At 39.6% G+C, this 100977-nt stretch overlaps 2 protein-coding genes across 2 annotated transcripts in view; one reads left to right on the top strand and one right to left on the bottom strand.

Moving 5' to 3' along the window:
• Positions 1 to 15859: 15859 nt before the first annotated feature.
• Positions 15860 to 62406, top strand: onecut2 (one cut homeobox 2; the record flags this gene model as incomplete). The annotated part of the gene is made up of 2 exons (XM_079256788.1): positions 15860 to 17087; positions 62117 to 62406. 2 exons carry the CDS (start codon positions 15860 to 15862, stop codon positions 62404 to 62406), a joined length of 1518 nt encoding a protein of 505 aa, XP_079112914.1.
• Positions 62407 to 86706: 24300 nt separating this feature from the next.
• Positions 86707 to 100977, bottom strand: part of fech (ferrochelatase) — a 33410-nt gene continuing 19139 nt past the window's right edge. Inside the window, exons 9-11 of the mRNA XM_079257275.1 lie at positions 94591 to 94755; positions 92729 to 92788; positions 86707 to 89943 (exon numbers count right to left, since the gene is read on the bottom strand). Of these exons, the coding sequence (XP_079113401.1) occupies positions 89809 to 89943; positions 92729 to 92788; positions 94591 to 94755 (360 nt within the window). The 3' untranslated portion in view covers positions 86707 to 89808. The remainder of the gene's footprint in view (positions 89944 to 92728; positions 92789 to 94590; positions 94756 to 100977) is intronic.

Here is a 100977-nt window from a genome sequence, read left to right as displayed (position 1 = left end):
TTTATTATCTAAGCTGCTGCTGCACGGTGGCGTAGCGGTTAGCACTGTGGCCTCACAGCAAGGTCACTGGTTCAATCCCCGCTGGGGGGCAAGGAGAGTTTATTTCTACAGCACCTTTCATGTTAAGACAATTCAAAGTGATTTACATGAAACATTAAAAGCATCACAGAAAAAAAAGCATAAAGGAAAATACAAATAATAAAATCCTAAATTATATTAAAATAATTACAAGCAGAATTGAGTAGAAGTTACTGTGCAGATGTCATGCAGGCGCACGAGAAAAGAAACGTTTTGTAACCTGGATTTAAAAGTTTCTACGTTTGGTGGCCTTTCTGTGTGGAGTTTGTTTGTTCTTCTCCGGCGTCCTCCTCCGTCTGAAGACGTGTGTGTGTGTGTGTGTGTGTGTGTGTTAACTGGTTGCTCTACACTGTCCCTAGGAGTGTGTGTGAAGGGTTGTTTGTATTATATATTATATATATATATATATATATATATATATATATATATTATATATATATATATATATATATATATATATATATTATATTATGTAGTAACAAACATACACATAATAAAGATGAAACGTTTTATGTGGGAATCTCCTTCCGCTGCTTTGGTTCACATTAAGTCTGCAAGAAGAAGAAAAACGTTACGTGACCGCATGGAGAGAAAAAACTTTGTTATAGAGACGTGATCCAAACATGTCATAAAAGCAACGCGTTTAACACATTCATTCATTTTCTGAACCGCTTATTCCAATTCAGGGTCGCGGGGAAGCTGGAGCCTATCCCAGCTGGCTTTGGGCGACAGGCAGGGTACACCCTGGACAGCTCGCCAGTCCATCGCAGGGCCACACACAGAGAGACGAACAACCACACTCACGCTCACACTCATTCCTAGGGGCAATTTAGAGTGACCAATTAACCTATCATGCATGTCTTTGGATGGTGGGAGGAAGCCGGTGTACCCGGAGAGAACCCACGCGTACACGGGGAGAACATGCAAACTCCACACAGAAAGGCCACTGACCAAACCAGCCAAGGATCGAACCAGCGACCTTCTTGCTGTGCCACAGTGCTAACCACTGCGCCACCGTGCAGCCGCGTTTAACACTTTCACATGTCTAAACCGTTCATGTGTGCGTGTGTGTGTGTGTGTGGTTCTGCAAATGGATTGGAAAAAAAAAACTGATTTTAAGTGATGAAAGTCATTTATTCCACAAACCCTTTTAAACTACAGTCTTTATTTGACAACATCTGAAATAAAAAATAATTGATTGAAATATTTTTACCACTTCCTACGATGCAGTAGAATAAAACTATTGCTTTGTGGTGTCCACCAGGTGCAGGAGAGCAGTAGAATATGGTGAAGTTTCTACCATAAAGTGATGCAAAATGTCTGAAAAAACAGCATCTGAAATGGCTGAAGCTTCTTTATTAAACTAAAGTTGTGTGATTTTTGCAGAATGAAACAGTTTGTTAGGCTGAATGAGACGCCCAACACACAAACATCAAACTACTTTACTGATACGGTTAAATCAAATCAAACTTTATTTGTACATTTTCATACAAAAGGATATCAAAGTGTTTAACATTAGAAAATTAAAAACAGTTTCACATTTAAACACACACACACGTTACCTGCACACGCACACAACCCAACCCTTCCCCTGACCATTGATGCCAAAATAAAAACTAAAAACTTTAGGATTCTGTCATCTGTATCTGGCTTGATGCTGCTGTGCTGCTTTTTTTCTAACTCGCCCGTTTAAAAGTAATTTAATCTCAAAATTCGGCATATTTAGGGGCGTGTCCTTTTGATTGACAGGTACCTGATCTCCCGCTTCAAGTAAGAAGAACGTAGAACAACCGCGGTATTTAGCTGGTTAACAACGTGACTTAGCTTTAGCCCGCTTAACTCCGTTAGCTGGTTAGCTCCTGTTATCTCGGGGTTAGCTCAGTTAGCTCTTAGCTACAGGCAGCTCGGAGTTTTCTCGATGTCAATCATCCACCATGACGCTCACAGCCCCCCTCTCAGCTCCACCTCTTTGCCCATATTTGTATTTTCTGGGTGAGATGACACGCATGATGGTTTTTAAGATGGCGATGGTAGGAACAGCCAGCCGAGCTTCACGGGTGACGTCACAGAGGCTCCGTCCACCTTTTCATATACAGTCTATGGGTAACGCCCCAGCCGGGGCAGGCCGGTGTCTACACCACAGCCATATGGCTGCAGTGCAGAACCCTTACCACAACGGCCCCGTCGGTCTAACAGATGCGGGCCCCCAACACAGAGGATTCCCATGAGGAAGAAGAAAACAGGATAACGGCTGCTGTGTTGGATTTTACATAAACTACTAAAACAACCATCATCTTACATCAAAGCAAGATAAAATTCTTCATTTTAAAGACGGCGGGAAGGACAAACAGATGGCGTGTTGAAATCCCGCTGAAGATGTCAGACGACTCAACGTCTCTGTTCTCTGTAAGGACTCGTTTCAGCGTGGGATAAATAATCTTTCTTCATTAAGTCTGGTTGGAAAATTTGTCTGTGCATTTAGCCCACCTGTAGGTGTGCTGGAGGACGGTCATGTTGGAGCAGTTGGGGGTTTGAACGCCTTGCTCATGGGCCCATGGCAGCTTATCTCTGTAGGCAGGCTGAGGCGTTGTGTCCCACCAAACCTGCAGTCAATGCATACAAACACACACGCACACACACACACACACACACACACACACAGTGTAAACTAAGTACGGATGAGAAGCAAAGCAGCGGTCAGATTAGCGAGCTGCCGCTCTGAGAGAAAACTGAGCTCAGATGGAAGTTTATCATTATTATTGATTAGAATTAGCATGAGCTGCTGCTGCCTGTGGCCATGTTCCCTCTGATGTCTGTGTGTGTGTGTGTGTGTGTGTGTGTGTGTGTGTGTGTGTGTGTGTGTGTGTGTGAGATCCACACTGTCTGCTGCTGTGTGACTAAACAGAGTTAATGAGAACAGATGATGAGAATTTGTCAGAAAATGAAAAATAAATATTTTTGAACCTTTTTTTCTCCTTTTTATTCTGAAAAACTACATTTCATTTTCTAAATTTTGTTTAATTCTTTTCTTTAAATAAATTGTTTGACTTTTTCCATCCTTCAGGTCACCAAACAGAAACGATTTGACCGTTGCAACGGCTGAGTCGACCTGACTAAGCACAAACACCAACGTTCCCAGTTCCTCCCAGTGCAGTCACTGGGACTGCAGGTTCCTGTTTCATTAAACGTAAAAACAGTAGAATAAACTGTTTCACCGTTAACAAATGAAACCAGAAATATTCACATGATAATAATAATAATTCTGTACAGTTAAATAAAAGCAAAGTAAATACAGTCAAATTAATAAATAAGATAAGAAAAAATTTTAAAAATCTGGAATAAAATATTACATTTAGATTAAATAAATTCATAAAATGTTTTTTAAAAACATTATTTAAATATATAAATGAAATAGATAAATAAGAAGAGAAATAAAATTTGTAAAAATGCTAATTTATGCATCATATTATTGACAAAATAAATAATAATTTGGAAAGCTGTTGAATTTAATTCTGTATGAAATAAATATTCAGCATTAAAGTGTTTCTCTTTCTCATTAAAATGTTGCTCCACTGTTCATGTTATTTCTTCCTGCTTTCTCATGACGTTTTTACTTTTTTTTTTTTTACTTTCCAGAAGTTTCTGCCTTTAAGCTGCAAGAGACACGAAACCTGCTGCGGTACTTTCAGACCTTCAGGCTGTTTAATGTTTAAAAAGGAGTGGTTTTTTTTTACTTTTATCTCGTGAAACTTCCATTTATTGACATTTTTCTTCTGTTTTTAAGCAGCTAGTCATGCTGCTTTCTTTAAAACGTGGAAGTTGCAGCTAATTGTTGCAGGAAAACATCTGAATCCTCATTTCAGGCCTGATTTGCTGCAGTTGGAGCTGAGTGGGAACGTGCAGCAGCATCCAGGAGCATCGGGGTGGGAGATGAAGGCCGGATAGATGAGTGTTTATTTAGAGCTGGAAACACACTGATAATTGCTTCGGTCACATTTGAATACAGCAGGTCGGCTCCGCACGCGGCCATTGTGCTCCTATTAAAGGCTGATTTCATGGCCAACAGAACCGCAACAAAGGAGGCAGCAGGTCCGAAAAGTTTGAAAAGACTGGAGGGGAAGAAAAGGAGGAAGAGGAGGAGGAGGAGGAGGATTGAAGAGCTTTATTCATTTTTCTTGGATTTTATTTCCTTTTTAATTTAATTTTAATTTAATTTAATTTAATTTAATTTAATTTAATTTAATTTAATTTAATTTTTTTCATGTCATTTAATTTTATTATTTTTTATTTCCTTTTTCATTTAATTTAATTTAAGTTTTTATTTAATGTTATTTCATTTTATCATATCTTATTTCCTTTTTTAAAAAATTTATTTCAATTTCTTTTATCCCAGTATGTGCTTGTGTCTGTAATGTTTTATGTAAATAAAAGATATATTGACTTCATCTCCACACATTTTCCCAACATCTACAGAAAACACCAGATTTACTGTTTATTTAATCTTATTTTATTTCTTTCTTTTTTTTATTTTTTATCATTTTAAACTCTTATCTTTGTGTAAATATATTTTTAGTCTGCATAAACCTGTAAATATATCCTGAATTTGTGCAAATAAATGTTAATATTTGCTACAGAATAATCTGTTTTAATGTGTTTAAAAGAAGTTTCTGTGAATGTTTTCCATCTGAACATGTGTTTTGTTATCGTTTCTTCCTCTCCCTCTGCTCTTCACCATCGTTCCTATTTTACATTTCACATCCAGCACCGTGGCTGCCACCGAAACAGAGTTAGCAGGACTCACCAGCAACCAACCACTGCAGGAGGAGGAGGAGGAGGAGGAGGAGGAAGAGTTCAGAAGCAGGACAGATGGACCACTGCTCCAAAACTGCTGGGTCATTTAAAGAGAGAGAGAGAGAGAGAGAGGGAGGGAGGGAGGATGACACTGGTTCCACAGAGAGAAAAGAGAGGGACAGAGAGTCAGTGGGACAGATGCGAGGCAAAGCGGAGCTGTGTTTGTCACTAACGCTATAGATTAGCATGTGGTCTCCAGCACAAAGCTGCAGATCAATACTGCTGCTCTGCAGGCAGCAGATGGCTGGAGAGAGAGAGAGGGAGAAAGAGAGAGAGAGAGAGAGAGAGAGAGAGGGAGGCAGGAGGAGGAAGAAGCAGCAAACTGCAGCTTCAGGCACCGGGAAGTGCAGAAGAAGAAGCTGCTCTCTTCCTCCCAGAGTTCATCACGAAACCATCTGAATAAAACGACACGGACATCTGGATTTAAACCTGTCTTCTTCTCTGGAAATGAGCAGAACGTCCAACACACTGAACTGAAAGATAAACAGTTTGTGTTGTGGCGGATCATGTTGTAATATTGAGGAACAGATGATTGTTAATCATAACAAATATAATGGAGCTGGTTGCTATGTTACGGATTGGATGGATGATGTAGGCTGGGTGATGATGTGTGACTTTACATCATGTATGCCTTATAATGGGAGCTCAGCTAATCTGCATGGTCCAATGTCTGAAGCTGTAATTCTGTATTTAAAGGTGGATTTATGCTGTGTGTGATCTTATGATCTGCAACATCAGAATCAGAAAAAGAGGGAGGATTTAATAAGTTTGACACTTCTTCCTACTCCTTTTCTAACATAGAGATTCTTCCCTTGTATATCATCTATATTTTTTGTTTTTTGCGTCACAAAACAAAAAACAAAAAATGTGAAACAATAAAAGCAAATAGAAGCAATGCCTGGTAAAAACATCATATATAAACACAAGGTGTGGGTATTAAAACAGACAAATATATCAAATTAATTCAAATAAAAGGTAACAAATGAGCTCTTAATTTTGTTTGCTTTGTCGTTTTATATTCATGTTTGAGTTATAATCTCATTACTGCTCAAAGTAAACAATAAACAACAACAGTTTCAGTTTGGACAAGCAGAGAAACAGAAATGTTTTATGGAATATTTATATTATAAACTGATGATGATGATGGCTGCAGCTGTGGAGGAAGAGCCGGAGACTCGGAGGATTCCTGCATGGTGAAGTGCTCTGAGCACCGTGTGTCTGTCAGGTCTGTAAACACTTAGCATGTAAGGAAAGCAGTGCTGTGTGTGTGTGTGTGTGTGTGTGTGTGTATTGATTCTCTTCCAGCCTTCAAGCCTTGTTTGCAGATCTGACTGGACCAGGTGGGGAATGTTTTGGACACTGGGAGGCCGGATGGCGTTCCCTTTAGATCCGGCTTCATGGAAGCTCAGGACGATCATGTGACTGAGTGTTTGCTTCTCCTCCTCTTCCTCCTCTTCCTCCTCCAGCATCAGATGAAGCATGTAAATGAAACTGCTTTTCCTCGGAGCAACAGACAGCTGAAAGTTTCATGAGGAAGCAGACAGAGCCTCCGAGTGGACTCCCCGCTTTGTCTCCGACAGCTGATCAAAAGGAGAAAATGGGTCAGGCTTCTGTTCTTCTGTCTTTAATTACAAAACAGCCTTTAAACAAAGCAACATCTGCCCAACTATGGCCTACTGCTCCTCCTCCTCCTCCTCCTCCTCCTCTGCTGCTTTGGCATCTCCTGTATCTTCCTCTCTTCCTAAACCATCTCATCTTCCTCCATCTCGTCACCAAACCCGCATCATTCCATCTTACTTTCATGTTTGGGAATTCTGAGTGAAAACTGTGGTAAAAATATCCAGACAGACTCATACCTCTAACCGAGTCCTGTCATCCGCAGAAATACTCTGATTACTCTGCAGGTGTGGGGAGTAGCAGCGATGCATGAGAAGATGAGAGCGGAGAACGGATGCAGAAACGATCACCAGAACACAAACACAACAACAGAGACGAAGAAGATCATACAAGACACGGTCTACGTCCTGGCAGAAGAACACGTGGAGCAGAGCTCAGGCGGACAACAGCCGGGGCTGGAAATGCTACATGGGAGCAGATTCTACTTTAACGGGAACTAGAAGGAGATGTTTCAGAAAGCAGAAAAGGTTTCAGAATGAGGAACTGCAGAGAAGGTTTCACGACTGCAGCGTTTCTCCGTCGCTTTGCCGCATTTCTCACATCAGAGTTAAAGTTAGCTCAGTTAGCAGAGTTAGCGCAGTTAGCTCAGTTAGCACAGTTAGCGCGTCTCTCTAAACAATGAGCTGAACTGCAGAACCGAATGGAGGTTCTGCAGAAGCAGATTCTACTTTAACGGGAACTAGAAGGAGATGTTTCAGAAAGCAGAAAAGGTTTCAGAATGAGGAACTGCAGAGAAAGTTTTATGACTGCAGCGTTTCTCACATCAGAGTTAATGTTAGTGCAGTTAGCGCAGTTAGCTTAGTTAGTCTCTCTAAACAATGAGTCCAACCTGCAGAACCAAGTACAGGTTCTGCAGAAGCAAATTCTACTTTAAAGGGAACCAGAAGGAGACATTTCAGACAGCAGAAAAGGTTTCAGAATGAGGAATTGCAGAGTAGTTTTACTACTGCAGCGTTTCTCCGTCGCTTTGCCGCATTTCTCACATCAGAATTAACGTTAGCGCAGTTAGCGCGTGTCTCTAAACAATGAGTCCAACCTGCAGAACCGAATGGAGATTCTGCAGAAGCAGATTCCTTCTTCCAAAGCAAGTATTTACGTCAACGTCAGAGTGTCGAGATGAAAAGTCCTGTTAATAGCCGAGCATGAAGTAGGTGCTCAAATGGCAAAGTCATGTTTTCTCTGCCTGTTTGTGTCAGAGCTTAAACACGCATTACGTAACCTTCTGACCTTAAAACTCCGCATTCCGGACTTGTTCAATGACACAGTAGGTATGTTTCCATTATGCCTAGAACTGCGCAAAAACTAAATATCGCAAAAAAAAAAAAAAAAAGCTAATGGAAAAACTTACATTTCAAAAAAAGTCCCAATAAACGCAAAAAAGTTTTTATGCTCCCGTGAGATGGTTTTTCAGACATTTCTATGTAGAAACACATCGCAAAAGTGTAATGGAAACACTTTTTGCATTTATGTGTCCACGGACGTGACATGACCAATTCATTTCCGGTAAATGGTGCCGAAAAAAAACAGCAAATTTCAGGGTTTTAGAAAATAAAATGCGAGAGAAAAGCTTTGAAAAGCCGTAGCAAATTTTCCACAGCAAGTAAAAACCCCAAAATAACGCGACATGCCTACTTTGCGTAAACCGCAATTTACTTAAAATCTCAAGTTATAAGATTTTACAAAACTTGAAGCTAATGCGCCAAACACTGTTCAATGGAAACACCCGAAAATCACAATTGTAATTTGTTGAAACTTACAAATATTGCTTTTATCTTAAAAAAATATAATAAAAATGCAGCTAGTGACATCTATCATGTGTGTTTCTGGAGGCTGAGGAACCGACACTATACAACATTTACATCCAGGACGCGACGTGACGTTTCGCTTTACAGTATAATAAGAAACCGGCTGTTCTGAACACGCAGATTAAAATATTAGATTAGATTAAAAAAAATTAAAAGAGACAAAGAGACAAAACAACAGTCATGGTAAGATGGTCTTCTGCTGGCTGGAGAGAGCCAACAGGTCAGGTAGGATGGATGTCGATAGGCGGCATGTAACAGGAAAATGGTCTGTAATTTAATTCATCTTTAATTCCAAATAAAAGATATATTTGCTTTAAACAGATGAACGATGACCATGTAAACATCTAATTCTGAATGCAAATGAAAATTTAACTTATTTCCAAAGTAAGCGCTGGTTTCTTCTCATTTTAAATCGGATTAATTCCTCCATCATGTAAGCGGTCAGTACCAAGTTACTACTGGTTGTCCTGCTCGTTAACCTGTCCAGTTGCCATGACATCGACATGATGTCCCACGCGGTCTCCCGCCTCCTGTTTCCAGTCATCCTCTTCCTCCTCTTCAGCTGCTGAACAAATGGAAGTAGCTGGTGCTTCAAAACTATCATCAAAATCAAAGTGAGAATGGTTTTTATGTCGTTTTCCATGTTAATCTGAAATGCCAAGAAGCAGGAAGCAAAGTTTGTTTATTTCCAGGTGACGTAAGTTAGTCATGTCTTCCCTCTGGCCAATCAGAAGCTTCCCAACCCGCCGATCTGAAGCTTTACCGTGAAGATTCACTGTCTAAACCTCAATTCCTAACTATCGTTTCCATGTACAGTACCAGTCAAAAGTTTGGACACACCTCTTCACTCAGTGGTTTTTCTTCTTTTTTTTAATTTTCTTAATTGCACAACTAAATACATCCACACTATGAAGGAACATCTGTGGAATTATGTAGTAAACAAAAAAGAATATGTTTTATATTTTAGATTCTTCAAAGTAACCACCTTTTGCTTTGGTGACAGCTTTGTGTGTGAAACGACACACTTTTACTGTACTTTACTTTCCTGTAGCGTGTGTGTGTGTGTCTGCGCTCATCACGCTCCAGGAAGTTGACCTGAGTTCAGGTGAGGCTCGGTGGATGATTGAGGCGATCGGAAAGGAAAGAAGGGCAGCGTTCTCTCACGCTCACACTGCTCATCACGTTGTGTGAGAAATTGATTTGGTGTAGCTTGAAGCGCTCGCGTGAAGCGTGTTGCAGGTTTACAAGGCCATCGTGCTGCAAACACAGCGGAGCGTTTAGCAGCTGAAGAGCCAGATATTTCCCTCAAGAGTTGGCCAAATAAGATGAGGCTGAACATTGGACGTGTGTTTTCCAGCTGTCTGCAGGCAGAACTCTGACGGATGCTGCAGCAGATCGAGTCAGCGAGTTGGCGAAGAGGAATCCTGCTTCCTCGGTTACAGGGATGAAGAGCAGAGAAGTGACAAAAGTTACTGTTAAAAAAAAGAGCAATTTTCATTGAAAGAGGGAATGGAGCTTTAAAAAGCATCCAGTTGTTTTGGTTTTATTCTTATTATGTGCTGATGGATGAGAGAGCGCGAGCCAGAGGCAGGCCCAGTTGTTTAGCAGTGATTTGTCCTTCAGAGTGTAATGAATTGTAAAGTGAAGCAGCTACAGGTCATAATGCGCTTTCAGTGCAGCTCCCACGTTCATCAGCTCGCTGTCGATAAGATCCCAACACGTCAACACGCCCTTTGCTCTGCTGCAGTCCGCTAACATCAACACACCACTGCCAGTGTCGGAGCCACAGGAACAGCTTTTCTCTGCAGCGCTGCAGGTTTTACATGTTGGATCGTGTTCGGTTTCACTTCTTCTGTCGTTTTTACCTTTTATACACGCAGCAGCTTTGTGTTCGATCACATCAAGGGGTTTTATTAACCTCATAAAGTGTTATTTTCCCTTCATGTAACGCAAAATCACATCAGCTGATCCAGCCTACTGGTACCGGGTTTCACCCACTTTTACATGCAGAACTGCATTTATATTCACAGATCCAACAAGGTGGAAACATTCCTCAGATTTTGCTCCATGTTGACATGAAGCATCATGATGAGAATCTCATATTCATATTAAATAAGTTGCTTCATTTCTCGGTGGTTTCTCCCATTTTTATAGATATTACACACATATAAACAGCCACATTTATCCGTCTTCTTCTTCGTGTCTTTGCTAAATGACTGGTTTATGTGCCAGTAGTCAACCTGCAGCTTTGTGACATGGTGCATCATCCTGCTGGAAGTTTCCATCAGAAGATGCTACACTGTGCTCAGAAAGGGATGGACATGGTCAGCAGCAGGACTCAGGTAGGCTGTGCTGGTTAAACCAGGTCATGTTGGTACTAAGGGGACCAAAGTGGGACCAGAAAACCTCCCCCCACCATCACACCAGCAGCAGCCTGAAGCGTTGATCCTGACGGCAGGATGGATCCATGTTGTCATGATGTTTCCAGCAGATTCTGATCCTACCATGTGAATGTGGAGCTGAACTGGAGACTCATCAGACCAGCAACGTTTCTCCATCTTCTATTGTCCAGTTCTGGTGAGTCTGTGTGAATTGTAGCCTCAGTTTCCTGTTCTTACTGACAGGAGGGAACCCGCTGTGGTCTTCTGCTGCTGGAGACCATCTGCTTCCAGGCTGGACGTGTTGTGTGTTCAGAGATGATGTTCTGCAGATCTTGGTTGGAACCAGTTCTTACTGGACTTCCTGTTGTCTTTCCATCATCTCCAACCAGTCTGTCCATTCTCCTCTGACCTCTGACATCAACCAGACATTCTGGTCCAGACAACTGCTGCTCGCTGGATGTTTTCTCTTCTTCAGACCTTCTCTGGAAACACTGGGGATGGTTGTGTGTGAAAATCCCAGTAAACACTCAGACCAGCAACCATGCTGCGTTTAAAGTCACGTAAAACTAATTAGCTGATTAGATATTTATGTTAACAAGCCTCTAAACGGCTGGATCGGATGAAGTGATGTGTGAGGACGTTGTCACGTTGCTTTCTATGGAGTTTCACTTTGGAGGTGTTTGTTTGTGTATATGTTTGTTTGATTATCTGTTTGTTTGTTTATCTGTTTGTTTGATTATCTGTTTGTTTGTTTATCTGTTTGTTTGATTATCTGTTTGTTTGTTTATCTGTTTGTTTGATTATCTGTTTGTTTGTTTATCTGTTTGTTTGATTATCTGTTTGTTTGTTTATCTGTTTGTTTGTTTATCTGTTTGTTTATCTGTTTGTTTGATTATCTGTTTGTTTATCTGTTTGTTTGTTTATCTGTTTGTTTGATATCTGTTTGTTTGTTTATCTGTTTGTTTATCTGTTTGTTTGTTTATCTGTTTGTTTGATTATCTGTTTATCTGTTTGTTTGTTTATCTGTTTGTTTGTTTATCTGTTTGTTTGATTATCTGTTTATTTATCTGTTTGTTTGTTTATCTGTTTGTTTGTTTATCTGTTTGTTTATCTGTTTGTTTGATTATCTGTTTGTTTGTTTATCTGTTTGTTTGTTTATCTGTTTGTTTGATTATCTGTTTATTTATCTGTTTGTTTGTTTATCTGTTTGTTTGTGTATATGTTTGTTTGTTTATCTGTTTGTTTGTTTATCTGTTTGTTTGATTATCTGTTTGTTTATCTGTTTGTTTGTTTATCTGTTTGTTTGTGTTCAAGAAAACTCCAAAAGTTATGGACGGATTTTCATGAAATTTTCAGGAGTTGATGGAAATGTTAAAAGGAAGAACTGGTTTAAATTTTGCGGTAATCCGGACCACTGTTTGGATCCAGGAATGGTTTAGAACCCTCCTGTCGCCCCTGGGGAGGAAAGATGACCTCTGAACCCTCATCTTAACTTCTGAGTACAACAAGGTTTTTATTTACTGTTCTTCTGTGTCTAGTTCAGGTACTCTTTATTTGGCTGTTTCTGTGTCGTCTCCTTCCTGCATTTTCTTCTTCTCTGGTTTGTTCCTTTTGCTGGTACAGACTTGTACGACTCGACGCTCCCGCCTGCGATTTCTGGTTGCTCCGTTTTCTGCATCAAGCTCCATGAAAACTGACCAGATTATGTGAAAAACTGGCTCCAGCTGTCTGTGTGTGTGCGTAGAGCCTTAACACCTCCAACCATCCTCTTCTACCGTTTTAATGTAATTTGTAGTGAATTCATGGAAATTCTGCATCATCATGTAGAGAAAATGTAACTTTTAACAAGATTTTTTGATTAGTTTGCGTTACATTACGTCTTTATGTGGTAACACATCATGCCTCGTATCATCATGTTTTAGTCATCTTAAATGCTGTAAACTGCAAGATCTCATCATGATGTCATGCGTTGTCGTCTCATAAGACGCCAGACTGTGTCACACTGTTGTGTCATGCTCTTCAACATCATATAAAGCCAAAGAAATTGTATTGGTAAGCTAATTTATGTTCACATTAGATTTTATTTGACTTTCTGAGGATGACTTCATGTGCAGTTTAACAAAACATCATGTCCAGTTATGCAGAGACATTCCCATATGCATCAGAATCTCATTGCATAACATTATGTCATTTATTTTCATCATCATGCCATTTCATTTCATTTCACTATAATCTAAACTGTAACTTTCCATTTTTTATGACTTTCATCTCAAAGTCAGCTTCTTCCATCCTGCCAGCTTTCAGAGAGAAAAGAAAACGTACAAAAACCCATTCAGTCTTTTCTTTATCAGGTTTGCAGCTTGTCTGGAAACATGTCCTCACTTTGGGGGAATGTTTTCTGCGTGTTGTTTGGGTTTAACCACGCTTCTGTCGTGTCTTCACTGTGTCCCATGCTTCTTCTCAACACTCCGAGGCAGCAGGTGACCAGACGAGGGTCGAGACCAGATCAAACTTTAATGATCCCTGCGGGCAAGTTGCTTCTTTGCTGCAGGAACGAAGAGAAACTGCAGCGTTTTCTGTTAGTTGTAAAGTATTCACACGTTTACAGGCTGTTTCTTCTTCTGTTCCACACACACACACACACACACACGGTGCAGAGCACGAGATGCAGATGTGCTTCACACACTCGTTTCTGGAGCCTCTTCTACTCAGACTGAGTCGATTTCCCGTAATCCTGATGCAGAGTAGGGGTGTTTCATGAGCACACAGAAAGACGAAGCCTCTTCTCAGATTATCTGTGGGGATGGTGAATACGGTGCAAGTCAAAGTGACTCTGAGTACTTTCACCGTCGTCTTCGGCCTTGTCAGCCTATATTTTATGGAATTAACCCCTTTGTGCCTTTTGTTGCTAATTTTTTCCATTTTATTTGTTTCTATGTAATTTATCTCATTTATGTCTTGATTTTCTTTATATATAACTAATTTACCATTGATCTTTTTTATTATTATTCATTAATGTCAGATATAATTGGAGGCCATTTTATTTTAATACCAACTTTTTTTCATTATATTCCCTCTATTTATTTATTTACTTATTTATTTATTTACATACTTATTTAGTCTAATTCTGAATAAATTCGGGTGTTATGGGATTGAATTATTTAAATGATCTAGTAGAATAAATATTACTGAATACTGAAACAAATGACTTCATGAGAAACATGAACTTTTATTTATTAACCAGTTCATGTTGTTGCCTAACAATAAGCAACATTACTAGATTGTTTCAGTAAAATGTTTTCGTGTTCGTTGTGGTATTATTAACTGCAGACAAAAGACAAACTCATATGTTCATCATAAATACGTTCTGTAAGGTTAAATCTGTGTAAATGACTTGCACATAAGCTTTTTGAAGGTTTTTTTTTAATAACATTTTTAAAAAAATTGTTCTTTTTTTTCATTTTCACAAAAACACATTAGAACCTAAATCCCAAGAAACAATTATAAGATTTAATTGTTATAGAAATAAATGCATGAACACTAAAGCTGCGACAATATGATTTTGTCCCGATTCGATTTAAATCGCGATTCTCACAATTCTTTGATATTGCTGATTTTTGTAGATTAAAAACAAAAAATATGTATAAACTTTTTTTTTTGCCCGTCATTTTTCTTGATTTCAATTAGAAAAAAACAACCCAGTAGCCAGATCATCATTCTGCTGCTATAACACCAAAGAAGACAATTAAAGAGATCCATAAAAACAATAAAAATGACCAAAATTTTACAATGGATTATTTTTGTATATATGGGGGAAAAAAATTTTTTTTAACAACAAAAAAAAAAATCGCTTTTAAAATTGTGAAGCCAAACAAATCCCAATTTTTCAATTCAACTTTCCCACCCCTAAAAAAATACACACACACACAAATGCAGTTGTGCTCATATTTATTCATACCCTTTCATTAAAGAAGGAAAAAAAAAAAACAGCTTCCTGTAAAATAAGCTGAAATTGACTAAAGTAATAATAATAAATAAAAATTTCATGAAAATCATTACAATTTTTTCTTATTCTTTTTTTTTTTTTTTTAAAAAGCAAACAAATAAGATAATTTATTACATATTACATATTACATGAGTCATAAAGTAAGATTTAGTTGAACAATCCCTTAATGTTTCCGCTCCAGTCAGGTGTTTTCTGTTCCTCTCAGTCAGACTTCTGCACCTGTTGACAGGTATTTTGTCCCACTGTTCAACAGAAAAGTCTCTAATTTGTCCAGGACACTTTTTTTTCTTTATTCAACTCAATTAAATGTAAAAATAGTGTCTCATATTACTAAATTATATTTTTTGCAATTTTTTTAGTTATTGTTCCTTTTTTAATTCTCCAGTTATTTGAGTGACTGTTGTAAATTCAGCTTTTCTTTAATGAAAGGGGATGAATACATATGAGCACAACTGTACAGTCACAAAGACATATATAAGATTTATTATCGTCATATTATTACTTATCTTGTTATCATAGATGATTAAATATTAAATTGTCAAATATAATAATGAAAATGCCAAAATGTTTAATAATAAAGACGTTCTGTTAAAATCCTACCAATTACAACAACTGCAAATATTGGAGATGCTGATTGGTTAGTCCACTGGTTAGCCACGCCCTGCTGATCCCTGTTCTTACTTCTAATTGGTTTGACTCGCCGTCACTCCAGCGGTGTTTCCGCCCCTCCTCCTCCCGCAGCAAGTTGGGTTGAGCGGTCAGCTAGGGGACCGTGGACAGCTCCTGTATGAGGAGCAGAGGAGCAGAAGAGCACCGGAGGAGGAGAGGGCTGGATATGGGGGAGCCGCCGCACAGGCCCGTACGATCCAGATAATTCCACTTTTTTTTCATGTGCGCACACCGGGGGGGGAGACACAAAGACGCCGTGCTGGGGAGGCCTGAGGAGGACGGGGAACCGACCACTGACCCATCCCGCAACATCCCGGGAGAAGCTGCGGGAGAAAGGAGGAGAAGAAGGAGAGACAATTCCGCTCCGCCTGATGGACTGAGAGGACAGATGAATGAAGACTGCCTACACTAACGCCTATAGATGCCTGGCCAAGGACCTGGACGCGTACGCCATGAACACGGACATGACGATGGATGGCATCGGCAGCCTGCATGGCGGGGTGGCGGTGAGCTCCGTGGCCCCTGATGCGGAGCTGATGAGCGGCCACAGCCCGCACCACGGCCGCGGGAGCTCATCGGGGGGACCCGGAGCGGCGGCGGCGGCGGCTGCGGCGGCGGCAGCGTCCACCCTGCGGATACACCAGGACCTGGCCGCTGCAGCCGCGTCCTCCCGCTCCGCCATGGTGTCCGGCATGGCCACCATCCTGGACGGCAGCGGGGAGTACCGTCCGGAGCTGTCCCTGCCGCTGCATCACGCCATGAGCGTGCCCTGCGACGCCTCCTCTCCCGGGATGGGGATGAGCGGCACCTACACCACCCTAACGCCGCTCCAGCCGCTGCCGCCCATCTCCACCGTGTCCGACAAGTTCCACCACCACCACCACCACCACCACCACCACCAGCGGCTGTCCGGGAACGTCAGCGGGAGCTTCACCCTGATGCGGGACGAGCGGGGACTGCCGGGCATGAACAACATTTACAGCCCCTACCACAAAGACCACATGTCCGGGATGGGTCAGAGCCTGTCCCCGGTGCTGGGTAACAGCCTGGGGTCCATCCACAACACCCAGCAGGGTCTCCACAACTACGGCACCACGACGCATGGGAGCCACGACAAGATGCTCAACTTCGACGCGCACCACACCGCTTCCATGCTGGCCAGAGGGGACCACCACCAGCACCGGGGCCTCGGTGGCCCGGCGGCCGGGATGATGCCGCACCTGAACGGCATGCACCACCCCGGGCACCCGGCCGCATCCTCGGCGGGCCACCACCCCCACCACCACCTTCAGTCTCCATCCCACGGGCCCGTGCTGGCTTCCACCCGGGAAAGACCGCCCTCTTCCTCGGGGACGCAGGGAGGGAACAGCTCGGGGCAGCTGGAGGAGATCAACACCAAGGAGGTTGCTCAGAGGATCACGGCGGAGCTGAAGCGGTACAGCATCCCCCAGGCCATCTTTGCCCAAAGGGTGCTGTGCCGATCCCAAGGGACCCTGTCGGACCTCCTGAGGAACCCCAAACCCTGGAGTAAACTAAAGTCAGGCCGGGAGACCTTCAGGAGGATGTGGAAGTGGCTGCAGGAGCCCGAGTTTCAGAGGATGTCGGCTCTCAGACTCGCAGGTAGGAACAGAAAAATAACAACAAAGAGATTTAAAATGACCACTTTTTATTTTCTTTTTTAAAAGAAAAGAAAGAAAATTCTGATTTATTCACCTGAATACTGCTGAACTTTCCACGTGTCCTCCACAATTTAGCTGAATGGAGTTCATTAGGAACCACTGCTGTGATTTCCATTATTGATCAATAACAAAAAGGATCCATAGGAAACGACAAGGTCACGGGATTTCCCTCCAACAGTCTCATGTCTCTGCTTCCAGACTTTCCTTTACTGGCAAAGAATCACCTCTTTTCCAGTAAATACAAGCCATTGCTCCTCTTTTAAATTCCACCTAAATTAAGGTTAAATGCACTAAAAACGAAATAATATTTTAGTATTTAAAAGAAGGAGATAAATGACTTAAAATAATACATTTAAAAAAGGCTTAAATAAGTGTTGTATGTAAATGATGTGGGTCAGATTATCCAGCTGCTGCATGGTGTTGGGAGGGAGGCGTTTGTCTTTAGACAGCCAGGAGAAGATTTGTGTTTGATTGTGTGGAGCTTGTAGTGATCAGTAGAGCCGAGACATAAACATGAAGGTTGGTGGTGGCTATAGGTGGGTCTGGTGCCCCCTCTAGTGAGGAACCAGTTCTCAGTCCCGTCAACGAGCCTCTATTTTCTGCAGCATGCAGCAGGGATGGGGCAACACTGGAGATTTCATTTAAGACCTTTTCTTGTATCCATTTTTTCAGAGGTTTGTTCTACAAAAAGATGCAGAACATTTGCTATTATCTAATTATTTATTCATTTGGATTTAAAATGACCTCTTTGTGTGTGTTTTGGCTCAAACAGTACTTCTACTTCACAGTTATAATGGTTAATTCTGTATTTTCTGAATGGAATTCACTATTTTATTTAATATTTTTTATAGTAAATGCCTATCTTCCTATCTTTGAAGGCAGAAAAAGATTTCTTTTCATGTGCAGATATATATTAGAAGTTAAAAGCATGTATTTATTTATTATCACAATCAAAAACATTGTTGGATATTTCATATCGCATTAACGATTTTCATTAACATGCTGGGTGTTGTTTCATGAAAAACCTTGTGAACTTACCTCATAAATCTTTATAAAGTTTCAGGGATTTCACCGGGTCGGTAAATGGTTCATTTTGTGGAGAGAAATGGCTTTTTTTCTGCTTAAAAAGTCCATATGCAGCTCGTCTGGAAAGAGAAAAAAAGCTTCACAACAAACAGGGATTTTATGGCCTTTTGGTCAAGTTTTCTATCATGCAACTAAACCTTGGCATATTTAGCGATGTTACCGTCTTCCCAAATTATCTGCCATGTTAAACAAAACTACAGTCGTCCTCCTTTTGCTATCAGTACAATTTGCTCAACATATTTTCCTGGTTGATACAAACCCCTGGTATTTACACTGACTTCTAACGACAAACGACCATTTGTGCAACAAAATTTGGCAATTTTTAAGGTAAACAAGGAGATCTGTATGTTGACTTCTGGACTTTAGTTGTGTGGATGATTTTAGTCTTGTTAGGCGCTTAACAAAGAGAGCAAACATGCAAATAAACAGCAAAATGCAGATTATGTGTAAAAACATCCTGAAAACACGGGTGATGTCAGACAAAGGTTTTGGACTTTATTAAATGCGACCATGAAAAGTGCTGGAATTGTCATCTGTATTTTGTTATATTAGCAGTCTTAAAGGAATAAAATCTTTCAGCATGTTCATCTAAAAGATATGTCATAGCTCACTTAAACATATTTCATCATATATCACCAGTCAGCTGTAAAAACAAGATTTTTTTCTCAATGAAAATGTTGATATTTAAAATGAATGTTTTTTATTGGGCATTTTGTAAACTATTCATAATCTGCTTTACATAATAAGCAAAATGATCAAATATTACTGTATCGTTACAGAAAGTAATATAACATTTAAGCTTCATTAAATATATATTTTCATTATCTTAAAAATTGACAGTAATTTTTATTGTGATGAAATGAAGTAAATTAAGAGGAATTACTTTTCCACAAAAGAGATTTTACTTTACAGAAAAACACACTCATGTTTTTTTTCATTACATGATTTTTAAGGAATAAATTTTAATGCATAATAGAAAAAAACTAATAAATTCTGTTCTAAAATAGTCAGAAATTTATGTTTTTTTCCTGTTTCCAAATGCATTTTATAAAATGTATTGGATTGTAGAAATATATAATAAACTCCAGCAGACAATATTTACAACAGAGAATTTGTAGGATGAATTATTTTAATGTAAGACACATAATTTGCTGAAATGACAGCAGTAATAACTCTAAAATAAAACATGAAACAGTTTCATGTCAATATTAATTATATTTAAGAGAGTTAATTTGATATTTTATTAAATAAATAGCACATTTACATTTACAGATATTGCCGCATAATATTCAAGACTGTTTTTCTATCATAACAATGTTTCTATAATAATCAAACATCGATTGATATTTATTGGATATTTATGAGAATGTTTGCCGCTTTGTTTCCCTTTAAGGTTTTATTGAAACAGCAAAGCTATGAATGATGGTATAAATGTGACTTTGGTCCGCTGTGATTCTTTTACTGTTTGTTCTAGTTAATAAAAATCCAAACAATCCAGCCCTGACAGCTGATTCTCAAACATTTGATTAGAAATTAGCACTTCGAGTGGCCCGGATTTCATCAGTGATGACTCCGATCAGATTATCGCTCAGAATTTGACAGTAATTATATTAGAAGTTATTTGATTTTTCAAGGCTGGTATTTGACAGTAAATGTTAGACGGAAATGACATGTGTGACGCTGCAGTGAGGAGGTGGGGGCAGCTTGATGAAAATGGAGAGTATTCATGGGATTCGTGCTCCTCTGTGTGTTGTAAAATGTCAGAGAACAGCGACATATGCTTATACTTTTAAAAGACATACACTCCTCTGCTTTCCCCAGGGTTCAAGGGTGGGACTCTTCTCTTGTTCATTGTCTGCAAATCATCTTTAGGATGGATTACACTAGAAAACAAAACCATGGCTACATATTGGTACCAGTGCCAAAGTTATTATTTTATCCGCCCCAATCTTGAGGGCGACAAACAGTCTAATGCTTCATTTTTTTCTATAATTCCATTATTCTTAAATTCAACTATTGTGTTGTTAACAAATACAATGCTCCGCTTGCAAATTCTGGCTAAACCAGGGTGTCACTTTATTATCTAAGCTAATGCTATTTAAACCTACAAGCTAGCTTTTTTTTTTTTTTTTTTTACAACAGATGCTCAGCTAAGTGAGAAAGCCTCACAAAATGAATAAAAGTTATTGTAATATGCCAAAAACATATTTAAACACTCAACTATCCAGTTGTTTTCTTGCTAAAGCAATTTATCACTATACAAGGTAATGCTATTTAACCCCACAAGTTAGTTTAATTTATTCCCGCATTCTATATGAACATATTGAGGGAGCTTCATAAAGACAATATGTTCATATAAATAAATGTAATAAAACCTATATAAATGCTTGACTTACTAGTGTTTTATTCTTTAAAAGTGGAGTATGTAAGATTTTCAATATTTAAAAAAATTTTTGACTAATAAAATAACTACAATCATAATTAGATAGTTTTTTTTTTAAACATGTAGGTTCCAGTCTGTCCATATTTGATGTGTTATTAAATTACAAGTTTAATTAAAGATAAATGACAAAAAGCAAATTTTTTTCACTGGTAGGCAAACATTTAAGAAGGGTCTTTGTCATTAAAGTGGAACTATTATGTGCATTTCAGGCTAATTTATTTTTATTTCTGAGCCCAGAAGGGCTGGGATTGGTCAAATTATTGTCACAAATGGCTTTATTTACTTCAGACCGACCCTCTCCGTAGGCTGTCAGATCAGCCTGCGGGCAAAACGAGTGGATTGAGACTCTTCGGCATTAAGCCCCGCCTCCCGCCACTGCACGACATCGGGAGCGCGCACCGCACCTGCTTTCACCGTCATTGTAACATCTCATAAACAGAAGGATTAGGCTCATATGAACTCAATAAAAAAACAAAATACAATGTCAACACATAGCATACAGCCCTACATGTTGGAACCTGAATCAGAGCCTGAAAACGAAGTGGAAAACAGCAACCCACAGCAACGAATGCAGCAGGATGTCTCTCTTTGGTAAACTCACCAGCCATCGTTGGAAATAACTTTATCCCACGTTTTCCACCCGCCTGATGTATTTGTACATGCCCTTGTTAACCAGTAGAAGGTAACCAATCACCGAACCTTATCCCCCGGGACGTCACAAGGATTTCCAAGTAGAAAAAACTCTCTAAAACGACGCATTTTTCGTCGCCATGGAAACCGAATGGAGAGCGTGCTGGAACTCAAACTCAAACATGCGTTTAGGTGATAAAAAACAGTGTCGTTCACATGTCTGATGAGGATTCAACACTGTAACACTGTAGAAAGCTCAGAAAACTTGAAATACCATAATAGCACCCCTTTAATTAAACTTGTAATTTAATAACGCATCAAATATGGACAGACTGGAACCTACATGTTTAAAAAACTATCTAATTATGATTGTAGTTATTTTATTAGTTTTTTTTTTTTTTTTAAATATTGAAATTTTTACATACTCTGCATTTAAAGCTAAGTGTCACAAATCAAAGCTAACTGTATTTTAACACATACTAGCTTGATTTATTATTTAATCTCAACAGATGTCCTTAGCTAAATGAGAGCCTCACAAAGAGATTAACAGTTACTGTAAAATGCCAAAAATATATTCAAACACTCAACTATTTCATCCTTTTCTTGCTAAAGGAAGGTATCACTATACAATTTAAGCTAATGCTATTTAAATCCACAAGCTATTTTGATTGATTTTGACACATTGACTCCAGAATGGGGGTCTCACAAAGACACCAGTAAGATTAATGTAAAATTAGCCCTGAAAGTAAGTTAATTTGTATTTGGTTGATTATTTATTTGTCATAACAATGATTTGTTAATAAATTTTAGGAAGTTTTGAATGAGTGCAACCCACATACTCAACTCTACTGCTTATTCCGCAGATGTGTTTTTTCTTAAAAATGTGGATTCACTAAGAATGGAGATAAACAGACGTTCTAATTGGACCATATTTATTGTCAAAAAACAATGTTACAACATGGGAATGATCAACCAAACACTAATAATTTTGCTTTTTGTGTTATGTTTCAGAAGTCAAAGTTTTTCTGAAATGTATATTTTTTTCTTGAACATCTAAACTGAGCTGAAAAATGAGACGTAGTGGTTTTGAGGTGTGCTAGTTAGAAAATCTCATACATCTAATTAGCTAACTGGCTTTGTAGAGTTTTATTATCAGAAAGTTTGACTCAGCAATAACACACCAAAATGCTGAGTCATACAACACAGGACGTCAGAGTGTAATCCGGCTGTCCATAATGCTTTAAATGAAAAAATAGAGAAGATGCACGATGTGAACAGGACTTACAGAGCGCACATTCATTCTTTTTTAATTCAGCAGTTTTTCTTCAAACAAAAACATATCCTTAAACATTATTTTAACCTTTCTGAGATTTTTGGTAAGAGCATCAGTATCCGAAGTGGTATGCTCCACAGTTTATTCTGAACGCATACACGCTTTAACATAACATGGATCAACAAAAATCTAGTTTTTGTCTGTAAACCCTCCTTTTTATTCTCCTGTATTTATTCTAATTTATTTCAGACATAATATATTGTTCTTTCCATTGTTTCCTTCTTCTTAGGTGAATTAAAATGACTAGAAACAGAAGGAGCGATTTCTAGATTAGCCAAGCTACAAGCACCCAGTAGAGCAGAGGTCAAAGGTCAGGGCGGCTTCACCGAGACAATGGACGGAGCAAATGCTCCCTTGATCCTGAGATGAGGAGAGGAGGCAGCATTGTGAGGGGATGAGAGACCTGAAAGACACAACCATTTTATTTTTTCTTCACTTTTAACAATATTGTATGATATTAGGGTGTCAGGTTGTTCATAGAATAGCATTCTATCATATTTACTGTAGTTTTCTTCCTTTCCACTCAGATGAGATGATCCAAATGATGGAAAAAGTTAAAGTTTTATTCCAAATAATAACCCTGCTGGATGTAAAAATGCCTTTTTCTTACAAACACGTGATAGATTGTTTCCAACAACTATTTAATAAATCAGCATCCAGTCTACAATTAAAAGGGTAATAAGATATTTATTAACATGACAAAATAAACAAAATCATCTTTAATTTTTTACCGTGCAGATTGGACGGTTGAAATGTTGCTGGAAGTCAGATGAAACACTGAAGTGATTCTTTAGTGCAAACAAAGCAGAAGATGCAGTTCGCAGCATTTGGATAAGTTTGATAGATAGATGATCAGGAAGAGTAAAGGTCACAATGTGGCTCCACAGACCCACTGCAGGGCTTGTAGAGAAAGCATGCAGCTTCCTGTTGACAGGAAAACTAGGTGTATGTCTAGTTTTGAAGCTTCAGATAGTAGCGTTTTTTTGCTTCTGTATGAAGAGAAACATCAATCCTGACTGGATGATTTATATTTATTCTAAATTATGATCACATCTAATCATGATCACAGGGTTTGTCATTGATCATCTGGCTGCATGATATAAAAATGTTAGAAAGAAAATATAACTGGATCGATGGATGGATGCATGTATGGATGGATGTATTTACGGATGGATGGATGGATGTATTTATGGATGGATGGATGTATTTATGGATGGATGAATGGATGGATGGATGTATTTATGGATGGATGGATGTATTTATGTATGTTTGTATGGATGAATGGATGGATGGATGTATTTATGGATGGATGGATGTATTTATGGATGGATGAATGGATGGATGGATGTATTTATGGATGGATGGATGTATTTATGTATGTTTGTATGGATGGATGGATGTATTTATGGATGGATGGATGTATTCATGTATGTTTGTATGGATGGATGGATGGATGGATGTATTTATGGATGGATGGATGTATTTATGTATGTTTGTATGGATGGATGGATGGATGGATGGATGTATTTATGGATGGATGGATGGATGGATGTATTCATGTATGTTTGTATGGATGGATGGATGGATGGATGTATTTATGGATGGATGGATGGATGTATTCATGTATGTTTGTATGTATGTATGGATGGATGGATGTATTTATGGATGGATGGATGGATGTATTTATGTATGTTTGTATGGATGAATGGATGGATGGATGTATTTATGGATGGATGGATGGATGTATTCATGTATGTTTGTATGGATGGATGGATGGATGGATGTATTTATGGATGGATGGATGGATGTATTCATGTATGTTTGTATGGATGGATGGATGGATGGATGTATTTATGTATGTTTGTATGGATGGATGGATGGATGGATGTATTTATGGGTGGATGGATGGATGTATTTATGGATGGATGGATGAATGTATTTATGGGTGGATGGATGGATGTATTTATGGATGGATGGATGGATGTATTTATGGATGGATGGATGGATGTATTTATGGATGGATGGATGGATGTATTTATGGATGGATGGATGGATGTATTCATGTATGTTTGTATGGATGATGGATGAATGTATTTATGGATGGATGGATGGATGTATTTATGGATGGATGGATGTATTTATGGATGGATGGATGGATGTATTCATGTATGTTTGTATGGATGATGGATGAATGTATTTATGGATGGATGGATGGATGGATGAATGTATTTATGGATGGATGGATGGATGGATGGATGTATTCATGTATGTTTGTATGGATGGATGAATAGATGCATTTATGAATGGATGGATGGATGGATGTATTTATGGGTGGATGGATGAATGTATTTATGGGTGGATGGATGGATGTATTTATGGATGGATGGATGTATTTATGGATGGATGGATGGATGTATTTATGGATGGATGGATGGATGTATTCATGTATGTTTGTATGGATGATGGATGAATGTATTTATGGATGGATGGATGGATGAATGTATTTATGGATGGATGGATGGATGGATGTATTTATGGATGGATGGATGGATGTATTTATGGATGGATGGATGGATGTATTCATGTATGTTTGTATGGATGATGGATGAATGTATTTATGGATGGATGGATGGATGTATTTATGGATGGATGGATGTATTTATGGATGGATGGATGTATTTATGGATGGATGGATGGATGTATTCATGTATGTTTGTATGGATGATGGATGAATGTATTTATGGATGGATGGATGGATGAATGTATTTATGGATGGATGGATGGATGGATGGATGTATTCATGTATGTTTGTATGGATGGATGAATAGATGCATTTATGAATGGATGGATGGATGAATGTATTTATGGATGGATGGATGGATGGATGGATGGATGTATTTATGGATGGATGGATGGATGTATTTATGGATGGATGGATGGATGTATTCATGTATGTTTGTATGGATGATGGATGAATGTATTTATGGATGGATGGATGGATGAATGTATTTATGGATGGATGGATGGATGGATGGATGTATTCATGTATGTTTGTATGGATGGATGAATAGATGCATTTATGAATGGATGGATGGAGTTTCTGAACCATCCTGGCTGCTGTTCTGTCAGTTTCTGTTGTCTTTAGAATGGACCAGTGTGCCAGTAGCTTCTTACTGTAACGGTGGAGGGAGATGATATACACAAGGCAGCGTGCGTTTATCTGTACAACACAGTTCATGTACAAGACAAGTGGAAGTGCTTTACATAAAACATTAGAAGCATTAGAGCGCGGTGCAGAGGAAGCATTAAAAGGTACATTAAAGACAAACTTTAAAAAGAAATAAAACAATTAAATAAATACAAAAAGCAAAAGTAATATAAGATGAAATGCGAGAAATAAAAGTTCCAGTGTGAAGAATTAACAGTCATTATGTTAAAAGAAATGTTTGTAGACAAATAGCAGTTTGATAAAACTTTATTTAAATGACAGTTGAAAAAAATGCACATTTGTCTTTATTTGAGGAAATATATTTCTAAATACTGAAATTTTCTGCTGGTTTTCCTCTTCCTCACCTTCATCTCTCTCAGTTTGAATCAGTTTCTTTCTCCTTCCTCGGACCTCTCTCCTCCTTTCCTCCCTTTCTCTCTCTTTTGGTTGTGTGTGTGTGTGTGTGTGTGTGTGTGTGGGAGGGGGGGGGGGGTATTATGTGAGCGTCAGGGGAATTGAACACAAGAGCAGAGGCAGCAGCGGCCCGATGAATTATTGATGGGAATCTCAGCGTGACCCGCCTCGGTCTGCTCACTTCACTTCTTCCTCACCTCGCAGCCGGGTTAACCAGGCAAAATGGAGGGAGCGAGGAAGACAGAGGGAGAGAGGAAGAGTCCATTGTTTGGACGGAGGACACAGTTTGTCTGAGACTGCAGGACAATCACGTTTAAATTAGCTGTAAATCAGACCGGTATTCTAACGCTCTTTATGTTCAGTAAAATGCAGCTTTTGCAGCACAGCAGATTCCTGTCCGAGTCGCTGGAGTGAAACCATCAGCTAAACTGAGATTTCCCACCAGGTTTGACATTAAAACCAGTTCAGAACAAAGCAGACCTTCTGCTTCTGGTAGGATTAGCAGCAAATAGCATCGCGTTGGTTTTTAATAGTTTTCGGACAAGCCTGGAAAAGCCGGCAGACATGCACACGCTTTAGTGGGACGTCCATTATCAGTTTGGGTGTTTCCGTGGAAAATAAGAATAAATGATGGAGATGAGATTACAAAAGAGAAGAATCCACTTAGAGTCAAACTGGGCTTAAAATCTGAATGACTGAACTTAAATATTTTCCATTTTACGCAGCCTGCTGCAAGCAGACAGCGTGCATTATTAATGAGACGGACTCTGCTTTATGACACGGGTTACCAGCAGTTACTCTGTGTGTGTGTGTGTGTGTGTGTGTGTGTGTGTGTGTGTGTGTGTGTTTGGTCTTACTGTTTCAGACTGTGGGAATACAGCTTGTGTCCGTTTTCAGGTTTTCTCTGCTGACCTCTTGCATATGCACGACTGCTATCGATCGGTAATAATGGATTTCAGGCTGCTTGTGATGTTTGTTTGTGTCCACGTGAGAAGATTTGACAGATACTGTCATCTCGCTCTCCTCCTGTCAATAGCAGCTTTGCGGGCTGGAAAACGAGACATGACAAAGTCTCCATCCAGCGTTTACGGAGTCCTGCTTCTAGTATGAAACAAGAAACGAGAACGAAGCTAAACTTCAACCATTTCACGTTCATACTAACAACAAGATCAGAGAAAAAGGATTCTTTGTGTTTTTATGTTTGTTTTGGACAAAAATAAACAGAATAAATGTTTTTTAGCAAATGGTTGAGATGTTAAACAGGAGTGTTCTAACAAACACTTAGTTTGGGTTTTACACACCAAAACCAGCTGGTAGAGACGCTCAGGCAGGTTTATTTCCACAGTTTTTAAAGAAATTATTCAGTTTCTGTAGATTTACCTCGGCCAGATGGTAGAGCGGGACTTTAAGACACACTGCAGAACTTTTGACATTTTCCCGTCACGCGCCGCCTATCGACGGCTAATCTAGCCTCCATCCTACCTGACCTGTTGGCTCTCTCCAGCCACCAGAAGACCACCTTATGATGACTCCTTTTATCTCTTTCTGTCTTTTAATCTTCCTGTGTTTCTTTGCTGAATCAGCGACGTTGCGTGTTCAGAACAGCCAGTTCCTTATTGTACCGTGAAGCGAAACGTCACGTCGCGTCCCGGATGTAAAAGTTATAAAGTGCTGGTTTCTCAGCCTCAGGATGCTGCTGGGTCGCAGCAGCTCCAGAAATGCACATGATAGACGTCACTGTGTCATCAAACAAGTCTGAAGTTTTAAGGTCAGAAAGTTACGTAATGTGTCTTTAAAGGGTTAATGCTGAAAACTCCAAAAGATCGCCGGTACCTCCGAGTGCGTTCCTTCTCAGGAACGATGGTGTGTCACTCTGTCGGGTAAATTGTAAGGGAAAGTTTACTTTATGAAGGCTTTCCAGACATTTTCATCCCATCCAGGAGGTTTATAATCTACAGTAAATCCACAATGACTGATACATGGTAACATTATTTATTTCTTTCCAAATAAAGATAATTTCTGTTGTTTAGAGATCTTTATTTTAAACTGGAAATCATGATCAAGCCACTTCCTGTTGATCTTTCCACCAACCAGATAACTTATGAGATTTAATGGCATCTGGAGGTAAAGATGGGCATAGAAAATACTTTAAATACCTGGCTAAATACCTGGCACGCCTATGGATGGTCGGTGGACGTGAGTGGGTCTCTTCCAGACATAAACATGTGGTTCCAGTTCAAATACTGGTAGGGTACTGGTAACGGGTTCTGGTGGCTTTTCAGCCGTTTCTTCGCACCGATCAAACAAAGCTGTTTCTGCAGTTTCTAAAAACTCACACACACAGTTGATTGTCCATTCAGAGACACCGTAGTATAAAAATGGTGGCAAAAATATGACAGCTGCCGTGTATGTTGACCCGCTGCAGGTAGATATAAATCATTCCAGATTACAAAAACATAACAGTTACTTTAGAATGGTGATTAGATATCAATAGAAATAGTTTTAAATGATATATTAACATTTAATATAATTGACCTTTTATTTTGTTCCCCACCTTGTCTTAAACCCTTTATAGGCCACTCAGTGAAATACCCTGAAATTAGACATTTTAACCTGAAATTGTCCTTCTGGTATGAACCAAGACCTCCATTCTGTTGTTACAATTTTTAAAGATTTGTTTTAAATTGATCAAAAATAATCACTTGCCTGATAAAGGGTTAAATCGATGGATATGTCCAATCAGGAGCTGCCAAAGATCAACAAGCGAGCAGAAAAAAAGTCCTCAACTGCTGGGATAAAGCCAAGAAGATGATTTTATGCAAAAATAATATCAAAATGATGAGAGTTGGTTCTGTGAGAATAGTATGTAAATAGCATAAATAACTGGAAAAAAGAAAAAACAACTGGATCAGAAAGAGTCAATATGTAAATGTCTTAGTGTGTTTTTGTTTCATTGCCAATATTTTTCTCCGAAAACCAAAAGAATGATCTGTAGATGGCCTCTGTTGATCTGGGTGTTACTTCTACAAACTTCTGCTATAATAAATCCTGTTTTCTTCCTCTGGTTGCTCTTTATACTGCTAAATCTATCCATACATTAATTTTACATCACTTTAGCTTCATAATCTGCCAGCTGAGGCTGAAAACATCACATCTGCATGGAAACATCTCGTCTGCATGGAAACATCACATCTGCATGGAAACATCTCGCCTGCATGGAAACATCACATCTGCATGGAAACATCTCGTCTGCATGGAAACATCACGTCTGCATGGAAACATCATGTCTCCATGGAAACATCACGTCTGCATGGAAACATCACGTCTGCATGGAAACATCACGTCTGCATGAAAACATCACGTCTGCATGGAAACATCATGTCTCCATGGAAACATCACGTCTGCATGGAAACATCACGTCTGCATGGAAACATCACGTCTGCATGGAAACATCACGTCTGCATGATAAACATCACGTCTGCATGGAAACATCATGTCTCCATGGAAACATCACGTCTGCATGGAAACATCACGTCTGCATGGAAACATCACGTCTGCATGGAAACATCACGTCTGCATGAAAACATCAGGTCTGCATGGAAACATCACGTCTGCATGGAAACATCTCGTCTGCACGGAAACATCACGTCTGCACGAAAACATCACGTCTGCATGGAAACATCACGTCTGCATGGAAACATCACGTCTGCACGGAAACATCACGTCTGCACGAAAACATCACGTCTGCATGGAAACATCACGTCTGCATGAAAACATCAGGTCTGCATGGAAACATCAGGTCTGCATGGAAACATCACGTCTGCATGAAAACATCACGTCTGCATGGAAACATCACGTCTGCATGAAAACATCACGTCTGCATGGAAACATCATGTCTCCATGGAAACATCACGTCTGCATGGAAACATCACGTCTGCATGAAAACATCACGTCTGCATGGAAACATCACGTCTGCATGGAAACATCACGTCTGCATGGAAACATCTCGCCTGCATGGAAACATCACATCTGCATGGAAACATCACGTCTGCATGGAAACATCACGTCTGCATGGAAACATCATGTCTCCATGGAAACATCACGTCTGCATGGAAACATCACGTCTGCATGGAAACATCACGTCTGCATGAAAACATCACGTCTGCATGGAAACATCATGTCTCCATGGAAACATCACGTCTGCATGGAAACATCACGTCTCCATGGAAACATCACGTCTGCATGGAAACATCACGTCTGCATGGAAACATCACGTCTGCATGATAAACATCACGTCTGCATGGAAACATCATGTCTCCATGGAAACATCACGTCTGCATGGAAACATCACGTCTGCATGGAAACATCACGTCTGCATGGAAACATCACGTCTGCATGGAAACATCACGTCTCCATGGAAACATCACGTCTGCATGGAAACATCACGTCTGCATGAAAACATCACGTCTGCATGGAAACATCACGTCTGCATGGAAACATCACGTCTGCATGAAAACATCAGGTCTGCATGGAAACATCACGTCTGCATGGAAACATCTCGTCTGCACGGAAACATCACGTCTGCACGAAAACATCACGTCTGCATGGAAACATCACGTCTGCATGGAAACATCACGTCTGCACGGAAACATCACGTCTGCACGAAAACATCACGTCTGCATGGAAACATCACGTCTGCATGGAAACATCACGTCTGCATGAAAACATCAGGTCTGCATGGAAACATCAGGTCTGCATGGAAACATCACGTCTGCATGAAAACATCACGTCTGCATGGAAACATCACGTCTGCATGAAAACATCACGTCTGCATGGAAACATCATGTCTCCATGGAAACATCACGTCTGCATGGAAACATCACGTCTGCATGAAAACATCACGTCTGCATGGAAACATCACGTCTGCATGGAAACATCACGTCTGCATGGAAACATCACATCTGCATGCTGACTGGGAGTAGAAGGGACGAGTTTCCACATGCAGGTTTTATAAATGTAGTTAGCAAAGGGTTTAGAGTCTTGAGGGTTGATTAGCTTTAATGCTATTGTGGAGAAAAAAGCTTGAAATTTGGACTGCAGACCTTAAAACCTCCTCAACCTTCCCTGCAGCTTCCAATAAGAACGGCCTATAAGAGTAGCAGCGTAGTGATTTTCCTTTAAGACTGTCCACAGCAATTAGGGCTCTCCGGCGTCGCTGGAGCAGTAGAAGCGTTGCCAGGCCGACTGAGCGTCTGGGCTTTAGATGAGAAAATGGTGCTGTCGCAGCTTTATTAGGCCGGTCAAATCAAACGTGACACCTGAACTCTGAAGTCATCGAGGCGGAGCGCTCAGTAAAAACACACACACACACACTTAAAGTGCTGGTTTGCAGTTGGGAAGCAGCAACAAACAAACAGAATTCCCAACATTTTCATCCAAACATTTTCTTCATCATGTCTGGATTTCCCTTCAGTCCTGCTGTTCCAGTCGTTTCCATCCATGAGTCTGACTCTCCGACTGCTGATCTAGTCATTCCACTTCCGGCTCTTTCTGCTACAACATGCCTGCTATTCACACTGAGCTTCTGATTTAGCCTCTTTTAGTTATTGTTTGTGAGTTGGTGAGCGATTTATTGTTGTTATTCTCACATTATTGTATCACTGAATAAAATCTTACTAACAATAATTTTGGCGATTATTTAAAGGAAAAGCGTGCACTTACTGAAAACTCATCCCAACCTACTGTACTCGTTTTAGCAGTTTTACACTTTTGTTTTCAACCAGCTTCTTATTAATTGTAACAAATGCTTCAATGTGCACTAAGATTTCAATGTGCTTTAAGAGTTTTTTTTTTTTACATTTAAATGTAGATTTTATGTGAAAAGTCCTCATTTAAACAACTTTTATTCCAGCTAGACATGCCAGTCCCTTTTTAATAATTGTATTTCACCTTTTCCCTTTTCTGCTGATGCTCCATAATCAGACCTTTTTATGTTTTATAAATGGGACAAATGAAAGTATATTTGATCTAAATGTGATTATATTCTTCTTATTATTATTTAGAGTCCTTCTTGCTGCTTTTGGCATGAAAAGTGTTTCATAAAAAAGGATTTGATGCATCCTAATGAGATGAAACTGCAGGTGTAGCTACTGAAGGGAGTGTAACAGCAGTACATTTGAAGGTACTACCCCAGTAACAATCCTTTGTAGCATTAAAAGTACAATTAGGTACTTTATTTTCTAAGAGTACTGAAATACATTCAGGGCCCACAGAACCAGGCCTCCTTTATTCCCGGTCTGAGTAATTTATTCTCTGTTCATTATTGCCTTTCCTCATCTTTTTGTTCATTCCATCTTTGTTTCTTCCTCTTGTCGTCGCCGCCTCTCTCTGCTTCATTAGTATTGGTGTCACAGAGCCGCTGAAATAAGTCTGTCCAGAGGCAAAATGAACGACGTGAGGCGAGACGAAGCTGCCTGACTGCAGGCAGGACTCACAGTTAAAGAGACAAACGGCGTTTCTTACCACCGGTATCTGGAAAATGACATAAACTGTGTCATTCTAACATATTATAATGTTATTATAATATTTGTCATGAAGCTGAACAAACAGCTTATGAATCCTGTTCCACATGTTTCCAGGAGTTTTTCTTCTCTTCCCAGGTTGTGATTTTTCAGCTGTCAGTTCTCTGTATCCAGATGTGCTGATGTGTATCTATGCTGATCAATACGCTGACGGTCAGACACCGAGGCCGAACATAAACACGGAAGCCGATGCACATTGCTGTTTGTTGTCCTTCCTGCTTCTGTCTCATGCTGCTGTTTCCTGCGATGCTGCTTTTTCACTCTGTCTGCAAGGTTGTTGTTTTTTTTCCTGAAATGTGTGTGTTCGTAGGCGTGTGTGTGTGGGGTGGGCGTGTACGCTATGTGTGTGTGAAGGAGCAGTTTAGGCCGGTCGTGCGTGCGGATGGATGACGTGGATCGATGGCTGTAATCCCGAGCAGATTAAAAGAGCATTAATACTGGCAACGATAACGTAAACGGTGCGGACCGAGATCTCCATTGATCTGCAGGAACCTGATCCAGACCAGTTACTGGAAGAGATGGGGGAGGGGTGTGGACAGAGCGGGGGAGAGAGAGGATGAGCAAACAAAGAGAGAGAGAGGGCTCATTCTGCTAAATAATATCACAAGAAGGACATTCAGAGTGCCGCTGCTGTAAAAGTGGATATATTCATTTGAATAAAAGTGATGAAGATGGAGATCAGCATCATTGTTTTATGGTTTCTTTCTTCACTCAGTGTAATATCTTCTGCCTGGGACGTCGCCTTTGTCATTGGGCTTCTGTGTGGACTACATCACATATAACTCTACGTTCTCTGATGTTTGGGGTTGACTTTGAGAAACATTGGTCATTTTGTTCACCCCTGAAATCATCTCCATGACAGACCAGCGCAGAAACTGCTGCTAGAAAACATCACAGTTGGATCCCAACGGTTATGGAGAGAGACTTTCTTACAAAAAAGTGCCATTTGCTCCAACTCGGCCAAAACTACAACTAAATTTAGAAGAAAAACTTGCAAAACAGACAAAAATATTGCAAACAATGGACAGTTTAATGGTCTACTTTCCAGATTTAGCCCAAAACCAGTAGCACCAGTAGCACAAAATCACTTGGTGGAAGTGTGAAAATGAAAAAAGATCAAATCTTAATGAAATGAAAAAGCTACTTTTGCATTAACAATGCTACCAAACATTAAATAATATTAAAAAGATTAAAAAAAAATTTAAAAAAGCCAATAGGCTCTGATCATGTGACTTAGGCCAAATCAGCAATAAACAATCAATATATTAGTGTATTGTTTATTTGGCTCAACATAGTTTATAATGTCACAGGCTGGGACACATTACATGTTGTTTCTATGTTGTGTGTGTGTGTGTGTGTGTGTGTGTAAAGAGAGCGGAGTGAGTCAGTACAGCCTGATGTTACAGCTGTTTGTGGCTAATAGTGTAGCTTTTTGCTTTGTTTCTGGCGTTGTTGCAGCTCACAGCAGTCTGTTTCTCCATGTTAATGATCAACAGCACTGAATCGAGACGGTACAACATGATCAAAATTGGTATTAGGCTAATCATGAGTCCAGATTTTTGGTTCCCCCTGGAGCTTGGTGCCCTACATGGCATGAGCGACGTGCGTGATCAGAGCGGGGGCGATGACAACATCTCCGACTCATGCTGGCTCATAGAGTCGTCGCTGTAGTCATAGCGCTGCTGTACGGCGTGTTGGTCCACGGCGGTGGGAAATGTGCAGATCTGACCTCAGAGAGCAGCAGTTCTAGTGATGGGAAGGCCAGTTCTTCACATTCACAGCTGGATGATCCAGGGGACTCAGTTTGCTTTGCTTTCACGCCGCACTTCAACGTAATCCAGTTACGGTAACTGCTCGCCAGGGAGGGGCATATTTCCTGAAATGGTCGCTGACTAACAAGAGCCAGGAAAAAAAAAATGATTGGCCAGATCCGAAAACAGCTGGTTTTCTGCAGGTAAACAATGGAACAACAATAAAAGTATGCAGTTCATTTTCTGTTTTTTTTGTTTTGGTGTCACAAGCTAACGTGGTTTACACTAGAATCTGTCATATGAGCAGCGAGTTATGGGACATGTTGCACTACGACGCATCCCACGTCAGACGCGTAGGTGAACCAAAACCTCTGGCTTCCAAGTAGACTGCAGTTCACTTCTTTGGTTTGAACGAGTGTTCACACTGGTCCAAACAGACCGGATTACCAGTTGAAGCAGACCAGAGTTCATTGGAAGTTACCAAACAGCACCAATATGAATCTCAGAAGCATTCCTTCATACACTAGCTGGGTTTTTCTGCACATATGCACAACACAAAAAAATCATTTCTGTGTTGGTTTGCTGACAAGCCTGACTATGCTGTCCTCTACAAAGCCCATTAATTACCTCCACGTTGTTGTGAGAAACATAAGTAAAATGACGCAATCATGTCTGAAATGTTCTGTGATTGGTAGTTTTTAATACAGGCTCCGTTTTCACCGTGGGGACTCCAATGAGAAGCGACGATGTGTATTCAGATCATATCCTTTCCTTGTCTATTTCATTGATCTTATAGTTGCACGCAAATGGTTGTGTTGTCATACATGCATTCTGGGACTACTGCTCAGACTGCGACCATGTAGCGTGCAGTAGCAGCTACAAACCTCATTAGGACCCCAGCGCTGTACAGCTGTCCTAGCTTCGTACATTCCTCTTCTACTTCAACTGACTCTTCTTCACTCGAAGAATCAGCTATTTAAGCAACCTTTTTTCCTTTAACACCCCCTAAAGCAGTGTTTCTCAATTCCAGTCCTCAGGCCCCCCTGCCTTGCATGTTTTAGACCTGATCCTCCTCCAAAGCACCTGAGTCAGATTATTGAACTTCCTCATCAAGTTCTTTGCAGCCTGGTAACGAACTTTTATTTTATTCAGGTTTGTTAAAGTAGGGTTGCCTATGAAACAGGCAGGACAGGGGGTATGAGGACCAGATTTGAGAAACACTGCCCTAAAGGCAGCAACAGAAAAGCCATGACCCCCAAAGCTCTCCAATACTGTGCTTTTTTTTTTTAGCGTAACAATTAACACTCTGGGGACACCAGCATCGCTGGCGATGCCAGGGACCATGTTGTGTTTAATTAAGCATAGCTTTCGAACCATAAAAGATAGAAACTTACTTATTTTCCTTCTTAATAGGGAGACTCCGGGCTTTCAGACGGTAGTTCTGGCATCACTGTAGCCCATTCATAAGTGATACAGTGTTGTGTCAAAATAGGTGTTCCAATCAGAGCCTTTGTCTTTGGCGCATGACACGTGTTTGTCCAATCAGAGCCGATGATGCCTCAGGAAACGCCTCCAAACAGTGTCAATCACTCTGCATCGGTGTCATTAGCAGTCAGATAGCTGCCTTCTGTATTTACAAGGGCGATGAAACAACAGCTTTTACGCACGCATACCATGCATAATTGGTCAAACAAACATTTGCATTACTCAAGTAGTTTATTTCAACATAAACGACACGACAGCGTCGTAACAGATGTATCACTTGGTAACAGATAGTGTATCCAGCTAACAGTGATTTCGGAAAGCTGCGGTGCTTCAGTCCCCTTCAGTACCTTTAGTCATGCTTTGAAATTATAATACTCTTTATTTCAAGCAAAGGAGCCTCATTTACATAGCAGTTTATGATACTTCAATTCAAAATAAAAAAAAAAAACAAGGTACAGGACATTATGGGACATTGAAAGGTGGTGTTTATTCGCATTTAGACAAAACAAAAAACTCAGGTTTATTTCTCTGAAATACCCTTGGTCCCCAGAGGGTTAATGGTTAACTCTCATATGATGTCTGGTAATCTTTGGTTTGCACTAAACACACCCTGGTCCACTTACATGGATAGTACTGTAAAAATTACTTGTTAAAAGGGAGTTTTTTCCTTCCCACTGTCGCATCGCGCATGCTGGGGGATTGGATCTAAGTCATGATTCGATGCAATCAGTTGGTTTCTATTATAGGATATATATGAATTGGCATGAAATGATGTGTATGTAAAGTGCCCTGTGACAACATTGTTGTGAAGTGGCGCTGTACAAATAAAGCTGAATGGAACTGAATTGAAATACTCTTCGTTTGGAGTTCAGGGAACACATCTGGACTTTGGTACAGACCAGAGAACTGAACCAACATGTCAGGTATCTGGCTGCCTTTCCTGTTGTGAACATTGCATAAGCCTTAAAACACCAACGTAAATCCAGAAATCTGGACAAACGTGTTGCTGCTCCATTGGTGTACATAAACTGTAACAGTTAATGTGTTGTCGTCCATCATCAGCTCCGGTCCTTGAGGGCCACAAACCTGCAGGTTTTCCATGCATCCCTGCTCCAACACACCTGACTCCAACTAATCAATCAATGTGCACAACTTGATTGTCTGTTGGATCCATTTAATGGAAGCCAGGTGGGTTGGAACAGGGATACATGGAAAACCAGCAGGATTGGACCCTCGAGGACCGACTTTGGGCACCCCTGTCCTCGAGGTTTTCTTCTTCCTCCTGCTTTCCGGCTTTTCTTCCTCTTGGTCAGTAGTACTTTAGGGGAAATTTGCCCTGAGTGAGCAGTTGATGTAGCAGTGTGAAAGCAAACCAAAGAAATGTGCCCTCCCCTCGAGAAACCAGGCAGAACATGCAAACTCCAACAGGACTATCCTGATAAATCACCCTCTCGGATTCTGTTCAGATCTCTGTTTGCTCTAAAAACTCTTCTAGTGTCTGTGGATCTTTTTGACAGTATCGAGTAGTTTCCTCACTTTCACCTACAGTTTTCTGCTATGTTCCCTGGCATCATTTTGTTTTGGTTAACTTAAAGCCTCCATTAGCGATCTTATCGCTGCAGTCTGTCCGAGTTCTGTCCTGTTTTCTGATGAAACAGAAATGAAGCTAAATATCAACAATTAGAGACGAGTCATCTGCTGTTTTTCAGACACATTTTATATGGAACTAGAAAACCAATGTGAGAGCATGGATCTCTGCCAAGCAGCCAAACAGTTAATTTGCACTATCTAGTGATTTCCAGCTGATGTTCTGATCCCACATTCATCTTATACGGATCCACTATTAGATTCCAGATACATTAATAATGAATCCACAGTGTCTTGGCTGTATTGTGGTGTTTGTTGCATGTTCTCTTGCAGTGATGAAAAGTCGTTCCTGTTCTGGATGGTGGCATCCAGAATATTATTCCTGTTTTTGCATAAAGTTGCTAACAAAAAAACAAACAAACAGAAAGATAAAGACTGGTAAAATCATAAACCCCACCATCTCCGTGGCGGAGGGAAAAATCTTAGAAAACATTTGTGGTGTATGCAGATCTGAGCAGCTGCCGCTGGAATGAGGCGCTTTGTAATGAAGATCCTGTTTTTTTTCTAAATACAGGTGTAACATTACCACAGCGATGAATGTGAAACTGGGGGGTAACATTTCGTTCAGCTTATCTGGTAGAGACACCCACACATAAGTTGCAGCACATGCTAATCTGTATAAACTTAGGAAATATAGACGTAAAATGATTTATTATTTGACAAAATCACATCTTACACTTTACATTTCACAAAAATTTCACACCAGACAATGTCAGATACGCCTCTGTTAGCTGGGTAAAAGAAAGTAAACATGGCATGAGAAGTACCTCCAGAGTGATTGTATCAGGCTTCGTCTCTGGTGGTAATTTATTAGTAGAAAAAAATAATTATCGCAAACTGAAATACCCTTAAAGAAGTAAATAAATAAAAACATAAAAATGTGGATATTATACTCCAATAACATCCTAAGATAGCTTGTGATTAAGCACAGAAATTTCATTTTTCTGTTTACTTTGTAATACAAGCTGTTCTTTACTCTTTTAATGAACTTCTTATGCACATCTTCTACATGCAAATACCACCATAGCCACATGAACCGGTTCGAGTATTGTTAGCTGGTAATGAAAGCTGTTGATCAAACTAATGGAGTGAGATGAGACAGAAAGTTTGGGGGGGTTGAACGAAACTCATCTCAGCTTCCACGGTGCTGGAAAACCTCTCACATGACCAGTATATATTGCAGACGAACATATTTGCTGTATTGCAGTTCTGTGACCGCTCGGCCATATGAGGACCAGCAGGCTCGGCTGTAGCGTTGGCTTGGTTTTTGAGAATCCTTAACGGTCTTCTTCACGGCTGAACAGCAGCATTTTGGTAGATTCACTCACCTTGACGTCGTGTAACAACGGCTAATTCAGCCCGTTTTGCATCCTGTCTCTTCTCTGACATCTCTCCAGCCAGTAAAAGTCTGTGTCTTATCTCTTCTTCTGACATTTTAAAATCTTTCTGATTTATTTTTCCATCTTTTTAATTTTTAACCAGAATTTTCTGTTTTTATGTGATCTCCTATTTCTCTGGAGAAAGTGTCAAATCAGGTGGCTGTATAAAATTTCAAAAGCTCATTCTGAAAATATCCTGCGTTTGTTGTTTATGTTAAGATATTTTTGCCTTTAGAGACCTTTATTAGACAGCTGCTTGAGAGGAAATGAGTGCCAGTAAGTGAAAATGACCTGCAGCAAAAGGCCTTTGGCCAGGTTTTGTGCCAACAGCAACGAGGAGCTGGAGCTTCTGTACAAAAGTCGGCTACTCTACCAGCCATAAACACCCAGTTGGTTTTTTGCTTCCTCTTTCACTTTTAAATGCATGGCGGTTTCTTTCATCATGAATCTTGTCCAGGTTTAACTCAAACACACAGTTTGAGTTTAATGGAGGCGGCTCTGGTTTTCTGCTGACGCTCCTCTTTGTTAATCAGCCAGTCTATTTTCAGGCTGATGCTTTACCAGAAACGGATACGTTTAATATTTTCCATGTAGTGTTTTTATTTTGCACATTTCAGTCTAATTTATAATGCAAGTCCAGAAGGCCAAGAAATAATCAAGAATTTTTTACAAACCTCTTCAATCATGTTTTATTGATCCTCTTAGATCAGCCTCTGCCAGAAACAAGCAAACAGACAAAGCTCCGCCCCATGTCCTGCAGGCTGCGTCTGATTGGTCAACTGCTAGGAGTAGTTATTCTGAGCAGTGACGGGGGGGGGGGGGGGGGGGGGGGGTTTCTTCTCGTGAACGTGCAAAACCTAGAAAAGATAACCAATCACTGAGACCCTCCCTCGGGACGTCTCTAAAATTTCGAGGCAGAAAAAACTCTCTAAAACCGATTGTTACTGTCGCTATGGAAACTGAACAAAGAGCATGCTGGAAAACTCAAACACATTCAGGTGATAAAAAAACGGCCCCACTCATATGTCTTATGAGTATTCAACACTATAACACTGTAGAAAGCTCAGAAAACTAGAAATAGCATCATAGAGCAGTACCTTCACACCAGCCTTTTCCAATCCTGGTCCGTTTGCTCGGGAACTGCTTCTTTCGGAGTATTGTGCGAATGCACAAAGAAATTCTGATTTGAATCGAAGAAGGGGACTCAGTCCGCCTACAGACGCCAACCTCTGTCTGTGCATTAAAGGTTCAGAGTACAGCATCACAGGTAAATACAGCCAAAGCATACGTGTGTGGAGTGATTGGCGGCTCTGGATGAGTGAAATAAAATACGGTCAGATGTGGAAGAATTTGGTCCGCTAGAAATCTGATCAAACCAGACCACCAGGATCTGAAGCAGCTCCATATTTTCTTGCCTCTGGTGGGGAATAAGGTTCACTTTGTTTGTGAAGTGCAGTGTGAACACAGTCTCGATCTGGATTAATGTTGCCCAACTGAACCAGTCGCCAATCGGGCCGAGTCTAGCGGGCTATGCTGACACCAACTTCAGTGTTTCTGTTGGCCTCTGCTGAACTTCTAGGGCAGATAATAACAATATAATCATTCATCCATCCACCCATCCATTATCCTAACCGCTTAGTACGATGAAGGGTCGCGGAGAAGCTGGAGCCTATCCCGCAGTCTTTGGGCGAAAGGCAGAGTACACCCTGGACAGCTCACCAGTCCATCGCAGGGCTAATATATAATATATATAATTTATATAAATATAATCTTATAATGTTCTTTACAACAACAAAAAAAATCCTATTTAAGGCAACTGCCCCTTTAATCTAGGAGCATTAGGGGCTAAATTGTCTAAAATAACTCTCCAAGCTAACTGGCTAAGTACTAGCTAGCTGCTATTAGTAATTTGTGCAGTCTGTGATGTTTTGTTTTTGTTTTAATGTCTTTCTCAAGTTTTTGTCTTTAACACAACATCTAATTTATCTCTTTTCTTGTCTTTCTAATGCCATTTTCTTTATCTCATCCACACAGTTTGTTTGTTGGGTCTAATGGTCTGATAAAAACCTAAATCAGACCTAAATTTACCAAGAAAAGAAAAGCTGGTTTTAAGGTCAGATTGTTCTTGTTTTTCTCCTGCACTCACCTCCCCTAAATTTAGCAGTAAAAGCATTAAAAGCAGCCAGTTTGATGTGTATCAGACAGATGGGTTTGAGGGGAATCCTCCTCTATTTGATTGGCCCACATAACTGGATTCATTAAGCTGAATCTGTCTGTTATTGGATTATGTTTCATATTGGATGGATGGGATCCAATCATAGATATTACAGCCTTTAATGGAGACAGGTTTAGTAGGAGAAAGTGCTCAGGAGGTGCAGGAGGAAAAAAAATAATGGTAAGAGTAGGAAATATCGATAGAAATAATTAATTTGAGGGAATAAAGAAGTTTAATTAAGAAAAAAATTAAAATTTATGATTAGCCGTGATGCTAATCCCATTTCTTAAATATAAACCAAAGAATAAGAAATAAAATGCACAACCTCTATTTTCCATTTTTTTAATCTGCTTTTCATCTCAAAAGGGGGAAACATGATCAACTCATCTCATTTGGGGGCAAACGCAGTGGTGAGCAGTTTGCTAGGATGTCCGTTTTTAGCTAAACAACCTCCTTTTGATCAATTAGAGATTACAATACAGTTCGTCAATCAGAGACGACAGATTTTTTCTGCCAGAGACGTGCTGCAGCTCCAGCCTGAACGCTTTAAAAAATACTGCTGATGAGAAAAGGTTAACTCGTCACGCGTTAGCTTGTGTATATGTGTGTGTTTGGATGTGTGCAATGTCCAAACACAGCTTCCCCCGGACTTATCATCACTGTCAACATTCAGCAGGTTAAACATTAGAAACTGTTTTCCCTGAACTTTGATTTGGACATTTTTGTTGCTGTTTTATATATTGGATCATACTTGAGGTCTATTTTTCATATAATTATACCTATAATAGTATTATTTGAGGGATATTATGAAGAGAAAAAATGCTAGTCCAGTTTGTTGATCAGTAGGGTTTGACACCATATTGTTGGATCCTGTGGTTTTTGTCTGTTGCAGGGTGGGTGTGCTGTGGATTGGGCGCAATCTGCAACAATAATCAGGCGAGTGCTCCCTATCACAGTACTGTTTAGTTGATTGCAAAGGTCTCTTAACAGAACTTCGGATTGTAATGAGATGATCAATATGATTCATGTCAGTTGTTAGCATTATTATAGGTGTTATTGTTGGTTGTGGCTGATTGATGAAAGGAATTCAGCCTAGTCTAGTGGCAAATGGTGAAACATTTGCAAAATTAAAATAGATTTTTGTCATGTTGGAGTTCACGCTCCCTCTCTTATAGTAATTCATCACTGCAGCATGTTTATAGAGAACCCATTTCTCTTATAAAGTCTTATACTTGTTATGTCAGATGGGTGGTGCTTCAATATTTTCTTGTTTTCTAGCATGACAATAAACATTGAAATAAAGAGTTTATTATACAGCCCGATGTGAGTCCTAAAGGTTGATAAAGCTAAGCAAGGCGTCTTCATTGCATAAAATGAACTAAATAGCCAAGACAGCTGTGGGGAAAAAAAGTGAGCTATAGAAAAAGGAAAGAACAGGCCAGAAATTATGGAAGCCGATACGATACAATGCAATCAATACAATACAATGTGATACTATTTAATAAAATATGATACAATATAATGTGATGCAATGAAACACGATATAATATGACCTGATATATAATTTGATACGATACGATACGATACGATACAATACGGTAAAATACGATACGATACGATATGAGATGAGATGAGATGACATGATGAATGCTATCATATGATGTATACAATGCTATACGATGAGATGCAAATTGATGTAACGACATTGATGCAATGTAATACATATTATACGATACGATACAATACATTACGATACAATACATTATAATACGATACGTTACATTACGATACGATACATTATAATATGATACGACACAATATAATATAATATGATATGATATGATATGATATGATATGATATGATATGATATGATATGATATGATATGATATGATATGATATGATACAATGCTATACGATAAGATGCAATGTGATTGGATATGATATGATATGCTACGATATGATGCAATATGATTCATTGTTGTCAGAACTAAATGGTCATGACAACAATAGCAAAATTTATAAATAAGAGAACAAAACAGGTTAGAATTTATAGAACCATATAATGATACCATACCACGCGATACGATACAGTGCAATGCCATGCAATTCATGCGATATAATACAATTTGATACAATATTAAAAGTTACATCTACTTTCATTACCCACTTAAAGTCTGCCATGTACTACTGCCACTGAATGGGGCAAATAGTGGAACTTATCATGTTATTGAGTCATAAGTTCATTGTAAATACATGAAACATAAGGCATAATAACAGATCAATGTTTTCATCTTGGGGGAGTTAGGGAACAGTGCGCAGAGATTTGATCAGAAATCACTTAAATAAGCAAAAGGAGAATTAACAAGCTGTTGTTTTTTATTTTAAATTCACTAGTGTATTAACAGGACTGAATACCATGTAACATTTTCAATGAATCAAGTTATAATGTGATACATTATTACAATAAAACTGTCACAGTGAAATGTGATAAGTTTAATGTTTTAACAATAAACTTGTTACATCATAAAACTGCATACCCATCATGAAATGAGCACATCTATACAAGCTCAAGATCTATTTTATCACTTTTATAGTCACAATAAAGGCAGCACTTGTGAGATTTATCTACAATAATATTCAAAATTACAAATCATTTTATCCCAGTACAAAGGACGGTTCATCCTGAAATATACATTTAAAAACAGTGCAGTGTACAGCTGTGTCCATTTAATTCAGAAGCCAAGAGCAGCAACAGGTGGAGGAACCCCCATAAAGAGCAGCTTCACTCAGAAACATTAGCACTCATGTCAAAATGAACACTGGAGTGGACAGTTGTGCTAGAGGATGTAGCTACAACAGCTACGCAGTACAGCTAGGAACCTTCTGTCTGCAAGCAGTATAAGTTCATCTGACTGGGAGTATCGGAAGCTGCTTGGTGCTGCTCCTTGTGCTCCATAGCTGCTGTAGCTAACCTTCTAGCATGATTGTTAACTCCAGTATGACTGTTGGCTTACATTTCCATTAAACATGTGGGTGTATGGCTGCTTCCTGCTTCATCAGCACCATCCATGTCTTTGTCTTTATCTTTGTGGAAATAATGGTGTATATTCATGTTTAATTCATTTGTCTACTGGCCTAAGGGTTGGCAGTTCCATTCCCCCAAATGTAGCAGAGAGGAGGCACAAACCAGTGTTCTGTGAGGGCCAGTCCCAAGCCCGGATAAATTCAGAGGTTGTGTCAGGAAGGGCATCCGGCAAAAAACGGGCCAACAAAAAGTGCGACTACGCCTTTCGTACCAGATTGGTAGGCTGGAAGTATCCAAAGAGAAGGAAGGAAGGGTTTACGTTTAATTCCAGCAGTTATAAACTGTCTTTTATACTTGTGTCTGGCAACCAAGGACGAGAGTTTGACTCAGTGACCCGCCACTCCCCATTTGCAACTGGTTCACACATTCCCTTTGTTTGTTGGTTGGTTGGTAGGATTGGCAAATCAAGATGGAGTAGGCGTAAGACATTATGATGAAAAAAAATAAAAATGAAATGAGACCCAAATAAAATAAAAAGAAAACTTTTCTTTTAGTACAGCTGACTCCATGGATGGGCAAAGCCCCAATGCCCCGCTTTAAGTAAGAAGAATGTAGAACAACCGCAGTTTGTAGCCGGTTAACAACGTGACTTAGCTTTAGCTCACTTACCTCCTTTAGCTGGTTAGCTCCTGTTAGCTCTGGGTTAGCTCGCTTAGCTACAGGAAACTCGGAGTTCGCTCGATGTCAATCATCCACCATGACGCTCACAGCCCCCCTCTCAGCTCCACCTCTTTGCCCATATTTGTATTTTCCGGGCGAGACGACACGCATGATCCTGCCAAGATGGTGATGGTAGGAACCGCCCACCGAGCTTCAATTCAGCTCTTCAGAAACCTACGGGTGATGTCACGGAGGCTCCGCCCATCTTTTTATATCCAGTCTATGATTGTTACGCATATTTACCAATATATGGTTAAAATGATGAATAATAGGAGACCATATTGATCAGTTTTATCTACCTACCACAGAGCTAATGTTGCCACATCCATGATCCAGTCAAAGCCAGACTCCACTTGTCTTTGAAACGCAATGTGATGCCATTCCGTTCATAAGCAGCTTTGATTTCATCTGATGTTTATTAATTATCGCAGCAGAAATATTGAAGAGAAACTGAGCTGAATGAGGCAAAATTAAAAAATGTAGGATGACAGAAAACTGAAGGACAAAGCAAGAGGAATGACATCAAACTCCTCAGAGGCCATTTCCTCATCAACTCGGTGACATCACTGAGCCACCGGTGGCTGTGATTGGTCAAGCTGTTCGTCCTGGTAAACAAGTTGAGATACATTACTGTGTCCATGTGTGTGTGTGTGTTTTTAAGTGTGTGTAAGCAGGCAGAGAGACCTTTGTCCGGTGATGTCACTACAGACCGTGTGGACATAAAGATTAGACGCTGATAAACCATCTCTCTGCCCACACACACACACACACACACACACTAATTCAGTGATTACACTCAGTCTGACTCCCTCTTTGTTCTTCAGTACATCGGTCATTTACAGACAGATTTATACTTTCTATATGTCGATGAATCAAAATTAGTCAAAATGAGAAAAAAAAACCAGGTTGAAATAATTTAACTATATGAATAAATTATTTAAGTAAATCAGTATGGGTTAATTATGGTTTGATGGCACACACACACCTCTTACACTGGTCACTGCTGAAGCGCTCTGCAGCCCATTATATCTATCTGCTAAGATAATTGTGATGTAATAGCGCTTTTGTTGGCGACTATTTCCAGCAGCAGATTAATCTGCATCAGCTGCTTCAGCCGGCGTTCATGAGTTGTCATAAGATCTAAACTTAGAGTTAAACAGGAGCAAATGGGTTTGTACTTATTTTTATGCACGCTTTTATGCATGCAGATTCTGTTGGGTACATTAGCAAACAATCCGCAAAATATTTGAGTAAGAAATTGATCATATGTAAGCCAACAGTTTCAGTCAGGGCTCTGTGTGTGTGTTTCTTCATAAGGCAGGTGTAATATTAGCATATTTAATGTGTTAACAACATGGAGCCGGTTGGGGATGTCTGATGATGACGTTTGTTTTAAAACGAGGGGTTTGGACTTAATTAAAGCAATTGATCTAATTAATTAGAGGCTTCTTTTTTATTTTGTTAAAACAAATTATTTAATTGGACAAACAATAAAGTAATAGGTGCTGGCTGATTTTACAGCTGGGTAACTTTCCCATCGTTTTGCTGGAGAAGAAATCATAGTAAATAAATCCTGGCAGATTCGCAGGAGTCGTCTGTCAGAACATAGAAACAGAAGCAGAGGGTAGCTTTAGTCTGCTGCTTCATTTCCAATTATCTTCTCAAATCGGAAGGAGGAAAGCATCCTGGTGCATTAAGCATGACCACACACACACACGCACACATACATACACACTCACAGAGAGGCTAATACACTGATTGCTAAGTGCTACAATCCTGTGTCTGAGTGCTGAGATATGATGCATCAAGTGTGTTTGCAGGCCGCCACGCTTGGCTCTAGCATCACTATGAGCAGTACGGAAGGAATCTTCACTATTAAACTGATCCAGTTCTAATATCTAACATTTTCTAACACACACATAACACATTAAGCATGTGCTCAAGTACTTGTAGTGATTGTAAAGTAACTCAGCCTGTTCACACGCACTTTGTTTTTATAAGAGGCTATTATTGATAAGTATCTGCAGAAATGAAAACATACTGACATGTCCTGGTCCATCAAGTTCAACCAGCAACATCAGTTTCTGGATCAAATGGACTTTATAGTTACTTGCATCACCTATTTTGTGCTATTTTCCTCAGATGCAGCCTGATGCGTATCCAGCTATGACTAACACTGCTGCTACATGTTGAAAACGGCTGATGCTGTCATTCAGAAATCAGATTTATATTGATGTTAGCGGTGCCAAAAAAACTGCTGCTGACAAGTTTAGTCTGGTGTTTTAAAAAGATCACGCTGTAACACACCTTAATTCTGCAGACAGAATTAAATGACAGTTAACAATCATGATTTTAAGGGTGGAGGGATTGACATCCTGGCGATATCATCCACATTAACAGTCTGATTAATGAATCCAAACATCGTTCAGTCCAACCTCCTCAAGACGGAGAGCTGGAGCATCCAAATGTGGCGCCACACACAAGCAGCAGAGTATGTTGAAGGGCGACTTTATTACTTACCCTGCACTTATATGCCCTTTCTGTAATGGATACCAGGGCTTAAGTGGTTATGGTGCAATAAAAAAAGAGAGAAGAGGAGAGACACTGGGAATTTGAAAGGAGGGAGGCAGAAAGGTAGGAGGAGAAAGACGATGAAGGAGGAGGAAGAACGGAGGTGGAGGAAAGAATGCAGGAGGGAGAGTTACGGAGATGATGAAGACAAAAGGGAAAAAGCATAAAGGGGAAAATGAGGAGGAGATAATGGATGAGACCAAACGAACAAAAGAGAAACAGAAAAAATAAAAATGTAGGAAATCGCTGTGAAAGGTTTAAGAAAGGAGACGGAGTGACAAAGTGTGAGAAACAGAGCGAGAGATATTAAAGCTGTAGATGCAGAGGGAGATAGAGCTCTCCAGCTGATGGCAGGCCTTTGTGCCAGAAAGCTTTCTTCTTCCAGAATGAAGCCTGTCTGTCTGCATGTGTGGAGTCCACACACACATCTGTGGCTTTCTATTCAGCTGTATTGATCTCCAAATTCTCTGTCTGACTCTTTTTCACCTCTCACACTCCCTTTATTTCTCAATCCCCACCACTTCATTGGGGTCTCCCTCCTTTACCGCCGCCTGTATCTCCACATCACACACTCACATGGAGGAAAATGATGGAAAGAGAGGAGCTAGCTGCGTAGCACAGAATTAGCTGCTATCTAATTTCTGCTTTCTCCCATGTAACACATATTGATTGTGTGGTTTTGCTGACAGAAATGTAAACATGACTTTTTAGTACATTTTAGCTCATTGGCTACCAAAGACAGCGTTTGATGTTCCGGATTTGGGTGGACACATGGCAAAACATCTCCAAAATGCCCCCCAAAGGCGCACACCCAACATGTGGTGTATGTGCTTGGGGGGGGACACATCCCGAAGGCACCTCAGTGCACGCACCTGGCTAAATCCGCCCCCTCAAACAGTTCCCACAGATAGGCCAAAATACTCCAAAACACTCAGGGCTCTGAGTTAATGCAACACATGTTGTTAATCTAAGCTGTTTGCTGATTGGTTGAAGACAGAAACAACCCACCTACCTTAGCATTGTCTGGATTAGCTCTTCCAAGGCTACTAAATGTCATTCATCATTAGATTTGTTGTTTTGTTTGCGAGTCAAGTCTATCAAACTAAAAAGATATCTATGGTTTCAAATGAAAAACGGCTCTATGGCACCACCTTTAATCTAAATATGAGACCATGGTTATCAGCCAGAATAGGGTGAATTTTCCTCTCTGGATCAGGAGTGAGGTTCTACTCCAAGTGGAGGAGTTTAAATATCTCGGGGTCTTGTTCACGAGTGAGGGAAGGATAGAGATCGACAGATGGATCAGTGCGGCGTCTGCAGTAATGCGGACTCTGCGCTGGTCTGTTGTGGTGAAGAAGGAGCTGAGCCAGAAGGCGAAGCTCTCGATTTACCAGTCGATCTACGTTCCTACCCTCACCTATGGTCATGAGCTGTGGGTCGTGACCGAAAGACCGAGATCTCGTATACAGGCGGCTGAAATGAGTTTCCTCTGCAGGGTGGCCGGGCTCTCCCTGAGAGATAGGGTGAGGAGCTCGGTCATCCGGGAGGAGATCAGAGTAGAGCCACTGCTCCTTCGCATCGAGAGGAACCAGTTAAGGTGGCTCGGGCATCTGGTCAGGATGCCTCCTGGACCTCCCTGGTGAGGTGTTCCAGGCACGTCCCTCTGGGAGGAGACCTTGGGGAGACCCAGGACACGCTGGGGGGATTATATCTCTCGGCTGGCCTGGAAACATTTGGGATTCCCCTGCAGAGTTGGCAAATGTAGCTGGGGAGAGGGAAGTCTGGACTTCCCTGCTTAGGCTGCTGGCCCCGCGACCCGACCCTGGATAAGGGGCAGAATATGGATGAATTAATGGCACCACCTAGAGTAACAAAAAACACCCAAATGAATTGGAACCTGTCTGCTTTGATGTAGTACAACAAAATTTGGCACACATGTTTAACACCCCAAGACAAGCAAAAAAGTCAATGAAACACATGTTGCCATGGCAACAGGGTATATCTACCATCTTGGAGTTTATGCCCGTTTTTTGCCAAATTTTCACTTTACACCAATTGTATTTGAATGAACGAGTCTGAGGGGATTTATACAATCACTCCAAATTTGGCAGGAAGCTTCATGAAAAGTTGGGGATCAAACACTGTTCAAAATGTTCTAATAGGACAAACAGTGTTACTGTGGCAACCCACAGAAAAAAGCCTTCTCGCCATGAAACATAGTTTACTTGTAGAAATATATGGGATCTGCACCAAAATTGCCAACATTCATATTTGTTAGGTCCCTAATACATTACAGCATGCATTGTGGGGAGTCGTGGGGAGAATATTAAAAAAAAGATCATGCAGAGATATCTTGTGTCTGTTGTTTTTAGTTTATATGTCATTTTTGGTGCATATCTGCAGAAATAATTTGCATTAAATCCTGTCAGAAGCAGAAAGAAATGCCAACAATGTAAAATGACTTGATGTTTTTACATTTTCCACTGATTGAGAGAAAATTAATGCTATAGATTGACTAAAAATAGTAAAGAGGAAATATTCTAAATGTCCAGCATATCTGGGATCTAGCGTCTTGATTACAGCCCTGAATCTTTCTCCACAGAACCGATCAGAATCAGGTGTTTGTCTGTGTTGTGATGCTGTTGGTCATCTCCTTCCACTGCAGGCTTTCTCTTGCTTTAGACATTACACCTGACTTGAGCATCCTCTAGCTTGTTCAGTTATACCTGAGGATGTGGAGGGTGCTGATCTTAGTGCCATGTTTTCAGCCAAGGTGGTGCTTGTGTTGCCACCTGCGGCAACAACTTCAGCTTCACAGCATTTGCAGCAACTACCAGTTTGGTCCATTTCCGATCTTTTAAAATCACAGTATCTCTGGGTAACGGATAAGTCTTCATGCTCAGCTTCAACATCTGCTGCAGCTTCACTTTCTGAGTTTTCTCCAGCTGTTTTCATTGCTTATCATCTCCAATAACACAGCTGCTTTGCTGCTTGTTTAGTGGTGCAACAGTGAAAAAGGTCCTCCCTACTGGGTCCCCAAGATCATTTACGCTTCTTACTGGTGTTTTGTTATCAAATAAACCAAATAAACATCTAATTAAAGTAAAGCACAGATTCCAGAATGGATTTATAGCATAATTTTATATTTAGTCTTTTTTCATCCATTTTTCAAGCCAAGCTGCTTGGTTTATTTTTTTTTCACTTAGCTCAAAATGGCGGTGACCAACGAAATATTTCTGTAGCTGAATGCAACACATTCTTACAGCTAAATGGGAAAAATCACAGAAACTAAATGCATTTATTCAACACTGTTTAATACATTAAAGTTAGTGTTAAACATGTCAAATGACATGATGAAGATTAAAAAACACTGGTTTGTATATTTTAATCCATCCATTCTCTTAACCAGTTAGTCCAACTAAAGGTCGCGGGAAGCTGGAGCCTATCCCAGCCATCACTGGGCGAGAAGTAGGGGTGGTTTGTCTTAAGAAGACTGTCATCAAAATGTCCCCTCCTTTTGAAGTGTTTTTGTTTGCTTGTCTGTTGTTTGGGTTTTTGGGGAGTCTGGGCTGGAAGTTTCCTACACAGCAGACATTTAGGCATCATATGGAAGTAGGTGCTTTGATAATGGTGGTATTGAAAAAAAAACCTGTTTTGGACCTAAAGCTCTGGTTTACTCGTTACGAAATCTGAAATTTAAATAGAAGATTTTCACAGGGAATGAAAAACTGTAAGTTTACGTTTTGTTTGCTGTATTTTTATGTATTCAAGCCCCTAAATCTGAGGTGTTTGACTTAAATTTTGCCTATATGTTGTGTGTAACAGATCTATTTCTCCTTATTTCACTGTGGGAGTCGCTGTCCATCAGTAACAGGACTCCTATTTGCCGTTGTGGAGACTGAGCCCGCCACAGAGAAGCTCCCAGGCTGTAATCCATCTTTGTGGGGAAGATGAAAACAGTCTGTAATGACTCTGCTGAGCTCCTCTTTATATCTGTAAGATGAAACCAGAACTAGCTGGCTAACTCACTTCCTCTGTTTCAACTTTTACTCCTAATATCGAGTACTACACATTAACACATTGTATTTATCTGCCAGTGATTGTTGGTGTTAGTTTTAGTGAGAAGCTGTGATGCTGAAATCATCCCTTTCCCCTAAAAGTAAAGAATCATGAAAAAAAATTCCAGGTTCCAGGCAGTGATCTCTTTCACCCCCAAGATATAATCACTTCCTCCTTATTTTTCCCTGAGATTTTCTGGCACAAACTAACCTTACGGTGGTCTTGTGACAGTGAGCATCTTGCCAGTGAAGAAAAAACCCGCCTTCTCAAGACAAACCAGCTTTCTCGGTTGGCTTTATGTGGAAATTTTTCCCTAATGTCGTACAGTCATATTGTTACAGAGTGAAGGCTGGATATGAGGTAAAGACGGTGGCGGTAGGACTGAATGAATGTATGTTTATATCTCTTATGTCTACCTGCTGTCACATTGTCATGTAGCTACTAACAAGAAACGACCAACAGACGTTTGTTATTGAAACTGTAAGCAGACATTTCATGGTATTTTTGGCATCCACACAAAAACAACCAGACATTATAAAGAGTTATGTCAGAGTTAGGGCCAGAAAATGATGTGAACGAACTGCTGAATGACTCCAAAGTTTCCCATCAGCACTGACGTCACTGACATGATGGTAGCTAGCCAGGTATTACACAGGTGTCACACCGCTCTGGGCTTTTGTGTCTTTTTGGTTGCTTAAAAACTATCTTTTGTCTGTGGAAATAAATCTATAAAGATCAACGCTGAAAGGATTAGACTTTAGCAACCGTTTTTTTCCTCTGCCAAAGACTCGGAAGTGGCATTCACTGATGTTCCTGGATGCTTACGACTGCCCTCCACCTATAAAGAAAACTTCCAGGACATGAGCTGGATCACCACCAATATTTAATAACTTCTTTCTTATTCCATTTCTGAGATTTCCTGAAAATTTCATCAAAATCCATCCATAACTTTTTAAGTTATGTTGCTAATGGACAGACAAACCAATGCGGACAAAAATTAAATAATCTCACAAGTTTATGCAATTTTCTGCCTGCATTCCATCTTGACTATTTTATTGCTTTCCCGATGATGAGTTTAAGTTCTTTATTTTTTTTTTAAGAAAAATTGTTTGAATTTCCATGGTAAAGTAGCTGCTCTGCGATTGGTCAAATACCATTCCCATGTGAGCTGATCCAGATGGGAAGACCGGGTCCATTACCAAGTTTATAACCAGCTTCGTAGTACTACTTATCAGGATGGCAAATGTCTGAGTAATTAAACCCAGGTAACCGAGCGATATCCAGGAATGTTAAACCCACTTCATGGTATCATAGACGAAATTGTGATTTTAAACAACCTTTCGCAGAAACTACACTTAAAAGAATGTGTATTTCAGTGGTTGGTGCAAAACAATGGAACGCACTTAAAAGCGATTTTAAAAGTTGTTCAAATCCTTCTCAATTTAATTTAAGTACATACTATAACTGTATGCAAAAAAATGATTAAAAAAAGAAGTATTTCATACCTGTGTTTCTTTCTTAGTGTTTGCCGTAGATGATAGCTTCCAATTGGTTTACTTTGAAATGAGGATGGGGGGGTTAGGGTTAATAAGATTCATTCTTCTTCCTACTCCAATTTTATTTACTTTTTTTTTTACATGAAATGTACTACAATGGTTGTGTAGTAGTTGTTGTAACTCTGGAGTATATTTTCTGTTGTTGTTTTATGGGTTTGCTAATATATTATGGAGAAGAAAAGAGAATAAAAAAATGTTTAAAAAAAAAAATCATAGTACAGGCCTTTGATTCGCCACCTTTATTATGAGGTATAACTCGTAAAGATCACACCTTGTTTTAAGGGTGACTTTGGCTTTTCTGTGATACACATTACAATTTCAAATGGTATTATTAGAAGATAAATACAAAAATGACCAATATAACATTTACTCTTTCTTTAAGGAGTAGGGGTGGTCATTTCAGGATAAATATACTCACATTGTCTGTGCAGCTATTTAAAAAAAAGGTTTTTTCCCTAAAAGCAAACAAAGAAAACAATTGGTCCAGCACAGCACCCTAAGGGCCACCACTTATTGAGTCAAATTAATAAAATATTAACTAGTTAAGGGTCTGGGATTTTCCCTTTTTTTCTTTTAGGAATTATTTATTACAAGCAAAGATGAAACAAGATCATCAACAGAAAATTAATCTTGTGTTTGCTGTCTGCTTTATCCCTGTGAGATCTCTTTCCCACCCAGTTTCTCCTATTTTTCCAGTGTTTTGGGTTTTTTTTCCTTTCTTCAGCGTCCTTCTTTCCATCCCTTTGTTCCTTCTGTTCCGCTGTCCATCTTTTCCACTCCATTTCCATTTTTCTGCCTTGAACTCTCTGTGGTCACTATGAATGGCTGCTTCAATAAAACATCACCTTGATGTTTCTATCGACAGCTAGCCGCCCTCGAGTCTTAAAACCTCTGTATGATACAATGATGAGTTCGGTGAGTATTACAAGCTCTCGAGGCTCAATACTTGACTTCTATTCAAGTGTACAGATAAAAGGTTTTAAAGCAAAGTAATGGCCCTCAGCTGGTCATATTGGAAGACTCAACCTCTCGGTCAGAAGTAGGTGTGATCAGCTGACTGCATTTTTACGCTGATAAACACAGATGTGGGGGAAAGAATTTGGAAAGTACTGATGAAGGACATTTGGATTATGAAAGTAGCATCTCAAAATATTTTCTGGTTAGGAGCATAATGGTTGATGATTGTGATGAGGATCAGGACCATGACGATAGTGGCAGTCAAAGATAGTGATTGTAGTGATGATTGCTTTTGGAGATAATGATGATGGTAACACTTCAGGATTATTTATACTGTGATAGAAACTGAGGTCATTTGGCTTTAATAGTAAAGGTTTTTACTGGTGATGAGGTTGCTGGATGATAAAAGTGATGAAAAGCAAGGACAAGATGAATAACCAGACTTTTCCATGTGATAAGAATCGCTTTACCTTTCTAGGAATGGTTAATAGAGCTGGTATCAGAAGCAACATGGGGTTCACTGTCTTCTCAAAGATTTGAAGTGGAGAATCTAGAGGTTCCATTGTATGCAAATCACCTCACATATGTGCAAATTTAGGAGTGCATTCACATTGGTTTAGTCAGCAAGACTCGGTCCGATTGGGGACTCAGCTCAGTTGTAGGAGAGATAGTGTTCACAATGCACTTTTGTCAAGTGAACCAAACTTTTACAGTAATATATCCCCATTCTCCCCGAAGGTGGCGCTTCATTAGTATTTAGCAAAAGAGAGGACAAGACCCACGTGAAAAAGGAAACTCCACTTGCAAGTTAAACATGGAGACAAAACTATTGCTGTTTTAGTTTTTTATATATTGTGTCTTATGCAAGTATACTGCAGAAATATACAGCAACACTAGATGCAGTATGAACAACAGATGAGACAGAAGACCCTCATTGCTAATGTAGTGCACATGCCAGGCCTCCAGAGGGCAGTAAAACTTTATCAAGACACCCAGGTGTGCGCGCAATCTTTTTTTTTTTTTTTTTTTGTCTTGTCCAGCATTTAGGCAAGCAGAATGATGGTCTGGATTATGTGTTCTGCTCAGCAAATTTTCTCTGCCAAGGGAAGCTTTATAGATATAATGATCCCCTTGACTTTCTGAATTTTTATTTTATTTCTATATTTATTTTGTATTATTGTTTGAATTGTAGAGTTTGTACTGCTGGACCGGAGAGGACAGACGAAAGACAGAAAGAGTAAGGAAAGAAAACACCTCATAAGAAAAGTGAAAGAGATAAAGGGACAGAAAAAAAAAACCCAAAAACAAAAAGAAAAAAAAAACAACCTACAGATGTATACATATACACACATATGTATACACACACATATACACATATATATATATACACATACGTATACACATATACACACATATGTATACACATATATGTATATTCATTCATTCATTCATTTTCCAAACCGCTTATTCCAATTCAGGGTCGCGGGGAAGCTGGAGCCTATCCCAGCCGGCTTTGGGCGACAGGCAGGGTACACCCTGGACAGCTTGTCAGTCCATCGCAGCATATATGTATATATATGTATATATATATATGTATATATATATATATATATATATATATATATATATATATATATATATATATACATATATATATATATGTATATATATATGTATATATATGTATGTATATATATATATACAGAATTACACACACACCTTTATGCACACACACACACACATACGTACAAACATATACGCACTCGCCAGTATTAACACATATACATACACATACAAGCCAACTTTAGATCATAGTAACTAAACTATGAATCTAAAAAGTTAAATATAAATGAGAAACAAACAGAAATGAGAAAACTAGCTGCTGTTAGTGAATAAAACTGCGTGACGACTCGGTGACTGTGTCACATGCAGAACATGCAGAGTGGAACGTGTTCCGGGAAAGGTGATCATGCCAGTGTGACCCCTCCCACACAAAGGCAAGAGGCACGCCAGGAGTACCCCCGAGACCCGGGCCATCGGCAGCCACCCCCAGGCGCAGACCCCAACCGCCCCACCCCGGAGCCAGCCATGCGCCAACCCACGAGGGGACGGAGGGGGGTTTCCCAGCCAGAGTCCCCCGCCGTCAGGGGGAACATCATCAGCGCGCCATCATCATAAACACAATGCTAACAGCTAGCTATCTGGTGCACGTAACCCCTGCGTCTTTACTGATGACATAAAACTATTGAATTGAATTGAACTGGATTATTAAAATTAAAAACATGCAGTTGCACAAACACGACACAGATTCGCCAAGGAGTGCGCACGTGCAAGATGATGTGAAAGACGTCACCGTTGACCAGTTTATATGAACAGGACTCGTCTTGCGTTGTCAAATCTTTGTGGTTTTATCCAACCAAAACTCTGTGGCCGGGTCAACGAGAGGCCGGAACGCACCACAGCCTTTCTGTTTTACTGTCTTAGTGTTGGTTAGCCTGGCGTAACAGGATGATAATTACACCAAATCCTAAGTTTGGTTGGGCATTAACGTAAGAAAGGTTGTTCGGTAAGGTTGCCAGTATACTTGCTTATAATTGAATGTATGAATCTATATCGTAGCCGCCTCATTTATTTTGCATTTGTTTGGAAGTCCCTGTTGGATACACATAGCCAAGCGGCAAATTGTCTTTTGGGCTAAATCAGTCATCAAATCAAATCAAATCCAATCAAAGATACTTGATTCATCCCCGAGGGGAAATTCAACGTTCAAAGCCATGTGGTCCATATGTTCCTCAGCCCGGCAGTCCATCGCATCACAATGATTTGGATGTGACAACGTCTCAATGTGGCCACTCACTGCGTACCGGAAACAGAATTTCAGGTCTACATGAGGATTGTCCACATATATTTGTTTTTGGTTGATGATAGGGAAGTGGATGGTATTTCCTGACTGATGTTTCTCTGGATATCTATTGCCACAAGTACTACATGAGGTGGATCCAGTCTATTTTACCAGACTAGACTGTGTCCAGAGGAGGGTCACAGAGGGGTCTGTAGCTATTAGGTTCACACCCACATGGAGGCTGAAGGACTCGATGTCTTCTAGCCATACAGTTGACTAAACGTGAAGCTAATCCATTGGTGACCATCAGAGCAGTACAATCCAGGTGCCATTAAGTAAAAGTCCTGCCTGGCAGCTGTTCCAAGCGATCACTAAACCAGCTGAATTTAACTAGCTGAGCTCCACTGCAACGTAGATAAGCCTGTTAGTAAAAACACCTGCTCTAAATGCACAGGTAGATCCAAAAACATGACAGGACCTCTACTTCATGGCACCTGGATTATACACCTCTGGCTACAATTAAGAACTCGTCCAGCATCTTGTCATGCAAGGGATTTTTAACTCTTTGGGGACGCCGGCATCGTCTGCAATGCCAGGGACCATGTTGTGTTTAATCGAGCACAGCTTTCAAACCATAAGATAGAAACTTACTTTTTTCCCCCCTCTTTATCGGGAGACTCCGGGCTTTCAGACGGTAGTTCCGGCATCACTGTAGCCCATTCATAGGTGATACAGTGTTGTGTCAAAATAGGTGTTCCAATCAGAGCCTTTGTCTTTGGCGCATGACACGTGTTTTTGTCCAATCAGAGCTGATGATGCCTCAGGAAACGCCTCCAAACAGTATCAATCACTATGCATCGTGTCATTAGCAGTCAGATAGCTGCCTTCTGTATTTACAAGGCCGATAAATTATGAAAACAACAGCTTTTACGCACACATACCATGCATAATTGCTCAAACAAACATTTGCATTACTCAAGTAGTTTATTTCAACATAAACGACACGACGGCGTCGTAACAGATGTATAACTTGGTAACAGATAAAAGTGTGTGTAGCTGACAGTGATTTCGGAACACTGCGGTCCTTCAGTCCCCTTCAGTACCTTTAGTCATGCTTCAAAATTATAATACTTTATAATTATAATAAGCAAAGGATCTTCATTTACATAGCAGTTTTTGATATTTCAATTCAAAATAGTAAAGAAAACAAGGTATAGGACATTATGGGACATTGAAAGGAGGTGTTTATTAGCATTTAAACTAAAAATAAGTCATGCGGGGTTTATTTCTCTAAAATACCCTTGGTCCCCAGAGGGTTCAATGTTTGTACGTGTTCTCTAGATTTTTCAGGCACCAATGCTGTTGTTGTACGGTTTAAGAAAACTGACACAAATAAAACCGTAAAGAAAAGCAAATAACAAATTAATTTGGCATACACGAGATTTTTTAGCATTAGAATTTTTAAATGTCTCCATCAGACAGATGTGGTGCTAAAAAAAATACTATGACCATGTTTAGTGAACAAGATGCTAGCTTGACGATTCCATTTATTTGCTGATGTGAAAATATCAATGAGAATAACAGCCTGACTGTTGAAATCAATCAGATTTAGTAAGCTGAGATAAAATAGTTGGTGGAAGCAACATGACAAGTGAATCACACTGAAGAAAGAAACAAATAGAGAAACCCAGTTACAGTCGGCATTTCCTGCTGATCTTGTTAGCAGCACAATGATGTCTACAAGAGAGCCTGATGAAAGGAAGAGGAACCCTGCTTTATTGATCCTATTGATTTTGTCCTTACCTTTAAAGAAAAAACAGTCCTCCCCCATCTTTACTTAGACCCCCTTTTAAACTAGTAAATCCTTCTTGAATAATATAATTATGTGTTTGATCCTCACTGTAACCTGGGACAGAGGGGAGAAAACCCTGATTGAATCAGTCAAGCACCACCTTTCTCCTCTGACAGCAGATTTTAACTTTTGGGGGGGGTGATTACTCCCTGTTTACGCCGAGATGTGTCTGCACTTTTTTTTAGTTGTAAAAAGAAAGAAAAATCCCGTCTAGGTTGAACTGCTGAGCTGTGATTCATCAAGCTGCAGTAAGCAGAAAGCACAGCGAGAAATCTCTGAGCAAATGGAAACAATATTTTTCTTCTTTTTTCTTATTTTAAATCTCTGCCTGAAATAAATATTCATGTGCGGCTGAAACTGAACACCAAGCACATGATCATTTCTACAGTAACTTGCTAAATCTCTTACTAAATACACACAGAAAAGCTAATCTGCTCGCTATCGTATCCTCTGAACAAAAACTGCATTTCTGTGTGACACAAAGAATTAAATAAATGTTAGTTTTAAAAGTGTTTTTACTTACAAGACAGAGTTGCAGCTTCACTTTGTCGTCAGCTAGCTGTGATTAGTCAAAATGCAGGTTCTGTTTAAACATGATTTTACAGTCATTTATTTACATTTTTTTATGTTTATAGTAATAAAATAACAATAAGATAATAAAATTCTTTACCACTGAGAAAGAAGGAAGTTCACTATCCAAAGGATTGATGGGATTTAGGATGTTTTTGATTTATTTAATCAGAAATAATATATATGATATTATGTCATATTGTATTTGTCTTTTTTTTTTTAGGTTGGGGGTGTTGTTTTGGTTAATTCAGCCATAATTTCACTGGGAATAGATATTAGATGTTTTTGTGTAAAAAGACTTCTAAATGGATGGGCTGATGATAAGAGTTACAGCAGTGCGTCAGATATTTTTTAGCTGCATCCAAAGTCCATGAATGCCTCTAGTTTAGACTTTGAATCAACAAACAACATACAAGCAGATTTTTTTTTGGCTGAAACATAAATTGTGCTAAAAATTCTTTATTTCTTTAACAACAAATTTAAGCCAAATAAATGTATATTCATTATAATGAAAAAAGCAAATAAATGTATTTTTAATGATGTGGAACAATAAAAAAAAAAATTTAAAAAAAACTTGAAGCAAGTCGACAGAATAGTTTTAGGAGATTTATAAACTGTAATTTGAGGTAATTTAAGGTGATTCTGTCTTTATTTAAATACGCTGATCATTAGTCCATACTTTTTTATTTTGTTAGTTTTGGTGAGAAGATGAGGATTATTCAAAGCAGATTTCTCTCAGAAACACACAACCTGATCAACATTTGTAAACATGTGTGTGTTTGGACCGCAGACTTCTTCATATTCAGAGATCAACAGTGCCATCTGTCAGTGACAATCTGCAGTCTAACGTACAAGACGACTGACATCTGTGGACATTTTTCACTCATTTACCTCGAGAACAAAGGAAGGAGAATCCGTTCATTCATGCCAAACAGCACAGTCACAAACACTCTCTACGTTTGATGTTTTAAAGTGGCATTTGAGGAAACGGTGCACTTTTAGCAATCAGTTTGTGTCATGTGACAAAGACGGACAGCAGTGAAACAAAGGCAGCAATCTGTCGCTGGCATCTGTCATCAGGTCGCTAACTGCTGCGATAAGAAGCTGAGAGGAGACAGGCGGAGGGATGTTGCCCTGTGAGTGTCTGTGTTTACAGCAAAGACAGTTTCTCCTTACATAACAATTGTGTTACTGAATTGAGTCCTTAACCTGATTCGTATTGATCAGTTGGGCTCAGGCTCGTGCATACTTAATTCAAGGAGGTAATCAAATCAAACACACCCAGACCTCCTCCTCTGCTTCTGTCCTGACTGCCAGTCAAACAACAGCAGAAATATTTCAGGTGGTAAATGATAAAGTATTTTATTTGTTTTTATCGTCTTGTGTTAATTCGTGCTTAAACACGATTTTATTGTTTGAAATTCAGACTTTTCATATTTTTCAGCATGTGACTTTTTGTTTTTTAGGTAAACGCTTCAAATTGTTTTTTTATTCTCTTACTTGATTTTTCTGATATTTAACTTCTTAGGGTCTTCTTTCTTTCACACAACAGTCCAGTTTGTGTCAGATTTCCTCCACCTGCCTCTGATTACCGCCAGACGTAGACTCGTGTTTCTGTGTTCTATTGGTCTCATTGAACATTTCACAACTACAGTTTCTTGCTGATGGCTTTAACATCACCTGGTTTCCAGAATAAAATCCACAAGAAGTAAGGATTATGGCCGTGTCCCAATTCAGGGTCTGCACACTTCGAAAAATCTTTGTAAAATTCGTAAAATCTTTGGAATAAACTTTGGGTAGATCATCTGTAACCCTTTGGTTCTGCTTGGTAAAATCTTTGGAATAAACTTTTGTTAGATCATCTGTAACCTTTTGGTTCCACTTGGTAATACCTTTGGAATGTCATTCGATAGAATTTTTGTAAAAAAAAACAACATTTGGAACCTTCAGCAATATTTCCCAGTGGTTTTGTGTTTGATAAACCTTTGTTAAAGTTCCCATATTGTGGAAAACTCACGTCGTAATGGTTTGCTAACAGTCATGTGTCCCTATAGTCTATGTATGAGGTCCAAAAATTATTAAATTCTATCCCCTCTCTCACTTGTTTACTCCACATTTTCGCCAATGTGCATTTGGGTGAGTCTGAGAGCCTTCCCTTTGTGATCTTAAGAAATGAAATAACCACTCCACCCAATAGTGGATACACCCACTGACCTGGCCCCTGCTAGCTGAGCCTGCCCTTTAAAATCACCAAGCAGGCACCAGCGAAACCTGCATTCTCATCCCGAGAAAGGTTTGGAGTGGGCATCGATAAGGACCACTCATGAACATTAAAATGTTCAGACAGAGAAACGATCCGTTCTCAGGAGAGAGACTGCAGGCACTTTTGGAACGGCTAAAATTAGGGATGAAGGCTGAATTTGGGGTAAAACACCTCTGACCATCAGATGAAAAAATATATAATATGGGTCCTTTAAAACAATTGGAGTATAGCTGATCGGAACATTAACGTCATTCAACAGGAGTACCTGTGCTCGCTAAATCCTCCATCTATGACTTGTTGGTCAAATGCAAGCACTAAGACCTTGTTTTTCTTGGTTTTATTTATGTCTGACTCTTCTCCATCCCTTTTTTTCCTTTGTAGCGTGCAAACGGAAGGAGCAGGACACAGCGAAGGACCGCAACAACACACCAAAGAAGTCGCGACTTGTCTTCACTGACTTGCAGCGGCGCACCCTGTTGGCTATCTTCAAGGAGAACAAGCGGCCATCCAAAGAGATGCAGCTCACCATCTCGCAACAGCTGGGGCTCGAACTCACCACTGTCAGCAACTTCTTCATGAACGCCCGGCGCCGAAGTCTGGACAAATGGACAGATGACGGAGCCAGCCCCGGCACCCAATCTTCAGCGTCCAGCACTTGTACCAAAGCGTGATAGGAGAGGGCAAGGATGGGAATGGGGGTGGGAGCAAGAGGGAGGGGAGGGTGGTCTTCAGGTGGGCTGGGTGTATTGAGGGGTTGGGGGGGGGGGGGGGGGGGGGGGGTTAAGGCTTTGTTTAGTTGAAGCAAGGCTGAAAACCAAACTTTTTACATTATTTTTGTTGTCTGTTTTGTTTTCTTTAAGGGTGACAAACTGAGAGAGGGGCTGCTCACTGCCACGACTTGTAGCCAAACCGCCTTTTGCAAATATATCAAGAATCCATAGAGATGGTGAAGGGTAAATTCATCTTTAAAACATACAAACCTGACTGGGAGGGGAGAAACCTTTTGAATCATAGACTTTTACGACTGATGTCTCCTATCAGACAGTCAGATACACTAGCCCAAATACCAAAGACTAGAAGACTACGTATGTTTTCTATTATGCAATATAAGCTAGGAAACAACCAAACAAGAAACCAAGGAAAGCTTTATGACTGCAGAATGTGATAGAAGCTCTGGGATAAAACTATTTTGAGGAAATTGTCATACATTCTGACCCTCAAATGTCCAAAGATGCATCAGCTTAAGACAAAGAGCCCATTTGGAAGTATGGGTTCAGAGACGGCACAGAAACACAAACAACAGTCATTTTGGGCAGCTGAAGGTGAACTTAATTATTTATTTTCTTTTCTTAAAGCCAAACCAAAGACATGCAATGGGTGCAAATATAAAGGCGTACAGTGACTTAAGACAGAAGTCTATATTATAATAATTTCTTGAAGAAAACAAATCTATTTATCCAACGTCTGTTCTCGCCCTTTTTAGTACAACTGAAGATTTGCTTTCCGAAACACTTTAAAACACAATGATTTGACTCTTTAAAGGGAGAAGTGATGGTTCTTTAAGTTAGGAAATGGCAAAATATGCAAGCACAAACACCATACAAAAACATTAACCAAGGCACATTCAAATTCCTCATCATTTGAACTGACACGTAGTCGGACAAGCTTTCTCAGCATATGTAGAATTTGGCGGAGTATTAATGTGATATATATCAGTATATACAATGTATGTGAGCACAATCTTGAAGCACATTTTCTTTGCAATAGAACTGGGGCTTACAGCCAAGCCAAGTGGTCTTCACATCTTAGAAAACTCAGGATGCCATTTTTTTTCTAAACAGTAACTGAAACCCATTCGGCGTGTGCCATTGCGTGCTATAATGTACAGATGTACAAACACACACATGGACTCACAAAAATATGCTTGCTTTACAGAAACACACAAAACTTTAAAGAGTCATTTCCCAAAGTTCCCACCCAGAAAACCTTTTGAGCTCCTGGTAACTCGGGCTTCACCGTGCAACATTTGCAACACTGCGGCAACTCATCCATGAAGGCTGCTCTTTCCACAAAGCATCTTAATATCAGCATAAAAAGTCATTAACTGTTCCTCAAACTTGCGATCAATAAGATAAACATGGGCAAATTCTACACGGTACAGCCCACCACTGCGCGGTTGTATTGTCATGGACTTGCTGATCATGGAGACGTTGGGAAACAGTTTCAGAGAGTTACACCAAAATTAACGGGCACAATTCAAGAAATCCACACCTTACCTAAAATGCTAATCCAGGCTATTATTTGTGTCACAAATTTATGACTAAAATGAAATTTTGTGGTTGAGGCTATGACAATGTTTGGCCTAAGCTCAGCTAAGATGCTTTTGGAAGCTGCCATCACAGATCCACCTTCAGGTAAACACCATCTCCCTTCACAACAAGTTGACAATTGAACCAGTAAATCATCTGAACCCATGGAGGACGAACTTTCCAGGTGGATCAGGGCCTTTGTAATAGTTAAAGAGGACAATCTAAAGACGATGCCTGGTTAGTCCGTCACTTCCTGAGTGTCAGTGTGCTGGAAAAACAAAAGGACCAGTTTCAAAGCTGCAAACAAATCACTGAAATCAAGTCTTGTTTTAGTCATTTCTCACCACTTGTTTGGGAGAAAAGATCAAATAGAGTTAGAGAACATAGCATGTAGCAGAGTTAGGTAGGTGTAGCAGGTAAAAGGGATTGGCAGCCAACAGATGAGACAAGTTAGAATGTTTTCTGCCTCTCTCTGACAAGAATCCATTCACTAAATCCTTCATCACCTGTAGTTTTAAGTGTTGTACGCACACTGTACAGCCTTTAAACATAATGTAAATACAAATGCACCCAAAAACCTCAACTGCAGTCGCCTTCTGCTCTGCTTTGGAAGCCTTTACCATCCACTCACAGCTCATCAATCATTTTTCATTCAAGCTATAAAACCAAATAAAAAAAAAAAAAAAAGAAACAAAACCAAAGCAAAGGCGTCAGTCAGCAGCCCCTACTCCTTAGAAAAACCCAGGCTGAATCTCAGTCTGATAAGAAGCAGCCAAAGGCTTTAAGAACGTTTTAAAATAAAAATGGACACTTGAGACTTTTTCTATTTATTGACAAATCGAAACCAAAGAAAACCTTTTTCTGCACCTAACTGTTCCAACAAATGGAAGAAACTTACTGAAAATGGAAAGAGAATTATTACCAAAAAAAAGGAAAAAACAAAAGGAGTGGCGGCGACGATGTCAAGGACAACGACGACGAGGAGATGGCGGGAGGATAGAAGGAAGGATGACATCATGGGAGTAGAAAAGTAGCTTTGTTCTGCCTGATGTTGCATCAGGCAATCTTTAAGGGGAAGCAAGTTGGGGACTGAAAAGGGTAAACCACATGGGAAGGAGGGAGGAAACAAAGAATGCTGTCACCCGTTTTCTTCTCTCCGACCCCTCAAAAAAGGCAGAACATGTGTCTCTCACGGTTGAAGAGTGTCTTTAACGTGTGCCTATGCAGTTTTTCAAAGTGAAAAAATGGTCAAAAGAACAACAATAACCTCATCAGCTAACAAACCAAAGATTTACCGTTAACTCCAGCAGCAGTTCTCCCCCCTGCCCCCTTACAGAAGATGTCCACTGCAGCTAATTAATACACACTAACAGCATCGGGTTGCTGTGATTGGTCTGCTGTGGTGTTTTAAACATTTTCCACAAAGTATTATCCTCCTGCATTTAAACCAAACTTTCAGGGACAAAATGTAGGTTAATCAACCTTGTTTTTCCAAAGGCAAGACTATCATTTATTCTGTTTCATTAGCTTGATTAAACTAAACAGACTTTTTTCTGTACATTCCATTTACAGCAAGTAATTAACTAGCTAGCAGCTAACAAGCTACTTGCTAGCAGATAGTTAGTTACTTGCTTGAAATTGCTACACTACATACTACCTAGTTATTTACTTGCTCGTCCCTTGCTATATTAGATACTTGCTAGCTGCTTTCCATACTCGATACTTTCCAGCTAGGTAGTTAGATTTCAAGTCAGTATTAGCAAGTTGATACTTTCTATTTAGGTAGCAAGTATCGACTTTAGTTTTCTTTCAGACTATCAGAGGTAATGTGTAACAATGCATTCATTAGCAAAAACAGATTCTCAGTAGGGAAGGTAGCCATGTTCACATGCTACAACAAACTGGTGTGGTAGTCAAAGACAGAAGAACTCTGTAGTAAGAAAAGTTTTTCACTGGTAGTCTTTTACACAGGTTAGCAGTAACAAAAGGTGCCAGATCAAAATATAGTATTTTTTATCTGGTTTCACAAGCACACTGTGATACATCTGTATTTCCTTTTTGAAAAAGAGAGATTGTGGGTGGTCAAACCGTAAACCGTAAACTAGTCAGTTTATGCAGAGGAAGATACAGTATTCATGCTACTTGAAGTGTACAGTGCATACCAAAGATTTTCTGCTGTACTAAAAGTAAAAAAAATGCGTTCTTTGACACATAAGCAGTTTGGATCATTCATTCATTTTCTCTCTTTGTAAAACTCCTGTATTTTACTTTGCTTAATTTTTTTTTAATCGTAACTCTATCTTGTCTGAGTTTTGTCATGTGCCCCCAGTGGAATCCTCCAGTAACAGGTCTTTGTACACAAGCAAATATGCTAACAATGCAGCTATGTAAACATGAGGTTGAAAAGCAAGTAAATTCTCTGCCTTAATTCCACAGATTAGCGTACATCGCTAAAATTAATGGAGTACAAATAATCTCTAAAGTTAATCTGACTACTTGGTTAAATTTAGGCCAGCAAGTAAATAAAAAGCAATACTTTCATAAAAGTTTAGAAATGCTGATCAGATTATTTGGAAAAATATGTGTCACATTCAGTCCAGTTTGTTGTAGTCTCAGAAAGGGAATGACAATTTGGCATGCTATCTCCGCTGCAAAGAAAACTCTCTTTAGTTTGTTTGGGGGAGGAGGACTTTGCTGCTGGTCCATCAATAAGACAACTTTAAACGAAACAACCAAAAAAAAAACCCACCATGTCCACAACTGCTGAGAGAAACTGCTAAACTATCGGTCAAATAGCTTTATCCTTAATTTTCTCTTTGTCTTTCTGTATGTAAAGCTTGTAGTCCAAAGAAATCCTCCACCCGCCTGAGACTGCCATGTTTTCTGGCCATGCCCAATGGAGGGGTGTGGATTAAGGCTCAGGGGGTGGTGGAAATTTTCCATTTTCACTTGTAGTTCTGTCTGGATGTAGTAGAGGCTAAACCTGCCAAACCCTGAAAGAAAGAAAAGAAACAATGAAAGAATAAGACAAATATGAAACCAAAAACTGTCCCAAAGACGTTTTCATTGCTTGTTTATTTTAAGTACTTAAAAGGGATTTGCCAACTACTACTACTACCAGTATGGTACTTCCTAGGTTTCTGCAATATGTAATATTTTTTTTATTCTTTTTTAAATTTAAAGTAATTTATGTTTTCTTTGTGAAGTAATTTAAATGAACAAATTTTGTTGCCAAATCTCCCTGTGACTCCTGCTGATGATTAGCTTTGCCAAAGTTTACATTATATGTTCCCTTTTCTTTCTGTTTGATGCTATATTTATTTATGAGGTGTTTTAGAACACATTAGTTTTGTACTTAATGATAATTTAATGTTATTTAATTAGATGTAATTGTTTTTTGATGAATATTTATGAGTATTTAAAAAATGTTAGTTGCATCAAAGATGCAGTGCTTTTGCCACAGCTGTTAATTTATTTTTAGTTAGCTTTACTAGAGCAAATGAAATGTTGTGTTATGAATGTTTAGACTTAATGACAGAACAATGTAGGAATGTCAGACTAGACATGCGTACTTCTGAATGTCAACTCACTCTTTAGCAATCTAGATTTTTTTGTTTTGATTCTTTCTTTTTCAAAAATGAAAACAATCTCTTGATTACCAATAATAGCCGACTGAATGATGAGCACTGCATCTGTTTTTTTCTTTTCTTCCTCGGGAGTTTAATGGCTGTTATATGTTTGTTGTTTTTTGTTGTTTTGCAGCCTGCTGACCATTGTTGAACAAGCAATGAATTTCTGATTGTTGTTAGTGACACTTGATCAGGTGAAGTATGGGCCACACGCTGATATAAACTGTCCCACCAAAGATAACTGGAATCCTTGAGAGGCCAATAAACTGTGTGTTTACATCCACGCAGCTCATACCCTGGTTAAGCTCTTGTTATTAAGTTTACGTTTTAATATAATCACATATGCACATCTTTAAAAAATCCCCTCTCAATCCCACAGAGGCAGATCTCTGAATGCAAGCTGAGATCTTTCTGATTTGTTGGAGGTTGTTTTTTGTTTTATTTTATTTCCTTCTTGCTTTTTTGACTTTGGCATGTTTTTTTTTAAATCAGATGACTGAAAAAACGTTTTCATGGATTGCCAAAGAATCCACAAATCGAATAACTTCTTCTGCATGAGTTCAGTATTTTTACAGCCCAACCTGAAGAAAACACAAACCATACCTGTTTTCTGCAATCCTAGAATCAATCAGGTAGTTTACAGCTTTTTCTGTGACTCCCTTTGCTGTTTAAAGGAGCTTATCCAGGTTACTGTAGCTAGAATGTGATAAAGTACCTGCTGTGTTTCCCAGGATGTCATTGTGTGTGATCGCGTGAATGCAAACACACCAACTTGTTTCACTCGTTGAGGATGAAAACTAAGGAGTCCCTTAAAGCTAGTTGCTTCCAAGACTGACTGTGTGTGTGTAAAAAGAATAAGAAAAAAGAAAAACAACCTTTCTATTTCAATAGTGAGAACCAGAGAGGCTACCTCACTGACTTTCCATTTGTCCTTTTAATCGTGTTGATGAAACCAAAGAAACCAAAGATTTGTTTCCTCTTCGGTACGGTCTGCGCTCAGTCACAAGCTTTTGTATTGTCTCTCCCCCTTTGTTTTACTTTATTTCTCTCTTCCACTTTCTTTTTTCTAATCCTAAAAACTGTATGAAAGAGTGAAGGGAAAGAGCCACATATGGTTAAGTTAACTGCAAAATAAGATAAATCCACTGCTACAGGGTTTAAATTAGTTGAAATCTCAGTATAATTCAGTGGATCTTAATTTTGCCATGTGAAAAAATAATCTAGCAATGTTTTGTTGTAAAATATAAAATTTGCAGACTTGTGAGCACTCATTGGTTATGTAGTACTGTAACTAGAAATAACAGTGAAAGTCCGTAAACGAGGCGCTGTATTGTGAAGATGAACATTTCGTGTAAGATCATGTCTCTGCTGTTCCGTTCAGACATCCACAAATTCATTCAGCTTTCAGGGCTTTTTGTTTAGACGTTGGGTTATTGGCAACTTTATGCTGCATGGCAACATCCACCACGATGCAACAATACCTGTTCAGAGCACATCTTGTTTTATTAAGTCTTAAATTTTTCTTGTCACTAATTTCTCAGTTTGGATGAAAATAAATCCAGTAACGTGAAATGTTTCAGACTTGATACATATAGTTTCTGAGAAATTTTGCATCATTTATTCATAAAGATTTTAATCAAAATTCTGTTGAAGACAATCTGATAGTGTCTTCTGTCCCCTAATAGATACCTGGAAACAACAGATCACTTATGTAGAATTATCATATGGTAATAAAAGGTAAATATCCACCCCAAAAGATTGTTGTTTCTTGTTACATTTTGTTAAAGAGTCAAGTAAAGACATAAAATTTTGACTTTTCATACCTTTTTTTAATGGGTCGGGCTTTATAGAGTTAAAAAATTTCACATAACAAACTCATTCAATCAGCTGCTTTAAAAAACAAAACAAAACCATGAGCTAAGATGCTAACACTTTTAATTAGCATTAGCACCTAATATGCTAACATGTTCAGTCGTTTTACTGAACGTTAACAACCACTTGAAAATGAATAACCTTTGAAAGCCGATTACATAAGGGGAAGATTTAGGGACCAAATCTTGATAATGTCTTTTTGCAACCTGTCCTTAATTGAAAGGCATCAGAAACCCAGAGCATGTTTTTTTTATGTTCTCTTTTCTGTTCTCTTTCTGCCCCTTTCCTGTCCTTTCCGGTCGGGTCCAGCAGCATAAACTCTGTAATACAAGCTATTATCCAAAACAAATTGAAAAATAAAATAAGAATCAAGAAATACAAGGGGATCATTACATCTACAAAAGTTCCCCTTGGCAAAATAAATTTGCTCAGCAGAACACAGCATCCAGAACATCAGTCTGCTTGCTTAAATGCTGGACAAGACAAAAAAAAAAAGAAACCCAGAGCATCTCTAAGGACACATCTACATGGAAAATATCGCATTCCTCTCAATCCGATCCTATTTGTAAAGGCTTGGGAGCCATACTAAAGGAAGACAAAAGAAGAATTAATGCTTCTCACCAATCCAAACTATTTGTTGTGTTTATTAGCAGTCCCTGAAAACATGAGGATTTTGTTGTAAAAATTTTTTTTGTGCTTTCCAGTATAGCCACAACTAGCTGTATATTTGATACAAACCTGTAAAAAGTCCTGTGGACAAGGTTAGACTCTACAAGCCAAAACCAGCAGCTACTGTGTTTACATATTAACCGCCCAGCTGGTTGTCTGAAAATATTCATACATTGAAGAAATTTTCCCAACAGTTTGCTCTCTGCACTCCAAAACTTAAATTTGTCAACATAGCTAGTGGTGTCTGTTACAACATTAAATAGCAGCAAGGTCCTGAAAAGGTAAATTAATCTGAAAACATGAGATTTAAGTTGGAAATTACTTTGCAAAACAGCTTTTTCAACTTCCTTTTTTTTTTTTTAACATTTGCTGTAAACATATTTGTCTTGATGTGTGTCAACATGCAGGCAAAGATGGTTCGGGTAACACTTAGACAAATACCCGGTTAGGTTTAGAAGAAGACTGTCATAAGGTTTAGAATGCAACTTCATGGATAATAACACAGAAATGCACCTTTTTTTGTAACTTTGCTCAACTGTCTGTTGGGCATTATGGACTTCTTTCTATCTTGATAAATGAGCGTTCTGAAAAACTGACCAACACAAACTGGGCTATATTTTAAGTTTGAAAAGGACAAAAGCATGGACAAAATCAAGAAAACCTCAAGGCAAATGATTAAAAATGACATTTAAGTAGCTGGTGAGCTTCTGCTCTTTACGTCCAACAGACACACATTATGGAAAAAAACGTAAGGCAATTTTATACCCAAGCTGGTGATAGCCTATAAAGTTTAGGAGACACATCATGTGCACTTAAACTCAGAGTCATAACAGTTACAAGATGCATTATCTATGTAACCTAGCTTATTCAGCAAATAAACAGTATAATTATTATTACAAAACAGCAGCAAGAAGGAGAAGATCGCCTCTAAACACACAATGGTGCCATTTTGCTTCCTTTTGTACGACCAAGGAAGCCGAATGTTTAACAAGTAAATCTTCAGTTTTTCTGTGGTTGAGAGTTGAGTCAACACACCGGCCTGACTGAAGACAGAGATTTTGTTGAAAATGGATGAGATAACCCTGGATGAGTGCCTTCCTTGATCCAAAGCGAAGTATAGACCTCTCTGTTCTGCTGTAATCTCTAAATTTCTGAGTTTAATCAGAAACAATCAGTCCAAAGAAATCAAAGTACCAAATGATTCCTTTTCTGTTATACTTTTTGCTTTTGTACAGTTTTGCATCACTATAACAAAGCCCTTTTTTTTTCCCTTCAGTTTTGTTGTAATTGTATTTGCGTGCGTCCGTGTTCTTGGACAGTTACACATGTGAGACGAAGAAAAAAAACTAGCAGCACTTAATAAACAACTTCATGTTTGCCTCAAGCTTGTCTCACCTGCAGATGTGTAGGAATAAAAACAAATGTACACAAAACAGCGTTTCAATACTGGAAAGGATTCAGATATTAATCCTGTTCACAGGAAAGACGTAATATTTGCCAGAATTTTCACATAACAAATGAATAATATGCTACTCGACAGGCTTTTAACTATGTCTGAAGGCCCATTAATGCTCCTTATGTATGTAAATGTAGACGTCTCTTTGGAACGACAAATGTCAGTGTTCTCATACATGTATCTTTTAGGTTGTAAAGTCAGTTTACAACCATGGCGTTACAGTTTACCCACTAGGGGGCAGTACTGAGCTCATCGTTTAAGTTTGCGTTTTGACTGCGGTTGGTAGCAGTAATGAACCACTATAAAGTTATTTACAGCCGTCTCAAAACACCAGAAGAAGTAGAAGAAAATCACCAAGTCTTTAGCTCTTCTCCTGAACGTCTGCTTCTTCTTCAGGTGCTTCAGTTTCTGTGTCTGTGTGATTGCCTGTGTGGTTATAAAGTAAATGTGTTCTTCACATCAACATACATAAAGTTTAATTGCGGACTGTTTTTTAAAAGGTAAACAAAATATTACAGTTAAAACAGTTTGAGAAAGTTTCCTAAATTGCGATGTACTGATAGCAATAAAACGCCTTCATAAGAGCTAAACTAGATAGTAAGACTGACTTTATGAGGCTGCTTTTGTGACCCAATAAAAACCAACCATCTTAATTTATTAGAAAAACTTAATTTCTCCAACCATCACTGATGGAAAAGCAACTCTTTCCCTCCATCTTTTTCCCCCTCTTTTCTTCAGAATGGTTCAAAAGCTTTAAAGCATGAGAAAAAAAAGAGACAAACTTATGAGTGTGTGCGCAGACCGTGCTCTCTTTACCAAACTGTTGCAGATATACCTCATAGACACTAGTGTTAGGATGATGTTATATTAGCTTATGTCATAAATTATTCACTTGTTCTTCTTCCTTTCTTTTGGTAACTGTAACGTTAAAATTAAACAAATGTGGGGGGAAAAAAAACTTTATAAACTTTGTTTCTTTTTGTTTGGTTTTTTTTTTTGTGATAGTTAAAAAGATATGCTAATACCAAAAAAAGCTTGTGTACTCTTTGCTCTCTTGTTGATGTATTGATGTTCTCTCTCCGTCCCGTCTGCCAGGCGTTTGAGGGATACATCCTTGAAATTTTTCTTTCCTTTTGGTCCCCTCATGGATATTTTTAGGATTGGGAACATTGCTGGGATGATGCTAACGGTTTCAGCTCAGAATAATGACTACAAAGATCCATTTATTTTGAAATTCTACAATTTTTGTTTTGATTTTATTCTGGTCATTTCGAAGTCCTCCCTTTTCTGTGTTGTAATGGAAGCATAACATTGCATAACCCATACAGCTGTTCCAATAGCCCAGATTTTTTGTGCATGAGTACAAGTAGCTAGCCATATAATGTGTAGTGATCCTTGTTGACCTGATCATCATGTTCTCATCTAATTTCCAACATTAGCTGCGTTTCCATTACATTTTTTCACAAAATAAAAACGATATTTGTAAGTTTCTGACAAACAGCAATTGCGATTTGCATGTGTTTCCATTGAACAGTCTTCAGCACTTAAACCTCAGTTTACGTAAAATCTCATCCAGTTGATGAGATTTAACGACAACAGAGGCTAATGCAAGATAGCCACATAGCATTATTTTGGGGTTTTCTACTCGCCACGGAGAATTTGCTGTGGATTTCCGAAGCTTTTGTCCCCCTTTTTCATTTACAAAGCTCTCAAATTCGTTTTGTTCCACATGGCGCCATCTTTACCAGAAATGAACTGGTTACGACCCCCAACGTCACGTCCGGGGACACGTAAATGCGAAGAACGTGTTTCCCTTACACTTTTGCTATGTATTTCTATATTGAAAAGTCTGAAAAACCTTGTCATGAGAGTGTAAAAGCTTTTTAGCAATATTTAACACTTGTGTTTCCTTTCGCGTTTTTTTTTTGTTTTTTGTTTTTTTTTTACTGCGATATTTAGTTAGATTTTAGCTAAATTGTAAGTGTAATGGAAATGTAGCTCCTGTGAGCTAAATCCCAAACATTATTTTGCATCTTGTACAAATGTACTTTGACCTTTGGCGATGAAAAAGGCTGAAAACTTATTTTTATTTTAATCAGTTGAGGGAGGCCAAATATCAGCTTAAAATGAACGTGACCATGACGGTATTGATAGTTTACGGGTTAATTTGTAGGTGAGTTGTCCATTCTGCTACCATGAGAATCAGTTCTGACTGAAATCAGAGTCACTCAGAGACCAAAGCTTGGTTCATCTCTGATACCCATCAGTATATTTTTTTTTATAATATTAACACTTGAAGCTGTGGGTTAGTTTAGTATTTTATCAACAAGGGGACAGAAAACAACATTTATCTCAGTAACTCTGAACAACACGAGTATGAGAACAAATGGACGAATTGCTTCCAAATTCAGTCAGAAAATACCAACTTTTTACAGCAAACACTCACAAATGACTCACTGTAGTGATAATTCTTTCAGTGAGCATAAAGCCAAAGTTTCATAACCCTTTCACAAAAGATAAAGTAAAGAATATACAGATATTTAGACACAATGTTAAAAAGTTAAATCCAGTTTTCTGGGACAAAATTAGATTTCCGTACAGTATTACCAAAAGAAAATCAGAGCACCTCCACTCTGACTTGTCTTCCATTTATTATTAACCTCTGCCGTCTAAACTTCAGCAAAAATATTATTTTTTACGTGTAATTTTACTTAATCATCAACAGCAACCTTTTGTTTTAAACGCTCATAATATTGAACTTTTCTGTCTCCATTACATTGAAAGAAATTGTTTCATAAAGTCAAAACCAAGAAAGTACTTTCTGTGTTCAAGTCCCCAAAGGAGTTTTTATTTATTTGACAACAATATTTGTTCGTGTATGACAGTAGTTTGACATGGACTTTACACAAAGCAAGATCATGATGTAAATGAAAGGAAAACAGTCAAAACTTTAACATTCATCAGCAGCATCAGTGGAGAGAGGGTCAAAGGTCAAAGTGGCTGATCAGTGACGTTTGTTTTTAAGTAAAATCACAATCGGTCCTCTTACTGAGTTACTCCAGAAAGGTTTTGGAAAATAATTATACCAGTTTCCTCCCAAAGCAACATGACACTTAATTACACTAATTTCATTCCTTTTTGTTTCCCTTTATGAGTTTATTTTCTGCCTCTTGAACGTTTTCTTTCATAGTTGTCATTCAAGGTCTTTTTTTTTTTAAACTTTTGTTTTGAAACAGAAAAGAGAAGTGACTGCAAACTTGTGGTGTGGAGTAAAAACGATGATCAAACATGAAGGAGGAATTTGGGGAATTAATGTTGTTCCACTCTATGTATAAAAGAAGAAAAAAAATCAATAAAGAAATCACAATGGTCTTATCCATGTAAAACTGATTCTCGTCTTATTTTGTCGAATTTAAAGACATTGATGTAAAACTGCTGCTTCATACATGACTTCTAGGAATTTTACTTTTATGAATGGTTACAATGTCTGAAATATAAATAGGTCACTGGGGAGAAAATAAAATTTAATATTTGTATTTCTGAGGAACCACTGATTGTTTCATTTCTGTTCATTTGGTCAGACTGGTACTATCATCATCATCATCATCATCATCTTTAGTATTCTCAGACTCAGATCCATCGTCAAAAACACAAAAACGTGCTTCCACAGAGCCGACAGGTATCGTACTGCGCTGAGAGAGGCGTCCACCAGAGTCCAGACCTTAAGCTTTTGCAGTGGACCCTTCTTGTACTCAGAGGCACTAGTAGCCAACAGGCAAACCAGGAAAATGCTTGGGTCTCCGAGCCAGAAGAAGGCTTCCGACGGCCAATCAACTTCAAACATAGACTTTATATAAAAAGATGGATGGAGCCTCCATGACGTTACCCGTAGGTTTCTGAAGAGCTGAATTGAAGATCATTGGGCGGTTTCTACCATCGCCATCTTGGCAGGGGCATGTGTGTCTTCTCTCCTGGAAAATACAAAAATGGGCAAAGTGGTGGAGCTGAGAGGGGGGCTGTGAGCATGTCATGAATGATTGACATCTAGTGCTTGTAGCTAAGAGCTAACCGAGCTAACCCGGAGCTAAGCAGCTGTCTCCATTACAAAGCAAGATTAAATTATTTCTAAACGGAGAAGTTATAAAATAAAAAGCTGACTTCCACCACAGTCGTCATGAAGGTAAACCTAACTTATTGAACCAAAAATGTTTTTTTGTTGCAGGCTGTAGCCATGGTTATTCCTGCTGTGAAGTTGGTCTTTTTATCATGGGACTCTATGGGGATTAGCTCCGGGCATGTTTTGTTTTGGAGCCTCTAGTGCAGGCCTCTTCAAATGGCGGCCCGTGGGCCACATGTGGCCCAGAACCAACTTCTATGTGGCCCAGCTTATGTAACAGAATAAAGATATTAATCAAGAACCTTCAGTCATTCCTTCGCTGATTAAGTAGCCTACAATTCTACAGTTGTCAGACCATGAATGCAACACTTGGTTGCCTAGCAACGCTAACCCTAGCCAAGCAGCAACCTCCTGCGGTTAAAAGCGAAGCCTATACGGAAGTGCATAAAACTGCAGTTCCCCCTTCATCCGCTAGGGGCTCTAAAACAAAGCAAATCCCCATAGACTCCCATGTTAAGAAGACCAACTTCACAGCAGAAATAAACATGTTTACAGCCTGGTTAAAAAATCCATTTTTGGTTTATAGGTCAAGTTTACCTTCATGACAACTGTGGGAGGAGTGAATTTTTTTGTAACTCGCCCGTTTTAAAGTAATTTAATCTCGAAATTCGGCAAATTTAGGGGCGTGTCCTTTTGATTGACAGGTACCAATATCCGGCTTCAAGTCCGAAGAACAGCCGCGGTTTTTAGCTGGTTAATAACATAACTTAGCTTTAGCCCGCTTACCTCCGTTAGCTGGTTAGCTCCTGTTATCTCCGGGTTAGCTCGGTTAGCTCAATGTCAATCATCCTTCATGACGCTCACAGCCCCCCTCTCAGCTCCACCTCTTTGCCCATATTTGTATTTTCCAGGCGAGACGACACACATTACGCTGCCAACATGGTGATGGTAGGAACCGCCCACCGAGCTTCAATTCAGCTCTTCAGAAACCTACGGGTGATGTCACGGAGGCTCCGCCCATCTCTTTATATACAGTCTATGACCCTAGTGCGTGTTGTTGTGTTTTGAAATTGTAAGAGTAGCGCTAGAAAGCATGTTGCTCTCTGTCCCAAAACACTTCGTCGTTTTATGTCCAGGTGACAAAATAATTTTCAAAAATCTAGCTGAGATTCATAAACATGTTTGAACTAAAATAGTTTTCATCCAAAGCAGGGAGGGCGTCATATCGGCAATGTGTCGCGTTGGTGGTTCAATATAAACTAATTACCATACGCTCAGTTAGCGTGTCCATGAGAATGTGCATTGCCAGACGTATTTCTCAGCCGCTGTGGGTATGTTTATATGCTTCTCATGATTCCCTTATTGGCCACATTATTAACAATGCCTTGCTAATAGCTGGAGCCCCCTGTGGACACTGAACAACATGAGTTAATTCAAGCTCTAGCATCTGAATGTTGCAGCTTATATGGACACACATCAGACCAGGCAACGTTTCTTTCGAATTATCTGGTTATTGTCTGTTTTTTTTATTTATTTATTTTCTCTGTAAATGTTAGAGATGGCTGTGTGTGAATATGCATGTGGATAAGCAGCTTCTGAAATACTTCCTTCCTTGATCATGTCCACATGGCTGAATGTACTGATAATGTATGAATATATGATGTTATATAATAATATTATTATTAACAACAACAACAACAACAACAATAATAATAATAATAATATTATATGATGCACCACTAACTTGTTTTCCTCTTCTCTTTTCCAGCAGGTTTCTTCCCGGGTTAGAAGTTAGAAGTGTGAAACCATTTGTCTTGGCCTCTACAACTCCAACCAGTTAAGGCAGCTGGCCACCCTCCCCGAGCCTGATTCTGGTTCTGCTGGAGGTTTTCCTTGCTGCTAAAACTGAGTTTTTGCCTTTCCACTATTGTGCCCACCAGCCCTTTCCATGATCAGGATGGGGAGGTTGAATCCAAGACAAGTTGTGATGCAGTCTGTTGGTTTTCCTTAGCTTGGCTTGGAAACATTGTAGGCTTTTCTATCAATTAGTTTTACAAACACAGCTGTGGATGATCAAAATGATTGGGAGTCAAGGGCCTCCTTCATACATGCTCAACATCTGTGTGAGTACAGTTCTTCTCAGCCCAAATGAGAAGAGCTACTACATGATGGCACTTGGCTTTTCCAATAGCACAAGTGCTTCCTGTTCCTCAATGTGCACCTGACTGAAAATAACTTTTCTAACCCTCAAAAAATATCTCTAACACTGCTAAAACACAGCAACACTGTGTTACGCTAGGTGGTGCTAACAAGCTAGGTAACTTCCTTAGATGTCAAACCTATATTGGGCTTGTAAGACATTTCCATCGTACCACTGGTACTTATTCTAACATAACTAAGTAATAAGTAGTTAACGTTACACAGAAAAAAGTTGGCTTGATGTCTGACACCCTCTTGTTAGCTATTTACTCACCTCAACTTCGTAAATTCTTTTTTTCATTGAAGCCTGTTCTTTCCCTTTCACACTGCCACCTGCCAGCACACTAACATTTACAACTCTATTTGAGTTGAACGAGTTCAGACCTTTTTTCATTGACTTTGGGAAGTCGACAAAATACAATGTTACTGTGTAAAACATGACCGGTTCCATGGCTACAGACCATAAACCGTATATGAAAGATGGACAGAACCTCCTGTGGTTAAAATTAAAGTCTATGCGGAAGTGCATAAAACTGCAGTTTCACCTTCATCCACCAGGGGCTGCAAAACAGAGCAAATCTCCATAAACTCCCATGTTAAAAAGACCAACTTCACAGCAGAAAAAAACATGTTTACAGCCTGGTACAAAAAACCATTTTTGATTCAATATGTCAGGTTTACCTTCATGACAACTGTGTGGGGAGTGAATTTTTTTGTAACTCGCCCGTTTAAAAGTAATTTAATCTCAAAGTTTGGCATATTTCGGGGCGTGTCCTTTTGATTGGTAGGTACCCGATCTCCCGCTTCAAGTCAGAGGAATGTAGAACAACTGCGGATTTCAGCCGGTTAACAACGTGACTTAGCTTTAGCCCGCTTACCTCCGTTTGCTCAGTTAGATCTTAGCTATAGAAAGCTCGGAGTTCGCTCGATGTCAATCACTGACTATGACGCTCACAGCCCCCCTCTCAGCTCCACCTCTTTGCCCATATTTGTATTTTCCGGGCAAGACGACAGGCATGACTAATTATTTACGCATAATTAATTATTATATACTACAATATTGAATTTTGCTTTTGGGGATTAATAACGTATTTTTCATTTTTTCATTTTTAATCATTTCATTTCATTCATGACGCTGCCAAGATGGCGATGGAAGGAACTGCCCACCGAGCTTCAATTCACCTCTTCAGAAACCTACGGGTGATGTCACGGAGGCTTCGTCTATCTTTTTATATACAGTCTATGCTACAGACATGGCGCTTGTATTTACCACTGCTCGTTGGACACTTAAGTGATGTTGTGATGTCACGCTCTTCATCCCCATAGGCAATTCAGCAGGTTCACTGAGTAAAATAGACAGTAAAGTTGCGTTTCCACAGACTGGTTCCATTCAGGCCAGTATGATTAGGTATGCTATTTTGTGTCTTTCCATGATAAAACCGTCTGATACAACCAAACCAAGCCTCAGAATTTCTGGGCCTTCTAGCATCACGCGAGATGCCAGAAAGAAAAAGAAACGGCCCACAACAAAAATGAGCGTGAAGCAAACACAAAGTTGCCGTTCAGTCCACGTCGGAAAAATAAAAGGTTAAGCATTCCTGCAAACGGCAGTAAAGTCTGTTTGGCTCTGAAACCTCAAACTTTACAGGCTGTAGTGTTTTTTTGTTAGTCACATTTGTAGTCGTTGCGTCGGCTAGTGTGAGGCCACACGAGGCATTTTGGTCTAAACCGTACATACACAGGGGTGGCTTCCGAAGCTGAATTGGCTTCCGAACCGTTTCGGCCCGAACCGAACCACTCTGTGGAAACAGGGCTGTCTTTGCTCAGACTGATTGTAACTTGTGAGTTGTAACTTTTAGCTTCTCCATCAGAATTCCTCCTGGAGTCTGCTAACTTAGAGTCTTGTGGATGCTGCTTATCTGATTGGAAAGTAATCGCTGCCAAGTCTTATCGCTCCAGTCTCATACTATTATGGATATTTGCACAACTTTTCATTGTTAATCATCCTTTATTTGTGTAGAGTATTTGTCTTCTCTGCTGTTAAGTCATCTCATATTTTCTTCACCGGTGAGTCAGATTGTCCTGCAGCTCACTTCTCCTCCCTTCTTTCAACCCACTTCATCAACCCATCCATTTTGATTTGTGACTTTAACAACCACATCACCTTCTTTTCTCTCTCACTGCATTCCCGTCGCTTCGCTCTCTTCTGTTTTCCCTCTTTGTAATCATTCCAGCATCCATCTCCTCCCATCAATCCACCTTGTCACTTCTCCCCTTTAACCCACCCAAGTCCTCTCCCTCCCCACTTTTAATCACTCCACCGCATCCTCCTCCACCCAGTCTCTTTTGTTGCCACGGAAACAGCAGCCCATTCTCAAGCTGTTAATCTGGCGACAGCGTCTTTCTGTTACCTGTGGGTCAGATGCCTGATAAGGAAAGCTAAGTGCTGGGGACCTTGTGAAATGCTGGTCTTCATTAACAAAGCGAGGTGTGACAACACAGTTGTTTCAGTTTTATTCTCATTGTTTTGTGACTGTTGAAGTAAAATCTGGGTGTAAACAGGAGTTACACTCAGTCTGAAGTACCAGGAGTCCGAGGCCCAACAGGCTGCGAATACAAGAGGGTGCAAACAGGGGGCCGCAAATATCTTCATCATGGTGAAGAGCCAGCTTTATTAGTTTTATGCTCCTGCACCTTCAAACTATCTGCTTTTTTTTTTGTCGTAAACATCTTAATTGCTTTCCCAAAACTATTTATTTCCTTCCTTTGCCGTCTTCCTTTCCAGTTCCATCTGCTGCTTTCCCTCCATTTTCCTCAGATATTCTCTAAACACACCCTTGATATTTTTCCTCCTCATTTTTGGTCGAATTTCTCCTTTACCTGACTCCCTGCTCTGTCGCTCTCTTTCTTGCAGAAATCAATGGTTATTCTCTCTGTAGGAGGTCACGGGGTTGCCGTTGTTGGCATCCTTGCTTTTCAATTACGAGCAGCCTTCAGCCACCAAAACACACTCATGCACACGTGTCGAAACCCTGATCATCTTGAGTCACACTCCTCCCAACTGAGCTGATGGGCCAAAAGTCTCAAAATAAAAAAAATTAGAAATAAAAAATTGAACGATTTCAGTGTTGAGAAGAGAAAAAATGGAAGCAATGTGTTGGACTGAATGGAAACAAAATGAAGAAATCAGGGAGGACAGAAAGAGGAAAAGGTGCTCTCATAAACTCCTAAAATGTCATCAGAAAGTCTCAGTTTGGATGTAGAAAAGAATAAGTCCCCCCGTCAGCCCCAGCAGGACAGCCACCCAGTACGTATTAGCATACATGCAGGTCACAGAGGTCAAACTCCACAATTAACAGGCAACGTCCCAAATCCTCAGAGGCCCATTCATACACCTGGTTGTGTTCTAATGTTTCTCCCAGAATCCCTAAAGACTAATCTGATAACCTATCAATATTTCTGGCTGATAAGTGACAAAAGAGTTTTTTCTAACCGTTTCCAGAATGGTTTGACATTTTCCCACTACCATTCATCGTTTCTTAACGTGGCTTGTAAATCATAAATTTAGAGAATTTAGAACACTTTCTAAAGTATTTCTGGGTTTTTCTAACATAAGTAGTTGAATAACTTTTAGACATTTAGCTTTATTTGTACAGCGCCACTTCCCAACAAGGACACATCAGCTCCAAGTGAATTCATCTTATTTGTACAACACCAAAAGGTCATCTCAAGGCACTTTTACAGACACAGAATTATTGTTATCCAGTTAAAACAAATCCAATATATGATCCACATTATTTCAGGTTATATTAACCTTGGTCATATAAACTCATTTGTAAAAATGACCTAGCTAAAGAAAACAACAGACTGAATCAATCCTTTTATCCTGAGCTGCACGAGGTAGGAGAGGAAGACCTCCATCAGAACCAGGAAGGACGGCCATGGCACGGAAATATTCCCAAAAACAACACTGAGAGGAGGGAAAAAAAATCTGGCTCTCTGATTGGCCAGGACTACAACCAGTTTGTTACCACAAGTAAAGAAGATTATATTTATTCAGTCTTACAGTCTTGGTTTTTACGTTGTTGTTTAAACATAATGTGGTTTGACCAGAATCGGTCCGGTGTGAGCAGCAGGAAAGGCAGTGAGATATCTGGCATGTTGCTCCATGATGTAAACTCCCAAACCAAACCAAATGAAGGGTTTGGGAATTCCCACCCAATCACACTGAGTCTCCCAAAACCCCCTGCTATGGATGCCTCTTAATTTCAGAATGAAGATGGCACAAATGAACAAAAATCTCAGACTTGCCTGAAAACAAAAATATACATGATGAATATGAAGATCCTTTTGGAACGATCCAGCAGCAACTTTAAACCTCTACCAGATCATACAACAACATGCGAACATTACATCTACAAAGGTCAACGCTGATACAGCGAAGCAGAACGAAATGGGTGAAGTTATAGTAGAAACAGCTCGGGAGAGGTCTCCAAATGGACATTTTTACACCGTTTGCCACCGTCTGTTCTCACCATCAGCCAGTCTGGTTGTAAAAGGTTAGTACAGCAAACATATTAAACCATGAAGTCTTTACCTTCACTGTGTTTCCTGCTTCAAATTCTGCACCTGGAATTTAGGAGTTCTACTGAGATATCTGAATGTTTTGAGGATTTTTGTCACAAGTGGGTTAATTCTGATCAAAACTGAACATTAGAAATATGTCATATTTAGGAAATCAAAGAGAGGAGTTGGTGGGGGAGGGGTGGACAAAATAAGTCAAAGGCAAGGAAAGAAATGCCCAAAGGACAGAGAGAAAAAAAGAGAAATAATACACAAAAGATAAAACAGGAAATTTGGTAACAAATGGGGAGAGAAAATAACATGAAGGAAGAAAACAAAAAACAATGAATGCAAAGTTCAAATAGAACAAATCAGATGAAGAAAACATGGAAGAAGAGAAAAAAAACACAAGGAAAAAAGGGGGTAAATTAATAGGAGGAAGAGAGATGAAATCATCCAGGGACAGAAAGGAGGAGGAGATAAATAGACAGAGAGAAGATGGAAAATCTTGGAGAAAAGAAAACAAGATGAAGAGAGATGAGGAGGAGAGGAAGAGGAGAGCGGATGACAGGAGAAAAAAGAGGTGAGGACAGGGGAGAGCTAAATAAAGTGAAAGATTGTTGCTGGCTCAGATGTAGGGAGGAGGTGGAGGAAAAGAAGAGGAGGGGAGGCAGAAATAAAGAAAAAAATGGGGGAGGGGGTTGCTCAGCCGGCCGCCCTCAGGGGTTATTGGGTCGTGGACAGCCAATCTCTCTCAGCTTAATCAACAGCAGCAGAGGTGATTGCAGCACCGCAGGGGACTGCTGGGAAAAAGATGGAGGGCGGCGTGAAGGGGGGACGAGATAGGAATGAATAGGAAGGTGGGGAGACAGCGAGGGGGGGGGGGGGGGTGGGGGACAAGAGGAGGATGAGGAAAAGATTGGAAAAATGGGGGGTGAGGATGGAGAGAGTTGGGGGAGGAGGTGGAAAGATGAGCAGTAGAAAAGGAAGCAGACAGAAGATTGGAAAAGATAAGAGGAAAGAAAAGGGAGAGGCAGTGGAAGGAGGAAGCATGTAGAGGTGAGAAAGAGGTGAGGAAATTATGCAATGACAGGAAGAGAAAAGAAGCGAGGAAAAGAAGCAGAAGATGGAAGGAAAGAGAACAAAGGACCAGAGGAGAAAACACAGAAGGAGGAAAGAATAGCAGCACGTACAGAAGAAAGGATGGTTTAAACTGTAAGGAGACGAGTTGGAGGAGAGAGATGGATAATGTGCAAACAGAACAAGAACATTCTTGGTGTCATAGATTCAACAAAGTGTTGGAATCCTTCATTCATTCATTCATTCTTCTTGGTCAGTTGAGGGCCACAGGGAGCTGGAGCCCATCCCAGCAATGACAGGAGAGAGGCAGGTTAGAACCTTCCTCAGAAATCTAGGTCCACGTTGACATGAAGCATCACACAGTTGCTGCACATCATGATGAGAATCTCCCGTTCCACCACATCCCAAAGCTGCTCTGCTGGATGGAGATCTGGTGACTGCGGAGCCGTTGGAGGACAGTGAACTCATCGTCATGGTGATGTGAGCTTTGTGACATGGTGCATCATCCTGCTGGAAGTTTCCATCAGAAGATGCTACACTGTGCTCAGAAAGGGATGGACATGGTCAGCAGCAGGACTCAGGTATGTCGTGCCTACCATGTCATGCCCCCCCCCCCCCCCCAACCTATCATACATAAGAATGAACTCCGTGCTTTTTGTCTTTTAGTATAAAAATACTTGATGCTTCTTAGAGGAAACACTGTCTTGGGGATCTGATAACACCAGGAACAAGCCCACCCATGTCCCCAGACGCCGCCACTGCAACCACCCAGATCAAGGCAGGCCAGATTCCACACCATCATTGCAGGGCTGCAGTGCAGGACCCTCGGCCACCCCGACAAGAGAAATCCCTGCGGCAACAAACCGCAGACTGAGCAGGCAAGGCTCACAAAAGATCTTCATGAAGAAAAGAGCAGCAGGTAAAAAAAAAAAAAAAAAAAAAAAAAAAAAGTTAAAACAAAGATAAAAAAAAAAGAAACTATGTAAGAACAATAACAACAAATAAGAGCAGCACATAAGAGACTTCATGTGCTAAAAAAGTGATGAAATAGAATAAAAGAACATAAAAGTAAAAAATTAATGAAATTAAGATCAAATAGAATTCAGCTGTAAACTAAGCTAACACTTTGAGCCTTGAGGTTCTTTTTAAAAGCGCCAACAGTCTCTGCAGCCCAGAGGATCTCTGACAGGCAGCTCCACAGACGAGAACCGTAGTGGTGGAACGGGGTCTCGCCTTATGTTTTAGTCCTTAAAAGGCCGGCACCAGAGGACCTCAGAGTCCACGATGGCTAATAATTTAAAACAGGTCAGCTAAAAAAATAATAAGATAAAAAGGCCCAAGTTCATGAAGACATTTATGAATGATCAAAGAACCTTAAAATCAATCCTGAATCACGCAGAAAGCCATCGCAGCAATTTTAAAATACGCGTAATGTATTCCCACCGTACTGGTCCTCATGTGAACGTGCTGCTGACTTCTGAAGTCGTTGTAAGCTTGAAACTCATTTTATGGGAAGACCAGCGAGCAGACCATTCAGTAATGTAATCTACTAGAAATAAAAGCATACATCAGGACTGTTTACTGGTTTCAGACTGGACATGAAATCAGATCCAATATTTTAATTTTATTGTAATAAATTAAGATGATTTTTACATATTTTTGCTTGCTTTTGTAGTATTTTAGTACTATAAATTCTGTATATCCAGACATCTGTCTTTGCTTTTAAAGACACTCAGAATGTTTTCATATATCAGACATTATTAATCGATTATTGTGATTTTTTTTTTTTTTTTGCTTCATAACTTTAAAAAAAATAAAAAATCCATTATAAAATTTTTGGCATTTTTTATTGTTTTTATTGATCTTTTTACTTGTCTTCTTGGGCATTATAGCAGCAGAATGATGGTCTGGCTACTGTGTTGTTTTTTCCTAGCTGAAATCAAGAAAAATGCAGAGCAAAAAAAGTTTAGTACATTTTTTTTGTTTTGTTTTTAATCTACAAAAATCAGCAATTTCAAAGAATAGTGAGAATCGCAATTTAAATCGAATCGGCACCCAAAGAAATTGGAATCAAACTAAATCAGGACAAAAGCATATCGCCACAGCCCTAATGGTCAGTGATCATTCTAACACCAACTGGTGTGCATTATTTATGTATATACGTACATGAAGTAAAATCACTCCGTTAAGGGCGTCACCGTCTCAACTGATTCAGATCTGCAGGCTTTTAACAAGTGAATGAGATAAATTCACTGTAGCTTTCCTGCAGTTGTTTGGCATAAAAGCCACATCGAGGTCAACAAAAAATAGTTCTTAAACTTTAGAATATCTGGCATATTTTGTAAAAAAGAAATAAACATTTGTTATAAAATGTTTACTGTGTGGGACCATGGCATAAACGGATTAAACAACATGGATCAGTGCACTAGATGGTTTTAATGCATAATCAAAATTAAATATAAGTATGATGGCGGAGTTGTTTAATTCATGTCAGGTGTAGGAACATATACCCAACACAAAGTAACCCCTGATGTGTGTGACTGTAACAGATGGTAACACATCTAAATCTGAAATTTAGTTGTTCAGCAGATTTTAACAATCTAAGTTATTGATTTGTGTTTTTGTATCATCACAACTCTTCTCTGCTGTTAACGTATCCTTGTAAGGACGTTTCCTCAATAATTTTAGACACATTTTTAACAACGTTTACAAGTGAGAAAGCTGAAAGTGTGGATGGAAAACCAAAATCTGGTTCCCCCATGATGGTGGACAAAGCCCTGGTGTTGCCGCATGTGCTCTCCCTGTACAGCAGTCGGACGTTCAGGTGAATCCAGCTTTAACTCTATGGTGATGTCACTATTTGTGATTGAGAACCACTAGCTTTTAATGTCTTTTTTTGTATGTGACTGGTTAGTTTAAATGATGTCCGTATAAATTGGACCATGCTGGACATGTGTGAAAGGGCATGTCTACATGACTAAATGACTTCTTGTTATACAACTGACAGATTAAATATTTGCATGTTGATGTAAATAGGCAAACAAACGAGACCAAGGGTTCTTTTTTGTTTTGATTTTATTTAACATGTTTTTATTTTAAAGGAAGACATTTTGTGCAACTGCACCATTGAAACCATGTCTTTAAATAAAAATTCAGCACCAGTAATGTCCAGGCACATATATCTGGGTTTGTATGCCAAAACCTCTGAGCTGTGCTGCATATGTACCAGGCAACAATGGAAACTTGGAACACACAAAAAAAGCTAAAATAAATAAATTCAAAAAGCACAAAACACATTGGACCTGTAATGAAACTTATTGCGCCTTAGTTTTATGTACAACACCAATTATGTGTGATTTATTTCACCCCTCCTAGCTAGCAACAAAACAATCGCTAAACTGATAAAAGAGGATTATAAAAATAAATAAGGAAACACACACCCTTAGAGATTATTATGTCATTCTGCTGTGACCTTAATGCTGCCATTTCTACACAAATTACATCTTCTCTTGTTTAGCAGGTTATTAAAGCGATAGCTCCAGTTTAAAAGGAAGTTATATTTATTTAGCTCATTTAAATATGCAAACTGGAGGCACAATATTACATTAGCATTGATTTACTGCTGCTTGATGGCAGTTTCCAAAGGCCTCTATCATAAAGCATGCAAACAGGGACTGAAATGTCAATGAGTTGAGTGGAACTCCCCTTTTTAAATCTGTGGAAGCGCACTGAAAAGTAATGTAGTAAAGTGCATCTCTATTAGCATTACACAGTGGAAGAAGATTTAAGTAGGGTACTCCCCCAAAACAAGTGTACTGAATTCATTTTCCACAACTGTGGGATGTCAAGGTTTTGTTAGGATGTCCAAATGAGCTCCACATCGCAGCGAAATGTGTGAATTTGTAAGACTTGACAAGGCGACTCGACAATTTGGCAACTGGCTAAAGTACTGAGAACTGGTTGTAGCAGTGTTTTCTCTGTTTACCAAAAAAAAAAAAGTTAAAAACAAACACTGGTACACTAAAATTACATAGTAAAATTCATGCTGTTCATTTTCTTTGTTCTTTACTGCTGTATTTAGGGAAAGTGCACTTATAAATTAGCTAGGATGCTAATTAGTTTATGAGAGCGAATGTAGCAATCAATAGGCTAACATGATAAAGCTTGTACTGTTGAGGGTTGAAGTCTTTGATAATCCCATATTGGAATAGTTTGTATCAGTTAACTTTTATACAAATAAAATAGTCTATTCTAACAATTATTTGAATGAAAAACAAGAAAAAGCCACACAGAGGCCAACAAACCTTGTTAGCCATTATGCTACCTAGCTAGACTTAGACTAGCATATTGTTATTAGCACAGTTGCTTTAGCTCTTTTTCCCAGATTTAAATACAACTGAGCTGTTAAGGACCCAGGTCACAGCAGAAACATATAAATCTTCATTTCAGTGTAGATTTTTCCCCGTTTACCTTAGAACAAGTAAGAAATACATAAGCACAAATCCAGTTTCTAGTTGGCCAGTGTTAAAAGGCACATTATCGCGGCATGACAGGTCAAAATCAGAAGAGAAAAACAGATTCAGTGATTAAATCTAAACTTCTAGTCTACTTTTCTTTCAGTATAATATACATTCTCATTTAAAGGGCATTAAATAGATGGGGGGAAACAACACAAATAGAAGACTCATTTTCCAGTCCATAATCAAATTAATTATGCCATCTTTTGACTTATTGAATTAAAATTTCCATGTTTGTTCATTTGTACCCAATGCCAGGTGGGATAGGCTATCCTGGACCATTTCCCTTCCCTACTTCTTTCTTATAGATCCACAAATCCAACATCTTTTGGTGTCCTTGCACCAACAAAGATATGACATAAAAATTAAACACTGAAAGGTTTCGTCTTGTTGCTTCTCACCGGCATGGTATGGTAACGGTAACAACAGCTTTGCTAAACTTGTTACATAATCAAACATACTCAAAGGCTCGAATGGTTATGATGAAACATGGCGTCATTTGTAACTGCAGCATGAAAAAAAAATTCAAGAAAATGTGATTATTGTTGATATCTCATTTTCTTACCAAGTTTAATCTAAATTTAGCTTTGTCAGGTGACGACAAATCAAAAAAAATGACAGCAAATATTAAATGTGGAGTGAATAAAGCTGCATTTGAGCTTCAAAGTTGAGGGTCGGCACTCATTTGGGAAAATAATCCCTGAGTTTCCTTCATCTCAACGGACATAGTAATGGGATGACGGAGGAAGGACAAACCTACGACACAACGGTACATTTTTAATGATGTTTGCAGGTCATGAGAAAATGTTATATTCATTTAATTCATATTATTCTTCCTAAAATTGATTTGAGCGGATTTGAGTGCTGTCTTGTTTGTATTTATCCATTTGGCCATATGTGAAGCATGATTTGTGACCTCTACTCCACCAGTGGTTTAAGAATATTTAAATGTTCCCTCATCAGCTTATTTATTAGTAAAATATAAACATTTCTAATGAATATGTAAAGCAACAGCATGTTTCTTGTTGAAGTGAACCATATCATTAGACTTCTCTTTAGCTGCACTGTTGTCACTGTTGGATGATTTATTTACATGTCATGCCTTCAATCCCTAAATTCCTGTTTTCTTTTCTTTTTCGGTCAGATATTTACGAATAAGGCAGTAGCAGCAGCAGCTCCGACCTCCTCCAGTCACATTGAAGGGTTTGCAGCAGGATGAGGGGGGTTACTGGTTTGTGGGCCGGTGGTATGGAGCGAGGAGAGGGAGGGAAACTAACTAGCCATAAAGCCTTGAGAACAACACCAGTGAGATGAATTTGTGAGTGGAATCCAAGCATGGGAAGCAGAATTACTCAACGAAGATGTGACTGCCAGTTCCTTTCTTATCTACACACACTTTAACCAAAAGAAACCTGCAAAGTCTTATAGGGTGAGGGAAGCATGAACAAAATCTAATCTATAATCGCTGTAATGTATCTGCAGAAACCATTACGTCCCATTTTCTGACTTCTCTGAGACATGGATGTTCTTGTGTGAGAGGTTGTGCGTGTCTGTGGATGAAACTTTCTTTTAAAAAAGAAAAAGAAAAAGAAAAAAGGTCTGTAGTTTCTCCAGAGTTAGCCTCGCTGTAAAAAAGACAGGATGTGTGACTCCATGTTTCTATCAGAGTTTCTGGCTGGCGAAGAAGGCCTTGGTTTCTCCACAGGTGGGGTTGGTGCACAGTGGGCAGCGCAGGGTCAGCTGGCGAGAACATGGCTCGTTGGACTTCAGGTGGGACTGGACGAGGTCTGCCAGGGCCTGGACCAAAGAAACAACAGAAGTTCAAAATTTAGAGAAGGGAGAACGTTGCTGCTACTTCAGGTGCCCCCCCCAAAGTTGTCACAGCAATGGAGAAAAGAAGCTAGAAACTCTTTCATTTTCTAACTCTGTAACGCCTCCCGGAATAAATAATGTGTAGAAAATTAAAAATGTTCAATTAACAACTTTTATTTGGGCCTTTAACAAACTGTAAAATAAATACGCAAAAATACACCGTCCCTCTGAAAAGGAAAGAAAAAAACACACCTTGATTTAACCAAGCAAATAGCTAAGGGCTTCTCACAGATAATTACTGGATGGAACACGATATTCAGCTATTTAACACCAAATCTTTTTAAGGAGCAAATAATTGGCATTAAGCAGAGAAAACATCTGCAGAGATGTAGCAGCTACTAAAACTGGGTTAACAACTCCAACGCAATACTAAAAACAGGAAGGACAGTGAGAAACCATCCACTTCCAGGAAGAAATGATAGTGATCGTTTAAATGCTTGGTGAAATCAAACCGTATTTTTTTGGGCCAAAAGGTGCACTGAATGCAATATCACTGATCTTTTAATACCACATCCATTTGATACAAAAGGTGAATCATGGCCAGTGATAATTCTGATCCCAGTTGGTGTGAATTATTAGCTGGTTCAGATCAGCTGGGTTTTCACAGATGAATAAAACAAATGCGCTGTAGCTTGACAACAATTGTTTAGCATAAAAAGTACATTAAGACCAACATAAAATAGTTCCTATGCTTCAGCATGTTTAGCAAGTTCAGTAAAAACAAACAAAAAAAAAACCATTTGCAACAAAATGTTTACAGTGTGGAACTATTGTATAAGCGAATCAAACAACTAGGATCCGTGTATTAAAACTGTGCATGAACGCTGCTGCACGTCGTGAGTTATGCACTAAAACTCTACCAGTAATGCACGGGTCCAAGTTGTTTAATGTGCTTATTCTGTGGTCCCACACAGTAAACCGGTATGTTGAAGCACGGTACGTATTACTCCACAAGGCTCCCGACAGCCGTAATGACCTGAAGCGGTGCAGCTTTGAGCTTAGAAAAAACATTTTAACCGCTTTTAGAGAGCGGCGTGCCACATAAAATTAGTTTGAGTTAAATGAGCACAACCAGAATTACATAAGGTACATCGGATAATAAGGTGTACTGTGCATTTTTAAAGGGAATTTAAGCATTTTAAGTGGTCCTTATAGAAAACATGGTAAAACAGCAGTAAAACTCAGGACTGTTTAAATAGTGAAAGTAAGAACATTTCCACATTAACAATGTGAAGAACTCAAAAGACTGAAGGGATGTGTATTGGTAAGAATCTGGAGATATGATATGTATCACAGTCACGCCACCACTACGATATATTGCAATACATCAGGATATTATAAGCAAGACAATATGTTGTGATTTCTCTTTACTAGGAATAAACACTGAATGCAGTAGCATTCTGGACATCAACATACTGAATAAGAACAGAGGATCTACGTTTCCCTGCACAATAAATAAAAACACGTTATGTACAATATAAATAAAGACATAAAAATCTGCCTCATCAGTAAAGATCAGTTGTCTGTTAAAAATCAAAACAGAGCTTTTGAATATCGATACAATATTGTTATGCAAAATAATGGGATATTTCAATATGACGACATCAGTCCGACTCACATCACAACAAGAGAAAAACAGATGCAACACTGGACAGTGATACATGTGACATTGCAGATGCTCACTGAAAAGATGCGACAGAGAACCAAAGCTGGAACCAAAGCTCAAGGTGATCCAACAAAACGTTTTTAGGACAGGCAGTCCGCCTGCCGACATACCGACCTATCTACACACAGGTATGGAAAAAGAGATAAAAGGAAGGAAGGAAGAGAAAGAAAAAAGAAAAAAGAAAAAAAGGAAAAAAGAAAAAGAAAGAAAAAAGAAAAAAGAAAGGAAAAAAGAAAGGGGAAAAAAAAACAAAAACAGACAGATAGATTTGATGGCGTGTTTATGGAAATATGAAGCATCATCATCATCATCATCAGTATGAATGTATTTGTCTTGTTTTCCTGCAGCAGCTGCTTGCAGACGGCAGCAGCTCACTAAGAAACTAAAAACCACACCAAGGAAACCATCCTTCAGTAACTACCAACTAATCATCCTCTGGATATTGATTTCTGCGCGCGCACACACACACACACACACACACACACACACACACACACACACACACACACACACACTTGGAGACTTGGTGAGGGGTCTCTGAGCGCGACGGGTCTGACCAGCCAGCCAGCCGGGCGGTTCAGTTCTACTGTAGTCAGCTCTAAAGGTTTCCATTGATCTGCCCCCTTCCTTTAATAAACCCTGCACACACACACACACACACACACACACACACACACACACACACACACACACACACACACACACACACACACACACACACTCTAATAGCTGTTACAGCTGGAGGAGTTGCCTGTTGTGAGAAAGGTTGAGGATTGAAAGATGGAGGGAAGACAGGAAAGATGGAAGGCAGAAGGAGGGAGGAAAGGAAAGGAGGAAGTATCCGTTTATTGACTATCTCATGCCTGCAGTTCACTTTGTTCACAGGACCTTCTGCTGCCGTCTCCTCCTCCATTATCGCCATGCTCGGCTACTCTCCTCTTCCTCCGCCGTTCACATATTTCTCAACATTTTACGTTTGGTTGTGTCTCCTCAACCGGAATGTCTCTGGATATTAAGTGATGAGGCGACTGCTGTAATCATTACCTTCATAAACAGCGGGTTTCCATTCAGGGACTCTGCTCTCCTGATGTTCTCCACTCCACACTGCAAAGACAAAACACACACACGTCATACACATTAAAAACCTTTACTCTCTGTTAATATATTGAATATAATTTAGTTATAATCATTTAAAAAGAAGCTGTAAATCTTGTAAATGAGCAATTGTTTGGGAGATGGTTACAGCTGGTTGAAGTGGAAAAAAACCCAGTTTCTCAAATATGACAAAAGCATTTAACACTATTTTAAGGTTCTGAGCACGTTTAGAAAATTGTTCTCATTCTGTTGGACAAGGACGTCAAGAAAAAAAAACTTTTTCCTCAGTTTTTCAATTACTCTGAAATGAAACCTGCTGTCAGAGGGAACATGGAGGAATGGCGGATGTGGTAACGTGCATCGGTGGGCGTTATAGCTTCACATGGTCCACGAATTACACCTTTTTCCTTGTCTGATTCTGACCCTTAGAGGGAGCGCAAATGCATTTTCACAATCACACTAATTTAATGTTGTTTATTTCTCACATTCATTAAAGATTCCATATGGTTGCTACGAAGTCGTGCAGGTTTAACCTCAGGTAGCTGCAGGTATGTTTTTGTATTGTTGTTGCTCTGTCTTCTTAAAGGTACTCCCGATGATTGTCCGCTTTGTTTTTTTTTGTAAAAATAAGTTGTTTTTTGTTAAGTTTATTTTTTTTTTAAAAAACCATTTTAAAATAAAATAAATAATCATTTTTATAACATTTTATTCAAGAAAGTAAATTAAAAAAAAGACTATTATATAAAGACCATAATGTTTTGGGTTGGGTATCAAAGGATCCCAATAAGATTAACAATATGAGAGTAGGTTGAAGTCGAGGACTGATCTAGTCCTACCCCCTTGTGCCATTTCCAACAGAAAGGACAGACAGGTTTATGCAAAGTAGCCTGAGTTCATCATATCTTAAGGGTAGACTATGATGAATTCAACCCACGTTCAGTCCTTCAGATCCCCTCTGCAACTTTTAGACGCAACCCTTCTCATGCACACCTGAATGAAAATTCCCTCAGTGGCAGCCTGCTTACGAGCCATTTATGTGATTGTGAGCTTTGTGGTGACAGCTAACGTGTGTGCGTGGCATTTTCAGCCTCCTCAGTTTCATGAATACCCGGTGAATTCAGGTGCTGGCTGAAAAGTGGGTGTTTTAATATGATTTTTCCTGAAGTTGGGAACGTCCTTGTACTGTCAGTTCAACCCTCGCTGCCTACTATCAGGAGTAAGTCGCTCATATGTAAGTCGCTTTGGATAAAAGCGTCTGCTAAATGACTGTAGAATAGAATAGAATAGAATAGAATAGAATAGAATAGGTGATTCATGCACATGCAGGAGTCTGTAACACGGAGTTAATCACATGCGAGGCATTTTGTACAGCTCACATGTGTAAATGGTTGTGTTCATATAAACACATGTAAAAGTACTGCAAGTTAAGCACAACAGTTTACGCAGTTTATTACACATCTAAGAAATTTGACTGGGTTTGCTCTTCATAGACAGAAATGGCAGATTACACCTCTCCACAATGATATGTTTGAATACAGTACCTACAGTAGAGTTATGAAATTCTTCAGCTAATGACTTCTGCTAAATGAACACGAGCCTTTGATCTACATGTTAGATCAATAATTATAGCTTTGAAGTTATTTTAACCTATGGTTTATTTAACCATCCAACCACACCAAAGCCCAATTGGATCATGTGGTAGTACACTTTAAGGGCCACCATGTAACATAAAAGCATTGCATGTATAGATTTGTGGATGCACATTAAAAGCAGACGGAGAGGAAAAACCGCCCTCACTGGTTCTTTCTCACCTCCTCCCCCAGCACCTGCGCGTACTCGATGTCCAGCTCATGTAACGTCTCAATGTGGTCTGAGGTGAAGGCGATGGGCACCAGCAGCAGGTTTTTCTTTCCTCGTTCACACAGACCTTTAATTACCTCGTCTGTCTGGGGACCGAGCCACGGCATGGGTCCCACCTGCAAGACCAAACACAGGGCACGGTGTCACTTTGTCACTTTGTCACACGGTACCTGGATAGTAAAATAAGAGAAGGGATTAAACTTTATGATTGTCTTACAGTTTAGTTTCTCATTTTTCTACATTATAAAAAGGGAAGTGTCATTCTGAAGCCTTGCAGCAGCACTTCTGACCTCCTCTGTTGAGTTTAGTTCATCTGAAGAGTCAATGATGTGATCAGTGTTTCCAGCAGCTGCAGTTTGTTAAGCATGGGGCTCCATCTTGTGGAACAGAAACATGACTGCAGCCAGAAACGTTCTGAATAGTCACAATCAACACTGCTTTTGGTTAAGACATGACTTAGTTGACAAAAACAAACCCAAACATAGAAGCAGCGTGTAAAGACAGACCTTCACTGCTTCTACAGGTAATGGGAGGGTGAGTACCGCCTGGCTGCTGCAGGTCAGATCCACTTAGTTGTCATTAGTAGGTTTTCACCTCTATGAAAACATTAGTCCTCAACATTTTACCTGGTAAAAAGGTAAAATACTTTGAATTTGTGGTTTACTTGTTTGGAGAAGTCAGACCAGCTGACCTCTGAGGTCCTAACACATAAACCTGAATAATCTTCTTCACTGAGTCGTGTAATCGTAGCATTCTGGGTGAAAGGAGCTGCAAAGACTCGGGGGAAATAACTAGTAATTACAATACTGCAGGTAAAAGCAGACCTTAGTGCTCTGTTAGACATTATAAATGCAAAGGGTGTTAGTTACATGCCACTATACCATGACCTGGGTGAACACTTGATTCCGATTGGCTGCAGGGTGTCCGTTAAAAAGGGTTGTAGGACACCGATAAAAACGTTTCAGTCAAAAAGTCTGATTTTTCTTTTTTTCTTTCCTTTTATTTTCTTCTTTCTTTTCTATTTTTCTTTTCCCCTATCAGATCCAGCACTGCCATATCCAGACTGATGATGATTTCAATATAAATAATAATAAAAAATATTCAGAATATCAAGGGCAGCCATACACATGGCATGTCTGCCATGACAGAGCAAAAATATGGCGGGCAGATTGCTGTACTGTACGCTGTAAACCCGGACAGGACAGGTTAAAAAAAAAAAAAAAAAAAAAAAAAAAGCCTGATCGTTTCAAGTTATTGCGCTGGCTAAAATGCTAATTGGTAACCGTGGCAACAGAAACTCAAAACATGTGGTCTTGGTTACCTTTAAGGCTGCAACGCTTTGTGGACAAAGTAGACAATGAAAAATCATCAACGCAAAATTTCATAGTCGACGCGTCGCGTTACAAACAGCTTTGCTAATAAAATGCTGCGCCAGGCAACTTAACGCCATTTACCAACCACGGCTTTTCAGACAGTATAAGAACTCTAAACACCAAGCAAACGACGCAAAGCACCACAGGAAGTGCTGGGGGCAGTATTGTCATTTTGTGCAACGTCTTTATTTAAACAACGAAGAAGAAACTGACGGCGGCGCAACCTATTTCCAAAGTTTGGGGATATTTCATGGTAAGCAAAGTGTCAAAAAGGTGAAATGTGTCGTCCGCCACGCAGAGTCGGCGTACCACGGCAGCACGACAGTCATGCATGAGCATCTGGAAGGAAAGCACCCCGGAGTCATGGTTTCCAGCGTTCTGGATGGCAAAATTAGCATTAGCGAGTAGCGATGTGATGTTACTTCTGGAGGTCTGTTTGTTTGTGTTCAAGATAACTAAGAAAGTTATGGAGACATTTTCATGAAATGTTCAGGAGTTGTTGGAAATGTGAAAAGGAAGAAGTGATTTAATTTTGGTGGTGATCCGGATCACCGTTTGGATTCAGGAATGTTTTAAAGGATTCTGGCCCTTGTTTACCTACAAAACAGGCTTTTTCAAGATGTAAATAATCATTTCAATGTAATTCTATGAAAATTAAGATGTTAAAATATTTTATTTTGGGTTTTTTTTTTTAGACAAATTCTGTACAGCTAGGATATGGCACTGTAGCTAAGTATGAATGTTTCAAAATAAATTAGTAGTAAGCTGTTAAGCTTAAATTTAATATTCAACTGGTTCAGGAGTCATTCTTTTAACTTACTAAAGGACATTATGTTGTGACCATAGACTGTATATAAAAAGATGGATGTAGCCTCTGTGAAGTCACCCGTAGGTTTCTGAAGAGCTGAATTGAAGCTCGGTGGGCGGTTCGGATAATTGACATCGAGCGAACTCCGAGCTTTCTGTAGCTAGGAGCTAATTGAGCTAACCTAGAGATAACAGGAGCTAACCAGCTTACGGAGGTAAGAGGGCTAAAGCCAAGTCATGTTGTTAACTGGCTAAAAACTGTGGTTGTTCTATGTTCTTCTGACTTGAAGCAGGAGATCGGGTACCTGTCAATCAAAAGGACACGCCCCTAAATATGCCGAACTTAAAGAATAATTTACTTTTAAATGGGTGAGTTAGTAAAAAATTCACTCCCCCCCACAGTTGTCAAGAAGGTAAACCTGACCTATAAACCGAAAATGGATTTTTGAACCAAGCTGTAAACATGTTTATTTCTGCTGTGAAGTTGGTCTTTTTAACATGGGAGTCTGTGGGGATTTGCTCTGTTTTGGAGCCCCTAGTGGATGAAGGGGGAACTGCAGTTTTATGCCATTTCACATAGGCTTTACTTTTAACCACCGGAGGTTGCCGCTTGGTTGTGACTGACTGGGAATCAGGGGGACATTTATATGATGCAGATGAAGAGAGTGGGGGAAAACATACTGGAGCCTGTAAAAAGAGCTGCGTCAACTGGAAGCACAGATGGTGGGCGGGACAGAAATAATAGTGACTAATCGACTTATTGAAAAAATTATTTATAGATTAGTCGACTATTAAAATAAACGTTAGCTGCAGCCTTAGTTCCCTTACTTACATGATACAGAGTGAACGGTGGATAATATTTATAAAAAGTACTTAGGACAGACTTACTTGCTTGGTACTCATTTAATGATTAGAGTCAATGCTGGATAATATTTCTTGTAATAAAAGCGATCTAGGAAACTATCTGTGGACTTCGATTCTTTGAAACAAACTTTGACATCGTCCTCTGGAGACAAACAAGCGGTAAGAGGTGCACGTGTCCTCTGACATGATGCTTTCTATCACATAATGAACGTAAAGCATCATCTCACTTCCCTCCATTGATTAGGGCTGATATAACGGCTGTGGCTGGCTACGCTGCAGGTGTTACCTTGGCAACAAGTCACACGAAGGATGTGAAATCGTCCACTCAGCTGCTTCTTGTAAAAAAGGTAAGATTTCATTAGTGAAAATTAATAAGTGATTTAATGGTATAACATGGTATAAACTAGATAATGTGGATGTTCCTGCTTCATGTCGGACGGTTAACGCCTCTGCGTCATCCATTCACTCCCGATAACGGACACCTCGTCGGGCATTATCTCTAACGTATCGGCTTTTATGTGCGTGCTGAGTTATTAAGTTCAGGAGACCCCAAACTCCCATCTAGTTATCGTCCAATATCACTAATGAACGTAGATCTTAAAATAATCAGTAAAGTGCTTGCTACAAGACTAGAAAAAATAACTCCACTTATCATACATCCTGATCAAACAGGATTTATCAAGGGACGACATTCCACCACTAATACGCGCAGACTAATAAATCTAATTGATTATGCCACCATACATAACCTGGAAACTACAATAATCTCTCTAGATGCTGAAAAAGCATTTGACAGGGTGAACTGGAAATTCTTATTTGCAACATTAAGAAAATTCGGGTTTGGCTCATCGTTTATCGACTGGATAAAGATACTGTATAGCAATCCAAATGCATGCGTCAGGACAAATGATCAAACTTCTCACAGCTTCAGATTGCAGAGAGGCACCAGACAAGGCTGTCCACTCTCCCCCTCACTTTTTGCAATCTTTATTGAACCCTTAGCAGCTAGCATTAGACAAAACAAAGACATTAAAGGCATTAACTGTAGAAATATGGAGCATAAGACCAGTCTTTATGCTGATGATGTATTACTTTTCCTTCAAAATTCACAATCATCCATCTGTCAGACAATCGCACTCATCAATAAATTCTCATCAATTTCTGAATATTCCATTAATTGGTCTAAAACCACCGTTCTACCCATCAACTGTTCCTTCCATAATACTCCTGACACTGCTTTACAGTCAGGAGATATTAGATACTTGAGAATAAACATCTCACCCAGACTGTCAGACCTTATAAAGCTAAATTATGTCCCTCTACTAAAAACAATTGAGGACGATCTCACACGGTGGAAATCTTTACCCATATCACTAATGGGAAGAGTTGCAACTATAAAAATGATGATTCTACCTAAAATCAATTATCTGTTTTCAATGATCCCCATTAAACCTCCCTCCACCTGGTTTAAATCGCTGGACTCTAATGTTACTAGATTTCTCTGGAAAGACAAACCACCACGGATTAGTCTAAAAACACTCCAGAAGACTAAAGATAGCGGTGGCTTAGACTTGCCTAATTTCCAAAATTACTTTATAAGCAATAGACTAGACTCAATACATCTCTAAATGGCTTAAACCTAGCTATCTAGATGAACCATGGCTTAATATAGAAGAAGCTATGTGTGAGGATATGGCAATTTCAGACCTGCCATTTATCAGCACAGCTGTCAAACGCCAAAAATGCTTTAAAAGCATTAATATCAGCTCCTCACTAATGGCCTGGTGGGAATTTCTTAAACTAACCAAATCCTTGCTTATTCCATGCAAACTTACACCTATTTGGAACAATCCCGACATCCAGCAAAACCGGAAAATGATAAACTTCCCTCAGTGGAAGAATAAAGGAATAAAACAGTTAGAACATTTAATAGAAAATGGGAACTTTCTCCATTTTGATACAATTACTTCACGATATGAAATCAGCAGCACAAAATTCTTAGAATACCACCAACTTAAATCTATTATAGGTAAGAAATACACCCCTGATCAATTAAACTTGCAGCTACCTATCAGGGCTGCAGAATTCTTAAATCTCAATGCCCCGAAACTGTTATCCAAAATATATAGATTACTATCAAAGCTAGACGATTCCATATGTCTCCCAACTTCTAAATGGGAAGCAGACTTATCCAGTAACTTTGACCAAAATGAATGGTCACAAATCTGTTCAAATACATTTACAATGACTAAGAATTCAAACATGCAACTAATACAATTTAAAATTCTGCATAGAACTCATTATACAGGACACAGGATGTTCAGGATGGGTCTGTCACAATCAAACATCTGTCCACACTGCACTGGCAACACGACTGACAGCTACTACCATGCTTTGTGGTCTTGCCCACCTGTCCAGGAATTCTGGTTTCAGGTATGTAAAGATCTGTCAAATTGCTTCAAATGTAACATCCCTACAAACCCCAAACTGGGCCTACTGGGTTACTTGGGTGAAATTAACATAGAATTTAATTCTGCAAACTTAATCCTCACCAGTTTATGTATCGCAAAGAAAACTATCCTTCTAAACTGGAAAAGCAAACAAAGTCTGTGTATCCAGCAGTTCAGAAATCTCTTATTAGATCACATCAGTGTCGAGATGATGTCTGCCTCCTCAAGAGATCAGTCAGCTGAACTTTATTCCCTCTGGTCCCCTGTGATCAGCTCCATCACTTAGTATGGGGGGAGAATGTGACCTTATTGCGCTCGGGGTTGGTGGCCGGTTGGGGTTCTCTGGGGGCTGTGGGTCTGTGGTGGGCTCCTGGGGGGGGATTTTGACTGCTCCATTGCTGGAGTGGCTAGGTTTCTAGCCCTACTGTGGACCTGGATGGGCCAGCGGCTGGAGTTGCCGCGCAGCGGTGGGGCAAGGTCACTGGCGGGGGATGGGTTGGCGGGCGTGACTCCGTAACGGGCGCCTGTGCCGCCGTGGGGTGGGCTGGGCGGGGTCCCGGGCTCCGGTGCCCGGGGTTGTCCCCTGTCTCTTGGGGGTGGGGGGTTGGCTTGTGCCGGGGGGGGGCTGGGCTGACCTGGACCTGCCGCTGCGGCGGCGGGCAGGTACGTGCTCTGGTGCCTGGTTGCGACCCTGGGACTTGTTGAGTGGGGGGTGTTTGATAGTGTGGATGGGATGTGAGTGTGTATGGAGGGATGTGTGTAGGGGGTGTGCGTTGAGGACTGGTGGCGGTACATAGGTATGTGGATGTGTGTGGGTGGGGAAGTGTGATGATGCGTGTGTGGG

The sequence above is a fragment of the Telmatherina bonti genome (assembly GCF_933228915.1).
Source record: "Telmatherina bonti genome assembly, chromosome: 17".
Classification (NCBI taxonomy): Eukaryota; Metazoa; Chordata; class Actinopteri; order Atheriniformes; family Telmatherinidae; genus Telmatherina; species Telmatherina bonti.
This window is presented reverse-complemented; position numbering and strand designations above follow the sequence as displayed.